This window comes from Marmota flaviventris, chromosome 6, assembly GCF_047511675.1.
Source record: "Marmota flaviventris isolate mMarFla1 chromosome 6, mMarFla1.hap1, whole genome shotgun sequence".
Lineage (NCBI taxonomy): Eukaryota > Metazoa > Chordata > Mammalia > Rodentia > Sciuridae > Marmota > Marmota flaviventris.
Genome location: NC_092503.1, coordinates 110,957,862 through 111,076,711, shown reverse-complemented (window position 1 = coordinate 111,076,711; position 118,850 = coordinate 110,957,862). Strand labels below are relative to the sequence as shown.

Sequence of the window (118,850 nt, the reverse complement as noted above, 5' to 3'; positions counted from 1 at the left end):
CTTAGGCACTGTTCCACATAACAGGAAAACCATCAATTTATAAACCGTCTTCCACTAAACTGAACTCTCCCACCAACTTGGAAGGCTGAGGCAGGAGCATCACAAGCACAATGCCAGCCTCAGCAACTTAGCAAGGCCCTGTCTAAAAATAAATATAGGGGGCTGGGGTTATGGCTCAGTGGTAGAATGTTAACCTACAACATGTGAGGCACTGGCTTCATGCCTCAGCACCACATTAAAAATAATAATAACAAAGTTATAAAAATAAATATAGGGCTGGGGATATAGCCCAGTGGTAAAGTGCCCCTGGATTCAATCCCCAGAACGGACGGACGTACGTACGTACGTACGTACATACATACATACATACGCAAACAAACTGAGAACTTTAAGGCATGGTCTCTTTTCTCTGCCAGTGTGGTGGCACAAATTTCATGAGTGCTTACTGAAGTGACATAAACTGTAGAGAGCCTGATTTGTGTTACCATTTGTTTCAGGATTGATGGGGTGAGTTTACTGGTGCAGAGGACCATTGCAAGACTTCGTCTGAAGAAAATATTTAGTGGTGTCTTTGTTAAAGTCACCCCCAAAAGCCTAAAAATGCTACGGATAGTAGAACCTTACGTGACCTGGGGGTAAGTAAGGTTTTTCTCTGTGAATTCACAATAGCTTGTATTTCAGTGTGTGAGTGTGCACAAGATATTACTTTCATGTTACTATGTTGGACATTGAGTGTGATCATAGTCACCAGAAATCAAGAACTTTGGCACATGGGACAGGCTGAGGGAGGAGATCAGTGATGCTGATAATGGTCTGACATTACCATAGCAGGGCTTAGGCTGAGTAAGATGAGTAAAAGAGCTGGATATAGTGGCACATGACAGTAGACAGGGAGGATGATTTCAAATTGAAGCCAGCCTGGGCAAATTAGTGAAATCCTATCACTAATTTTAAAAGGGGGTAGGGATGTTGACTCAGTTGTTAGGCACTTGCCTAGCATGCAGAGGCCCTGGGTTTAATCCCCAGAACCCACCCCCACCCCCACCCCCGCCCAAAAAAAAAGAGAGAGAGAGACCACTTGGAGTCTTGAAACTGAACTAGTAGCAGTGCTTATAGTATTCCTCAAACATTAAAATCCAACAGAAAGGTAGTGAATACTTTAATTCCAGATACTTGAGAGGATTGTGAGTTCGAGGCCAGCTTGGGAGAGCAGTGAGAACCAGTTTCAAAAACAAAATAAGCTGTGCGACACTGTACCACCTGTAATCTCAGCAGCTGGGAGGCTGAGAGAGAAGAGTCACGAGTTCAAACTAGCCTTAGCAAAAATGAGGTGCTAAGCAACGCGTTAGACCCTATCTCTAATGTGAAATAGGGCTGAGGATGTGGCTCAATGGTCAAGTGCCCCTGAATTCAATCCTGGTACCAGTAAAATAAAATAAAACCCCCAAAAGGCTTAGGTTTAATTTCTAACTCTTGCACCATCTTGAGTAAACTGTAAGCCAGGTAGTGGTTTTGTTTTATCTGGGTGTTTTTATCACCCACTCCACTTTCTACCAGATATACACTACTAGTGAGCTGCACCTACAACCCTGTCCTTTTTTTTTTTTTTTTAAATACCTTCATTTTATTTATTTATTTTCATGTGGTGCTGAGAATGAAACCCAGTGCCTCATACAAATAAGGCAAGCACTCTGCCACTAAGTCACAATCCCAGCCACCCCCTTTATTTTGAGGCAGGATCTTGCTAGGTTGCTCAGGCTAACTTTGTAATGATCCTGACTCAGCCTCCTGAGTAGCTGGGATTATAGGCATGTGCTGTTGCACCTTGCTAGAAACAATTTTTTTGCTTGATGAACACCTATATCTATAAATTTAAATTGCTGGTTTCCCTTTCCTAGCCAGGGCTACTCTGGTTAGTTGTTTTGTTTATTTGGTTTTACTTTTTTTTTTTTAATTCTAATTAGTTATACATGACAATAGAATGCATTTTGACATATTGTACACAAATGGAACACAACTTCTCATTCCACTGGCTATACTTGGTGCAGAGTCACTCCAGTAGTGTAATCATACCTGTATATAGGATAATAATGTCTCTCATTCTACCGTCCTTCCCATCCCCACAGCCCCCTTCCTCCCCTCACTCACCTCTACACAAACCAAAGTTCATTCATTCTTCTCTACCCCCTCACCCCACACCCTGCCCTGCCCCACCCCACCCCACTATGGATCAGCATCTGCTTCTCGGAAAACATTAAGCTTTTGTTTTTTGGGGTTTGGCTTGTTTCACTTAGCATGGTATTTTCTAGTTCCATCCATTTACTTGCAAATGCTATAATTTCATTTTTTAAGGCGGAGTAATATTCTGTTGTATATGTGTACCACATTTTCTTTATCCATTCATCTGTTGAAGGGCATCTAGGTTGGTTCCATAGTTTAGCTATTGTGAATTGAGCTGCTGTAAGCATTGATGTGGCTGCATTACTATAGTATGCTGATTTTAAGTCCTTTGGGTATAGACTAAAGAGTGGGATAGCTGGGTCAAATAGTGGTTTCATTCCAAGTTTTCTAAGGAATCTCCATACTGCTTTTCAGATTGGTTGCACCAGTTTGCAGTCCTACCAGCAATGTATGAGTCTGCCTTTTTCCCCACATCCTTGCCAACATTTATTATTGCTTGTATTCTTTTTTTTTTTTAATTCCTTTTTTTAAATTTATTTTTTACATACATGACAATAGTGGAATGTCTTACACTCATTATTACCCATTTACAGCACAATTTTTCAAAGTATATAATATATAATTTTTCAATTATATAAAGTATGTTCACACCAAAATTATGCCATTATACATGTACTGCTTATATTCTTGATAATTGCCATTCTGACTGGAGTGAAATGAAATCTTAAAGTACTTTTGACTTGCATTTCTGTAATTGCTAGAGATGTTGAACATTTTTTCATACATTTGTTGATTTTGTACTTTTTATATTTATTCTTCTGTTAAGTATCTGTTCATTTCCTTAGCCCATTTATTGATTGGGTTATTTGTTTTTTATGGTGTTAAGTTTTTTGAGTTCTTTATTTATCCTGGAGATTAGTGCTCTGCCATTCTGGTTTTTTATCCCCTCCTTCATTTGTGTATTCACAAGCATTTCAGCCTCTGATGATAAAATACTTCCTGGTAAGGGGATAGGCAGGATCACTTCTCCCACCTTTTCTTCTCAGACTGCAGAACTGAGTAGCCACTGTAATGCAGTATGCCAGGTGCCAGTTAAGGCTGTGCTTTATTCTGCCTCACATAGATTTCCAAATCTGAAGTCTGTCCGGGAACTCATCTTGAAACGTGGACAAGCAAGGGTCAAGAATAAGACCATCCCCCTGACAGACAACACAATGATTGAGGAGCATCTGGGTGAGTGCTGCAGTTTAAGGATCAGTGGGAGCAAAAAGCAAGCATCTTCAGTGGCTTTGATTTGGGGGTCCTAACAACATGCCAGGGTGCCCAGCTCTGGCATATAAAAGCTTGGTATATGCTGAACAAATGGTGAATAAAGGAATATATGCCTTTATATATTTTAGGGAAGTTTGATGTCATTTGTCTGGAAGACCTCATTCATGAAATTGCCTTCCCGGGGAAGCATTTTTGGGAGATCTCTGGATTCTTGTGCCCTTTCCACCTCTCTGTTGCTCGTCATGCTACCAAAAATAGAGTGGGTTTCCTCAAGGAGATGGGCTTACCTGGCTATAGGGGAGAACGCATCAATCAGCTCATCCGCCAGCTGAACTAAACCCAGGTGAGGCAGGGCTGAAAACTGGTCTGACTTTTAGTGAGCCATGCTTTGTCACTTGGTAGAGGTCTTGCCTAGCATGCATAAAGCCTTGGGTTCAGTCCCCAGGGCCACATACACAAAAAATTACAGGCTAGAAAACTTCTCTCTTGCTGTGGTTGTTTAAGTGAACTAGGGAGAAACTAATTCAAAAAAGAACTTTTTCTTTCTAATTATTTTATTGGTGCATTATTATAGTTGTTCCCAAAAGATTTTTTTTTAATATTTTTATTAGTTGTTCATGGACCTTTATTTACTTATATAAATGTGGTGCTGAGAATCAAACCCAGTTCCTTGCACATGCTAAACAAGCACTCTACCACTGAGCCACAACCCCAGCCTCCAAAAAATTTTGAAGATTTAAGTCATCTGTTATTGTTTAATCTTTTTTTTTTAAGTTGTTGATGGACCTTTATTTTATTCATTTATTAATATTTGGTGCTGAGAATCAAATCCAGTGCCTCACACATGCTAGGCAAGAGCTCTACTACTGAGCCATAACCCCAGCCCAAGTCATCTGTTTTGTGGAAGGAATCTTAACTGTTTGAAAATGCTTTTTATTGCTGCAGATATTACTATTAGGTGTCAGATTTCAGTGAATTTGTATTGATGCAGTTGTATTTTTCTCCCTCAGAATATCTGAAAGTAGTGCATCGGAAGCATGTGTTCTGTTGGATGGAATTGTTGTCAAGTATCTTCACAGAAGATTATTTTCTGCCTTAAGAAACTGGAAGGAAGGAATTGGGGAAGAGACAGTAGGTTATGATCATGGCAGGCACCTCTCATCACAGCCTAGTTCCAAAGAAAATTGTTTTCCACGTTGACCACCTCTGCTCTGCTATTTAATATTGGTGAATGAATAACCCAGGCATGTGTACAAGTCTCCCTAAGCCTCTTGCAGCAGTGGACCAAGTCCAGGAGCATACTTGAATCTAGAGGTCCCAAGAGCCTTGTTTTGAAAAGACTTAAAATACTTGGGAAGAAAGCACAAAAACCAAGTACTCGTATGTCTCTGTTGTTTCGCCTGACAGTTTTGTGAACTATCATACTTGCCTTGGCTCTAAGTGTATGGGGAGCTTTTCTGTCCTATCCTGCAACAGACTTAAGTTCCCTTCACTAGCTCAAAGGTTGAGAAAGGAGGAACCTTTCACCCTGAACACAACGTACTCAAAATTTTGCTTAGAATTTCAGGGTGTTCATAGACCCTTCTCTTTCAGGATTTACACATCTTCTCTGAGGAAGTCTTGTTCTTATTAGCATGTGGTCACTCAGGCCGTGATCTTGCTAGTCTTCTGGTTCCATGACTTGCAGAAGACCAAAGTTCACCCAGCCAATTGTGTTTCTATAAAGAACACAGTGGCGGGCCAGGTGCAATGGCACACACCTGTAATCTCAACAACTCAGGAGGCTGAGATAGGAGGATTGCAAATTTGAGGCCAGCCTCAGTAATTTAGTAAGACCCTGTCTCGAAAATGTAAAAAAGTGTGTGGGGGGATGTAGCTTAGTGATAAAACACCCCTGGGTTCAATCTTCAGTGCCGAAAAAAGAATAGAGTGACGGGTTTTTCATTTTCTACGTCATCTATAATTACATTACTATTTTCTCCCCTGGGATTCAGGATGCAATTTCCAGGTTTCCCTGATCAGCATTCTGCTTAAAATCCAGATTAGGAAGAAGGGAGCCATTTTCTTGTTTTGGCATGAATGAAATTAGCACTATTTTGACTTTTTAGGACCCAGGCAGGCAACTCAGTTGGATTTTTTCCCCCTTATTCTGGACTTAGGAAGTATTGTCCTTTATCTTTCTAGTAATGAGGGAGATCAGCAAAGCTTCTGGGGATGCTAATCCTGAAAAAAAGTGGATACTGTTTATCTTCATCAGTGTCTACCCTTAAAAGTGGTACTTCCCTCTTGATTGTTTTAGTGTTGCGTTCCACAACTAAACACTCAAGGTCACTCCAGGTGAACTGGGCTGACAAATAATCACACAGAGACAGAAATGCCTTTTTAGGAGTCTGAGGAAAGCCAGTGAGGAGCATGTGCTGAACCCTTTTATTGGGGATAAGCAATTCAAATGAGGCAAGGGATCAGGTTTCAGGGAAGGTTGAGTCTAGCTTTGTGATGTCTGCTCCCAGCATATTGACTGACTTTCCGGAAGGCCATGCCCATCTCATGAGCTGTGTGGGGATCATGGCAGAACAAGTAAAAAGACCAGAGTGAGGCCCGCCCAGAGAAGCAACATCAGCTCAGTCCACTTTGTGCGCTCAATGCTCAATAGTTCACACACACACACAGCCATGGCTGGCTTGCCACATCCCACATTTTTATCGATCAGGGCTAAGGGGCACTCAGTTCCCATATGGCAGCTCCCAACACTTCAGCTTACCATCTAAGAGCCCAGTTAAACAGAACATGCTTAACCATGTTCCTTTGGGATCAGCTCTGCAGCAGTTTTGGCTCTTAAGACCCTCGAGTACAGCTATGAAAATTGAGTGAAAGGTATAAGAATGCCTTAAAATGTGCCAGGTTATGAGGTAATTAATTGGGTTTGGTTCCAGAGTTTAACCTGCCAGAAACAGATGTTGTTATAAATATTACTTTTTAATATTGGAGAGCATTGTGAAATCGGATTATTTTTAAATGATGTATTGCAAAGTCATGGAGAAATAGGTGTAGGAAGGGAAGCCTTGGATTTATATCCCAGATCTCTTACTAAATATGGAAACAGGCTGGGCTTATAGCTCAGTGGTAGAGTGCTTGCCTAATATGCGTGAGGCCCTAGGTTTAGTCTGCAGCACTGCAAAAATAGAGCTGATATCCTCTAGCTTGTTTGCCTCGCACGGTTGTTAAAACAAAAAATGTTGTAGTTGTACACAATATCTTTATGTGGTGCTGAGGATCGAACCCAGGGCCTCACATGTGCACGGCGGGCGCTTTACCACTGAGCCCCAGCCCCAACAAAAATGGTTTTAAATTTATAATCCTACATGAGTAAACAATTGTCATAAATTGTGCCCTTACCTCTGTGATTCATGCTATAACATTACTGAGCAAGTTGTGGGACTATCCTTATTTCAGGGAAAACCTGTATAGTCTAATTCTACAAGAATAACGGGATGCTACTATGGGCTTTTTTTTGGGGGGGGAGGGAACAACATATACACCAGGTATGCTCTTGGTTTTGTAGGGAAAACAATTTAAAAATCAAAGAGTAGTGGCTCAGGAGGCTGAGGCAGGAGGATTTCTAGTTCAAAGCCAGTCTCAGCAAAAGTGAGGTGCTAAGGAACTCAGACAAAGTAAATGTGTGTGTGTGTGTGTGTGGTACTGGTGATTGGACCAAGGAGTGTTCTGCCACTGAGCTAGGCCCTAGCCCTCGTTTTTTGCCCCTTTTGAGACAGTCTCACTAAATTGTTGAGGCCAGCCTCAAATTTTGAATCCTTCTCGGGCTTCCCAAGTTGCTGGAATTATAGGTTTGTGCCCCACACATATCCTCTTCAGAAGGTGATTTTGTGAACTTTTCCTCTGCTATAATCCTCGAGCCCCTTACCTGACCCAGCTGGCTCTAGGAACCAAGGTTTTGTTTTTAATGCTTTGGAGTTATATTTAGTATTCTTCAAAGTCATTCTGAGGCCAAGTTTTATCATCAACTTTAATTACCCTCTGGAAAATGAGTGTCACTTGAATTATTCTGTTACTACAAGAATAACGGGATCAGGTTCTGCACGTTACTAACAGGTCAGACCCATTAGTGTTTTCAGGTGCTGGGATGAGCAAGCACCCTGGCCCTTGCAGGAGCTAGGCACGGGCTCTGTAAGTGAGCTATACAGCCACCCACCCCCTACCCCCTTTGGTATTTTGGAACTGAAAACAGCGTCGCAGGTAGTAAAGTAGGAGACTTGAGCCGACTGGTACAGAATTTTTTAGAACTGATAAACATGGTCCAGAAATACCAATACAGAGCAACCCCTACGAGGCTCCCGAGAGAATCAGGTCCAGCTGAGACAGGTCAGGGCCTTGTTGGGAATCCAGGGTCGCAAGTTCGTGCCAGGCGCAGACCCCAGCTGCAAAGGACCTCGAGTCCGCCGAGCTGTGATTCCGGGGCCGTTCTTCTACCCGAGGGTCTGCGAAGCGGATGGCAGGGGCTCCGGGGCCGCGGTGGCTCTGGTAGAGTTTGCGGAACCCGCGGCTTCCCAGGGCTTGGGCCTCCGCGGGAGCTGGGACGCCATGGGGTCGCCGTGAGTCGCCGTGATGTGGCGTTTCTCCAGGCCCGGAAGCTCCCGGCCGTTCTGAACCAGATAGAGGAGCTGCGCCAGGGTCACCGAGGCCGGGGCTGCTTCAGCAGGTTGGCGGGGTCTGCCACAGCTGCCCGAACTGCCACGCCGCTCCATCCTCGGCCACGAACCCTGGTTACGGTAACAAGAAAGCACTTCCGGGTGTGGTGGGTGCAACCACCGTGGGCAGAAACGAAGGGGAGGACGTAGACCACACCAAGCTGCCAGGACGGGCGGGGTGGGGGCACTGGAGAACGCTGACCAATTCCGCGCAGAAACATTTCAAACGCAAAAATTTTGCCCACCCCGGAGTCCTCAACGTGTAATGTATTTCAGAATAAAAAGGGAAAGACGCACCAAAATTTGAAGGCTTGCCCAGAATGGAACGTGCAATCGGACACATCTCTGCAAAGATGTAGAGGCACTACGCACACACCCATTTTCATGCACACACACGCAGGCGCGCTTCGCTTCCTTTTCTTTTTGCAGTGGTGATATTTGCTTTGTTTTGCGCGTGTCTGGCAAGCCTCTACAACTGAGCTACACCTCCAGCCCCTAGTGAATTTTTTAATCTGAGGATTGTGGGGACCCCCGAATTTGTAACAGACGAATGGGTGGCTTAGGGACTCTAAATTTACAGCTGGCACCTGAAGTAAAAGCTGCCTTGTTGGGAACAGTGCCTTTTAATTTGCAGGCTCTTCACTAACTGGATGGTGAGTGCCAAGAATTGCCGCACACCATTTGGTATTTAACAGAATACTGAATGAAGTGGGAACTCAGCCCTCTCTCTGTGGCCAGGGTCAGTTGCCTGGGCAATCTCCTGCTGTTCTTGCCTCAGAATTCCTTCCTCACTCACCAGGTTCACTTTCTTCCTCAGAAGAGGTCATGGCTCCGCTCCCACCACCCTTACTTCGAAGCTCTGGTTTTCTGCTTCCTTATTACCATATGCCTACTAATCGAGTGCAGGATGATCACATCTCTGTGAGGTTAAAACTAACCTTGGGTGTCCTTGAAGCCACAATAAATATGGAATTTGCTCAAAAATAAGGAGAGTACAATATATGGGTTTGGGAAATGGGAGTCATCTCAGCATTATCATTCTTATATTTTCATTTTGTACCCAAGCAGGACAAGGCAACGAATTATGGATTATCAGGAGGGACCTCAAACACCACTAGTGCAACCCCCCTTAATACAGTAAACTGAGCCCAGGAAAGGAATAACCGAGCTGGGTTTGGAACTTAAGCCTCCTGACTTTCAACCAGGTGCTGTCTCCCTGTAATAGCTGCATCTTCATTGTTAGGGCCCAGTGGCCCCTGTCCTGTGGACAGTCATCCATGTGCATGAAGAAGGCAGGGAAACAAAACAAATATAATTGAGCTGGGTGCAGTGGCGCACACCTATAATCCCAGCAGGTCCGGAGGCTGAGGCAGAAGGATCAAGAGTTCAAAGCAAGCCTCAGCAAAAGCGTGGAGCACCCCTGAGTTCAATCCTGGGTGAAAAAAAAAAAAAAAACAAGGATAACTGAATAAAGCAAAGACAGAGACACAGATAAACCTCATCCAGGTGTGTCCAGAGCCTTTCTATGTATCAACCAAGACCACAAAGGCTTAGATGTTATTTCAGCAGAAAGTAGCAAGCAGAGGCATCAACCTCCATGACTAGATAGACTGAATACCTTTAAGTCATGTATAACTCACTAGACATCTTTCATCCATGATTTAATATTTTTCTTTTTTGGTCCTGGCAATCAAACCCAGAGTTTTGCACATGCTAGACAAGCACTACCACTGAGCTACATCCCCAGCCCCATGATTTATTTATTTTTTTATAGACACAATATCATTATTTATTTTTATGTGGTGCTGAAGATTGAACCCAGTGCCTCACACATAGAAGGCAAGCGCTTTACTACTGAGCTACAGCCCAGACCCACATGATTTATTTATATTTATTATTATACTTTAAAAAAAATTTTTGTAGTTGTAGATGGAAAGCATGCCTCCATTCCATTTGTTTATTTTTATGTGGTGCTGAGGATTGAACCCAGTGCCTCACACATGCCAGGCAAGCACTATGCCACTGAGCCACATCCCTAGCCCCCATCCCCTATTTTTATTTATTATTATTATTATTTTAATTCTAGGGACTGTGTTCAATGATCCTCGGCACAGGGAGAAAAAAAAATCTATCACAGAAGGAAATGCCTTTCTGCTCCCTTGTTGTACCTTAGTTCATCCTTCAAAGGCTTTCCCTCAATGAGCCCGCAATTTCCATCCTTTCTTAGCCTCAGAATTAACCAATCCTGTTTCTATGCCCCCACAATCCCTGGTTCATCTCACTATGACCACGAATCTTACTCTAATCTATCTATATGTGCTTAGACCAGCACCTGTAGAGACCTAGTGGTGACTGTCAGCTGAAGTCAGAATGTGTCCTCTAAAGCTCATGTGCTGGAAACTTAATCATCAATGCAACGGTTTTGAGAGAGAGGACTTTTAAGATTTGATTAGCCCTCATGAATGGATTTATCTTGTTATCAGGAGAGTGGTTCATTATGCAAGAGTCTTTTTTTATTAATTTATATTTGGATGCTGGTCATGAAAATGAGTTCAGATCTCTACCCTGTTATGATGCAACAAGAAGACCCTCACAGATGCAGCCCCTTGATCTTGGACTTCCCAGCCTCCAGAATTATTTTTTAATTTATATCTTTATTTTTATGTGGTGCTGAGGATCAAACCCAGGACCTCACGCATGAGAGGCAAGCAGTCTACCACAGAGCTACAACCCCCAGCCTCCAGCTCCCAACCTCCAAAATTATAAGAAGCAATTTTTTTTTCTTTATAAATTACCTAATCTCACCAGGCGCGGTGGCGCTCACCTATAATCCCAGCAGCTCAGGAGGCTGAGACTTGAAGATCACTAGTTCAAAGCAAGCCTCAGCAAAAATGAGGCACTAAGCAACTCAGTGAGACTCTTTCTATAAATAAAATACAAAACAGGGCTAGGGATGTGACTCAGTGGTTGAGTGCCCCTAAGATCAAACCACAGTAACCCCCCCCCCCCAAAAAAAATACCTAGTCTCGGTATTCTGTTAAAGCAGCACAAAACAGAATAAGACACTGACTGATTGAGTGGGTTTGTTTTGTTTTGATTTGATTTGCAGTGCTGGGGATTGAACCCAGGGGCATTCTACCACTGAGCTACATCCCCAGCCCTTTTTATGTTTTTGTTTCTATTTTGAAACAAGGCCTCTCTAAGTTGCTGAGGCTGGCCTTAAACTTGAGATCCTGCCTCTGCCTGAGATGTATCACCATGGCAGGCCAGATATTTTCTTATAATAGATTCAAGTGGGCTGGGGTTGTGGCTCAGTGGTAAAGCACTTGCCTCATATGTGTGAGGCACTGGGTTTGAATCTTAGTACTGCATATAAATAAATGAATAAAATAAAGGTCCTTCAACAACTGAAAAAAAAAGTTTAAAAAAATATAATAGATTCAAGTGCAGATTCAAGTCATGACTGAATGCAACTCCAAGCAAGCTTGATGGAGAGCATTTGGCCATACACAGTGCCAAGTGCTGGCATACAGATCCCCAGTCTCAGGGGCTCACAGCCTACCAAGGGAAAACATTACAGAAGTAAGTCATTATGATGATTATGATCTACATACCTCATAGAATTTATTAAATAAATAATACAGTGCAGTACTGAGTGTGGTAACAGTGTTATATGCCAAGCGAAATAAGGGGTTCACACATTATACTGGTTTTAAGGTGTATTTGATTTTCTCCACACACAAAATGTTCTTGTGGTCATTTCCTAGCCTATAGGGCTAGGCCCAAGTCTGACTTGGAAGCCAGACCAAGCCCCAGTCCTATTCCACTTCTAAGCTGTGAGATTTGGGTCATGTTCTCCTACTTATCTCCGCTTCAATTTCCTATCTGCAAAATGAGGAGGATAATGGCATCTCCCCCGCAGGACTGTCCGCTGGGTAATTGGGATAATGAGTGATGTTCAACAAAGGCAGTTATTAAGATCTTTCTCAGAGGGGCAATTAAACCAGTCTCCTCCTTGGCCCCACCAGGCCCTCTCTACCCTTGCCCATTCAGCCTCCTGGACACCAGCATCCTCAGGTGCCTTCAGTAGGCTCATTGCCCCCTGGTTTGGAGGCTTGGGGGGTTGGCCAAGGGGAGGGGGAGAGCAATAGAAGGAGGGAGGAGAAAGATGCCAGTGTATTTCTTCCTCAGTTTCCCTCCCTGCAGGGTCACCATGGGCAGCAGGGTCCTCCACAGACACTGCTTCCTCCCCTCACTCCTTCAGGCAAGTTTCTAGACCCAGATATTACACTCTTAGGGTCTCCCTTTGCCCTGTCCACACCTCTGTAAATAGATCCTTTATTAAACTCTCCTCAAATTACCCAATGTCAGTGTATCATCTGTTTCTTGCTCATACTCACCCATAAAGAAGTTGACTCCAGGAGCAGCCCCAGACCAAGTACTGGAATTGTATCAATTACAAATTCAAGGAGTACAGGAGAAGCCTTCCTGTGGAAGGGGAAATGCACCCAGGCGATTCATGGCATGTGGAGATGATATCATTAGTCAAATTATCTTTGGGGATAGCAGGGACTGATGCATAGGGAAAGTGGGGAGATAGGAGACGAAGTGACTGGTTCTTTTTTAAAAATATTTTTAGTTGTAGATGGACACAGTACCTTTATTGTATTTATTTTTATGCGGTGCTGAGGATTGAACCCAGTGCCCCACACATGGTAGGCAAGCGCTCTACCACTGAGCCACAACCCCAACCCCGTGACTGGTTCTTTGTGGCGTGGAGTCAGTCACTGACTTCTTCTGATGGCCACAGGGAACACACAGAGAGGAAAGGAGAACCAAAAGTTATCTTATCTTACAGAGTTGTGAGCAAGCACCAAAGCACCTCGATGGTAGCATGGAGGAGTCCCCTTCTACACACACAGGGCATAATGCAGCTGAGGGCTGGCCAGGGAGGTCATCATAAGGTTCCCCAAGTTTCAGCTCTCCAGGTTTAAGTAAAGGTCTGTGAGGGTAGGAGCCCTAAGATGGGACAGAGACTTTTGTGTATGTGTGTGCTGCTGGGGATTGAACCCAAGTTCTTGTGCTTGCAAGGCAAGCCCTCTACCAGCTGAGCTATACCCCCATCCCAGGACAGAGACATCTGAGCAGCCATGAACAAGGCCAAGAACTTATAATTCTCAAATTTCTTGTCTATGAAGATAACCACCTGCAACCTACTTCCAGGACATCAGAATGTCATCCTCAGAGCCCTCCCTGCCCCTATCCCTCCTGGGTTCCAGGACCTTCATGAGTTGGATCCCTGCAGGAGCTGGATACACAAACACAAGCCCATGCTGAGAGGAGGCTGCCCAGGCTGAAGGAGCTACAGGCCTTGCCTGTCTGTTGCTGGGCAGGCGCTGCGGGGGCATGTATGGAGTGGATTCTAAGCGAACTAGACCCAGGAGGGTGGAATGTAAGGTTCAGCTGAGCCAAACTCATTGTCATTGCTCATCCAAGTCTTGGTATTTAATGTGTTGGCTCAAGCACCTGGGAAGGGCAGTAATCGTCTGCTAGGTTGGTTAATTAAAACCTGGATTTAGTGGTAGCCTACAGTTAATGGGCATGAAATGCCAGAATGTTGCTGGCATGTTATAGAATGAATCAGAGTTCAGAGAGATGAGTGTGCCGGATTGGGTTTATTATGTGCCACCCCAGCCACCTATTTTTAGGGGGTCCAGAAAACGTTTGCTTTACTAAATCATTAAGAAACGCAGGGCTGGGGATGTGGCTCAAGCGGTAGTGAGTTCGCCTGGCATGCGTGCGGCCCAGGTTCGATCCTCAGCACCACATACAAACAAAGATGTTGTGTCCACCGAACTAAAAAAATAAGTATTACAATTCTCTCTCTCTCTAAAAAAAAGAAGAAACGCAGTGGGGGGAACTTCAGTGGGGGGTGCTTGCTGGCATGGCGGGTTCGAATCTCAGTACCGCACATAAATAAATGAACAAAATAAAGATCCTTAAACAACTTAAAAAAATGTTTAAAAAAATATAATAGATTCAAGTGCAGATTCAAGTCATGACCGAATGCAACTTCAGGCAAGCATGATGGAGAGCATTTGGCCATACACAGTGCCAGGTTAGATTAGCTGTGCGGTCAGGCCTGGGACATTGTCTGGTCTGGTAGCCTCGGGCGAGTTCCTTGCTAGCCCCAGTCTTGGTACGGTGCTTGGATTGTAACTATGTCCGTGCGTTCTGATGCCATCTCGCACTAATCTGGCTACTGGAATCCCCAGAAGTAAAGTAAAATACTCAAGGTACTCCAGCACAGATGATGGCTACATTGATCTTCAATTTAAGAAAAGCCCGCCTAAGATCCCTTGTAAGGCCATTGCACTTGTCACTGTGCTGTTTTTGATTGGCGCTTTTCTCATTATCATAGACTCCCTCCTGCTGTCAGGCTACATTAGCAAACGGTGGGGCAGACCTGTCCTGATCATGGTCATTCTGGTGTTCCTACCAGGATTTTACCATCTGTGCATTGCCCACTATGCATCTAAAGGCTACCGGGGTTACTCCTATGTGACATTCCAGACTTGGATGATTAACACTTCATCCCTGAGACAAGTCACAGTGGAACTGAACCCAGGTTAAAGATACTGAACAGAAACTATGGCAAAGGGCTGATGAATTATGCAGTTTGCAGATGTTTGACAAAACAATGGCCAGAGTTTATGGGTCCATCCCAAAAATATTCATTGAGCTTAATTAGCTAATTACAAAACACTGTGTTTTTCACCTGGCCCTGGCAAAACTCAACAAGTTTTTCCATATAAATTTGTATCATGGGAGTCATGGCTCAGTGGCAGAGAACTTGCCTGGCATGGGTGAGGCCCTGGGTTCAATCCTCAGCACCACACAAAAATAAATAAATAAATTTAACTTAATTTATATCATGAAGGAATAGCAATGCTAATCAGGAAAGCAGGAGGTTATTTTGTTGTGGAAAGTGTTACCATTCCCTCCCTCTTTAGATTGAGCATTTCTTTTAAATAGTCTTCTTTGTCAATTTGTTATCATAAAAAATGGAAGAGTGTGGTATGTCTAATTTCTTAGTTACTAAGTAATTTCTTTTTAAAATATCAAAAGATCTTATCCCCTACACTTAACTCTACCTTCAACATTCTGGTGGAAGACCTCTGTAAAATCACACGTTAGTGTGGATCCATCAGTAATACTTTTTACTTTGTTTCTTAGTGACAGGAGCCAGGAATTTTTTTAAGCCACAGAGTAAGTTTTCAAAGTATAAGCACTGTCTCTAATAACCAATCCTTGGCCAGCTCTGATCTTATTTCCCAATAGGTTGGCCTGATTATAATTTGGGTCATTCTATCCTTTGTAGATCAAGATGTTCTATATATCATGCCTTTAAAGACTGTACTTTTGGCTGTTGGCTAATGAAAAATGAAGATAAGTGGTTGCTATTTAGAGTGCCTAACCCTATTGCTAGCTCCTGGTACTATAGTGTCATTCTGCTGAAGATATCAAGACTTGGCATGGATCCCTGGAAGGGATTGATTCTGTTTCTTTGCTTGAAAAAAAAAAGTGACTTATATTCAAAAGAAATTAAAATGTTGGAATCCAAATCCTGGACTTAACATGAGTTAACTTTAGACATAATTCAGAAAACATGTTATAAGGCATACAGGAGTAACTCTGTATTGGGGTAACTGGCAGCATGAGTCAGACTCTACTTTCCAGTCATTCATTTACTCTGAGGTTATATATTTGAACAACTATCAGCTTGGAGGTACTTATTCACAGCCTTCCAAATTTCAGTTGCTGAAATTTGGAAGGCTGTGAATAGGGCAAGTTTGGGGGTAGAGATGAGTTCATTTTGGGACATGTAAATGCATATGTCTCCTTGACATCCAGTGGGTGCTGTGGAGGCTCAGGAGTTCACAAGAGAGGGTTCAAGCTAGACATAGAAATGTGACGTTATCTTCAGAAACTTGGGGATGGATGAGATCACAGGTGGAGTTAGTGAAGAGGACTCAGGAATAAGCGCAGACTCCAAGTTTGGGTGCATTTAGTAATGGGAAAGGAGCCTAAGGAATCTGGCATTCTGAAGTTGTTGGGCCTTGTCAGTGAAAATGTGAGGCGAAGTATACAAAACTTTATGTTGGTCAGTGCTTGCAAAGCTCACACAAGGTAGTTTTAGCCAAATTAAATTATTTGGTCTTTTTTCCTTGTAAGGAAAAATCAAGATGAAACAGAAAAGCATAAAGTCAAGAGTAAACATTTGCTCTCCCAATTCACCTCCAAAGGTTGTCTCCTTATATGGTTTACAGAAATGTTCTAAGCATATAAACATGGATATCTTTTTTTCTTTTTTAAGAAAAAAAAAAAAAAGAAAGAAACACAGTGAGGAGGGCCACCAGGGTCCTTACCTTGATCTGAAAACTAGAGTCATTAGATCAATCAGTGGAACTGGATTCTCTCATTTTGGTGAGAATAATGGCAACCTGGTAGCATGGAGGCCAAATGGTGATGCTTAAGACTCAAAGGCTGGGGTCGAGGCTGGGGCTCAGTGGCAGAGCACTTGCCTAGCATGCTTGAGGCACTGGGTTTGATCCTCAGCACCATATTGAAAAATAAAATAAGTAAACAAATAAAATAAAGGCATTCTGCCCATCTACAGTTACTTAAAAAAAATAAAAAAGAGTCAAAGGCAAGGGTGGTACATACCTATAATTCCAGCTACTCAGGAGGCTGAAGTAAGAGGATTGAAAGTTCAAGGTGAGCCTGGGCAATTTAGCAAGACCCTGTCTCAAAAAGTAAAAAAGGCTGGGGATGTTCTCAGCGGTAAAGCTTCCCTGGGTTCAAACCCCTATACCAGGGGGAAAAAAAAAAAGCAAGGTTGAGGCCTGAAATGCATGAGACCCTGGGTTTGACCCCCAGTACCACTATAAATAAATAAATAAGCGATGTTCCACAGTAAAGCAAAAGGACAAAGTGATCATCAGGTAGACAATATGATAGCCCTGTGGATATTTCTTTTCACAGTGCCCCTTCCCTAGGGCTCCTTCAGTGTAGCTATGTATAGATGGTAAGCAAGGAACGTCAGACATGGAAGCCCTGCTTTGGCTCAGTCACTACTGACTGATGTGGTAAGGCCAATGACAAATGTCCAACCCCCCAAGTCCTTGTGCATGCAAGGCAAGCACTCTACCAACTGAGCTATTTCCCCAACCCCACCAATAGCTGACCTTTTTGCAGCCCAATGCTAGACCCTGATGGGGCACCAATCTCACATGGTTATAGATTGCCATACAATGTGACTACCATAACATTGGGACTGTACCTCATCCTTGCAAGAGCAGGCACGTAGTTCATTTATGAATCTACTTTCTTTTCCTATGGCCCTACTGTTAGCACTGTTTATGAGCTTTCAGAATGCCATACCCAACACCATAACATTCCACATCAAATAACTTCCATTCAGGTCACAACTGCTACAGCCAAGGGAATGTACAGATGAGCCCATGCCCATAGAATTCACTGGCCTTACTACTGCCTCATGACCCAGAAGCAGTTGGCTGGATCGAATGGTGGGCCAACCTCACTAGGAAAACTAGGAAACTAATTCCTAGAAATTGGGATGCTATCCTGCAGGCTGCTACAGAGTATTTTAAGTCATAACTAAAATTATATGTAACCTCAAGAGGTAGGAGTGGCAATGGCCTCCTTGCTATTACACTATAGAAGTTTATGACTCACTAGAAGAATTTTTGCCATCCATTCCCATAACCTTTTTCCTTGTAAGGGGAAAATCAAGATGGAACAGAAAAGCCATCCATTTCCATAACCTTTTGAGTTTTCAATAGCTCACTGCCAAAACTGATCCTAAAACACATACTGTTCCAGGGTCCTAGAAAGGACCTCAGAGGATTTGCAGAGCCCAGTGTTGCAGGGGGAAGCATTTCCACCATGAACAATCATAGTACCAATGACTTAGAAGCTGAACTAATCCTCAGCCATTTTGGTTTCTCATGATACTGAACCAACAGGTGAAAAAAGTGATCATTGGGGCTGGGGATGTGGCTCAAGCAGTAGCGCGCTCGCCTGGCATGCGTGCGGCCTGGGTTCGATCCTCAGCACCACATACAAACAAAGATGTTGTGTCCGCCGAAAACTAAAAAATAAATATTGAGAAAAAAGAAAAAGTGATCATTGTTATATCTGGGTTGATGAATACCAGAGGACAGTTAGTTGCTTCCCTGTAAGGGAGGTAGAGATGAGATCTGGAACCCAGGGAAGTCACTAAGATGCTTCTTTAATCCTTTATCCAGGGACTGGGGTTATAGCTCAATGGTAGAGTACTCACTTGGCATGTATGAGCCCCTAGGTTCAATCCTCTGCACCACATAAAATAAATAAATAAAATAAAGGTATTGTATCCATCTACAACTAAAATATATATATATATATATATATATATATATATATATATATATATATATATATATTTTAAAAAATCCTTTATCCAGTTGCCTCGTCAACAGAAAATTTCAAGGTGTGTAGCTCAAGTGGTAGAGCGCTTGCCTGAAATGCATGAGACAGAACACTTGGTGGCAGAACACTTTTCTCTCATGGGATCTGGTTTACAAAAACCACACACAAAAAAACAACAACAACAAAAAAAGACAGAAAAATTTCATCAGCCCAACAAAGTCAGGACCACCAAAGACTTAGACCCTACAGGAATAAAGATTTAAGTCACCCACCAGGTAAAGAACCTTGTCCAGCCACAGTGTTGGTAAAGGAAATGCGGGTACTGAGGGGCTTCGTGACCCTCCAAATCTGGCCTCCCCACCTGACACTAACAGGCCCTGGGCTCCAGGAAGCCAAGCTGCATCCAATTACCACCACACTGCTCCTCTTGCATTCAGGCAAAAGAGGAGAGGATGGTGAGGTCAGGGAATTTATTCTGCTTTCCTCTGCGGAGTCACCACCACAGCAATGTCAGACACTCTTCCACAGCTTTCTCTGGCTCCGGGTTCCTGTAAATGCTTCCTCCTTCCCCTCTTCAGACCTCAGTGCTGACACCCCACAGCCCCTGTGTTTTTTCTCTATCTTTATAAGCAGTCCCTTTATTAAACTCTCTTCAAATAACCCATCTGTTTTCCTTTCTAGGCCCCTGGAACAGTATATGTTTTAGGATCAGTTTTGGCAGTGAGCTGTTGAAAACTCAAAATAACAGTAGCTTACACAAGATAACAATTTTTGTGTTTCTTATATAAATTAAAGTAGGTATTGCGTAAGTCAAGGCTGGTGCAGTGACACCATGAACATTATATCATACTGCATGTGCTGTCATGTGTCAATGGTGAGGACAATTCTCTCACAAATGAAATGTGTGGTTAGATTAGGTGATTCCATCATTCTACAAATGTCAGAGAATATACATACAGAAACTTAGATGGTCTAGCCTAGGCTATGAGGCATGGCATATTACCGTGCCACATTGCCCTGATTTGCTCTGCCAGGTTGCTCTTGCTGGATTTGCTCAGGCAAGTAACTTTGCTCCACAATCAGCTTAGGTAGGGTTTCCAAAAATTCTTCAGCTGCCTTGACATCAGCACGCACATATTCACCACTTACTTTCACATGATGTAAGAATGAAGAACAATGCTTGAATCGTTGAAGCCACCCAGAGATGCCTGTAAATTCAACAGCATAGTTAGTTCCAGTCTTTTCTTTCAACATCACAAGCAAGCTTTCTGCTTTGGCCGTGATCATTGTGGTGCTGGGAAGTATGTGCTTTTTGGACTGGTCTTTAACCGGGGTCATTAGAAGTTTACCCATGTTCAATAAAGGTCCTTCTCAAATTTGTATTAGTCTTGTTGCTTTTGATGAAGTAGATCCTCTAACAGCTTCTGTCACTTTGTTATTGCTCTTCAAGAGAGTAACAATGGTGGAACTGGATATGCCTGAGTGGGGAGCAATAACCACTGATTTTCCACCATCATAGTCCTGAATCACTTTTCATTTCCAAGTGTTCCATGTGGCCTCTTATTGGCAACATTAGCAATGGAGTTTGCACACTTAGGGTTCATGTTGAACAAAACAACAGGAGATTAGAGCAAACACAAGAGAAAATGATGTAATCAGATACTACTGCCAGAGTAATAGGACATAGTGTTTTGGGGGATTTTGCTTTTTTTTTAATCGTTTGTTTTTATTTGTTGTTATATTGCCAGGCTAATTTCAAACTCATGGGCTCAAGTGATATTCCTACCTCAGCCTCCCCAGTAAATGGGATCACAGGCATATGCCACCACAACCCAATGGCAGCACATTGTTTCACAATAATCTTTCTTTTTTATCAGTACAAAAAGTGCACTCTAAAGTAATGATAAAAAGTAACTGCTTTCTGATGACCGTGTCTGCTTTCCTCTACCACATGCTTCCCCCATGATGTTCTGCCTCATCTTGGACCCAGAGCAATGGAGTTGGCCGTCTAGAACTGAGACCTCTGAAACCATGAGCTCCAAATAAACAATTCTTCCTCTAAAATTGTTTTTGTTAGGTCTTTTGGTCACAGCAGTGAAATAACTAACTAAAATAGAAATTGGTATTAGGAGTGCGGCCACTGCCATGTGATTCAGAAGCTTTTGGAGGTTTTTGGAATTAGTGGGAGGAATTTTGGAGAGTTTAGAGATGCAAGCTGGAAAGGTTTTAAATTGTTATAAGTGGAACTTAATAAGCAATTCTGGTGGGAGTCCAAAAGACCAGAATGCCAATAGGATTATGGACAGTAAATCCATGAGGATTTAGAAGAGGGCTAATGAGGTTTCAGAAGAGGAGGACTCTATTGAAAATTGGAATAGAGGTGTTTTGTATTATGTTCTGGCTAAGAAATTGTCTATATTTTGCCCATGTCCAGAGACTTTTTGTGAGGTTGAATTTTTTTTATATATACACAAAGAATTCTTTTTTTATTTTTTTAGGTGTAGATGGACACAACACTATGCCTTTATTTTTATGTGGTGCTGAGGATCAAACCCAGGTCTCACCTGTGCTAGGTGAGCACTCTACCACTGAGCCACAATCCCAGCTGTGAGGTTAAATTAAAACATGATGTACTAATTAATCTCACAGAGGAAATTTCAAGGCAGCATAGCATTTGGATGGTGGCATGGGTATTGCTGACAGCTTTTAGCCAAATTTACTGTGTTAATCAGGAGTAGAAAGCAGAGCAAAAAGATTCAGAAAAAAAAAAAACTTGAAGTTTGGCTAGAAAAATCAAGAGTAAAACTGAGGTAAGGAAGTTGTGGTTATTATTAAAGACTACAGGCACTAAAGAGATGCTAACTATGTTACCCACAGACAACAGAAAAGAAACCTTGAAAGCATTTCAGGAATTGGCAAGACCATACCCAAGTCAAGGCTCAAGGGTATAAAAGTAAAAATTCCTTTGAGAAGAGACCAATGGGGATGCCTTGCTTACACAGGGGTCCAGGAAGTTGCTTCACCATGCTTAACCACCCAGGCACTCACAGGCTGCTACAGCTATGATTCCAGGAGGCTTGGCTACTGCTCAAGATGGTGGCAGACCTTGGTACTGGTTCTGCAGAAATGTAAGGGATTATGGAGGCTCTGCCAAGATTTCAAAGGAAAGACTTGGAGGCCCAATAATGTGCAGCTGAATCAGAGTTCCTGTGGGTTGCTTCTGAGAGGGCAATACTTAGAGAAGTGAAAAGGAAGCCAAAGCTGCAGGGGTGACTGAGATTAAAAGACACCAGTACCATGGCATGTATGCAAAGGAAAGCCACAGGAACAGAGCAGAAACAAGCCAAGAGAGAGGCTGTGTGGACTTCAACCAGCAAGGCCATGGGGGCAGAGTTACACAAGCCAGTTGGAGATAACCTCACAATGCCAAGTGCCCCAGATGCTGGAAATGGAGTTACAGAATTTGTTTGCCCAACTGGATTTCAGATTTGCTTTGGTCCCGTCCCTTCTTTATATGCCCCTATTTCTCCGCATGGAAATGTTTACTCTGTGCCTTTATATATTGGATATATATAACTTGCTTTGATTTTTACAGGGGCTCACACTGAGAGTTTACCTTGAGTCTCAGGAGATTTTGGAGTTGGATTTTTGAATAGTGCTGGAACTGTTAAGACTATGGGGACTCTACCAGGCATGGTGGTGCACACCTGTAATCCTAGCAATTCAGAAGGCTAAGGCACAGGGTCACAAATTTGAGGCCAGCTTCAGCAACTTAGCAAGGCCCTAGTGAGACCCTGTCTCAAGATAAAAAAATAAAAAGGGCTGGGGATGTGGCTCAGTGATAAAGCACCCTTAGGTTCAATCTCCAATAACCTTCCTCCCAAAAAGAAGATTATGGGAACTCTTGAAAATAGATCAGATGGGGCTGGGGTTGTGGCTTAGCAGTAGAGGACTCACCTAGCACGTGCAAGGCCCTGGATTCAATCTTCAGCACCACATACAAATAACTAAAATAAAGGTGTTGTGTCCAACTACAACTAAAAAAGATAAATATTTTTTTAAAATAAATATTTTAAATATTAAAATATTTTTTTAAAAAAGAAAATGGATCAGATGTATTTTGCATTGTGAGATGGGCATGGCAATTTTTCAGTTCCATTATAATACCATGGGACCACAGCTGTATATGCAGCTGGTCATTGACTGCAATGTTATCATGTGCATGCAACTGTATTTTTTCTTTATCTTTTTAACATTCACATCATAACACAGACATTTTTCCAGGTCATTATGCACTCATTAGAAATAATCAAGGCTTGGCTCAAGTATTATTTTCCAAAGCACTTTTCAGAATCTCTACCCCCAGGTTCATACTCTGCCTCTACGCGCGCGCACACACACACACACACACACACACACACTCAGATGCACACACTTTTGCTCAGTTACTCCAAGTCACCTTCCTGTCATCCTCCCACTAACTGCTAAAAGTATCCCTTGTTTTAATATCCCCAACCCCAATTCCTGGCATAAACAGAGACCAATAAATGGTTTAGAATGAAAAAAAAATGGATATGGGCTGAGGTTGTGGCTCAGTGATAGAGTGCTTGCCTAGCACATGTGAGGCACTGAGTTTGATCCTCAGCACCACATTAAGTAGATAGTTAGGGCTGGGGATGTGGCTCAAGCGGTATCGTGCTCGCCTGGCATGCGTGCGGCCTGGGTTCGATCCTCAGCACCACATACAAACAAAGATGTTGTGTCTTCCAAAACCTAAAAAATAAATATTAAAATTCTCTCTCTCACTCACTCTCTTTAAAAAAATAAGTAAATAAAGTAGATAGATAGATAAATAAATAAATAAATATGGATATTTAATGGGGCTGGGGTTGTGGCTCGGCAGTAGAGCACTTGCGTAGCACGTGTGAGGCTCTAGGTTCAATTCTCAGCACTCATATAAACAAATAAAATAAAGGTCTACCAATAACTAAAAAAAATTTTTTAAATGGATATTTGACTGCATAATATTTCCTCATGTAGATGCACCATAATTTATTCAGCCATTTTCTTATCTTTGAACATGTAAATGATTTTTTTTAATTGTAAGTAACAGTGTAGGATTTCCTTTTTCCAGTGCTGGGGACTGAACCCAGACCTGGCACAGTGCCACTGAGCTACATCCCCAGCCTTAATTAACACTGTAGGATTTTTACTTGGTAAATGGAATGGCACCCCGTCAGAATTCCTGGAAGAAACTTCTATTTGACATTTCAGTACATACATAGGCTGGTCCCTGTTCGTCCTTTTGGTTATATTCTTCTAATTGGTATATCAGATTCGCAATCCATAATTATTTGGTAAAATTGGCAATCTTCTCTAACACACAGTTACTTTTCCCTGATTTTCCTTTTCACATCCCATGTGTCTCATATCAGCTTAATAAGGGTCTTTGGTTTTCTACCTGTACATATGGAAGAGGGAAAGGAAGGAATGACAGAGTGAGCACCTACCAGGTGCCAAGCGCTTGAATATGTACTCCTGTCCTGTCTTCAACCAGCCATAAACTGGGGAGGAGCCCAGGATCTCCTTGCTAGGCAGGTGCTCTATCCTTGAGCTACAAGTCTAGCCCTTTTATTTATTTTTTTTTTAATATTTATTTTTTTAGTTGTAGTTGGACACAATATATTTATTTTTATGTGGTGCTGAGGATGGAACCCAGAGTCTCGCACGTGCAAGGCAAGCGCTCTACGGCTGAGCCACAGCCACAGCCACAGCCACAGCCCTTTTATTTTGAGACAAGGTCTTACTAAATTGCCGAAACTGCTCTTGAATTTGAGATCGTCTTGCCTTAGTCTCCTGAGTAGCTGAGATAATAGGCCTGTGCCACCACAGCTTGGCTGGTGTACTTAAAACTCTCCCAACAACCTTTGGGAGCTTTGGGGAGAGCGACCTGCAAACACATCGCCCTAGTGCATCCAGGGTTCATCATTGACTGCTGGAATATCTTCAGGGATGTAACTTGGTGTTTCTACAAGTAGGAGGCTCCAGGGGTGGAGCGCAAAGGTCGCTGTGCGTGTGCATCCCTATCCATCCGGGAAAGCCCTTCAGAATCCGCAAGACTGTGGGGGCAGAGGAAAATTCCCGGGGTCCTAGAAGGCGGGAACCTATGTGGGCAGCAGACAGAAAGCTTCCAGACTGACCCTTGGCCAGGGTCGCCCGAGCTGCCTTGGCAACTGGGAGTGTGTAAAAGGAAGGGTAGCTTTGGCACAGGGAGGCAACCGAAGCGGGCAGCTGGGAGGGAGGCGAGGCGCCCTGGGGAGGTCCTGAAACCTAGGAGTCCAGGGGGCTTTTCCCCCATCTGTAATGTGGTGACGGAGCTGGGAGGCACCTCCCCCGGCTGGAGGACTGGAGAGTCGTTAGGGACACCTGCCTCCTCTCTTCCCCCTCCCGGCGGGAACCCACCACCACAGCGCACCTGGGCACAGCGGGGCCTGGGAACACGTGGAACCCGCGGCCTCCAGGCAGCAGTGGGAGGCAGGGTGGAGAGCAGCGGGCAGCCCAGGTTCCCTGGGGACGGTCAGGAGCGCGCGGCCAACGTGGTCATTAAAATAACCATCCCCGAGAGCTGGGGTTGTGGTCCAGCGGTAGAGCGCTCGATCCTCAGCACCACATAAAAATAAATAAACAAACAAACAAACAAATAAATAAAGGTATTGTGTCCAACTACAACTGAAAAATAAATATTAAAAAAAAATAAAAATAAGGGATGGAGATGTGGCTCAAGCGGTAGCGCGCTCACCTGGCATGCGCGGGGCTCGGTTGGATCCTCAGCACCACATACAAATAAAATAAAGATGCTGTGTCCACCGGAAACCAAAAAATAAAATAATAATAATAACAACCATCTCAGCGCAAATGGATGAGGATGGCACCAGAATAAAGAAGTCAAAGATTCAAGAAGAAATAAACCTGTCTATATAAAAGACATTAACATGTAAAAAGGAACATTTCAGAAATATTGGGATCAGGAAGGATTAATCAATAAATAATCATCCCGGGATAATGACTAGCTCTTTGGAATAAATGTGTGCTTTAGATGCACAGCTTCTACCGTACACACACCTGGTAGAGTTAAAGTGGGGGTGGGTAAGGTTAAGCCAAACACGCACAAAAATACAATAGAAATGAGAGTGTGTTAATTCTCTAGAGGAATTGATTTCTAGGCTTAAAGGGGATGAGTAAATCCTACAGTGGATTGTTGGTTCATACAAAATAAAAAATTATAGGTTTGAAAAAAGTGGAAGTAGTTAATGAATTGGGAAACAGCTCCAGCAAGTGCAATAATACAAAGATAAATATGTAAAGTTGTGCTGTATGTGAAAATTTTATTCTGTATGTAAAAATTTTAACAAAACTAAGACAATGCAGTGCAGGAAATAACAAAATGGGAAAATGTTGTAATCAGGGAAATGAAATACTATTTTTATTTTCAACTGATTAAACTAGTTTGGGTGGGGTGGGAAAAGGTACTGGGGTAATCTAGGACTTTCTGCATGCTAGGCAAAGGCTCTACTTCTGAGCAACAAGATTTATTGATTTATTTTTTTTCCTTTTAAGGAATGAGAAATCCCTATAGGATTGAATCATTCATTGCTGCGGAACATAATATAACAGATGTATAACGGAGAGCCTTAAAATACCTTACTGAAGCTTTAGATGCTCTGCATCACTAATCATTTAAGGAAGTACATATCAAAACCACAATTAGATACCACTTCATTCTATGAAGATAGCCAGTATCAAAAGGACCAGAAAATCAGATAGGCTTGGTAACCCAAGACTGTAATCTTAACTACTTGGGAGGCTGAGGCAGGAGGATTGCAAATTTGAGGCCAGTCTTAGCAATGCAGTGAGACCCTGTCTCAAAATAAAAAAGGCTGGGGATGTAGCTCAGTGGTAGAGCACTCCTGAGTTCCATCAGAAAAACCCAAAGCAAAACAAAATCACAAATGTGGGTGAGAAAGTAGAGAAATTGGAATCTCTGTGCACAGACGGTAAGAATGGTAAAATGATGCAGCTGCTATAGCAAATGGTCTAGCTGTTCCTCAAACAATTAAAAATAAAATTGCTATTGAAGGGAAAGCGAGGAACGGGAGACGGGTAAGAGAGAAATGAAAAACAGACGGAGACCAGGCAGAGCTGACAAATAAAGGCCATCTCTATATAGGAGGGAGAGGCCTGGAGATGTTTGGGTGTTGAGCTTTTGTAGGGTGGGGGCTTGGAGTTGTAGCTGGGGCGCTATGGGATAGGATCTGGGGTGCTTGCCAGAGGTAGGCAGGTGGGAATAGCATGGTATTGGCTTAGGTTGATGGCACCATGGGGCTTTCCAGAATCAAGGGTCGTGTCCTGGGATTGGCTTACGGTTATGGTACCATGGGGTAGGTCACTAATTGGGGTGGGGAGAGTTTGGGTAAGAGGAAGTACAGGAAAGCAAAACTTATCTCATAAGGTGGTGGTTAACATTGGTTAACATTTAAGATGGCTGCTCAGATGTTAAATCAAGACCCTTAGAGCCATATGATCCAGCAGTTAATTCTGCTTTGGGGTTTATGCCCAGAATTAAATGCAAGATTTCAAAGAGATATACAACACTCATGTTCATTTTTTTTTTTTTTTTTTTGTACCAGGGATTGAACTCAGGGGTCCTTTACCACAGAGCTACATCCCCATTGCTTTCTATCTTTGTTTTTTTCCTAGCAAACAAGAAGTAGATTTATTGAAAAAAGAGATATGGAGAGAGACTTCTCCAAAGAGAAGAAGTCCAGAGCTGGAAATTCCTTTCTATTTTTCATTTTGAGACAGAATCTTGCTAAGTTGCTGAGGTCCTCATTAAATTGCTGAGGCTGGCCTCAAACTTGTGATCCTACTGCCTCAACTTCTGGAGTCATTGGGATTACAGGTGTAAGGTACTGTGCATCTAGCTTCAAACCTTCATTCATCCAACCTTTTTTTTTTTTGGTGGTACTGAGTATCAAACCCAGGGCCTTGTACATATAAAACATACTCTGAGCTATATCTCTAATTATTATAGATATATAACAATTTTTAGATATAAAAGAACATCTTTGTGTATCAATCTTTGTTCTACACTGGTTGAATATCTTACTTTCTCATTACAGTATATGCCTAGATGGGGAATTTTAGGATCAAAATGACAGCTTTAGATAAAATTTAATGGAGTCGATTAAAATGACATTATAAAGAGTTTATTTTTAAAAAGGGCGTTTGAGCTGGGCATTGTGAAACATGCCTGTAATCCCAGTGACTTGGGAGGCTGTGGCAGGAGAATCTCAAGTTCAAGGCCAGCAGCAACAATTTGGTGAGGCTCTATCTCCAAATTAAAAACATAAAAAGAGCTGAGAATGTAGCTCAGTGGTAAAGCACCCCCCCTAGGTTCAATCCCCAGTACCTAAATAAATTAATTAAAAGGAAGTTTGAAGTTGAGCATGGTGGTGTCCCAGCTACCCAAGAGGCTAACTAGAAAGATCACTTGAGCCTAAGAGTTCAAGCCAACCTATACAACATATCAAGAACTTGTCTTAAAAATAAATAAATACGGGGTGGGGCTGTAGCTCAGTGGTAGAACGCTTATCCTAGTGCATGTGAGACCCTGAGTTCAATCCTCATCATCACATAAAAATAAATAAATAGAATAAAGATGTTGTGAAAAAATACAATGTAAATAAAAAGTTTTTATTTATAAAAGGATTTGGAGGCTGAGACAGGAGGATGGCAAATTCTAGGCTAGCCTCAATATTTTATCAAGGCCTTAAGCAATTTAGCAAGACTCTGTCTCAGAAATAAAGAATAAACTGGGCATGGTGGCACACACCTGTAATCCCAGCAACTGGGGAGGCTGAGGCAGGAGGATCGTGAATTCAAAGTTAGCCTTAGCAATTTAGTGAGGCCCTAAGCAATTTAGGGAGACCCTGTCTCTAAATAAAATATAAAAATGGGCTGGGGATGTAGCTTGGTGGTAATGTACCCCTGGATTCAATCCACAGTACCTAAAAAATAATTTTTTAAAAAATAGGGTTAATTGGTAAAGCTCTTGCCTAGTATGTGTGAGGCACTGGGTTTGATTCTCAGCAGCACATAAAAATAAACAAATAAAATAAAGGCATTCTGTCCATCTACAACTATAAAAAATAAATAAATTGGGACTGGGCTTGTGGCTCAGCGGTAGAGAGCTCGACTAGCACGGGCGAGGCCCTGGGTTCGATCCTCAGCACCATTTATAAATAAAATAAAGGCATTATGTCCATCTACAACTAAAAAAATAAATCAAAAATAAATAAATAAATAAATAAATAAATAAAATCTTTTAAAAAAAATAGGGCTGAATGGGCTGAGGCTGTAGCTCAGTGGTAAATTGCTTGCCTCAAATGTGTGAGGCACTGGGTTTGATCCTCAGCACCACACAAAAATAAGTAAAGATACTGTGTGTTTATCTACAACTAAAAAAGAATATATTTTTTTTTTTTTAAAAAGGGCTGAAGATGTGGCTCAGTGGTAAAGAGTCTGCCTGGCATGCATGAGACTCTGGGTTTGAACTCAGCACTATAACTAACTAACTAACTAACTGAATACATAAATAAATAAAATAAATAATGAGCCAGGCATCATGGTATATACCTGTAATCCCAGCATCTGGGGAGCCTGAGGCAAGAGGATTACAAATTCAAGATCAACCTCAAGAATTTAGTGAGATACAAAGGAACTTATTGAGTCTTTATCCCAAAATAAAAAATAGAAGGAAATGGAGATGTAGTTCAGTGGTAAAGCACCCCTGGCTTCAATCCCCACTACCAAAAAAAAGAAAAAAAAAAAAAAAAAAGTGAGGGCTGTGGATATAGCCTAGTGGTAGAATGTTTGTCTAGCATGTACGAAGTCCAGGCTTTAATTCTCAGAACCATTAAAAAAAAGAAGATAAATAAATAAACAAAGGCTTTTTTTTTTCCTTTTTCACCATATAGCAAGAAGTCTCTTGGGTTTTTATTTTTATTTTTTATTCTTTGCCTATAAGGCCAGCCATCTGGAAACAGTTCAAGTCCTGGCTCTGCCACCTGCCAGCTGTGTGACCTGGGGCAGGTCACTCAATCTTTCAGAAACTCAGTTGCCTCACCCTCCAAATGGAACTCCTATTACAAATTCAAGATCAACCTCAAGAATTGATCCAGTGAAGGGCCAGGATGAGTCCCTGACATCCCTCCTGGTGTGTGTGACCTGTGGATGATAGTTGTCCTCTAGTGAGTCAGTGACTGGGAAAGGGCTTTGCAGACTGTGAAGTGCTCTTCAAACAGGAGAGAGCATGGAAGATGATGGGTGAGCAAGAGCTTTCTGTGGGAGTGGCCCCTGAGTTCCCTGGCCCCCAGAGAGGACTGGGATTGGGGGTGGGGAAACGGCTTAGCTCGTGGTGGAGCAGCTGACATGCAGCTGGGCCTGTGGCCTGGGAGGCAACCTCAAGGGTTGTTCCCCCCAGGCCTCAGGTCTGCAGCTGGCTTCTGCCTCCTCCAGTGGGCCATGGCTGGGCCATGGCTGCTGCTTCTCCTGGCCTTTGAGTGTCCAGCGCTGCCCACAGGTAAGCACCCCCTTCCACTGTGCATCCTCTCTGCCGCCACCCCCCCACAGGGTATGGATGGAATGCAAGGAGACAGGACAACAGCTAGTTAGCAGCCCGCACCCAGGGTCACACCAGAAGGCATCATCCCTTTCCCACTGGACTCCATCTCCCAGCCACCTGGCTCAGGGGCCCCCAAGTCCTGCCCTGGAGGAGTTGATAGGGAAGGCAGTCCCTCTTGGAGGGATGGAGAAATAAGAGCAAACTGGATGGTGTCCATGGACGTCGGGGGTTAGTGGAGCCAGGACCGTGTTCCTTGGTAGGAAGTGATGGTAATGGGACAGGGGCAACACTGTGAGGCTCTGTGCTGTCCTTTCTGCCCTCACAGTGCTCCATTCCTATAGGGCTCAGGGTGTCTCAGGTTCCCTTCCAGCTCTCCCCTTGCCAGTGGTCTCAGGAGTGGTTCCAAGGTTTCAGTGACTTGCCAGGGTGTTTATCCTCAGCCCTCCAAAGATCAAGGCTGGAGCAAAGGGCTCTGGTTTAGGGGAGAATTCTAGCTTCATCTGGAATCCTGGGCATATTTACATAAGGGAAAAGTCCTTGACCTTTGAGTGGGAGAGTCTACTTGATCTAAAGCTAGATCCCGCCCGGGGTTTTACAGGTATTCCCTCCCATAGGGAAAAAACAACACCATGTGGAACAGAGAGCACCCATGGCAGGAGGCCTGAGCTGTGGGAAGGAAGCAGCTAGGGTGAGGAGGAACAACCCTGGGAGGCTTCACAGAGGAGGTGGAAGCTGCACTCAATTTAAGAAAGTCTTTATTTGTGCAGCTGAGAAGGTTCAGAAAGTTGAGGGTCCTGGGGCTTACTCTCAGCCTTCTCTATTCCCTTTGTTTGCAATGCCCTAGTAATATTAATATAAATAATAATAAAACCAAAATGTAATTTGGTAAAATAATAATACCAAAATGTATAAATAATAATAATAATTCCTAGGATCTTTGGTCTTCACAATATTTTGCTGGGGTGGTATTATTAACCCTGTCTTACCACTGAGCTACATCTCCAGCACCCCCACCTTTTTAAATATTTTTTAGTTGTAGATGGATACAATATCTTTATTTATTTATTTTTATATGGTGCTGAGGATCAAACCCATTGCCTCCCACACGCGAGGCAAGCGCTCTACCACTGAGCTACAGCCCCAGCCCTCCCCAGCCCTTTTTATTTTTGTTTTTATTTTGAGACAAGTTCTCACTAAATTGCTGAGGGACTCTCAAAAGTTATTGAGGCTGGCTGGGAACAGGAGTATATGCCTGTAATCCCAGAGGCTAGGGAGGCTGAGGCAGGAGGAGCACGAGTTCAAAGCCAGCCTCAGAAAAAGCAAGACACTAAGCGATTCAGTGAGACTTTGTCTGTAAACAAAGCCAAAAAAAAAAAAAAAAAGGCTGGGGATGTGGCTCAATGGTCCAGTGCCCCTGAGTTCAATCCCTGCCCCCCCCCCAACAACAACAACAACAAAACTTGCTGAGGCTGGCCTCAAACTTGCAATCCTCCTACCTTGGCCTCCAAAATCACTGGGATTACAGGCGTACACCACTACACCAGGCTATCATCTGAAGCATTTCTTTTCTTTTCTTTTTCTTTAAGCACTAGGGGTTGAACTCAGAGGGACTTTGCCACTGAACCATATTCCTGGCCTCCTTGCCCCCCACCCCTTTTGTTTTGTTTTGTTTTGGTACTAGGGAATGAACCCAGGGGCATTTAACCACTGAGCCACATCCCCAGCCCTTTTTTGTATTTTATTTTGAGACAGACTCTCAGTGACTTTGAACTCACAATCCTCTTACCTCAGCTTCTCAAGCCACTGGGATTACTGGCATGGCTCCTTTTAACTTTTATTTGAAACTTGTTGTGTAGAACCTCACTAAATTGATGAGTCTTCCCTTGAATTTTTGATCCTCCTGCCTCAGAGTATCAGGTCCTTGGGATTATAGAGACATGGGCAATCATGCCCGTCTCTGAGGCATTTCTTTAATCTGGATACACTTAACTCAGGTGTAAATTTGTTTATAGATGTTACATTTGAGCTTTTATTTATATGAACGAATTTCTACTAAAAAATAACATTTTGTTATATCTTAAGTGATTCATCTTTACTGAAAATAATAAGATTGTGGAAAATCAGGACTATTTTGGAAAATATAGGATAGATGTTTGCAGTACCCACATGACTCATTTTTTAAAATTTGAAACAACAGACCTAGGACTGGGATTGTGGCTCAGTGGTAGAGCGCTTGCCTAGCATGTGTGAGGCACTGGGTTGGATTCCTAGCACCGCATGTAAATAAATGAACAAAATAAAGGTTCATCAACATCTAAAAAAGAAAGAAAGAAAGAAAAAGAAATAACAGACCTAAACTTTAAATGAGTAAATTGTACGATGTGTGGCTTAAATATAGATAAAGCTGTTTAAAAATGGGGTGGGGAGAGCAAGGTCTGGTGGCGCAGGCCTATAATCCCAACAACTCCAGAGGCTGAGGCAGGAGGTTCACAAATTTAAGACTAGCCTCAGCAACTTAGTGAGACCTTAAGCAATTTACTGAGACCCTGTCTCTAAGTAAGTAAATAAATAAATAAATAAAAATAAAAAGGGCTGCGGATGTGGCCCAGTGGTATAGTGTCTCTGGATTCACTACCTATTACTGCTTCCCCCCCTCAAAAAAAAAAAAAAATGTTAGCCAGGAGTGGTGGCTCAGGCCTGTAATCCCAGCGACTCTGGAGAAATAGGAGGATCAGCCTCAGCAATTTAGCTGGGCCCTAAGCAACTTAGTGAGACCCTGTCTCTATATTAAAAATAAAAAGATCTGGGGAAGTAGCTCAGTGGTAGAATGCTTCTCTAGCATGCACAAAGCCTTGGGTTTGATCCCTAGCATTACAAAAACAGGGCTGAGTATGTGACTCCATGGCAGAACACTTGCCCAGTGTGCACGAGGCTCTGGATTTAATTCCCAGCAATGAAAAATAAATAAACAAAACAAGAGGCTGACAGGAGGATCGCGAATTCATGGCCAGTGTCAGCCACTTAGTGGCTGTCTCTAAATTAAAAAACAAAACAAAACAAAACAAAAAAACCTGTCTCTAAATTAAAAAAAAAAAAGAGTTGGGGTTGTAACTGAGAGATAGAACATCCCTGGGTTCAATCTCCAGTACCTCCCCCACAAGACAAAAGGAAAGAAAAGAAAAAAAGATGGAGATTTCAGATGTTCAGGAAATAACTGGGAATAATACAAATAACAAACAAACAAATAAAAACAAACCACCCATGCACATTCCACCCAGATTAGCAAATTGTTAACATTTTGCCTATTTGAATCAGATCTTTGATCTTATTCCAGGGCCTGTTTCCTTCCCTTCCTTCCCGGAGGTAACCACTCTCCCAAGGCTGGCACAACATGGTATTATGATAAGTGTTTGTTTATGTATCTGCTGTCTTTCCCATGGGACTGAGTTCCTTAAGCCAGGGACAATCTCTTACGCAAAATTATATCCTCAGTACTGGGAATAGAAAAGAGATCAGATATGATATATGGGTAGGCAGAAAGGTAAATTGATGGGCAGCCATAGAGATGGAAGATAGAATAGATGAAGGAGGGATGAATGGTGGAATAAAGGAGGGATAAATAGTTGGGTGGATGAAAGACTGTATTGATGGGGGGAAGGAAGGTTAGATAGGCAAATGCAAACAGGGAGGGATGCATGCAAAGAGGGTGGCTAAGTAGAAGGATAGGTGGGTGGATGGTGATGGTGGGAGAATAAATGGAAAGATAGAAACCTAGAGCCCTACCCTACAATGAGATGTGCCTCCATTAGGTGCTGTGCTCTCTTGCAGGTGTGTCTGGCACGCCCTTCCCTTCTCTGGCCCCACCTATCACACTGCTGGTGGATGGAAAGCAGCAGACACTGGTCATCTGCCTGGTCCTTGATGTCACACCCCCTGGCCTTGACAGCCCTATATGGTTCTCAGGCAGTAATGGCAGCGCACTGGATGCCTTCACCTACGGTCCTTCCCCAGCAGCAGATGGCACCTGGACTAGTTTGGCCCAGCTGTCCCTGCCCTCTGAGGAGTTGGCAGCCTGGGAACCTTTGGTCTGCCACACTGGGCCTGGACCTGGGGGCCAGAGCCAGAGCACACAGCCCCTACAGCTGTCAGGTGGGGATGGAGTCTGGGTTCCTCTGGATGCTCCTTGTCCCCTTCCACACATCCTGGAGCTGGGTGGGAGGGAAGACCGACTCTAAGACATGGAGGCATAAAGGGTTTTCAAGTGGAAACCATCCAGGCCTGGGCTGAGGACAGACTGACCTCAGAGCCGTGAGTCTTGGGGTTTGCAATTGTGATATTTCAAATCCAGACTCTGAGGCATCACTGCCAAGAGATAATAATAGATAATAACTCCTTCTCCCTCCTAGAAAGTTATTTGTGTGTGTGTGTAAGCATACCCTCAAATAATAATTAAATGATAAATCTCTCTCACTTTTTTTTTCAGCAACCCAGGGGTGCTCTACCACTGAGCTACATCCCTAGCCCTTTTTATTTTTTTATTTTGAGACAGGGTCTTGCTATGGTGCCCAGGCTAGCCTGGAACTTGTGACCCTCCTGCCTCAGCCTCCTAAGTCACTGGGATTCTGAGCACGTGCCACCATGCCCTTCTCTGAATTACTTATTATTTACTCTCTGCCAGACACTGTTCTAAACACTTCCCATTTATGAAATAGATAATATTATTGTCCCCATTTATGCACACAGACACAGGGTGGTTAAGTCACATGGCTGTGGTAGGGTCTTATTATTACTGACCAGATAACTGACCCCATCTTTCTGGATGATCTCATTTTGGGCATCTCCTAAATGGGAATGTTGAATAAATGCCCTGCCTTCCAAAGCAAGCGGCTGTGAAGATGCTTAGGCACCTTGGCTCCCCACCCCCCAGAACAGGAATGGTGGGCTGAGGGGATCTGGGACCCTCAGAGGACTTGCAGCAGCTTCTGCTATGGTGCATTTTTTTATGTGCCCTGAAAGCCACCACCTCCATGCCAGGACAGAGGCATAGCACGGGGGCCTGGGTGTGCAGCCCCTGAGCAGTGCTCCAGGGTGCATGGTCCATCCCAGAAGAACTCACTCCCCTCTCCTTGGATGGCAGGAGAGGCTTCCAGAGCCAGGACCTGCTTCCAGGATCCTCTCAGGGGTGAGTACTTGGGCATAGGGTGATATAGACTGGGAATAAATGATGGGGACCAGGACCTTGGCCTGCGTGGAGCACTCCGTTCTGACCTGATATGTTCATGGGTGTATGTGGGGTAGCTAGTGTCTCATAAAGTGGTGGCCTTACTGGGTTGGGGTACTGGCTAGCCTGGACCTCAGTCTACCCTATCTGACCAGATAACTGATGTTAAGGGTGAATCCTCTGGCCCCAGCCTAATTTCTGGACATCGGTTGAGAAGCACAGGTGAGTGCCAATAGAAGGGTCCTTCATGGCTCCTTGGGCAGCCTGAGAGTGGACTCAGCAGCCCGGAGAGTGGACTCAGGGAGAGCCTGTGTAAATGGGAAACTAGCTGGAGTAGTTGACTGAGAGTCTTAAAGTCTATTTCTTGACCAAATTAAAAAATTTGGTGGGATGTGGGGGTGGTAGTACGGGGGATTGAACTGAGGGGCACTAGACCATTGAACCATCTCCCCAGCCCTATTTTGTATTTTATGTAGAGTCAAGGTCTCACTAAGTTGCCTAGCGCCTTGATTTTGCTAAAGCTGGCTTTGAACTCGAGATCCTACTGCCTCAGCCTCCTTAGCTGCTGGGATTATAGGCGTGGGCCACTGTGCCTGGTCAAATAAAAAACTTTGAACTAGTTTAGTCTGTACACCAAATTGTTAATTCCTGCCAGCTCACCCCCAACTTTGGGGGAAGAAAATAAAATGAGGGACAGGAAGGTATTTATTATTACCAATAAGAAATGAGGACTTTCCCTTGAGGAGGGGGCAAAGCAGAACGCAGAGCTGGCCTGGTGGCATATGCCTGTAATCCCAGCAGCTCAGGAGGCTGAGGCTGGAGGAGCATAAGTTCAAAGCCAACCTCAGCAAAAGCAGGGTGCTAAGCAGCTCAGCAAGACCTTGTCTCTAAATAAAATACAAAATAGGGCTGGGGATGTGTCTCGATGGTCAAATGCCCCTGAGTTCTACCCCACATACACCAGGGGACTTCTCCAGGTTCCTCACCCCCTCCTCTCCGCGCAGGGGCTGGGACACTTGGCCAGGCCCTCTGGCTGGAGGCTCTTCGGCTGCTGCTGTTCAAGCTGCTGCTGTTTGATGTGCTCCTGACCTGCAGCTGCCTCTTAATGCAACCCCCAGCTGCCACCACCTGCACTTGCGGAGGGACTTCAGATTGTAAGCACACCCAGCCTGCCCAGCCCATGCTGAACTGCCATATGGGTCGGGAGCACAGGAACTCTGGCCTCCAGGAGGGGACTTTCTCACGGAGCTGGACCTGGCACTCACCCTGAGCCCTCAGTGTTCCTTCCTCAAGTCTTGGAGTTTATTTTTTGTTTTGTTTTTTCTTTTTTATGTGACCCGCCTTCTCCTGTAGACTGGAGCTTTTCTCTTCCCCCTCGGACAGAGGGCTTTCCCAGGATAAAGGCTGTGACTCTCATCAGACAGAGCCCCTGAGGGTGGGGATCTGCCCAGTCTCTGGAGCATTTTGGGTTCAGATAACTAAGCACAATTAAAGAATTTAAATGATACAGCAGATGAAAAATATTTTAATTCATGTGGGTGGGGGCGGCAGATTAGAGGAAGAAGAAATCTGAAAGGCTCTCTTGAGGAAGAGGGCTTCCTGAGAGTGAGAGCCTGGGAATTGGGGGGGGGGTTGGGGGATGGGGGAAGCTGTCTCCTCCCCCAGTCAGGTTCTGGGCAAGGTTCCCTCTCTTCTCCTTACCCTGGCCCAGCCTCTGTAAAAGGGTAGGGCAGGGAGCCCAGGAACCCAGGGAAATGAATGCTGGTCTTAAAAGTCTTGTACAGACTCGACAAATGTGAACTGGGCCAGGATTCCTGGGGAACAGGATCATGTTGATGATAGGAGTATCAGATGGTAACTCCAAATTTACACATTATCAATTAGTTAAGGGGCATTCATTATTCATTTGACAAATATTCATTGTGCATCAACTATAACCAGGTGTTAAATAGATTTAGCATTTTTTTATTGTTGTTGTTTTGTTTTGCTTTGTTTCCTAAAGAGGAATTCTTATAGAACATGAAGTTTCTACAGAGGAGTATGACCTGTGTGTCCCTGATTTCTCCAGCGCTGACAAGAAATCAAGCCTTTTCTGAGAGTTCTTCTCCACTAATCACTCCTAAAATCTAAGCACTCTCAAGAGAATCCAGATGTCCCCTGGGCACCACAGGACAGTCTATTGGATCAATGACACTCCTGTAGTCTTCCTTCCCCCAAGTGGGGGATGGGAAACCATGCCTCAATATCTCCTCACAGATGATGTCAGTGATACCCCAATTTCCCAGAGCCTCTGTGCACTCTTAGCTGCTGTGCAATGGAGACCCTCACTGTCTGCTCCACTGCTCATCTTGTTGGAGCAGGGGGAGAGGGGTTCCACAGCTCTGGGGGATAAATGTATCCACCAACCCTACAGGGCCTGCTCCTTCCCTGGCACCCAGATTGAAGGAAGCATGGGCTGTATCCAGGGAAGGGTCTATCTGAAGCCTCAGACTTTTTCTAGCCATTATATCTTCTCAGCTCTCAGCCCAGATGCTGAGCCTAGGCTTTCTTTCAGCCACTCTTATTATTTTTTAATTTATATATGGCAGTGGAATGCATTATTCTCAGCCACTATTTATCGGTTCCAGAAGGAGGGCGTCCCTTAGCTTCAACTCCTCTCTCCATCTTACCCAATTCCCAGTCCTGCCCTACCCAGCTTGTCAATTTCCCACTGTGGCTGGCTTAATATCATCTCCCAAGAGGGCTTCTGGGCCTAGGGAAATCAAAGCCCATGGCTGACCTCTGAACCTCTCCAAGTCTTATCAAGTCTAGAGAGAACCTCAGGAGGATGCCCTGATCCTTGTACTGTGGAATTCCACATGCCACAGCTCAGCCTATTCAAAATGTCTTGTCACATACACATTTTTTTTTTTAGTATTTATTCTTAAGTTTTAGGTGGACACAATATCTTTATTTTACATTTATATGGTGCTGAGGATCGAACCCAGTGCCTCATGCATGCTAGGCAAGCACTCTACCACTGAGCCACAACCCCAGCCCTCATTCTAGAACATTTCTTAATGTTTATTTAATGTCCCCTGTATGTATGTGCATATATGTGCCAGATGGGTTCCAAATGTATTGCAAGTGCAAATAACAGTTCATCAATCCCTGTCATCTTCATCAACCTGTAAGAAAGGCTCTCTCACACTCTCATCATGCATAAAAAGACACTGAGCCACGGGCTCCTCTGACCTACCCTGGGTCATAAAGCTCAGCACAGGGTCTGAAACCCACAGAACCCACAGCCTGACTCCAGCATCCACAGTTGGACCACTGTCTGCTGTTGGTGGAGGAGGGCTTGTGGCTTTTCTTAGGAACTGCAGACCATGGATCCCAGACCAAGGTATAGATACAGGTGTCCCAGCCGCCCCTCTGTAGTATAGGAGGCACTGGTTGTCCAGTTATAGAGCTCATGGAAGCACTGGGGAGTGTGCCTTGTGCTTTAGGGAAAGAAGCTCTATTGTTCTTGCACACCTTAGGTTCCTGCTGTAAGCCTTCAAGGAGGCCTCTGTTTGGTGGCTGTTCCTGAAGTCCAGTCCCACCCTCTGTACATTCATTTGCTTATTTGCTTGCTCCTCTATTGAGCATCTGCTACATGCCAGGCACAGGGCCCTTGCTGGGATACAAAGACAACCAGGGTTGACACCATCCCTGCCTCCTCAGAGCAAGTGGACAGATTTGGCTGAGTGGTGGAGTCCTTTATCACAACATTCAAATCCTCAACCTCATATCTTCGTGAAGCCAGATGCCCAAGGGCAACCTGGTTGGCTTTCTGTCCAACAAGGCCAGCCTCCATGTTGAAGCCCTGGGGTTGCCCTTATCTGCTCTCTGCCTCTATGACAGGCTGGCTGGCTCAGGTCTGGGGTTGGCTCCTCTGGGTGGGTGCAAAGCTCCTGTATGGGTCTTGCCTCCTCTGGGGCTTTTCAGTCTTCCCCTCATGTGTTTGCTGGGTTTAGCACACTGGGAGCCAGAAAGTTAACAGGATTCCTCAGACACTCCAAGGGAAAATTCAGCATTAACATTTGAAGAGTGGTGCTCGATATGCAATAGGCACCCAAGAAATGTCTGTCCAGTTGATTCAAATGAGAAATGACTGAATATTCCTGTTAGCTACTAATTCACAAATGATCTGTTAGGCTACTTTAGGAAATACCTACTTTTTAAAGAAGGTGATGAATAATTAATTACAGTTGGCTTATTGTCAGAACATCTCTGAGAAAGGCTAGTGCCTTGCCCCATCCCTGCTTGTCAAGGTTAGTGCCTTGGGTCAGTGGTAGGCAGGGCTGGAAAAGATGAGCTCAACAAGACAAAGCAACTTAGGAAGCTGAAACTCCATCGCTGTTTCTGCTGTTTTGGGTCTCCTGAATTCCTCAGTGCTCTGCGTGGCCAGCTCTGTGTCTCCAAGATCCAGCACTGTTGGCTTCTTCCAGCAGATCCCTGGGTGTCAAGACCACCCACTGGGAATGGAGGGCTGACCACTTCCTGGGCAGACAATTGGGAGTGCTGTACCCTGTCATTCCCTGCTCCTGGGGTCTGGGCTGTGCTGCCCTGCCCCACCTCTCCCTGAGCTTCATCTCCCTGTCCATCCAGAGCTTTAAACACTTGAAACCTCAGGACCTTCTCCATTTCCATGCTATCTGTGGGAGTGACCTCAGCATTGGTCACACCTGCAGCCCAGCACTGGGTTGTCTTTGCACATAGACTGTGCCCCCTGCCTGGATTTAGGGTGGACCTGTGGCTGTGAGGACACAGGAATCCAAGAAGGACTCAACCACACTTATTAAGTACTTGTGGATTAATTAAAGCAAATCATTAAGTTTGTTCTGCAGAACTTAGGGCTCTTACTTATGTGTGAAGTTTCCATAGCCCACCATTCAATGCTGAGGTCAAATGGTTACTTTTGCGGGTCTCTTGGCAATCCCTGAGTCCACAACAGTGGGGCATTATGGGGAAGCAGGTTGGGAGCAAAACTGATAGTTCTGCTTTCTCTGCCCTCGTAGTCCCCATGAGGCTCCATTCTTACACTCATGCTCCAGGATGTCACTGCTACCTATCAGGGGAACTTCTCTGTTTCTAAAAGTCCTGCCTTCTGAGCAAATGTGTCTGCTTTCTACCTTATGTCATCGGTACTCCTGACAAAGGCTGGATTTTGAATCAGTGAGTCCATGGCCACAAATCTTTACTGAGACAGGATGGATGGACTAAGACACCCAGACCCAGAATGCTTCCCCTCAGTGACTTCTTTTGGGGATGTATGCTGGTGTGAAAGGGCCAAGATGGAACCTAGGACCTTTAATGAGATTGTTTTGGGTGGTAAGCTATTCTAGAGGAATTTAGATATGAAAGCCATATTAGTGTCCTATTCTCTATGGGCAAAGGACATGCACCACTGGCTGCCCACCCCCCACATTCCTAACATCACTTCCTCGCTGTTCTGACAGAGTGTCACTATGTGACACAACATACTTTTCTGCCTGCTGTGGAGGTGGTGGCTGTTGGGAGTCTCCCTGAGAACTCCCCGGGCCTTTCAAATATGGCGGTGGGCAAATTCCCAGTGGGCGGCTAGAACTCCCTGGACCTTTCATATAAGGAGCCCCTAATGCAACATGGTGGCGGGCAAGTTGCCAGTGGGCAGATAACAAGTTGTTTTGAAAACCTTCTAATTGGCCCTCCCGTCTTCCGTACTCGTGGACAGTTCGTGCCCCTTATGAATCTTATGCAGGGCGGATGTGCGTGCACTGTAGGTGATGACCTGACCTTTACTATGATTGGCCCCGGGAGCGTCCTGGTTTAAGAAAACTGACTCTCACTTTCTATATAAGCTAGCACCAGCTTGCAGTAAAGTGCTTCATCTTTGTCACTGCTATCTGTGTGTGTGCATTTTAATCTCCAACGACTAACCTTGGCCTTTCAGTGACCCCTCACCCCCACCCTGTGACTGCGGCCCCCTGGGGCCTATCAACACCAGTATGGTGGCAGCCATCCAGTCTGTGCTGAAGCTGAGCAGTTGCTGAGGTTGGACTGTGTCATTCAGGTGCTCGGTTATGTCTAAAAACTTTGCAGGAACATGCCTCTTTTGCTGGAGGTGGCATCGTTTGCCTGCAAAATGACCCCATTTCTGAACAATGGCGGCAGATGTCAGGGAGCCCTGGGCGAGTCACTCATGACGGACAGCAGACTGACCACAGAATCCCGGGTGGGCTAATGGTGTACATGGCAAGAGCAGCAGAAGAGGTTACAGTTGTTTTAAGCAAGAAGTAAGACCAGAAAAGGACAAGTCAAAGTCTTGGGCTTCAGTCCTTTGAAGTTTTCATAAAGTAATAAAAATATCCAACTGCTAGGAAGGAAACATAAGGAACTGGGAGAAAGAATTTTATGGGCAAAAATGCAACTTGCAGACAACTTCCCAGAGAAACAGGATTGATCTGTGTGTATTCCCAGGACACTGAAGCAACCCCTAGGACCCAGAGTGTCTTTTTTTTTTTTTGGTATCTGGGATTGAACCCAGGGGTGCTTCACCACTGAGCCATATCCCTAGCCCTATTTTGTATTTTATTTAGAGACAGGGTCTCACTGAATTGCTTAGCACCTCACTAAATTGCCAATACTGGCTTTGAACTCATGATCTTCTGCCTCAGCCTCAAGAGGAGCTGGGATTACAGGCATGGGCCACCGCGCCGGCCAAACCCTTTTTTTAATGATACAGCAGAGAGGGTCTAACTATCTCCTTGTGCCAGGCACCCTGTTGTTGCTGGGGAGGTGGGAGGGATATGCATTTGCTCATTAGCCAACTTCCTGCCCCTGGGAGCTCTGAACCTAAAGAAATAAATAATAGGACAGTAAAAGGAACTGAGTACACACTGAAAAGAAAATTTCTTTATGTTCTGCCATCTGCTCCATAAGCTTTAATTCCATTAAATGATTTGAGCTTCCCCCAAATAGGCCAGTCTCTCACAGCACAAGGATCACTTGGTCATCAAACAAATGGAAACTGTGGTTTGGAGAGGAAGTTACTTATTATAGTTCTCACTAGGACAAATACAGGGTTACTGAGCATTGGAGACTGAGTAGTCCTTCTCTCACCCGGTGGGCCTACTAGGGTGGCCTACAACAATAACGAAATTTAAAGGCAGGTGCTGCGGGCGGGGAGAAGTACTGGGGATTGAAATGAGGCAAATTATATTCAAATCCATGGCCCAGCCGGACCCGACCCGAGCGGATATGTATGATTATGTCCAGAAGAACCCCAATAGTATGTATAACTATAATGCAGTAATAAAAACAATTAAAAAAAAAAAAAAGCAGGTGGTCAATAAGAGTTTGGGGCTTTATGAATCCAAGAGGGAAGTGACGTTTAAGGTGGCGGAGGAAACCAGGAAAAAAGTCTTCCCCGAGCTCCCAGGACCAATGTGTCCGAACTAGCCCACTCAGGGCCTGGGTCAGAGTCCTCCAGCCTCTCCCGGAGCTTCTGTTAGGGGGTGGGAAAAGATGTCGCCCTAGGTGGCTGAGGCCACTCTCCTCTCTCTTATTGGCGGAGGCTTAAAAAAGATCGTCTTCCCATTCGCTAAAAGGCAAATCCCGAGAAGGCCCATTGGCTGGGTTGTCCGCGGGCCTTCGTCCGCTTTGAAGGCGGGGTGAATCAGCCAGAGGAGGGGGCGGCCAGGGGCTCGCTGTTGCTGTGGTTACGCTGAGGCACGTGTGCAGTCCCGGAAGCGGCTCGGGGAAGCTGCGGAGCGCGCGCCGCTGCAGGAAGCGCCGCCCGGTCCGCTCGGGTCGGGTCCGGCTGGGCCATGGATTTGTTACCCGAGCCCGCGCCCCGCTGTCTTCTGCTTTTCCCCTTGTTGCTGCTGCTGCTGCTGCAACTGCCGGCCCCGGAGCTGGGCCCGAGCCAAGCCAGGGCCGAGGAGACCGACTGGGTTCGACTGCCCAGCAAATGCGAAGGTGAGGGGGCGGGGCCCACGGGGTGTATCCTGCCTGAGGGGCGGGCTTGGGGGCGGGGCTCTCCCAGTAGAGTGGATGGATGGAGGATCCCAGGTTCTAGAGCGAGGTCTTAGCGTTCATTGAACCTTCGGTGTGCTTGGCACTGTGTTGGGCGCTGGGATGGAGGGGTGGACGAGAGGTTCCTTGATAGGGAGGTACCGGGCTTTGGGGGCCGGTGAGGAGCAGCTATTCTAGCCAGGAGATATTGGGCTGGAGGGAAGGATGTATCTAGAGGGGTCATAAGACTTCCCTAAGTCTTATAGGAAGCCTGCAGAGTAATTAGGCCAGGTGACAAGAAGTGGAGAGAGAGTAGCCTTCTCAGAGGAAACCACAGATGCAGAAGCAGATGCAGAGGCCTGCAGACTGGGAAGCAAAGGACGAGTTTTGAGGAACTGAAAAGCTCCATATGACTCATCTTGGGTGAAGAAGAATCTGATACTCTCCTCTTTGTGTGGACAGACACTGCAACCTAATCTCTGTAGTAGTCTCTTGTCCCTGTCTCTTGTTCCATCTTTATTCACACAGTATCTATCAAGTCCTAATAAATTGTTTTTGAAGTACACATGATTAAATGAAGGGCCTGTGAGTGTGTGTTCAGGAAGGAGGATCTGAGGCCTAAGAGGTCACTTTAGGGCAAACACAGAGCTTGGGGGAGTTTAGTGAGGGAGAAAGATTTTATAAATGTGAAGACCCCACGATATAGGGGTGGAAGCAGGACCTTGAGAAAGAGAGATCTGGGCAAGGATACAAAATTATGAAGGGCTCGTCTCCCCCTGCCTTTTGTTTGTGTGTGGTGCTGGGGATTGTGGTGCTTGTGCATGCAAGGCAAGCACTCTACCAAATGAGCTAAATCCCCAGCCCTTTTCCTCCATTTTTTGAACTTAATACTCACTCCTTCCTTCCCACACTCTAGCCACAGGCTCCCCAGAAAGTTGGCTATAGATTCATTTTATTTTAATTCAAAGCTTGCACCAGGGCAGATGTTCCCTAAGTACTGGAAAGTGGGGGTGGGTGATTTGGGACACATAATCCTTCCATTTGAGGGATTGAAAATGAAATGCTAAAAGCCAGGCAGACTGATGGCACGCCTGTAATCCCAGCTACGTGAGAGGACAAGGTAGGAGGGTTGTGAGTTTGAGGCTAGCCTGGGCAGCATAGCATTCTCGATATTAAAAAAGGCTGGAGACGTATCTCAGTGGTAAAGGGATCTTGGGTTCAATCCTCAGTAACACACACACACACACACACACAGGATAAGTATCTCAGTGGTAAAGTGATCTTGGGTTCAATACTCAGCAACACACACACACACACACACACACACACACAAAAGAAAAACAGGAGACTGGGGTTGTGGCTCAGTGGTAGAGTGCTCGCCTAGCATGCATGAGACACTGGGTTCGATCCTCAGTACCACATAAACGTAAAATAAAGATATTGAGAGATGCTCCAGAGATGGCTGACCTCACCTCATGGGTAGGGCACCCAGTGTAGATCTAGCCTATGTCAAGATGCTTTCCTTCCACTCTTCCTCTAGTTCTAACTGATACACTTTGGTGTTTCACTTCCTTTTTGTTTGTTTTAATCTTATTCTGATACCAAGAAGCTCTTACTGTTTTCTTTTATAATTCTCATAGTCTGAAAAGCTCACATATTTTTCCTTAGCAGGCATTCACAGACTTGAAGCATAGAGCTGGCAAGGATCTTAGAAATCATTCTGAATAGCCTAATCTCATTTTGTAATTGGTGAAGATTAATTTACAAGGGATTTTCAGTCACAGAATGGCTTGGCAAACTCCAAACCTTAAGTTCCTCTTAATATTGCATTTATTTATATTTATTATTATTACACCTTTGTTATTAAATGCTGATTGTGTCTGGCCCACAAAGCTTGCCTTCAGGCTCAGTAACCTGAGTGGAACAGGTCCTGGCACAGAGGAAAAGAGAGTCTGCCCAGAAAAAGAGTGGGTGGATGTCTGTGAGGGTCTGCAGTCTGTGCCATGAGCTTCCTCCAGGTCTGGTTCTGAGGGATCCCAGAGGATGTATTGAAGAGGTAATGTTTGGAAGAGTTGGGAGGCAAGTTTGTGGTCAGTGGGTATAAGAGAGAAAGGATGTTCCAAATCTCCCTATTTCACCTCCTGGAATATTACATGTTGAGGGCGTAGGAGAAGGGGGCAGAGGAGCAGAAAAATGATGAACTTTTTCAGGACAGAAGAGGGGAAGGAGCCCAGATAGTTCTGGATGGAAATTCAGGGAGAGATGACCTCAATGCATTGTAGACTCTGAGATCACCAGCTTATAATTTGGAACTTTTGTGTGTTCCAAGTTCTCCAAGGCATCAGTTAATGTATTTGTTATAAAATTTCATCAAGCAAGCCTGCAGGGGATGTATTTATTTTTGTGTAAACTGGTTTTCGACCAAACTCTGCAATCAATGTTATAACAGTGCACCATGCATTTAGTCTGCAAACTATTCCATTCAGAGGCATCAGAAGCTGCTAGACTACAAACACTGGCTCTATCAGCAGTATTTAATCAAGCATCCAACATGCACAGATACTCAGAGTAGAGCAATAGAGGAAAAAAAAATCCCAATATGTGATGCCCCTTTAGGGACCTGTGTAGTCTATCTAGATGGAGAGACTCTTGAGATGACTGAGTCTCTTAGGGAGAGTGAGTTTTGCAGAGGCCCAGAATGAAATCAAGAGCAGATGGTGTTTTAGTCAGCTTTTTTGTCACTGTGACCAGAAGATATGACAAGAACAATGCAGAGGAGGAAAAGTTTATTTGTGGCTCATAATTCAGAGGTCTCAGTTCATAGTCAGCCAACCCCGGGCCCAAGGTGAGGCAGGGCATCCTAGTGAAAGGGTGTAGAGGAAGAAAGCAGCTCAGCACGTGGCAATCAGGAAGCAGAGAAAGACCTCTGCTCACCAGGGCCAAAATAGAGACCTTAAAGCCCCAAAGGCACACACCTAGTGACCAACCTCCTCCAGACACACCCTACCTGCATACAGTTACCACCCAGTTAGTCCATATCAGTGGATTAAGCTATTGATTGGGTTATACCTATCCTAACCTAATCATTTTGCCTTTGAACATTCTTTTTTTTTTTTGTATCAGGGATTGAACCAGGGGCACTCTAACACTAAGCCACATCCCCAGCCCTTTTTTAATATTTTATTTAGAGTTGCTTAGAGCTACTTTGCCCTGCTGAACAGTCTTGCATTGTCTCACAGATGAGCTTTTGGGGGGACACCACATATCTGAACCATAACCGATGGGGTGCTGGGATGTAGCTCAGTGTAGCATTTGCCTAGCAAGTGTTTAATCCTACCACCTGCCCGCCCCCGAAAGGAAAAAAAAACCTATTAGTCCAGGGTTTAATCCTACCGCCGCCCCCCCCCCCCAAAAAAAAAAAAAAAAACTATTAGTTCAGGAGGCTTCCTGGATGAGGAGGGTTTAATGTGACATAGGAGAGGACATAGAAGCCCCTAAAGGAGCATTAATCATTTTTTTTAGGACCCTATACCTTATAGATAGCACTCCTTATACAGTGGTAATTATTTATAACTTTGCTTCTTTACACTGAGTATATGGAAGAAGGAAGGGCCCTTATTTTCATCTATGTATCTCAAACAGTACCTGACACCCAGGAGTTACTTAATAACTGTTTGAGGAAGAGTGAGAGGAAATGAGAAAATAAATGTATGGAAACAGTAGGAATCAGGCCTCTCTGGAGGAGATGAAACGAATTAATTTGTCAGGAATAGAGAGCTGGTGTTGAAACACATATGAAATCTAGTAATAAAACAACCATAAAAGACATTTTAGGAGGCTGGAGTTGTGGCTCAGCAGTAAAGTGCTTGCCTAGCACGTGGGAGGCCCTGGGTTCAATCCTCAGTACCACGTATAAACAAATAAACTAAAGGTATTGTGTCTAACTACATTTAAAAAATAAATATTAAGGGCTGGGGATGTGGCTCAAGCAGTAGCATGCTCGCTGGGTTCGATCCTCAATACCACATAAAAAATAAAATAAAGATATTGTGTCCACCTTAAAAAAAACCTAAAATATAAATATTAAAATAAATAAATAAAAATAAAAATAAATAAATAAATATATTTTTAAAAAAGACATTTTAGGGGGCTGGGGATACAGCTCAATGGTAGAGTGCTTGCCTCACATGCACAAGGCCCTGGTTCAATACCCAGTACCACAAAACAAAACAAAAAGACATTTTAGGGACAATTAGGCAAATTTTAATATGGACTATTAGATGATGTCAGAATTATTGTTAATTTTCCAACATTGTAATTGTTTTATGGTTACATAAAAGGTCCTTGTTCTTGGGAGGTATATGATGATATATTTAGGGATGAAATTTCATACTTTCAAATTGGGTTAGCAAAAACAATGTATATATTATTAAGATATATATTAGATATTGGAGAGAGATTATGGCAAATCATTAACTGTTGAATATGAGCAGAAGGATATTGTTATTCATTGCACTCTTTGAGCTTTTCCGTATGTGGGTTTTGTTCTTGTTTTTGGTAATGGGTGCTTTACTGCTGAGGTATATCAGTAGCCCTTTTTATTTTGAGACAGGGTCTCACTAAATTAATGAAGCAGTCCTTGAACTTGCAGTCCTCTTGCCTCAACCCCAAGAATAACTGGGATTACAGTTGTAGGCTACTGTGCTTGGCTACTACTTATTTATTTTGCTGTATTGGCGATTTAACCCAGGGGCACTCTACCACTGAGTCCTTTTTGTTTTATTTTATTTTTAATTTAATTTTTTTTTTTTTTTTTGGTTGTTGAGAACCTTTATATTTGTTTATTTATTTATGGGGCTGAGAATTGAAACTCAGGACCTCACATATGCTAGGCAAGCACTCTACCACTGAGCCACGACCCCAGCCCTCTTTTTATTTTTTACTTGGAGACAGGGTCTTGCTAAGTGGCCCAGGCTGTCCTTGAACTTGAGATCCTTCTGCCTCAGCCTCCTGAGTAGTTGAGATTATGGGCATGTAGCACTTCACCCAGTTTATGTATAACACTTTTATTTATTTAGTTGTTGATAGACCTTTATTTTTTTATTTATGTGTGGTGCTAAGAATTGAACCTAGTGCCTCACACATGCCAGGCAAGTGCGCTAGCAGGGAGCCCCATCCCCAGCTCTATGTATAACATTTTTAAAAGTAAAGTGATGAGGTGAGGGCAGTGTGAGGGGCATGATAGAAATGTAGTCAGGAGAATTCAGACCAAGAGTGAACATTGGACAGTAGATCTTCTTGGGGCCATTTTCATATAGTGAACCCCATTTGGTGTCTGGTACTAGCTCCTTTCTTGCCTTGAGTATTGACTTAGCTCAGGCTAGGAAAGGACACCCACCTAGACTTGCTGAGAGCTGTCTCTGGTCGGAAGCTCCTGTAAACTCAGTGGGCTGTGGTGCATCTCCCTCCCGCAGTGTGTAAATATGTTGCTGTGGAGCTGAAGTCAGCCTTTGAGGAAACCAGTAAGACCAAGGAGGTGATTGACACGGGCTATGGCATCCTGGACCGGAAGGCCTCTGGAGTCAAATATACCAAGTCGTAAGTGAATGAGGACTCAGTGGCTTAGCCTGCTTTGTACCTGGTGGGGGGCAAGGTTGGGGGCTTGGCATTCCCTTTTCCCTTTCAGCTAGGTAAACCCACCACAAGGGAGTCAGCTCTGAGACCCAAGTGTGCCCACTGATTCTATTTCCAGCTAATTAGCTGACCTTTTTATAAATTTCTTTACTTCTCTGGGACTCAGATTCCTCATCTATAAAAGCAAGACTGATAGTACTATATTAGTGATTCAGAGACCAAGATTTCATGGACCAATGTAATTTACAAAAAAATTGAAGCTGGCATGGTGGTGCATGCCTGTAACCCCAGAGACTTGGGATTTGCCTTAAAAAAAAAAAAATAGGGCTTGGGATGCAGCTTAAGGGTAGAGCACTTGCCTAGCATGTGCAAAACCTTGGGTTCAATCCCCAGCATCACCCTCAAAAATAAATAAATAAATAAATAAATAAAGTGGTGACATGCAATTAGCAACTTTTTATTTTTATCTTGCCAAATATAAATATTAAACAAGAAAAACAACTTCTGTTGACTATGATCATTCTTTCAAAATGAAATGGTATTTTACCATCAAAATTTGATACATTTGGCTTTATTTAAGAAAACAAAAATTGAAATGGTAGAACACTTTCCTAGCATACGTGAGGCCCTGGGTTAGATTCCCAGTACTGCAAAAAATAAAGAAAAGGAAAGAAAGAAGGTCCTTCCCTTAGAGCTGTTAAAATGTTGTCTCTCTGGTCTGTGTTCCAGCATTTCAGAACCCCTATACCAGATGAACTATCTTCTTTCCAGCTCTGACTTCCCTTTGGTGAGATGCTCAGGTGTTGGGCAAACTGGGCTGGAGGGATGGACTACTAACCACTGGGACTGGGAGGAGAACTTAGTTCCTCTGGTACTGCTGTCTCGGCAGGGACTTACGGTTAATTGAAGTCACTGAGACCATTTGCAAGAGGCTCCTGGACTACAGCCTGCACAAGGAGAGGACCGGCAGCAACCGGTTTGCCAAGGTTGGCTTTGTGCTTGCCTTCATCCCCTCTGAGGCCAGGCCTGTGTTGTATCTAAGTATGTCTGCTAGTGTGAGGGTGATTTGCAGATCATGTCTTAGGAGATGCCTCCCTTGTTACCTATTCCTCTTGGATTGCCATTTGCACTCCTCTCCTCCTGAGTGGCCTGACTTTTCTGTGGCATTAGACAAATTCATGATGGCCTGGAGCTGTCCATTAGGGTCCTGTCTCATTCATGGACATAGGCAGAAATGCACCAGCTGACAACTCCCATGGGGGTCTAAAACACTTGAGCAAAGAGGACGAAGCAAGGTATAGGATGTGCACATGTGGTTAGAAGGGAAGATGTTAGAAGACACTTGGGGATTGTGATTGCTTAGTTCCTCATCCATACCCTCATGGTAGCACTTCTCTAGACTCCTTCCAGTGTGCCTGTGTTACATTTGATTCACTTGCTGTGCATGATGCTTCTGTCTCTGGAAAGACATTGTTTATAGCAAGGCTGTTATTGCTTTTTCTCTACATCTTCAGTTCTTAGCATGTGGTAAGATAGTTATTGCCCACATTTGCCCCTTAAATTGCCTGTTAGTAAAAGAGATAAACCCCTGGGATACCTAAGGATATGGTCTCAAGCAGCAGTAGTTTTAGGTTTTGTATTTAAAAATCAGAGGGCTGGGGATGTGGCTCAGTGGATGAATGTTTGCCAACATGCACAAGGCCCTGAGTTTGACCCCAGCACTGCAAAAACATGAAATAACAATAAAACTTGTGTGAGTTTAGCTAATAAATTCATGATTGATTTAATTTAAAAAATGTTTAAAAATTATTTTCTGTAGCACACAATTAGAAACAATCTATCTACCAGTAGATAGATTAAGATGGCCATACAGTGGGCTGTGAGGCAGCTATAAACCAAAGAATGAGGCAGCTATTTATGAGTTGAATTAAACTGATCTCCAAGGTATATTATTAAGTGAAAAAAAAGCAAGCTGCAAAATTGTGTATGATACACTACTTCTTGTTTGAGAAGCAAGAATGGGGAGAGGATATATTTGAATGCTTTTTTTGTTTGTTTTGTTTTTGGTGGAGATCAGGATTAAACTTGGGGCCTCCTCACGTATGCTAAGCAATCAGTCTACTCCTGAGCTACCTCCCCAACCCCTGTATGTTGTATATGTGTGAATTAAATCTAGGATGATGGAGGAACTGGGTAATATGTTGTCCTGGGGATAAGACCAGGGTAGCTGGCAGAGATAGCTTTTATAGAGTAAAGTGTCTTTCCTGCCCTGCTATTTTCTTACAAAATAAAGACATAGGCGAGGAAGAACCTGGGCAGAGAGTGAGTCTGGGTATAGGGAGTAAGTGTGCCCAGCCACAGTGAAGGGAGGGAGCCAAGACAAACTTATTTCCTGAAAAGGAGTCTAAGTTCAGAGAACCTGAGGACAACAGCAGATCTCTTTGAAAGAATGAGGTGTAGGGAAGTAGGTCAGGGTGTGGGTGTGCAGGAGTGATGGAAAGCAGCCTGAGAGAGTGGAGAGGAAGGCGCCATTGAGGGCTAGATGTATTAGAGGCTTTTGATCTCTCAAGACAGGCCCTCAGACACCAGGGAGGGGAGGATGGGAGGTAGCAAAGATGCCTCTACTTCCCATGTCTGGTGGCCTCTTCCAGGGCATGTCAGAGACTTTTGAGACACTGCACAACCTGGTACACAAAGGGGTCAAAGTGGTGATGGACATCCCCTATGAGCTGTGGAATGAGACTTCTGCTGAGGTGGCTGACCTCAAGAAACAGGTATGGGCTTTTCAATCTGCTGTGCCAGATGGGCAGGTGGGATTGGGTCTACACTGAGGAAGGCCACTGATAGCCTGTGCTTCAGATTCCTCAGGCAGATCACCGCCACCCACTTATCTCCTGGTAGATGGTTGGCTTAGACCATTACCCCAGGAGTGGGTCAAGTGTGGGGCTTGGCCAATGTTCAGTGTTGTGAATTCACAGTGCGATGTGCTGGTGGAAGAGTTTGAGGAGGTGATCGAGGACTGGTACAGGAACCACCAGGAAGAGGACCTGACTGAATTCCTCTGCGCCAACCATGTGCTGAAGGGAAAAGATACGAGTGAGTCGGAGGGGAAGTGTAGGGATGAATTGTATCCTGTGTTCCCCCTTGGGAGGAGGGCAGGAGAGACAGAAGAGAGCATGGGTGATCTCTGTCCTCGGGATCTTGATGAGATATGACCAAAACCAATGCAGGATAACACAGATAACTGAGGCACTCCCAGAGGGGTACATAGAGGCGGGTGGCAGGGATGCTGTGTCGGCACTGATGTGGTTGCTACAGTGGTTCCCCAGTCAGTGTTGCTCCCCAGAAATCTGGTCCTGAGGTAGCTCTGTTGCGGTCTCTCTCTCCCTGCCTAGGTTGCCTGAAAGAGCGGTGGTCTGGCAAGAAGGGGGACACAGCTGCCCTAGGAGGGAAAAAGTCCAAGAAGAAGAGCAGCAGGGCCAAGGCCTCAGGCAGCAGGAGCGGCAGCAGCAAGCAGAGGAAGGAGTTGGGAGGCCTTGAGGGAGACCCCAGCCCCGAGGAAGAGGAGGGCATCCAGAAGGCATCCCCTCTCCCGCACAGCGCCCCTGATGAGCTTTGAGCTTCACCCAGCATACCAGATCTGAAGTCCCAAACCTCAAAGCTGAAGAGTCTGGGGCACGGCTCCAGCAGGCAAGATGACTCTCCTCCTGGCTTCAGCTCTTCCTGCCTCAGCTGTGCCCTTTTCCTGCCAAGGAAAGACAACAAGCCCTGAGAAGAACTCCAAGCAGCCTTGGTTAGCCCATGCCAGCTTTTTCCCTCTGCCATGAATTCCTCTTCTGACATGGGCTTCAGGCAGGTTTCAAGACTTCGAGGACTCCAGTGTGTACTTAGGAGGGCAGGTGTCAGAACTGGGCACCAGGACTAGAGTCCCTCCAGTCCCTGTGAGGAGGGTGCAGCCACCTCTACTCCTCTCATTTCTTCCCCCACAGGAAGTAAAACTGCAACCCCCAGAGCTCCCCTCCCTGCACCCCCTCCCATGGACACCCTGAGCTCTCCTTCCCACAGAAGAGGTTCACAGAGTAAAAACCTTTTGGCCTTTTGCTTCTGACTCCTGAGTCCTCTTCAGCCCTCAGAGGTGCCCTGGAGACCCTTGTTGCTCTGTCTTGCCCCTCACCTTCTTCCAGCCTTGGGGGCCGAGGGGAGCATGGCTGCCCCAACCCTGATGATTAAAGCTGAACTGTCAACTGTTGGGAGCAGCAAGGGCAGAGAGCACCTAAGGCTATTTTGAGTTGAGGAGTAGGCCTGGGCACAGGGTGAGGGTCAGCATGCTGTCCTTCAGCTGACTCACGGAGCAGAGGCAGCTGCCCTTGTTCTCCCTGACCTCCCAGCCACCAACCCCTCCTACCTCAAGCTGTGCATGTGTGTCCTGGGCACCTGGCTGCCCTCATTCTCTCCCTCTCTCCTGTCTCCCTGTCCCTAGCCTTTCTATTTGTTGTGCAAAGTATTTGCTGTTACCTTACCAGCTCCCGCCTCCCTCCCACCTCCATCTGGCCCTGCCTATTCTTGAACCTTGTTCCCTGATGACCACAGTTGGTCACTTGTCTCTGTTTTTTTTTTTTTTTTTTGGTTCCAGGGATTGAACCCAGCAGTACTTAACCACTGAGCCATATCCCCAGCCCTTTATATTTTTTATCTAAAAGAGGGTCTCGCTAAGTTGCTTAGGGTCTTGCTAAGTTGTTAAGGCTGGCTTTGAACTTGTAATCTTCCTGTCTTAGCCTCCTGAGCCACTGCACTCAACCTGTCCCTTTGCTCTTCCTAATTGTTGCATCTAGGGGCTGGGGATAGAGCTCAGTAGGTAGAGTGCTTGCCTCACATGCATAAGGCCCTGGGTTCAATCCCCAGCACCACAAAATAGAAAAAAGAAAAAAAAAAAGATTTCCATAACTGACACTCTGGTCTTCCAACAATCCCTTGTTAACACCACGTTCTCCAGGACTGAGGAGGAACAGGAAGGTTGGCCTCTAGAGAAGAGGAGAGGAGGTATAGGTGCACCCCAGTTGTCTGCTGGGCAGGGATTCAGATAGTTGGTAGCAATAGTGATGGTAATTGTATACTGCTTTAGTTTTAATACTTACAACACACTTGGGTGGTGGTTTATGGTAGCCCCATTTTGTACAAAGAAGAGAAAGTGGGCTTAGGTCAAGTGATGTGCCAAAGGTCTTACTGTTAATATTGCTGGGACTCAGACTATGGTTTTCAGATTTTAAGTCCTTTGTCTTTCCACTATCCACAGCTGTCTGGACCCCTTCCCTCAATACCTGGTCCTAGTAGTATAATTCATATAACTGGTTTGTTTTTTTGACCTTGACCCACCACCACCACCAAGACTCTTGTAAAAGGAAAATAAGAGCAGAGCACTGTGGTGCACATCTATGACCCTAGAGACTGGGGAGGCTGAGGCAGGAGGATAGCAAGTTTGAGATCTGCCTGGGCAACTTAGTGAGATCCTGTCTCAAAAAATAAGGGCTGGGGATGTAGCTCAGTGGTAGAGCATATGCTAAGTGTGCACAAGGGCCTGGATTCAACTGCCCAGCACCACTAAAACGGAAAACAGGGAACAGTTATTGATGTTTAGAAGAAAAGAATGGGGAATGGCTGTCAGAGTGCCCTTAGCACGTGAGCACCCCCATCAACACGCCACACTCCTGGACTAGACCGAGTGGTAGGAGGGGATATACTGCTGAAGGCTCCTGAGAATGTGGGCCCCCTCTTCCAAGTTAGGGTCCCAAGGCTCTGTAGAGTGAAGCAAAGAAGCTTTTCTTCTCCCTGTTGAGCCTTGGAACAGGTCCTTGGAGGATGGTACTTTTGTGGTCTAGCCCCCACCTCTATCTTCAGGACTGATGTTCCCACTGTTAAAGGGGCTTGTGGACTGTGAGAATCCAGTCTAAAATCAGGTCCTGCCCTGAACTTTGTTCTGAGCATAGGAGATGGTTGGGAGTTGGGTAGGGGGCTTGCATGCTGAGCCAGGAGTCCATTTGTAGTTTGGTGTAATTTGTGTTGGTGACCAGTCTCTGGTTCCATTCTGCCACTACCCCATAGTACTTTAGTGCCTAGTTATGTCTGTCCCCAGAATGTCATTGATTCTTAAAGAAGGATGAAGCAAAGCCCTATCCACTTCCTGGGGTGTTGGCCCAGGGACCCAATCCAAGCCAAGGCCTGAGGGCAGGTAGCACTGGGACTTCTCTGTTCTTTGACCTGTGGCTACTGCAGGACTGCCTCCCATGGGCCAGGTTGTTGTACACTCTCCCCCCCCACCCAGCTCTCCCCCCAAGCCCATGTCAACAAACAGTCCTGAACCAGCCTAGAAGAGGCAGAAGGCAGAAATACCTGGTTTACCAGGTATTTCTTTTCTTTTCCCTACCACAAGAAGTCTAAAATTGGATATTACCTTCCAGTTTCTCACACCCCTTCCAATCCCATCAGTTAACTTGAGCTCAAATTAACCTCATTTTAGTGCTTATTTCACACCTGCAATCCCAGCAGCTTGGAGGATTGCAAACTTGAGGCCAACCTCAAGCAACTTAGTGAGACCCAGTCTCAAAATTTAAAAGTGGACTGGGGTTGTAGGTAATGATAAAGCACTCCTAGATTCAATCTCCAGTACCAAAAACCAAAATCTTATTAGAACAGGATTTCCTAAATACACATGGACACGAGCATCACTTGGAATGCTTATTTAGGTGGGCCCATTGCAGTGCTAGGTTGGGACCTAGCAGTCTTCAAGCTGAACAGATATCCCTTATAGTTCTTAAGATGAGACTGGCTAGGACCTACTTCACCTGCCCTAAGGGGGTAGGACTCCGGTGGGTCATGGTTTTGTCTTCAGAAACATGACTTGTCAGACACCAGAGTGTATTGATTTGACAGAGTGGCCCCATTAACCAGAACCACAAGGACTGATGGACAAAACACAAGGCCAATTCCAATTCAATGATTAGAAAAACCACAGGTGGTGTGAGAGGCATTGCTCAGGGGTACAGCACTTGCCTCAGTAGGTTAGATTCCCCAACACTACAAAAGATACTAATAAAGGAGCCATAGAACCAGACAATGAGGTCTCAGGGGTCCTCTTGGCTTCATCAGGGCATCTCCACACACTCACCCACCTTGCTCCAGTAATGGGGATTAAATTCAGGTCTTTGCACATGCTAGGTAAGTGCTCTACCACTGAGCTTCAAACCCCCACTCCAACCCTCCCTTCCCTGGCCCTTTTTATTTGTTGAGACAGGTCTAGCTAAATTGCCCAGGCTGGATTTGAAATTGTAATTTTTCTGCCTCAACCTCCAGAGTGGTTGGGATTATCAGCATGCACCACTACATCCAACATGTCTGGCCCATTGTATTTTGGGATATTGAAAGAAAACCCATTTTTCTTGATGGATGTGTGCCCATGCCCCCCTGGTTTATGGAAAGGTACTGTGTACCAATTCTATATTGGTACCCAGTATCATTCCATAAAATTAGCTGTATACTAGTTAGCTGTATACTAATTCTAGGGGCAAAAACCATAAGGAAACTTCATCAACATCCACTGAGAGTTTGGCTTCCTCTATTAAGGAGTTTCACTGGAATAGTAACTAACATTAGTAAGCATAATTTTTTGAGTGCTTACTATGTGGCAAACAACCTTAGGTGCTATTATTTTACGATTAACTCTTATTTTTACAGTAATTGAAGGAGGATGTAATCTCTATGAGGAAATGGGTTATTTAGTGATTTCTAGGAACTGGGAATTGAACCCAGGGCTTCATGCAACCTAGCAAATACTCTACCATTGAGCTACACCCCAGTCTGCATTTCTAAAAAGCTTAACCATCGGTATTTAAACAAGGAATATTTAGCCTATCTCAAATAAAATGAAAAAGGCTGGGGGTGTAGCTCATTGTTAAGGTATCCCTAAATTCAATCCCCAGTAAGTACCAAGAAAAAATAAATAAATTTCTTCTTTATCAGTATCAGTGTGGCCTTTCACCTCTATTTTTTGGGGGTTGGGGTAGGTTACTGGGGATTTAATCCAGGGGTGCTTTACTACTGAGCCATATCCCCAGCCCTTTTTATTTGAGACTGGGTCTCACTAAGTTCATCAAGGAACTTGTTGAATTGCTAAGGCTTATCTCGAACTTGCAGTCCTCCTGCTTCAGTCTCCCAAGTTGCTGGGTTACAGGTGAGCGCCAAAGCACCCAGCCTTTCTCCTCTAAATTGTGTGTGTGTGTGTGTGTGTGTATATTTTTGGGCTAGTTTTAATCAAAGAGCTCCATAAGCCGAGGGCACAGTGGTACATACTAGTCTGTAATCCCAGCAACTTGGGAGGCTGAGGCAGGAGAATGGCAAATTTGAGACTAGCTTGGGCAATTTAGGGAGACTCTGTCTCAAAATATAAAATGGGTTGGAGGTGTACCTCAGTGGTAGAGCACCCCCATGTTCAATCCCTAGTCTTACAAGAGATAAATAATTTAAATTTTTCATTTTAAAAACTCTAGTATAATAAAATTAACAGCAATAGGTCTATTTTTCCTTGAAATTTTACTTCTTATATATTATTATTATTATTATTTGGTGCTGGGGATTGAACCCAGGGCCTTGTGCATGAGATGTATGCACTCTACCAACTGAGCTATATCCCCAGCAAAATTTCACTTCTTATAATCAAATTTTTAAAAATATTTTTATTAGGGCTGGAGATGTGGCTCAAGCGGTAGCGCGCTCGCCTGGCATGCGTGCGGCCCGGGTTCGATCCTCAGCACCACATACAAAGATGTTGTGTCCGCCGAGAACTAAAAAATAAATATTAAAAAATTCTCTCTCTCTCTCTCTCTCTCTCTCTCTCTAAAAAAATATATATATATTTTTATTAGTCATTCATGGATCTTTATTTTATTTATTTATTTATATGTGGTGCTGAGTATCGAACCCAGTGCCTTGCACATGTTAGGCGAGTGCTCTTCTACTGAGCCCCAGCCCCAACCCTTATAATCAAATTTTTGTTTAACAGCTTTAGCTTGTCAATTTATAATCAAATTTAGCTTGTCATTTTAGAGCCAAATAATTATTTTCCTTTTGGCTCTGGGTAAAATACATATCAAATTTATATAAAGAAATTATCGGTGAGAAAAACTTTTTAGTTTGAGTAAGTCCCATTTGTTGATTCTAGTTATTAACTTTTGTGCTATGGGTGTCCTATTGAGGAATTTGGAGCCCGACCCCACCGAATGTAGATCGTAGCCAACTTTTTCTTCTATCAGACGGCGTGTCTCTGATTTGATATCAAGCTCCTTGATCCATTTTGAATTCACTTTTGTGCATGGCGAGAGAAAGGGATTCAGTTTCATTTTGTTGCATATGGATTTCCAGTTTTCCCAGCACCATTTGTTGAAGATGCTATCCTTCCTCCATTGCATGCTTTTAGCCCCTTTATCAAATATAAGATAGTTGTAGTTTTGTGGATTGGTTTCTGTGTCCTCTATTCTGTACCATTGGTCCACCTGCCTGTTTTGGTACCAGTACCATGCTGTTTTTGTTACTATTGCTCTGTAGTATAGTTTGAAGTCTGGTATCGCTATAAAAAATGTGGCATTTATACACAATGGAGTATTACTCTGCATTAAAAAATGACAAAATCATAGAATTTGCAGGAAAATGGATGGCATTAGAGCAGATTATGCTAAATGAAGCTAGCCAATCCCTAAAAAACAAATGCCAAATGTCTTCTTTGATATAAGGAGAGTAACTAAGATCAGAGTAGGGACGAAGAGCAGGAGAAGAAGATTAACATTTAACAGGGATGAGAGGTGGGAGGGAAAGGGAGAGAGAAGGGAAATTGCATGGAAATGGAAGGAGACCCTCAGGGTTATACAGTGGAGGGGGTAGAGAGAGAGGAGGGGAGGGGAGGGGAGAGGTGGGGAGGGGGGATGGTGGAGGATGGGAAAGGCAGCGGAGCACAACAGACACTAGTATGGCAATATGTAAATCAATGGATGTGTAACTGATGTGATTCTGCAATCTGTGTATGGGGTGAAGGTGGGAGTTCATAACCCACTTGAATCAAAGTGTGGAATATGATATGTCAAGAAATTTGTAATGTTTTGAACAACCAACAATAAAAAATTAAAAAAAAATAAATAAATTATCGGGCTAGGGATGTGGCTCAAGCGGTAGCGCGCTCGCCTGGCATGCGTGCGGCCCAGGTTTGATCCTCAGCACCACACATACAAAAATGTTGTATCCGCCGGAAAAAAAAATATTAAAAATTCTCTCTCTCTCTCTCTCTTTCTGACCTGTACGTATAGATCAGTGATAGAGGTCTTGCCAGCATGTAGAAGGCCCTGGATTTGATTCCCAGCACTGCACTCAGCCCCACACACAGCCAACCCCATAGAATAAGGTGTATATTATGCTGTGATGCTGCCCACAACTGAGGATAATTCTATGTTTCTTTCCTTTGTCTTTTCTTTCTTTTTCCTTTTTTTAAATTTTTGGTACCAGAGATTGAACCCAGGGGTGCTTAACCACTAAGCCACCTCCACAGCCCTTATTTGATTCTGTGTCTCACTAATTTATTTAGGGTCTTGCTAAATTGCTGAGGCTGTCCTTGAACTTGTGATCCTCCTGCTTCAACCTCCTGAGCCACTGAGATTACATCTTTTTATTTATTTATTTTTAGTTGAGCATCTCAATATGTCATCCAGGCTGTTCTTGAATTCCTGGGTCCAAATGATCTTCCAGCTTTAGTCTGAGAAGTAGCTGGGACTACAAGTACACAACATGGTGCCCAATGAGGAGAATTTTTTCAGGATGAGATTTGAAAATAAAGTTAAGAGGTGGTAGAGTGCATTTTCCCCAGAATATTCTGATAAAAGAATGACTATGGGCTTACTTGAAATTACCCAATACAATATCTTTCTAAGCCTGTTCTCAGAGAGTTCTCTGTAAGGTGAACATGAGCCCAAGGCTTCTTTGTTTGGGCCTGGGCAGGTCCATTTGGGACTGTCTCTGTGCCAGAATTAGAAAGTTAGGAATGCTTACACAGTCTTTGGGGTTCCTCCAATTCTGCAATTCTGACAAGTAAAGATAAGGGAAGGAGGCTTCTTTGTTCTCTCATCCCTAACTCACTTTTTCTGAGGCTGGAACAACCAATGCAGATGGATTTGATTTTTCTCCATTTCTTACAAGGATTTGCTCAGTTGTGGCTCCTGGAATCTACCTAAGTCTGAGGTCTTGTCCTTGGGCGAGAAATCTGGGAAACCTTCTGCTCTCCGGAGGAAATGGGGTATGTAGATTAACCAAACCAAACCAAAGGACCAATTTATAAAGTGACAATAAGTAGTATAATAAATAATAAAGGCACCAAGCCCCTACCACTCCTGACCCCAAACTTCTCTCTATAGGCCCCTGTGGAAAACAGATGGTCCTTAGTGTGCAATTTTTTTGTGTGACACAGGGTTTCACATTATTGCTCAGCTGGCTTTGAACTCCTGAGCTCAAGGGATCCTCCTGTCTCGGCCTGCTGAATAGCTGGAACTAAAGGCAGGTGCCATCACACACACAATTTTTTTTGGGGGGGTGGGTGGGTGGGAGTGGGGATTGAACATAGGGCTTCCCAGCATGCTAGGCAAGGCTCTACCATTGAGCTGCACCCCCAGACTCCCAACTTTATATATATATATATATATATATATTTTTTTTTTTTCCCAATGAACCTTTATTTATTTATTTATTTTTAATGCGGTGCTGAGAATTGAACCCAGTGCCTCACACAGGCAAGCTCTTTACCACTGAGCCACCACCCCAGCCCCCAGATTCCAGACTTTTGAGAAAGGGTAGGGCTAACTTGCCCAGGCTGGCCTTGATCCTCTTGCTTGTAACCTCCAAAGTAGCTAAGTTTACAGGCATTTGACACTGTGCCTGGCTAGCAAGTGGTCTTTTTTTTTTTTTAATATATATATACTTTATGACTTTATTTATTTTTCATATGGTGCTGAGGATGGAACTCAGTGCCTCACCCGTTCTAGGCAAGCGCTCTACCACTGAGTTACAGCCCTAGCCCCAGCAAGTGGTCCTTTAGAAGAGTGCTCTGTAGGCCACAAATTGGAAGGACCAGACTCCTCCACTGTAGGAGGCTCTGGGGGAAAAAAGCTGATGCTGTCATCTATGTTAAAGGCACACTTGCTTCCAGGTGAGTGAGGATGATTTTAGGGTAGGGCCCTGCTCTGCCTTTGTACTTTCATGGACAGTCCGCATTATCCTAGACTTCAAACGTCTTCCCTGCCCTGGCTTGCTAGTCCCTTCCAGATGGACATTCCTTCCTTAGATATGCTAATTTCTTCCCTCCCAGGGCGCTGGCCAATCCTGCCTTATGGGACTCTTTCCGATTTAGGTAGGGGTGGAGTGAGCAATCTCACTGCTCCGCCCTCTCCTGGCACAGCCCCCCGCCACGCCCCACGACCCCCGGATTAGGTGGGCAAAGGGTCAAAGAGTGGTCTCATGGTGGGGATTGCAGAGGGCTCGAAGAGCGGGATCCAGGATTGCGATGCTGAGCCCTCCTGCGGGCAAGGACAGACCGGGCGTAGAGCCCACCAGGGGCGTGTCCCCATGCTCACCTGCCATTGGCCAGGTGGGGCCGCCGAACACAGCCTAACTATAAATGCGGAGCTGGAGGTTGCCGAGCCAGGCTTGGCGAAGGATGGTGGACAGCGTGTACCGAACCCGCTCTCTAGGAGTGGCGGCCGAAGGGATACCGGACCAGTATGCGGACGGGGAGGCGGCGCGCGTGTGGCAGCTCTACATCGGGGACACCCGCAGCCGCACCGCCGAGTACAAGGCGTGGCTGCTCGGGCTGCTACGCCAGCATGGCTGCCAGCGGGTGCTCGACGTAGCTTGCGGCACGGGGTGAGCCCCAACTGGGGCTGGGGAGTGGGGACGAGGGACTGGCTGTGCCCGGACAGGTGGGCTGCCGGACCGACTGGGCACGTTGGGGCGGTCCTCACCTGCCGGACTTGGGCAGGCGCAGGATGGACGCCAGGGCTGCGGCTATATGCTTCCCCCGGCAGAATGGGCACCTCAAGTGCACCAGTATGCCAAGAGGGAAGAAGGTGTGTGGGAGACTCAGAGCAAGAGAGGGTGGGCGGAGTAGTGAGGGTGCATGGCGCAGAGCAAGAACTGAGCTTTGGGGCCAGGCCAGATCCTTGGCTCCAGCGTGTTTCTCCTGTGATGGCCTTGGGCAGCGTTAACAGTTAACATTTGTTCAATATTTGCACGTGCCAAGCGCAGTGCCAGGAGCTTTTCAAACCCTCACAAAACCTCATGAGGTAAGTATGATAATTCTCCAGTTATTACTGGAGAAACTAGGCCCTATAGAAGGAAAAGTTCCCCAAGTAGTAGAGGGAAGATACAAACCCAGGTGATTTAGGGTCTGGTCTATGTTCCAGACCAGCATGCTACATATACTGCCTGTGGTGAGCCAGTTTCCTACCATCTACCTCACAGGATTGCCGAAAGGATTAATGCACATTTGTAGTGCCTAGCTCTGACAAGGTGCTTTAAAATGAAAATTACTACCCAGTGATAAAAAAACAAACAAACAAACAAAACAACAACAACAACAACAAAACAGATTTATTCCAGATTTGGTAGGACATGCTTCTAATCCCAGGTATTTGAAAGGCTGAGGCAGGAGGATCAAAAATTCAAGGCCAGCCCGGGCAACTTAGCAATACACTGACTCAAAAAATAAAAAGGTCTGGGGATATAGCTCAGTAGTATAGAACCCCTAATTACAATCCACAGTACAGATTTCTGGGGTCATTTTAGGTCAATGGGGAGGGTCTGGGAGAAGAGGCAGAGAAATAGACTCTGAAGAGTTGAGGGAAGTGCCTTGCGCAGGGCTGCCTTGGCATCCTAGACTCTCCTGTTTTTCTTGGCCTCCCATCCCTGGCCCTGCTCAGGGTGGACTCCATCATGCTGGTGGAAGAGGGTTTCAGTGTGACGAGTGTGGACGCCAGTGACAAGATGCTGAAGTATGCACTTAAGGAGCGCTGGAACCGACGGCAGGAGCCTGCATTTGACAAGTGGGGTATGTAAACCTAGCCAGGCCTTCCTGACGACACTCCCAGGAACACTGGTCTCTCTTCCCTGAGCTCCTTTACATGGGGTGGTTTGGGGTATTTTGTTTTCCTCAGGAGATAACAATGTTACTGTCATTTTCCTAAAGACAGGCTTAAGTATCAGAATGAACTACTGGGGTCAAGAGCTAGTTTGTTTCTGGTGCTGGGGTTGAACCCAGGGCCTTGGGCATGTTATGCATGAGTTCTACAAAGAGCTGTACTTGCAGTACTCCCTACCCTTTTTGAGATGGAGTCTGTTGCCCAGTCTGGTCTTCCTTGCCTCCAGCCTGCTGAGTAGATGATTCTACAGGTGTGCATCACCACACCTAGCTCTGAAAGGCTAGTTTTAACTACTTATAGCATCTTGTCCCTCTTCCCAAATAAAAATACATAAACAGAGAGCCCCTGTTCCCCAAAATGGCTCTCCCCTCTCTTCTTAATCTCCAAGTTCCTCTAACTGGACGGGGACTCTGTGTTTTGAAGAAGAAAGTGATGGAGAATTGCACTTGGCGGAGGTGGACAGTGCAGGTACCATGATGCCACTCTAATTCCTTCCCCTTCTTGGCCCCCAGTCATTGAAGAAGCCAACTGGATGACTCTGGATAAAGATGTGCCCCGACCAGCAGGAGGTGGCTTCGATGCAGTCATCTGTCTTGGAAACAGTTTTGCCCATTTGCCAGACTGCAAAGGTGAGAGGTGTGATCTTGGGCACGTCACTTGCCTTGAGCTCTACCCCTTTCCACAGACTCCTGGGTGCCTGCTCCCCTGACAAAGATGACTTTGCCTTTTGGCCCCTCTGCCTTGGCACTGGCATCTGGGAGGGGAGAAATAGGAGGGAGAATGGTGCCAGGGGCCCTGTCCAGATGGAGCCTCTCTGCCCTTGCTGGAGTCCAGGTGACCAGAGTGAGCATCGGCAGGCACTGAAGAACATTGCAAGCATGGTGCGGTCAGGGGGCCTGCTAGTCATTGATCATCGCAACTATGACCACATCCTGAGCACAGGTTGTGCACCCCCAGGGAAGAACATCTACTACAAGGTGTGGTCCACCAGGGAAGGGCAGGCCCCAAATGGAAGGTGTGAGCCTGGGGTCCTCTGGCTCCATAGTGGGTTAATGTAGCTTACGCCACTGCCTATAGAGTGACTCGACCAAGGACATCACGACATCAGTGCTAACAGTGAATAACAAAGCCCACATGGTGACCCTGGACTACACAGTGCAGGTGACGGACGCTGGCCAGGATGGTTCTCCTAGCTTCAGGTACTGCTTGGCCTGGCAGGGGTGAGGTAGTAGTGGGGAAAGCTTGAGGCCACTGGTCCTCATGGTTGATGGGGGGCGCCTGTTGCAGTAAATTCCGGCTCTCCTACTACCCACACTGTCTGGCGTCCTTCACGGAGTTGCTCCAAGCAGCCTTTGGGGGCAAGTGCCAACACAGCATCCTGGGTGACTTCAAGCCTTACAAGCCGGGCCAGACCTACATTCCCTGCTACTTCATCCACGTGCTCAAGAAGACAGAATGAAGATGGTCTTGCCTCCCATGATCCCCTGCCTAGGTACTCCAGGCTCTGGGAAGGTAGGGATCCATGGCCCCATACCAAGCCCAACCCTAGTACAGAGACACTGCAGTTGAGGTTCATGGATGTGGGTTCAGGCAAAAAAAAAAAAAAAGAATAAACAATACAATTTGTGCCTTTTAATTCCCTAAGTCTTGTGTTTATGTCTGAAGGAACAGGCCCCCAGAGTGCCCGCGCCCACTTCCCTAGGCTCACTCCTCCCACAACCTTGCTCTTCCCCACTCCAACTTTTCACAACACCAGCAGAGGTCAGCATGTACTTTATTTTCTGCCATAAATGACTTCAGGGCCAATCCCCGGATAGATAGTCCCTGGCCCTCCTCAGCAGGTGGGCCCATCTTAAAGCTGGCCTGGAAGGAGGGGCAAAGAGGAGACATTGGAGTAAGGCCACACTGCACCCAGGGTGTCTCCTGGAGGGAGGCAGCCTTCAGGGGGGTCAGCATAGCCTGAAGAGGAACCCTTTCGTCTCAGGTCTCTCTGAGAGGCCATCTAGGTACCTTTTGCCAGTATGGGCAGTCCCAGGCTGCAGGCAGCTCCTAGCAGGCAGCAAACTTGTGCTGGATGTGCTTGTAGCGGAGCAGCTCCTGCTCACTGACTGAGGGTTGCAAGCGGGTGGCGGCCTGTAGCAGGTCCTCCATGGTAAGCAACAGTGCTGAGCTCGCCAATTCCAGCCCTAAGAGGTGACAAAGGGAAGTAAGGCAGTTTCCCACTGCAGAACAGAGGCTGTGTTCTATACCTCAGCAGAGAGCCCTGTGGGAGGTACCTTCCTGCTCAGAGTCCCCCAGATGTCCCTTCTCTAAAATCCCAGAATGACTTGTCTCTGCTAGCATTCTGGTTGACCTCCCAGGTTGTTATGTGGCTCACCTTCCTCCAGGTTGTGAACCTTGCGTTTGAGTGCAGTTGTCATGGCATCAGAGCAAAGAGAATAGAGGTCTGCCCCCGTCAGTTGGGGAGGGCAGCAATCCAGCACATTCACCAGGCTCACGGAGGGCTCTAGCTTGAACCTGTGTGGGTACACCAGAAACATTAAATGGTGCCACTTCCTTCCTTGAAAGCCACTGCTGACCAGCTTATCTTGCGCATTACATGCATCCCCTAACTGCCCAAACCCTTTGGGAGTCTTTCTCAAATAGTATGTACTTGCGTGTGATGGCACTTAGGACACGAAGCTGGGAGGCCCGATCCTCATTTGCCCCCACAAACACCAGCTTGTCAAACCTTTAGGGAGAGAGGTGGGTAAAAGTGTCAGGGAGGTCAGCCAGGAGGGATGAAGGAAGTACAGAATTCGATGGAAGGATAATTCCAATGGGCCTGGTGAAGGTCAAAGCAAGGGTGCCCACCTGCCAGGCCGTAGAAGGGCAGGGTCCAAGAGGTCTGGTCGGTTGGTGGCACCAATCACAAACACATCCCGAGTGCTATGAAGTCCATCCAGCTCAGCCAGTAGCTGAGACACCACCCTGTAGAGGAGGAAGCAAAGGCAGAGAGTCCTTGGTCCAGATCAGACTCTGCCCCTGCCTGTCGCGCTGCTTCTTACAGTCTGCCTCAACAGGGCCCTCTGCTCAGCTCTGTCCTGAATACCCTTCCATGTAAGCCCCCATTCTCTTCGGTGTTCCACACCCAACTCCACGACTCCTTTTAGCTTCCATTATATTATCTCAGAACTGAAAGGGCAGGCCAGACATGGTGGCACATGCCTGTAATTCCAGCAACTTGGGAGGCTGAGGCAGGAGGATCACAAGTTCTAGACCAGTCTCATTAATTCAGCAAGACTGTCTCAAAATAAAAAGGCCTAGCAATGTAGTTCAGTGGTAAGGCACCCCTGGGTTAAATCCTGGGTACAAACAAACAAGAAAAAAAAAAAAAAAATTCAAAGGGTAAGAACTTCTGTCTTGGGGCTCTGAAGACTGCTACAACCTGTCTCACATCCCTCCTACTTTGGGCCTCCACCTGTCCATCACTCCTCCAGAGTCTCCACTTCGCCCCCGGCTGGGGGCCAAGGAATCCAGTTCATCAAAGAAAATGATACATGGAGCAGCAGCCCTGGCCCTGGAAAAGACTGAGAGAGGAGCTCACAGAAAGGGGAGTGGACCTCAGGAGGACTTGATCAGGGAAGAAGGGGAGGGATCCAGGGTCTAATAATTCAGCTCTGGCACTGAAGATACTAGGTCCCCCTGGGCAGGAACCCAACTTGTGGAAAGGAAGACTAGGAATGACCAGGATTAGCCTAAGGAGGGGAGTGGCACAGGAGCCATTAGGGTTTAGGAAGGACCAGAAGCTCTACCTCTCATCCGGCTCACCTTCTCGTACATTTTCCTCACTTTGGCCCACGTACATGTTGATGAGTTCTGGCCCCTTCACACTGAACCAGAGGATGTGAGAAGGTGAAACAGGTCCCACAGTTTGACCTCTCAGGTATCCCCTTCTGCTCCCCAACCCACCACAGCACCTCACCCAACTGCCATCCCTTCCAGGCCCCTTGCCCACCTGAGGAAGGTAAGGCTGCATTCAGTGGCTACTGCCTTGGCAAGGAGGGTCTTGCCTGTGCCAGGGGGCCCGTGGAGCAGGAGGCCCGAACGTCTTAGGCCCAGGCTCAGGAGCTCAGGGTGCTCTAGAGGGAGCTGGATGGTCTCCAGAATCTCCTTTTTCACCTCCTGTAGCCCGCCCACATCATGCCAGGACACTGAGGGAATCTAAGACACAGAAAGCAGGCTGTTGGGGATGTCCAAGTGGAGGAAGCACCTTCCCCACCTCTGAGGAGCTGGAGTCTCCACCTTGGGTGCTCCCACAGCCTGGGAATGAGCTGTCTGAAGTTGCTCCAGTGCCTGCCCAAAGTCCTCAGCCAGAAGGGGGAAGCCAGCAGCGCACAGCTCCCCCTCATCCTCCTCGCTCCAGCTGCCTGCCACACTGCAGAGAGACACACAAGAGGCCTCTGGAGGGCTGCACTTAAGGCTTCATCCCTGTCAGTTCCCATGTCCTTCTTTTCTCACCAGCCCCTCCCCTTAAATTTCCTCTTCCTGTCTTCTCCCTCCTGTGCTCCACTCCCCTTACCCTGAATTCTTGATCCTGGTGCAGGCTGCTCGGCTGCTGTGAGTCAGAAGGGCATAGAGATCTCCTACCACAAAGCCCTAAGGAATCACGCGAAAGGACACATGAGCAGGGCAAGTAGCAGGAACCTTTGTGGGGCTGGTCCCCCAGCTGGAGCCAAGGCCTTGGGGTTCCTACCCTAATGCACAGGGCATCGGGGCTGAGTTCTATCTATGTTGATACTCACTGCACACCGCCGTGCTAGCTGGGCCAGGTTCACCTCTTGGCCCAGGGGCAGGTGGGTGGTGAGGGCCTGCAGGATGCTGAGCCGTTGCCCCTCTGAGAGCACAGGCACCTCTAGCTCATGAGGAAATGCTGTCTGCACATCAGCAGGCAGGTCCTGGGCCCGGCTTGTGGTGGCCACAACCATCAGGGGAGGGCAACTGCAGACGGGAGTGGGCACTGAGAGTGACAATGTGCCTGGCAGCTCCTGGGCACTGCCTTGTCCTAAGACTGGTGCAGAAGTACAGGGGAAGTGGGGTGGGTGCTGGAATGGGGTATGAAGATGAGTATCACCCAAGTGTTCCTGGATGGGAATCTACAGAAACAGCCTGAGAGGACTTGTGCTTCTCCCTCCACAAGGGGAGCTCACAGAGGGGAGAGGCTGTATTTTCGCTTCAGCCTAGTGTCCCCCTCCAATACGAAACCACAATCTTCCCCCTGAACACCCCAAAGACCCTTAGCTTAGGGTAGCCAAATGGGCAGATTGCTGGAAGCCACAGGAGGGTGAGAAAAGACTGAAAGGCTAAAGAGAATTAAGAGGACAGGGGCCTCAGATCTACAGCAGATCCTGCTCTGCATAAATACCTGCTTAGGGGGTCCTCATTGAGGAGGAGGTGACGCAGTGTGGCCACCACACGGGCATCCTCACCCAGCCCATCACGGTCCCGGCCCAGAAGATCCACAGCTGTCAGCAATAGCACTACAGGCCGGCAGCGGCGTGCCTGGGAGAAGGTGGCCTGAAGTTTTGCCTCCACAGCCCCACTGCTGTCTGCACAGAGGCTGGAGCAGGGCACCTAGGAAAGGGGTGTCAATGGTCTATGAGCAAGGGCAGGCATGACTGAGACAGGGAGGTGGGGAAAGGAGAAACTAGAGGACACAGGTCATCTTTACTTGGGAGGGCAGGGATGGGCAAAGGAGGGTTCAAATTCTACTATTTCTCCCCTCTCCCCCAACCCTTTGTACTGAACATTAAACCCAAGGAGCTCTACCACTGAGCTACATTCCCAGCCCTCTTTATTTGGAGACAGGGTTGCTGAGTTGCTGAGGCTGGCTTCAAGAACTTGTGATCCTCCTGCCTCAGCCTCCCTAGATGTGTGACACCCAATCCGACATGGCAGACGTTTCTTTGTATGGCTATACTAGGTTAAAGTCTCCCATTTTCTCCCTTTTAGGGAGTTGGAGGTTGAACCCTTGATCTCAGGCATACTGGAGTAGCACCCCACCACTTTACTACATCCCTAGTCCAAGGTTTACTTTTTAACCCAACCCATTCTGTGGACTATCCACCATAATCTTAAAAACACTTCCTACTTCTTTTTTTTAAAAATATTTTTTTTTAGTTGTAGATGGACACAATACCTTTATTTAATTAATTTATTTTTATGTGGTGCTGAAGATCAAATCCAGTATCTCACATGTGCTAGGCAAGCACTCTACCACTGAGCTACAACTCCAGCTCAAACACTGCTTTCTTGAAAGGACTCTCAAGAGATGAACATTGTGGGAATATGCTGTGGCCACTAGGCAAAGTTGTTAGAGCCAATGGTCAACAGAGGAAGACAAGAGGAAGAGGGAGACAGACTCTGGGCTGGGGAGGGGAAGCAGTTAGGGTTCACCTTCAGAAAGTGGAGCCCAAGGCGACTACAGGCAGCTGCGACTGCTGTTGTCTTCCCACTGCCTGGTGGGCCCCGTAGAAGGACACAGCCAGTTCCTGTCAGTAGGGATCCCCTACAACCAGAGAAGACATTTGTTTCCTCCATTCTGTTCAAATGTCAGAAGCCCCAGTAACCCAGGGACCCTTGGATCTCAAAAGCAGATACGCTATTTGTCTCTCCTTAGGTCTTGCCTCCAGCTCTATCTCTATGATGAGGCCATATATCCCACACCATCTCTGGTGTTCTGGAAGGGGCATGGAACTTATCCAGCAGCCAAAGACTAACTCTCTTTGGTCAGCTGTGCCTTCAATAGCGTCTGGCTTATCATGTATGGTCTGAACTGAACTGAGAGGCACCAAGAAGGGATCTGGGTCTATACTCAAGACACTTGTATTAGGAGCTGTGTCCCTCAGGGCCAGGGTGGTGAAGGCCAGGATGACCACTGAGTTCCCCAAGAAGGGAGCCTCAGAGACGACTGCCCCTGCTGGAGACTCTTCCTGCACAGACAACCTTGGAAAATGGAAATTATTTTAGCAAAGAACACAGAAAGGACAGGGCTGGTGGCCTGCAATCGGTGTGAAGGCTTCCACTCTGGGGAGAGCATTAGGAATCATCTGTCTTGGGCTGGGGTTGAGCGCTTGCCTTGCATGCGGGAGGCACTGGGTTCGATCCTCAGCACCACATAAAAAAATAAATAAAACCAAGCTAGGAAATTCATACCCTGTGGCTGTGGCCTCACTCACCCTGGCTGAAGGCGCGGCTTCAGAGCAGTACAAAGCTCAGTCACCAAGGGCTCCAGACCCGGAGGAGACAAGCTATTCCAGAGAGTGGATTCTCCTGAAGGAAGCATTGGGACAGGGCTCAAGGTAGAACCCACCTGTGAAAGGCAGGAGGAAGTGTTAGGTTCTAAACATTCATTCTACCCCCTATACCAGGTCTACTCCCACTCCTAGGCCTCACCATGTATAAGGAGGTATGGGTGGTATCAGCCAAGTAAGCCCTGATTGGTTCATCTGGAGCATCCCCAATTGTTTTCTTCACTTTAAAAAACATTTCCCGCCACCTGAAGGAAAGAGCCCAATGAACCCCAGACCTGGAGCCCATGTACTCCCTTTCCCAAGGACAGATAGCTTTCTCAAACATAGAGGACAAACTCAAGACAATATAAATAAGAGCCCTGAGATGAGGCAGGGAGTATGGGAGTAGGGGGAAAGGAAAGCAGATGGTCTTTCTTATTTCCTGGACTGGATCATATTTTTTTTTTTTTGGTACTAGAGACTGAACCCAGGGGTGCTTTACCACTGAGCCACATCCCCAGTCCTTTTGTTATATTTTATTTAGAGATAGGATTTTGCTAAGTTGCTTAGGGCCTTGCTAAATTGCTGAGGCGGCTTTGCCTCCTGTCTCAGCCTCCTGAGACAATGGGATTATAGGTGTGCACCACCGCACCTGGCTAACCTGGCTTCTTCAAGGTCCAATCAGGGTGCAAATTCCTTTGGTCACACTATCCAACAGATGCCAAGCTTGGAAGCAAAGGGGGTGGGTGGGAGTGGCTCATGGTAGAAGGGAGTAGCATAGCAAGTTCATGTACTAGACCATATGGTCTATTAGACTATAGGGGAAACTATATGCTAGGGATGAAACCCAGGCCTTTCAGTGTGCTAGGGAAGAATTCTACCACTAAGCATCCCCAGTCCAGAAAACTGTATCTTACTGTAACTAGTTAAATAAGTGATAGGGGCTTCTAAAGTGTAGAACCTCAATTAAGGCAAATACCTTGAGTTGGAACGCATATTGGAAACATTGCCTAGGAAAGTGAGGAAGGAAGGCACTGGTGTGTGTGTGGGGTTAGGGTACCACCTTCCTTGGTTGTAAAGTAGTTAGATCACCTTAAGGAGAATGGCCAGACTCTGGAATCTATTTGGGTTGTGTTCCACCCAGAATGCTGGATGGGTGGCAATGAAACTGGCTCCCATGTGACCTGGTTCTGGGAAGTGCAACACAGGAGAAGCTGAAGAGGTGCCACTAACAGTGGAATTCCTTGCCAGGCAGGCAGCTCAGGGCCCTCTCAGGGGTTCCCTTAACAAGCCTAGTGTGGCTTGTTAATACTAATTTCTATCTGTCCTTAGGCCACCTTCCAAAACCCTGCTTGACTGGGTGCCTGCTTAGGGGGAAGACAAAAGTCCAGGAACAGAAATGGCTCACTGGTCTATCACAGAAAGTTCCAGTGCTTGTTTTCTTTTGAAAGTACAAAAGGTGGGAATTCTGTAGTTTTCCTATAGCTTATAAGCATTTGCTAGATTTAAGAGGAGAGACACAGTTAGAAAGTAACCGATAAATGCCAGTCAGCATTTCCTGCCAGGATTTAATCTGGGAAACCTCAAAGTGGTACCATGGAGCCTAAATGAAGTTACACAGGGCATTACCAGGCCCTTCATCTGGGCACCACCATCCTGAAACTGGGTGCACGGAACACCAGACAGAATGAAGCATAGATATTGACCAAGGATGAACCAGGCACTCCAGACAAGGTGTTGCTTTTGACAGAGGACAGGCTGGCTGGGCCAGAGACCTTATGCCTGATGGCTCTCAGGGTTGGGTTAGTGTACCTATCAGTTGTGTTCTCCTCCTAGCACTAGAGGAAATTAGTCCAATCAATAAAGGGACTACCTGGGGTACAGAGCTAGACATCTTCCTCCCTTCACATAAGGCAGAAGCACTCTTGTTTGTTGCTGGGAATTGAACCTAGGGCCTTGTACATACTACACATGTACTACTGCACTGAGTTATACCACCACTGCTTCTCAAATTTTTTTTTTGAAATTTTTAAATTTTATTTATTTGTATGTGGGGCTGAGAATCGAACCCAGTGCCTTACACATGCTAGGCAAGCGCTCTATCACTGAGCCACAGTCCCAGGCCCCTTCTCAATTTTTTTACCTCCCCATTTTTACATGGGACTTCAGTGGTCAGAAGCAACAGGAGAACAGAAAAGCTGGATATCTGACTTGGGCTCTTGGCTAAACTACGTTCTACCTCTAATTCTCTGAGGGTAGGCCTCTCCAGCTCAGCAGCAATCCCTTTGTCCCGTTTTCTGAGATAAGGTTGTGAAGCAGCATGTGCACACTTGACGGGTTAGGGCAAAAATCAAAGTCTGTGTATCCTTATGTTGAAATATGAGCAACATGGCCTGAGTCCTGGCCCAAACAACACTGTTGAGAAGGAAAAGGAAGGAATCCCATCTTGGTCAAGTCATTAGCAGCCCCCCACCCTCCCCAGTCCTGGGAACTCAACTCAGGGCCTTGCCCATGCCAGGCAAGGCCTAGGCTGTGGTTCTTAACTTTTTTTCAGTCATACACCCGTTTGGGAACCCAAAGAATTTTTTTCCTCTACAAAAAAAAAAATGTACCCAACAACAAAATATTCTTAGGCACAAATTATTACATATAATTTTGGGGGGAGAGGATTATAGAATTGCACCTAGGTTGCAAATCCCAGTTATAAAATAGGAGGAAGCTGCATACCTGGGCAGCTTCTCTGGATTTCCTTCCAGGATCTCGACTTGCCCGAACGTTGGCACACACAGAACATCCCCTTCCTGTACCACCCTGAAACACAGTCGTGGCCTTGGTCAGCTACCAGTGGAGTCATAAGCATGTGCTTACCACATTTCCCCATGCGCACTCCCAACATATAGACTACTTCTTAGGGATCTACTGCTCACCAGAGATTAGCAAATTTACCAGAGAACAAGCAGACGTAGACCAAGCTGGGGAAATGGAGGGGAGACTAGAAAGGGGGAGCAGAGATAATGAGAGAGCAGGCTACTGGCTCTTTTGGAGTGCTCTTTGATCAAACAGGTTTCTTAGTTCATAATGTCCAAATTCACCTTATGATTCAGATTTCTATTGTCTGCCTTACACAATGAGAATACAATATGCCTAAAAATGGCTTCTTTCAACCAGAGGGGTTACCTGGATAGGTAGAAGAGGCAAGTGATGAGGCTGAGATGCTATTTTCCTTAAAAGGGGTAGGCAGCTAACCTGGGTGTCTGAAAGTGCTGGTAAAGAGCATGGTCATAACTTCCATTAGTGCTGTAGTGGGGAGAGGACACAATTTCGATGTGTAACTCTCTGGCAAATGGAGGCCTAGGCAGCAATGAGCAGCTTCCTTTGTCTTCGGGGGTGATGGAGCCTTCCAAGTATCTCTATTAGAGAAATAATCACCACTTTATAACTTTCTCCCAAAGAGTCAGGCCCTGTCCTACTTAGCAGCCACAGACTTGTCGGAGGTGGGGCCTGAGGTAGCAGAACTAAACACCTCTGTCTGCTTTCTTTACATTTTTCTTATTACTCAATCATAGATTTGGGTATACTATTTTTTATATTTATTTTTAGATCTGGGTTTAATATTTTTTTGTGGTGCTGGGGATTGAACCCACAGCCTTGTACATATGAATCAAGCACTCTACCAACTGAGCTATATCCCCAGCCCCCTAAACACCTCTGTCTTCCCTAGAAGATAGAAGCCTTTCCCTCTAATGAACACCAGGAAGCTCTTTTCCAGACTCTGCATCCAAAAAATTCCCCAGTAAAGACAATCTTTCTGGCCCACATCCAGTAAAGTGACAAAGACAATTATTCCCACAAGTCCTTTGAATGACATTAGGCAACCAATGGGATTGATATTAAGTGGACTGTGGGAAAAAGACATGATCTTAATAAAGTTGAAAGAATTGGTTCAGCTGAATGAGCTCCACTGTGAATACTCTAGTAGATTTTCCCCATTGAGAAGGAATCCACATCTCCCATTTATGTATATCTTCTTGTCCTGCCATCTCATAGTTTTTGTTTTTACAATATTAGGATTGAATCCAGGGCTTTGTACATGCTGGGCAAATGCTCTAAACTGAGGCTCATACCCTCTGCCCATCCCACAGTATTAATTAACCACTCTAGCACTGTCCAACAGAACTTTCTGCAATGATGGAAATATTTGATATCTACATGAGGTGACTGAGCATTTGAAGTATGGCTAAATAAAGAACTGAATTTTTTACTTTAGTTTTAAGTTTAAAGAACCACAAAGTGGCTAGTGTCTTCCATACTGGACATCACCAGTCTAAAACATATGTACAGATGCTTAATTAAACGTTAAATTATATTTTTCTTTTTTTTTTAATATTCATTTTTGGATACCTTTTATTTATTTAATTTTTTAATATTTATTCTTTTAGGTGTAGATGGACACAACACAATGCCTTTATTTTTATGTGGTGCTGAGGATTGAAACCAGGACCTCACATGTGCGAAGTGAGCACTCTACCGCCGAGCCACAACCCCAGCCCAAAACTATATTTTTCTAAGTACAACTGTCGTCTTCTTTTTATTTATTTATTGTTTTTTTAGTTGTTGATGGACCTTTATTTTATTTATTTGTATGTGGTGCTGAGAATCAGACCCAGTGCCTTATGCATGCTAGGCAAGCGCGTTACCACTGAGCCACAATCCCACTATATCTTTATTTTATATTTATGTGGTGCTGAGGATCAAACCCAGTGCCTCATGCGTACTAGGCAAGCACTCTACCACTGAGCCACACTCTAGCCCCTACAACTGTCTTCTTGAAGTGAAGGCAGAAACCAATATATTTTTCAATATATTTAATGAAATATTAAAGTTGACCAGGTTGGGAGCAGTGAAACATGATTGTAATCCCAGTGATTTGGGAGGCTGAGGAAGGAGGATTGCAAGTTTGAGGCCAGCTTCAGCAATTTAGTGAATCTAAGCAACTTAGTGAGACACTCGTCTCAAAATAAAAATAAAAAGGTCTGGGGATGTAGCTCAGTGGTAAAGTGGCTCTGAGTTCAATCTCTAGTACCAAATTAAATTAATTAGTTATGTTAAACACTAGGCACCGGAGATTAAAAAAAAAAAAAGGAGTCCTTTCCTTCAAGGAATTTACAACAATAATATAATTAGAGATTAGACAGATTATGTAATCAACAAGGCAGAAGATAAATGCACTAAAAAAAAAAGGTACGAAATGCTACTGGAGTAAGAAATAATGTTAAATTTGTGGTAGCGAGATTATGAAAGTCTATGAAGAGGTAGCATTGTTAGGTAGGGCTAAAAGATGTAGGAAAGGATGGCAGGATATTAACAGAAGGAGCTAAAAAAGGAAAGCATTTGAAGTCAAGGATAAGCATAAGGGCTGGGGTTATGGCTCAGTGGCAGAGCACTTGCCCTGCACATGTAAGGCACCCGGTTCCATCCTCAGCACCACATAAAAATACATAAACGAAATAAAGATATTGTGTCCATCTATAACTAAAAAATAAAAAGATTAAAAAAAAGAATAAACATAATCAAAAGCACTGAAACACTATCCAGTACAACACTGAATACATTGCAGTAATCCAATAAATAGCTGATTAAACTGAGCAGATTAATATACACACCTGTCAATTGATCGTGAACTTCATTTTTCACCCGAAAAGCTGAAAACCCTTTCCATGCACCACTACGCTATGATATTTTGACTGAAGAGAATGGATAAACAAGGCTAAGAGACATTAACAGTTCAAGGTGGTAAAGGGCGGGGAAAATAAATACAAGTCTAGTCTTCAATTCAGTTAAGAAAGAAAAAAAGGATAAGGAAACACTCCTCACCTGAATCTTGAGCTCTCCCACGTCCATGGGGTCACAGCCGAGATTAAAAGCCAGAGTGGCAGGCACGAGAGCCGTTCGGTCAGCGAGCGGCTCTGCCAGCTGCACGGAGCTGGGTCCCAGTCTCTCAGACAGGTCCCAGCGAGGCTGCAGGACCTGCACCGTGGCTAAGTGCGGCTGAGAAGTGTTCGATAACTCTCCGGCCCGGGTTACCCACACCCATTCGCCCTGGAAGAGGCTGAGACCACGGAGACAGCTCCGGCTCACCCCCAGTGCATCTCCAGTCCCTCCCAGAACTCCTCGGAGTTGCCGGACTGTGCCGGAAACAGCGAAGGAGGACACCACCGGCGGCGGCGGGGGCGGGGGCCGGCTATTATCCCCAGTCCCTGGGCACAGTCTGTTCCGCCCGCGGAGCTCAGTTACAGCCAGCCGCGTCCCCGGGCCCAGCAGCCCTTGCAACACCGGCCGCGTCTCCAACACCCGGGGCCCCGGCACCGGCAGGGTCTCTCCACGCCTCACTAGCAGAGGACCGACTCGTGGTCCGAGCCCAGGCCCCGGTGAGGTGCCAAGCAGCGCCCAGCCCAGGGCCGGGGGCCGTCGCACGGGCCGCGCCCGCACCTGAGCCCCGGGTCCCAGTGCTAGGAGCCGCAACAGTGCGCGGCTAACCAGCAGCTGCGGGGGCCCAGGACCTTGCTCCTCAGTCTCAGCACCTGGCCGTTCCAGGGCAGCCACTAACAGAGCCGGCCCTGCTGGACTCTCTCCTGCAGGCCGAAGGGCCAGAACCAGGCCCAGCCCCGCCGCAGGCCATGGGTCCCCGGGCGGCAGCAGTACTACCAAAGGGGACGTCTCGGTCGGGAAGGGTTCCAGGACGCGCAAGACAGCCAGCACCATGGTGATTAGAGATCGACCAGGAGAGCCAACTAGTACGGCTTCCGGAGCTTGCGAACCGGAAGATTAGGCGACGCAAGTGCTGCTTCCGCTTCGGTTAAAGGCGGTGTGAGGAAAATGGGAGGGGCGTCAGGTGCCCGGAGCAAGCTCTGAGAGGTTGCTCTGCTCCTCGGGAAGATCCCGACCATCCCTCGATGGCAGTAACCATAATCACCCTGTGCGCATGCGCCCTGTGAACCAGTGTTTACCAGGATTTGCCTTTGCCTTGGAGGGGAGTAACCTCCTCTCAACTGCTATGCCCGTTAGCATATTCTAAATAGTTTACTGACTGATCAGCGAGCGGCCTGGGACTGACTAGTGCTGGGAGTTGTAGATGGAATGTTTCAAAAGAGTCCACTCCTCTGTAGGAATTCTTACACTTTGCTCTATGCAGCTGTAGGCATTGAAGTTTGAGGGTTGTAGAGAATATTGTTGGAGGGAGTGGTAGGATTATAAAACTGTCTCAGACATGCTTATAGGTACGCAGTGACTGCTGGCTGAATTACTATATGTGATTCATGTAGCCCTGGAGTGCTTGGTGCCGCCACACCTGTTCCAACACATCCTACACAAAACCCACATTCCAGCACTTCTTGTCCTGTTCTTTGTCCTGTCTTTCTATTCCCACCAAACTTGAAGACAAAACAGCTTCCCTTCCCCCCCCCCCCCCGCACCAATTCTTGGAGACCCTTTGCTATTTCTATCCTGGAGGAGGGCAGGCAGCAGAACTGGGGGAAGGGAGGGGTTTGAGACTTCTGTCACGACTACTGAGTCAATAGCCTGCTTTCTACTTGTGCTGTTAGAGTCCATCCTTATCTTTATTCGTACAGTGGTAGGCCACATTTCCAATATATTATCATTTATAATCAATGGATTAGATGGTGGCGGTCTCTTCTCTCTGAACGTTGTGTTCTCTTTCAGCTAGTGCCCAGCTTTCTCCTTGAGACTACATCTTGAGGTAGTCTATTTTGAGTAGCATATATTTCTGAAAACCTAAAAGTCAAATACTTGAAATTGCCCATTCCTACTTTTTTGTTGTTGTTTTTCAGGATTGAACTAGGGCACTCTGCCACTGAGCTACATCCCCAGCCCTTTTTATTTTATTTTTTTATTTTGAGACAGGGTCCTGCTAAGTTACCCAATCTGGCCTTGAACTTGTGATCCTCCTGCTTCAGCCCCAGAGTCACTGGGCTTACAGGCATGTGCCACCATGCTCCACAATTCCTACATTTCTTTTAAATATTTATTTTTTAGTTGTAGTTGGACACAGTATCTTTATTTTATTTTTATGTGGTGCTGAGGATCGAACCCAGGGCCTCCCACGTGCTAGGTGAGCGTTGTACCACTGAGCCACAATCCCAGCCCCCACAATTCCTACATTTTATTTATTTATTAATATTTATTTTTTAGTTTTTTAGGTGGACACAATATCTTTATTTTATTTTTATGTGGTGTTGAGAATTGAACTCAGGGCCTCACGCATGCTAGGCAAACGTGCTACCACTTGAGCCATATCCCCAGCCCCAATTCCTACATTTTAAAAACAGCATACAAGAAGGTGCTAGGAATCTGGATTCACATAGTTAAAAGTTCCCATTTGGTAGTCCTAGTCCTACTATCTGTGGCTCTGTCCCCTGCCTCCCAGAGGGATCAAAGACTGGGTAATGGATTGCGCCTGTATAAGACATGTCTGTTTTGTACAGTAGAACGTAAGCTCTAGGCCTCAGGACTATGGTGTTCCTTGAGGCCTTGGGCATAGACAAATACATCTGGTATCTTGTCTATATCAGCCCTCATGCAGACACAAATGCCCATCCATTAATAAACATCTTCTCACCCAGGCTTTTCCCCAACAAATAATTGACATGCAATGGAAACTTTGTGTTGCCTTGAGATCATTACTTATTAAAGTCAAATACTATTTCTGTAAGCTAGCTAGGATCCTACATTTGTTGTCTTCATTTCTTTAGCTTTTGTTCACACTTCAACCCATTATAAACTTCTTTCTATGCCTCTAAAACTTCCATGGCAAAAATCACCAGTAACCTCCTAACTGCAGGATCAAGTTGTTGCTGTTCAATTTTTATCTTACTCAGTCTTCCTGTGACCAATCCTCTTTTACTTCCCTTGCCATTATGACACCAGTTTTCTTCTTATGTCTTTGACCACTTCTGGAAGCCATCCTTAGCTCCTCCCTTTCTGATACTGTCTCCCCACAATCCAATGAATCACCAAATCCTGTTGAATCTACACATTTTCCAATCCCAACTTCTCTTCTCCATCCCTATGATCACTGCCTTTAAATGTTACTATCCCTGGGCAAGTTTTATTTATTTATTTTGCAGTGCTGGGGGAAAGTAGCACCTCCTTCATGCTGGGCAAGCATCTATGACTGAACCTCTAGGCCCAGAGATTTACTCTCCATAGGTTATTCTTCTTGGGTCTTCTCCAGGGTGATTCATTCTTTCGTTCTTTCTTTCTTTTATGGGGTATGTGTGTGGTACTGGGGTTCAAACCAAGGGCCTTACTCTATCATGGAACTATATCCCAGCCCTCCCAACCCTTTATAGTTTTTTTTTTTTTGGTACCAGGGATTGAATCCAAGAGCAATTAACCCACTGAGTCACATCCCCAGGATCTTGCTAAATTGCTTAGGGCCTTGCTAAGTTGCTGAAACTGGTTTTGAACTTGTGATCCTCCTGCCTCAGCCTTCTCAGCAGCTTCAATTCCAGACATGCACCAACATGCCAGTTTTTAGTTTTATCTTGGGGTAGAGTCTCGATATATTGCTCAGGCTGGCCTCAAATTTGCCATCCCTCTGCCTAAAGATCCCTAGTAGCTGGGATTACAAGCCCCGTTTCTTTTTCTTTTTTTTTTAATATTTATTTTTTTAGTTTTATATGGACACAATATCTTTATTTTATTTTTATGTGGTGCTGAGAATCGAACCCAGTGCCTCACGCATGCTAGGCAAGCACGCTACCACTTGAGCCACATCCCCAGCCCTATTTTATTTATTTATTTATTTTATTTATTTTTTCCTTTTGCAGTGCTGGGGATTGAAACCATGGCCTAACTAACACATGCCAGACAAGTGCTGTAACAATGAGCCACATCCCCAGCCTAGGACTAGTTTCTTAATATAGTCAGTCAGTTACCAGAGTAGCCTCTCTGAACTATTCCTCCTTGCCACTTCAAGGTTCGTGCACTCTATTATTATTATCATTGGTACTGGGGATTGAACCCAGGGGGTGCTTTACCACTGAGTTACATTTCTAGCTCTTTTTATTTCTTTAAGATTGGATCTTCCTAAACTGCTAGGTACTGGCCTCCAGATTGGGATCCTTCTGCCTCAGCAGGATCCCGAATCACTGGGATTACAGACTTGTGCCTCATTGCCCGAATTTATTACATTGTATCTTAACCACTGGTTTACACAAGTTTGAATTTCACCAGACTATGAACTTCCTGAGGGCAGGAACTGAGTCTCACCCATTAGAGCCCTGGTTTGGGTGGGGTGGTGCGTAAGGGATGTATTTCCAGAGACATTAACAATGAGATTGCTTTTCCACTTTGTTTTTAGCTACTCAAATCTAACTAGTTCTCCAATCCCAGGATACTTGCAGTAGGTATAGGGGCCCATTTCATAAGGTTACAACAAACCAAGAATCCTCATTCCTTTCACCCAGGTCCCACCCCTGGCAGGCGTCCCCTTTACTCCCCTCTAACTCAGGTCTAGGGGGGGTGAATGCCCTGGAGGACCCTTAGGAGACTTCGGCAATTGGCACCTGCACTCAGTTTTACTTTACCCCAATGAAGAAAGGTGCCCTTCGTTTTAGGGCTTCTTTTCTTCATTTCATACTGGGCGAGCTTGCAGAGTGGGGAAAGTGGGAGAGTCACTTCAAAAAGAAAGAGCACAGCTCCAAGGGCTACGAAGAATGGCCGAGGACGACGCACACCCGACGCTGGAGTGCAGCTCTCCTGGCCAAGCTGGGGCTTCCCCCTTACCCCCGCCTCCTTCATTAAGCCCGACCCATTTTGGGGCGGGATTTCCCACCTCAGCCAATTCTGGGAGCCGAACCCTGGCGGTTTGTACTCTTTCTTTCCAATGAGAAAAAAAGGAAGCAGCTTGGCTCCAATGACCAATCCGAGGAGGCGGCGCCTGGTTGTCAGGCAGGTTTGTAAGAGTTCGGGCCAATTAGAGGCGCAGGCACCGCTCGACCCGGGCGCAGCGCGCAGGCGGTGGCGGAGAGACGCCGAGCGGGCCGAGTGCGGCCGAGCAAAGCCGGAGCCGGAGCGGGGCCGCAGGAGCCGGGCCGGGTCCGGACGGGCCGAGATGCCCTATAAACTGAAGAAGGAGAAGGTGAGCGTGGCCCTTTCCCTCGCGCCTCCGCCTTAGGGCCTGCGCGGAGCTCTGGGAGGGGCCCGAACCAGGCCCGGGACAGCCCTAGACTGACCCTCCCGTCCGGCCCCCCGCAGTACTCCCCGGAGCAGCCCTTAGCCCCCGCGGCTGGCAGCACCTCCAGCCCCTGCCGCATCTAGGATAGCTCCCCACCTTGCCCTGGATGTATTTCCCCCATATACACCTCCCTTTTTTTCCTCCCTCCTCCTACCCGCGGCTCCAGTAACCTCCTCCCTCCGGATCTGCCCCACTCCTAGGTCACTCCCCTGCTTTTTTCCCTCTGTGTCCCACCGTCCCCGATTCCCCAACGGTTTCTGTGTCTCCCTCCAGAACTGCCCTTTTCCCCCGCCCTGCGCAGCCCCCTTCCCTCTTCTTCTCACCGGCCTAGGATTGCCTCTCCACAGTTCCCTACGCCCCTTCTTTCTGAACGCCAAGCCCCCTGACCTAGAACAGCGCTGCTTTCTTTCTCCTTCACCCAAATCTGGCTAGGCCCTTTCTTTAGTTCTTCCTTCACACACAAACTTGTAAGCCAGAACTGAGCTCTTCCTTCTGTTGATGGAACCTCAGAACGTCAGTGCTGGAAGGAAGCTCTGAGCACATGTAGTGCAATCCCTACTGGTACAGATGAGGAGACTGAGGCCCCTGTAAGGGAAGGGACTTGTCCAAGGTCACACAGTCTGCTGGAGGCCCAACTGCAATATCAGATACCCTGACTTAAAGGGCTTTTCTGTACCAAAGCCCTCCTAACCTACATCACTTGGCTCCTGTGTTCATCCTAGACCAGACACTTTCCTAATCTGATCAAGCTCCTCCCTTTATTCCTAATCCTAAAATAACCTTTGCATTTTCCCCTTTGTAGGCTGCACGCTCCTCAAATTAGGAATCTACCCCTTCAGATTAGTTTTTCTTCTTAGCATGAAGGCCATCCCTGGACATCCATGCTTTTGCGATGATGTCCTGACACAAGCCATTTCTTGATTATCATTGTGAGTGGTGCTGGGGATCCAACTCAGGACCTTGCACATACTAAGCATACGCTCTACCACTGAGCTATATTCCCATCCCCACATGCCATTTCTTCTTTTCTTTTTTGCCATTTCTTGATGTTGCCTTCTTTCAACTTTCTATGCTACCTCCATACTGCCTTCCCTATTCTTCATCCCTGTCTGTTTCTACCCTCTGTTTCCTGCTGTTGCTGAGGTCTGACTCAGAGGTATGGCTCCTTTAAGGTACAGATTCACACAGAGGATGCTAGGATACCAGTTCCAGCTCCCCCCAGCTTCTCTTGGGGCTGGCCCCTCATGTTGGGGGATGTTTCTGGTCTGATGTGGCTACCCTTCTGATGACTCTAGAGGTGTATTGGCAGCATTCATTTTCCATCTGATTGACTGAGTTGTTGGACTGCCATCTTTGACCTTATCAATCAAAGTCTTTATCCTGGAGCTTTTAGGTATTTGCCAGGCAGCTTTGATTCTAGGTTGTCTCCATAACCTTTCAGGGCCTGAGATTCAGGGTTGGTAATTACATACTATGTGTTGAATCTCCTGAGGTAGAGAGCAAGATCGGGCTGTATGCCTCACCCAGGTCCTGTCCTTGGGAAGTGGGCATGCCAGTGTGGTTTGGGCTGTTCAGCTACAGACAGTGTATGTATACATAAGTCAGCCATACCAGGAGTTAAGAGATATAGAATTCAGGGGATGTGGTGAGGTCCGCATCCATCTGTAGCTTTTGGCTTGATGGACCAGATACTGTCCCATTGCAGAACATCTTTACTTACTAGATGATTGAGAAGACAAGATATTCATGGATTTGCAAGGACCACAAGTTTATTAAGTTGAGAAAGGGTGTTAGAAGAATCAGGATGCATGGAGCCAGGCCTATCTCTGATCCCCTGTGTGATTTAACTCCCTGCATTTGATTTTTGGCTGAATTTGTTCTCATTCAATGGTTGTCAAGTTCTGAGGGGGAGAGAGGTGACAGTGTGACTGAAGTTTGCCTGGATGGGCACAGAGCATGTGGGTGGGTGGAGACTCTTTATTGCTCATCCATCACCTGTCCCCTTTCTCATTCATCTCTGCTGGTCCCAATCCTATCCTTCACTGCCTCCTCCCTGAAGCTTTTCCTGAGCCAGTGATCTCTACCTACCCCCCTGTATTTGCAGAATATTCAGTAGGCCACTCGTGGCCCTTTTGTGTTCAGCTTTGGATTGGAATTAATTAGAGACAAGTCTTGTCTTCTCCCTTGAGATCACAAATAAGCTGCATTTTGGTTTCACATCTTACCTACACACAGTAGGTGCTTAGTGAACAGGTGCTGAGACAATCTTTTGGGAGAATATGCAGTCTCCCCTTCTCCCTTGTTCTGATCTGAGATTTACGTCTTACGTTCTTGGGTGAGGTGTCTCTGCTCCCTCCCACTTTCTTCTTGTTCATAATAATAATAATTACAACAACATTGATCAATATTAGGATTTTCATGTGCAGGCCACTATGCTAAGGAAGTGGGTACTATGATTGTCATTTAATAGGAGAACAAGGCTTAGAGAGGCCAGATAACTTGTATCCGATTATATAGCTAGTGAGAGTTGAGCCCCCAAACACAGGGCTAGCTCCAAACCATTCTTTTAACCTCAGTGTCATGCAGCACTCAATAGCTGGGCTGGCCTTCAGTGTGTGCACTTCACCTGTTCTGCAGGAGCTGGGGAACAAGGCTGGTGGGCGCTGTTCCCCATTCACCCACTCACACCCACACACCAAAGCAGCTGGATTTCTCTTAACTACATTCCGTGAGAGATGTGTCTCAGGCATCATGCTGAGTGTCATTGGGTGGGTGGAGGGGTACAAAAAAGAATAAGCAGCTTATGATCAAATAGAGAGATCAGGACTGGGGATATGGCTTAGTGGTAAAGTGCTTGCCTGGTATGAGTGAGGCCCTAGGTTCGATCCCCAGCACTGCAAAATTAAAAGTAGATAAAGTAGATGAGACTTATATGAAGATGGGTTTCGATTGTCTGAAGGATCCACATCTGAGGGTAAAGACAGTTACCTCAGTTTTGTGTCCTGCCTGCCTCCCTCCCATCTTCTCTCTCTCCACCCTATACACTGAACCACTGACAGAAGTCAGTATGGCCAACCTGGACAGTAGGCATCAGGAATGCTCAGCCTAAAAAGGAATACTTTCCCCCTTGTGCTACTGCATCCAGCTGCTCCACACCCAAGAATGGTTTCTTTCCTCCCCTCCCCCAAGAAGCCTTTCCCCTACTCCAGCCCACACAGAGCTCTCTTCTCCCTGAAATCCTTTTGCCCCCATAGTCACAATCATTTGATTTAACACTTCTTGCTGAAGGGGTTTGGCTGCTATTGAATTGCAGACTTTCAGAGCTGGAAGTGATTTCCAAGATCCTCCAATCCAGTTCTCATTGAAGACTTGAATCCCTTTTTCAACATGCCTTAGAAGAGGTCACCCAGCCTCTGCTTGAATGCTCTCAGGGCTGGGGAGCTTTCAGCTTCACTAGGCAGCCAGTTTCCATGCAACTGCTCCGTGAGAAAATTCATCCTTCTTGCAAGCCCCACCTATCCTCTTGCAACTTCATCCCATTGCTCTTCTGCCCCTGGGTCCACATGGACAAGTTGCATCTTTAGTCCACATGGCAGCTCCTCATTTGCTGGTTGAGATCCATCTTGCTTCCCCACCCCCCCAGGACTCCTCCCTTCCATTGTTAACTATCCTAGTTCCTGCAGCTGTTGCTCTTGGGCCATGCTTTTGAATACACTCCCAGTATGGGTCACATTTCCCCTAAGAAAAATTCAGATTTCTCATTGCCCTTCCTAAAGTGTGATGCTCATGACTGAACCAGAGGCTCTAGGTGGACCCTGTCAGTGCCAAGCACTCTGCATAGGTCTGTTAACTGAGTGGAAGGTCATGTAAGCTATGGAGGTAGCCACGGCACATGGATGGGCAGCCACGGCACATGGTTGATCTGTGTTGAGCTTGCAGTCAGACCTAAATCCCCAAGTCTTTTTCACATTCTCCCCATCCTGTTCCTGTGTGGTTGCTTTTTTTTTTTTTTTGGCCCAAAGCATAGGAAGAGATGCTGGGCAGGCCAGGGCTCTGAGCCAGCTGCCAGGTTCCCAAGGGAAACTTTAGTCTAGTGCTCACTCTTGGTAACAATTCAGGGTTTTACCCTCATCCCTGTCCCAGTATTTACTAGCCCAGGCTCTCTTGGTCTTTTGAGTAAGACACTTCCTATACCAGTTAGCATCCCTGGGCCCTACTGATTAAATGACAGTAGCACCTTCTTGTCTTGGTGATATTTGTGACATCTAAAAAATGCCTCCTGGTCTCTCTGGATAGCCCTGAGGGGAGAGGGTGACTCCTACCCTTCTAGCAAGGAAGCCTCTGGTATCCCTTTGACCCCTTCAGCCAGAAGCCAGTCTGAGCATCTTGTTCTCTAGTGCTTTTCCTTAAAGCCTCCTTACTCTCATTCTTAACCTGAGGGCCCTCCTAGGCCTAACCCATGCATCAGCTTGGTGAGGTCCCAGATGAAAGAGCATTGATTATTGTGTGTTAAGGATAACTTCTTAACTAGATTCTAAACTTCTTGGAGGGACTGAATCTCCTTTTATGTGTATCCCCCACCTAGAACTAGGTACAAGGTAGGTTCTGATTGATTGATTCAGTCAGACAGAATATAGTTGCAACAAGGATAAAGGATCCAGACAGGCCTCTCCCTTCCCTTGGTTTCTGCTAACCCAAACTCCTCCATCTTCTCCCAGCAGGAGCCCCCCAAGCTTGCCAAAGGCACAGCCAAGCCCAGCAGCTCAGGCAAGGATGGTGGAGGTGACAACGCTGAGGAGGTAATGAATATAGGCACAGCCCTAGTTGTGGTGCAGGTGCCAGCTCTAGTTCCATGATGGCTGGGGGATGAGGGCTCCTGGGGGTCAGCGTTACCCAGGAGGGAAGCTAACATAGGAAAGGAGAAGGAAGGAGGCTAACACAGCCCTGAACAGCTCATCTGGATTATCCTCAGAGGTCCCTTTGGCTGGTTTTCTCTATTCTTTTAGACTTCTCAGATTGCTATGAAAGTCATTTTTTCTTTGTGTTGATTTTTGAATGTTGAAAATTCCTTTTTCATGGGCTGGGGGTATAGCTCAGTGCTAAGCATGCACAAGGTCCTGGTTTGATCCCCAGTCCCCCAAAACAAAGAAGTCTCTTTTTCTTAAAGCAAAAAGCTGGGAGGTCCAGGGTCCTGGGGGGAAGAGGAAAAGACCACGAGTGCTTATGGGGTGATAGGTGACTTTGACATGGCTCTGGGTGGGGCAAGGGGTTGGGAGTGTCTGGTGTCCCTTCAGGGTTGGGCCCACTGCCCTTGGTCTCATTCTAATGAGAGGACCATGGGACAGTCATGAACAGAGGTCAGTGCAGCTCAGCAATCTAGGGCTGTAAAGCAATAAACAGAAAGAGAAAGATCAGCAGAGAATGGAGGGACTTGAGGAAGTACAGGGTATGTCCATGAACATATGGGGGTGTGCTCAGTGGGATGCTTTGGATGGTGTGAACATGTGGAATAAAAAGCCATACTGTGTGGAAGCTGCTGTCCAGTGCTGTGCTTCCTCCCTCCTGCTTGACATTCAGAATGGAGAACACCAGAGCTCTTAGTTATGGATGGGTCCTGTGGTGTTTTGGCAGAAGAGATTGATTAACAAGTGTGGAATCAGACTTTGCCAACTAGTGCTGGTCGCTGTCATTTCTAAAGAGATCAAAACACTTTTTATACCAGTGAGCATTGTTTTAGGCCTCCTTTAAGTAAGCAGAATCAGCATGCTAGGTTTTGCCCATTTTACAGATGTGGAAGTTTGGGACCACAAAAGAGAAATTGCTCCTTCCTCTGCACTTATATAGTTGTATGAACATGTTTCTAGACTAGTTCTTATCATTTGGTGTTGTAACCATTTGTTTTCGTTTGTGTCAGCTGTGAACTAAGGGAAGAAGCTGGGTTTTACTCTGCATTGCTTCTTCCTCACACCTGTGTGCTCACTTGATTTATAATAAGTTCTTCTGGCAACACATTCTGTGGGCTCAGTCTCTCCTTCAGGAATGGTGAAATTGGTGGAACCCACAAGGAAAGGTAGTTGGGAGCTGGTGGCTGACATTCAAAGCCAAGGGTGGCTAAGAATCCCAGTTTAAAAGGAAAGAATGGAATATTTAGGGGTTTGTTTTCACCTTTTGCCTAACCCTTCTTCATATAGTTATTAGATACAGCTATTGGATATCATTTCCTTAAGGCAGCCTTCCTTGACTACCCATCTCCATCTCCAGGACATGGTCAGGGTTTCTGTTAGTTGCTCTTTTGACACTCCGTCTCAGGATAGCACCCAACCATGACTCTCCTTAAATAATTCCTTGTGAACTCACTGTTTATAAGCTGTTTCCTGTGTTAGCATGGGAGCTTCAGGAGGCTCTTGCTCACCACTGAAGGACCTGGCGCAGCAGGGGCACCCAGCATTTGAATGCATTTGTGAATGAGTGAACTAGTGTATGAACAGACCAACCAACTTCAGATTGGTGTTCAATGGAATCTTAGGATTTAATTCTCTCATTTTATAGATGGGAAAGTGAAAGTTTGAAAAGATTAAGAAGTATGCTGAGACTAGTTGCTGTGATTTCCCCACTGCTTCTGGACAAATCTGCCCAGAGGAGTAGATCTTGTTTCAAGCTGCTGGAAAAGGAGGGTCTCAAGTTCACCTTGGGCTCTTTATGAAAAGCTGCTCAATGCTCCCCTATGTGAGGCAGCTGCCCGAATTTTGCTCCATGATTTTCCAGAAAGGTACCCATGCATGGATGGCAGAGTGATGCTTTAAAAGCCAGGCTGTGAGGTCATGGTCTTCAATCTCAGTTTGTCACAATCCTTCCCTTGCCCTTTTGAACTCTTTTGGCCAAAATTGATAAGCCTTTCCAACTGATCCTAATAACTATAGTTGCTAACATCTATTTTACTGAGTAGTTACTTTGTATTAGTTTCTTACAGTTCCATAACAAAGTATCACAAACTGGTTGGCTTAAAATAACAAAAACTTAAGGACTGGGGTTGAGGCTCAGCAGTAGAGCGCTTGCCTAGCACGTGTGAGGCCCTGGGTTCGATCCTCAGCACCACATAAAAATAAATAAATAAAATAAAGGTATTGTGTCAACTACAACTAAAAATATTAAAAAAGCAACTTATTTTCGGGCTGGGTTGTGACTCAGTGGTAGAGTGCTCGTCTAGCATGTACAAGGCATTGGGTTTAATCCTCAGCACCACATAAATGTAAAATAAAGATATTGTGTCCACCTAAAACTTAAAAAATATATATATTTAAAAAACAAACAACAACAACAAAAAAACCCATATTCTCTCAAAGTTCTGAGACTAGAATTCTGAAATAAAGGTGTTGGCAGAGTCATGTCCTTCCAAGATTGTAGTAAGAATTTGTTCTGTTCCCCTTGCCTAGTTTCTGATGGCCTTTGACAGTCCTTGACATCTATTGGTTTGTAGATGCATCATTCCAACCTCTGTCTCTGTGGTCACATGGTGTTCTCCCCTGTGTGTCTGTCTCTATCCAGATTTCCCTCTTATAAGGACACTAGTCATTAAGAACACTCTTATCCAGTATGACCTCAATTTAACTTGATTACTTTTGCAAAGACCTTGTTTCTTATTTATTTATGTTTTATTATTATTTCTTTTTATTCTCTTACCTCTAAGGTTTTTTTTTTTTTCTTTCTTCCTGGTACTGCAATTTGAACTCAGGCCCACTTAACCATTGAGCCACATTGGTTAAGCCCTTTTTTGTATTTTATTTAGAGAAAGGATCTCACTGAGTTGCTCTGGGCTTTGCTAAATTACTGAGGCCAGATTCAAACTTATGATCCTCCTGCCTCAGCCTCCCGAACTTCTGGGATTACAGGCATGTGTCACTGAGCCCTGCTAAGGTTTTTTTTTTTTTTTAAGAGCCTATTTCTAATAAGGTCACATTCACAGATTCTGGGTGAATGTGAATTTTGGGGGATACTGTTAATCTAGTATACTATGTACCAGGCACTGTACTAAGTAATATGCATGCATTGTTTCATTTAACCATCACAGAACTTCCTTGGGTTATTCTGTTATTATTATTCCCATTTTACAGATGAACTTGAGGCTTAGAGATGTTAAATAGCTTTTGCTCCAGCAGAGCTGGAATTCAACCCAGGTCTGTGACTCAGGAGCCAGGTCTCTTGTGGGCTTAATGAAGTTACATGCTGGCTCTAAGTAAAGAAGCCTAGAACCGAAGGGTTCTTTGGGAAATCAAGTGAGACTCATTGTAATCTGCTTTTGCAGGTAAGGGTCTTTCCTGGTTTGGCTTTGGAGAAAAAAATTCAATGCCATATAAAAACTGTTGTGTGCTTTGCTGTCCTGAGTTCAAAAAACAGATACAAAGGGAAGAAGAAATTATCCCAGTCTCCTTCACTTCATCTTGTCTTCCCTGAGGCCACAGCCTGTTACTTCTAAAAACCTAAAAACAATGTGCACTGGGTACATTGGGGCATGCCTGTGATCCCAGCAACTCGACTGTGATCCCAGCGACTCGGGAGGCTAAGGCAGGAGGGTCACGAGTTCAAAGCCAGTCTCAGCAACGTAGTGAGGCCCTAAGCAACTCAGCAAGACCCTATCTCTAAATAAAATATTTAAAAATGGCTGGGGATGAGGCTAAGTGGTTAAGCCCCCCTGAGTTCAATCCTTGGTATCAAAAAAACAAAGCAAAACAAAACCTTTCTGGGATTATTAGTCTTCTACTTTTTTTGTGTGCTGAGGATTGAACCCAGAACTTTACTCATGACAAATGCACGCTCCATCAGTGAGCTACTGTTCTCAATACTTAAAATACAATTTTGGCATCTCATTGCTTACAAGTTAAAATCCAAACTCCAAGGCCTTTCTGAGCTGACCCACCTCATTCTTCTAGTACCTATCATGTTTTCTTGTCCCACTGAATGTCTCATCTTTTGATATAAGCTTTTTTTTTATGACTCAGGCCCTCATAGATATGGTTGCTTTGACCTAGATTGCCTCATTTCCCTCTTTTCTTTTTTTTGCCTAACTAAGGTGTATCCTTAAGAGCTAAATCAAATGTCACCTCTTCAGTGATGTCTTCCTTAATTCTTCCAGTTAGAGTTTGTAGCTCAGCCTTCTGTGTTCCCATAGCCTTTGGGGCCCTCTCTGTTCTTGTACTGCTCTAGAACCATTAGCTGCTTTTGTGTCTGTCCTGCCTACTGAACTGTGAACTCTTGAAGGCAAGTGCCATATCTTAGTCACTTTTTAATTTTTTAGTTATAGATGGACAAAATACCTTTTTTTATGTGTTGCTGAGGATCAAATCTAGTGCCTCATACATGCTAGGCAAGCACTCCACAACTGAGCTATAACCCCAGCCCCCTAGTCACCTTTTAACCTTTAATGCTTAGCATAAAGCTTAGTGAAAAAATGAAGGAAAGAGTTAAGCACAGAGTGAGATCTAGATGTCACTCACATGGAGAGAATGCCTCTGTAGTATTCAAAGTTGAAACCTTATTAGGCCAGTTAATTCATTATGCAAAAGATATGATATTAATCTGCATTTTTATTAATTTTATGCTTAATCTTTCTTGTAATATTTCCAAAGTGCTTAAATTTTATATATATATATATATATTTATATATATATTTTTTTTTAATTTAAGTATCTAGCAGCCATGTTAGGATTAGGTAGGATCAGGATTGGTTCAGAGTGGGCAAGTTTAGTTGAAATCACCTGAATAAGAGCATGGTGCATAAATTCAGGGTGCCATTTGATTGCTGGAGACCTGAATGCAGGAAGGCTTCTTAGGGTGTGGATCCTGTTGAGTTTGGAAATGGAAAAGAGACTTCAGGACTCTTATAGCGTCTCAGGACAAAGTAGGGGGTAAAGGGCAGACTTGATGGATTGCCTTTGGTCAGCCAGCCCTACTGTGGTGGTTATAGAAGGTTCTCCATTCCTTGCCTCCCACCCACGTTGAGTGAAGAGTCAGTGGCTGGAGTTTTTAGGAGAAATGGTTGAACATGAAGTGAATGGCTGACACAGCCCCATACTTCCTGTATGACAAGAATGCTTGTAAAGTGTAAACAGACAGAGGGTGCCTCATCAGATCTTGAGAACTGGGGCTTTACTGGCTGGACCAGCTATCTCTCAGATGGGTCTAGTGCCTGGGAGCCAATGGTCCTCACAAAACTGGCGTGGCACAGTGGGGTGGAGGGTAGACTTAGCCTACTCTATTGCTCTCTGGCTAGCCCAGCTTTCAATACCACAATCCTAGTGTGGAAGGAACCTTAGGCATCGACTTGGGTGGCTTTTTGAACATTATTATTATGATTATTTTTTGCGGGGGGTACCAGAGATTAAACCCAGGGGCACTTAACCTCTGAGCAACATCCTCAGCCCTTTTTTATATTTTATTTAGAGAACAGAGTCTTGATGAATTGCTTAGGGCCTCACTAAGTTTCTGAGGCTGGCTTTGAACTCACGATCCTCCTACCTCAGCCTCCTGAGTTGCTGGGATTATAGGTGTGTACCACCACACCTGGCTTGAACATTATTATTATTATTATTTATTTTATTTTTATTTTTTACAATACCTTTATTTATTTATTTATTTATTTATTTTATGTGGTGCTGAGGATCGAACCCAGGGCCTCTCACATGCTAGATGAGCACTCTACTGCTGAGCCACCCCAGCCCTTGAACATTATTTTTATAGTTATGCAACCCTCTGTTTTCTTAAGACCTTACTTGGAGAGTGGTTGGGAAACCAACAATCTAGTCCAACTTTCTCCTTTTTAACAGAGAAAATTGAGGCTGTTTTTCCCCATTCTGGGAAGAATGCCTTTCTCTGTATGTGGCCCAGTATGTGGCTCATGGAGGTGCTGGGTGTCTGTCTCTCCCTCAGAGTCTTGTTCCTCAGGCTGGCACTGAGCCTCTTGCCCTAGTATCACTAAGTTTTCTCTGTTCCTGATGCTGTACAGTGCTCTGTGTTGCGGGTTCCTTTGTTGGGACAGGAGAGGAAGGGCCATGGGGAGAAGCCTGAAGAGGAGCCAAGAGCTTTGGCTCTTAATCAACCAGCCAAACATTCACTGAATGTTTGTTAATGTCAGTATAAGGGCACCTACAGGGGTATAAACCAGAGACTGGACCTTCAAGGGGCTTGTCGTTTTGAGGAAATGATATATAAAGAGACAAAGCAAGAGGTACTACTAGGGGTGAATGATTACAGAATCAATGGAACAGACAAGTAGTGTTAGGAGGTGGGGGTGGAGCAGTACCTAAGGACTGGCATGATCTGAGAAGCCTTTTTGGAAGAAGGTGGAACTTAAACTGGGTCCTGAGAGATACAGTGATTTTTCTGGGTCACCCATTTTCAAACAAGAGAAAAATGGACTCAAACATTTGAGGTGTGTTAGCATAGGAAGGAATTTCTAGGATGCATTCCTAAAAGCATCTTAAGTCCCAGTAACTTGGGAGGCTAAGCCAGGAGCATCACAAGTTCGAGGGCAGCCTCAGCAACTTAGTGAGACCCTGTCTCAAAAAAAAAAAAAAAAAGAAAGAAAAAAAGGGCTGGGGATATAACTCAGTGCCTAAACCACCCCTAGGTTCAATCCCCAGTACCCAAAACAAAAAAAGAATAGTACTAGAAGATACCTCTTATAAAGGTCTGGATGCACACCAAGTGATGGCCTCCTAACCTTCTACCTCTTTCTGAGCCTGTCCCCAAGGTGATTCATCTGCCATATATAGAAAAGGAAACCCCAGACTCCAGGGCTCCTTGCATTATCTAACTAAAATCACACTGGCTGAGTGTTGTCATGGCAGAGAAGGTGTGATAGCTGCTCCTGCCCCGCTTCCTTGCATTCCTCTAGTGAAACTGGTGTCTGGGGCAGTCCTTTGTAGTAAAGGAGAGAGTGAGGTAGCCTAAGTGGTAAGGAGCTACATTAAACCCACAGACCTGCCTGGGCTACACCCAGTACTGCTCTCTAGTTCTTTCATTCCCAGATAGGTCACAAACTTGACAGAACTGGTTTCTACAAAATAATTCAGAATATGAAAAGGATGACTGTTCTGTTTTCCTCCTCTCCTCCAACCCAGAGGGTTTTAAATCTCCCATTCTTATGGTGAGGAGTCGGGCTGGAGAGGAGGGGAATGATGTGGTTAAGAATAGGAGGTCAGCTTTTCCTTCCGTGGTGTGGGTATCCAGCTGGACATGACCTTACTCCTGCAGCCTCTACTTGGGGGCTAGGATCTTCTGTTCTTACAAGAGTATTACCAGGACATTTAGGAATACCTGTGAGTGACATCCCTGCAGAATTGTTTAGGCTTCTGAAAATGGGCTTTATGGGCCCTTTACCATGTCTGGGAGCTATCCCTTCTCAAAGGGACCGTTTTAAAAAATTAGTCATCTTTCTTTCTTTACAAAAGCACTGTCAGCTTGTAAAAAATCTGGAAATGTAGAAAACTGTATCTATGCTTGGCATGGTGGCACACACCTGGAATCCCAGCTACTTGGGAGGCTGAAGCAGGAGGACCACAAATTTGAGGCTGGCCTGGGCAACTTAGTGAAATCCTGTCTCAAAGAAATTTGAAAAGGGTTGGAGATGTAGCTCAGTAGTAGAGCACTCCTAGATTTAACCCCTAGTACCAAAAATAACAAAACATAAACAAAGAAATAGGGAAAAGGAAAAGAAAAAGTCATCTATAATGTTATCACTATAGGACTTAGTTACTAAGGACTCCTCAGACTTGTTCTTTCCATTTTAGAACCTGTTTTGGTCCTTTGCATGTATTTTAATGTGTATGAGCTCATTTTGCATATACAGTTTTGTCCTTACTTAACTTCATGTTGGAAGCAGTTTTCTTTCATTAGGTAGTTTTTGGCTTTTTGTTTTAATATTTTTCAACATGGTCATTCAGAAAGTTAAAAGGTAGTGTTGGTTTGTGATGAAAAGAGCAACCCCTGCATTGTTGCTTTGTGTAACCACTCTGAACTCTTTCCTCACAGATTGATATTTGTATTTGTATTTCCAAATTGGCCAAATTAGCTTGGCTTCGTGACTCTAAGCATTAATCCTTACCCATCTTTTTTTTTTTTTTTCAGTTGAATCCAGGAGTACTTAATCAGTAAATCACATCCCCAGTCCTTTTTGTTTTTAATTTTATTTTGGGACAGGGTCTTGCCAAGTTGCTGAGGTTGGCTTGTGATCCTCCTGATTTAGCCTCTGGAGTCCCTGGGATTGTAGGTGTGCACTACCACACCCAGCTTTTTTTTTTTTTTTTTGTGGTGCTAGGATTGAATGAACCCAGGGCTTTGTGAATTTTAGCAAGAATTCTATTCCAGCCCTCTTTTTTGTTTTGAGATAGGGTCTTTGCTATTTGTCCAGGCTTGCCTTGAATTTGAATTCTCTTGCTTCAATCTTCTGAATAGCTGAGATTAGAGGTGGGTGTATGCCACCACACCCAGCTACCAAATTAAGTCTTTCACTGCCTTTTTTTTTTTAATTTTGAAACTTGGATTATCTATTGACTTTTGGGTTTGATTTTTTTTTTTTTTTTTGGTACCAGGGATTGAACCCAGGGTCACTTAACCACTCAGTCACGTCCCCAGCTCTTTTTTTTATATTTTATTAGAGACAGGGTCTCGCTGAGTTGTGTAGGGCCTTACCAAATTGCTAAGGCTAGCTTTTTTTTTTTTTTATTGGTTGTTCAAAACATTACAAAGCTCTTGACATATCATATTTCATACATTAGATTCAAGTGGGTTATGAACTCCCATTTTTACCCCAAATACAGATTGCAGAATCACATCGGTTACACATCCACATTTTTACATAATGCTGAGGCTAGCTTTGAATCCACTTCCTCCTGCCTTAACCTTCCCAGTTGCTGGGATTATAGGTGTGTGCCATCATACCTGGTTTATCTATTGACTTTCTACAGTAGAAAATATAAGTTCTCACCATTCCTGTGCTCCTATGCTGACATTGCCCCTCTTCTCAAAATGCTTATTAATTTTGGTGAAATTACCAGGATTGTGTAACTATTTTTCATAGTTACATTTATCACATGGTTTTCATAAACATAATTCTACTTATTTATTTTTTCTTGTGAGACTCTTCAAGTGTTTGCAGCAAAACTTTTTTTTTTTTTTTTTTTTTCCTTCTTCTGGGGATGGAACCTAGGTCCTTGTACATGCTAAGCAAGTATTCTACTGCCAAGCTACACCCTAGCCCCAAACAAAGCTCCCCACTGCCCTTTTTTAAAAAAAATTTGTAGTGCTGGGGATCAAATCCAGGGCCTTGATTGTGTTAGGCAAGAGCTCCACCACTGCGCTATCTCCCCATCCTGAAAAGCTTTTCTTAAATTTAGGATCTTTATTAAGCTTAATTTCTAGTAGTAAAACTACCAAGACATGAGAATAAATTTATTTTACCCTTTAATTGAAGAAAGTCATACATTCATTGATCTTAGATGTACTGCTCAGTGAATTTTTAGGTATGTACCACTTGCCAGATCCAATCAAGATGTAAATAAAATGTTTCCAACACTAAGAAAATTCTTCATTGATGGGGCTAGGGATGTAGCTCAGTGGTAGAACACTTCCTAGCATGTATGAGGCCCTGGGATCAATCCTAAATACCACAAAAAACAACAGCCAGGTGCAGTAGGGCTTATCTGTAATCCCAGTGGCTTGGGAAGCTAAGGCAGGAGGAGCTCGAGTTCAAAGCCAGCCTTAGCAACTTGGTGAGGCCCTATACAACTTGGTGAGACCCTGTCTCAAAATCAAAAATAAAAAGGGCTGGGGATGTGGCTCAGGGATTGAGCACCTCTGGGTTCAATTCCTAGTATAAAAACAGCAGCAACAACAACAACAAAACAGTATTCCTAATGTCTCTTCTCAGCAGTACCTTACCACCACTACCCTTACTCCTTCTCCACCGCCATCCCTACTCTGGCAAGATAACCACTTTTCTGATTTGTGTCACTATCAATCCATCAATTTATTTTGCCTGAATTAGAATGAGGTGTTTTTGTTGTTGTTGTTTTGAGAAAGGGTTTTACAATGTTGCCCAGGCTTGTCTCAAATCTCAAATTCTTGGGCTCAAGCGATCCTCCTGCTCCAGGCTCCTAAAGAGCAGGAGTACAGGTGCATGCCACCATGCTTGGCAGGAATGAACATTTTGAGGGTTTTTCCCCACTGCCTGAGTATCACTTTGGGAGACATGACTTTCTTTTGTTTTATACCATGGATTGAACTGAGGGACACTTAACCACTGAGCCACATCCCCAGCCCTTTTTTATTTTATTTTTTAAATTTGAGACAGGGTCTCACCAAGTTGTATAGGCCCTTGTAAAATTGCTGAGACTGGCTTTGAACTTATGATCCTCCTGGCTCAGTCTCTTGAGTTGCTGGGATTATAGGTGTGCACTACTGTGCCTAGTGAGACATGACCTCTTGACTGTTTCCTTCCAAGGCTACAGTCTATACCCATTCCTGTTTCTGGCCTAACTTCTTTAGAGTAAGAGACAACTGCTTACTGCCTAGGCTGTACAGGCATAAACAGAGTAGGGATGGAGGGAAGCCTAGGGTGGGAAGATCTCCTGGGGAGTGGACTTCAACAGATTACTTGTTTGACCAGGCACAGCCCCAGCCCCAGCCACAGCCTCAGCCTCAGCCCCAACCTCAACCTCAGTCTCAGCCACCATCATCCAACAAGCGTCCCAGCAACAGCACACCCCCCCCAACACAGCTCAGCAAAATCAAGTACTCAGGGGGACCCCAGATTGTCAAGAAGGAGCGACGGCAAAGCTCCTCCCGCTTCAACCTCAGCAAGAACCGGGAGCTGCAGAAGCTTCCTGCCCTGAAAGGTACTTGCAGCTAGTCAGAATGGTTATCATGCACTGGGCATTGGCAGAATGGAAGTTTTAGGGTATCTTGGGCAGAAGAGAATTCAAGAGAATGTGAGGGGGACTTTCATTGGGGTGGAGGTCCAGGGAACAGGGGAAAGCTGTGGGAAAGGGGAAAGCTCTGTAAGGCCAGCAGGTCGGGCATGAGGGATGAGGGATGGGGGAGGAGAAGCTAACTGCTGGGGCCCCTTCCACAGACTCACCAACCCAGGAGCGGGAGGAGCTGTTTATACAGAAGCTACGCCAGTGCTGCGTCCTCTTTGACTTTGTGTCAGACCCACTCAGTGACCTCAAATTTAAGGAGGTGAAGCGGGCAGGACTCAATGAGATGGTGGAGTACATCACCCACAGCCGTGATGTTGTCACTGAGGCCATCTACCCTGAGGCTGTAACCATGGTGGGCATGGGGAAAGAACACAAGGGCTAGGGGTGGAGGCCCTGGAGAAGCCTGCACGGTGCTCTAAGCTGGGCCTACCCCTCAGTTTTCAGTGAACCTCTTCCGGACACTGCCACCTTCATCGAATCCCACAGGGGCTGAATTCGATCCAGAGGAAGATGAGCCTACCTTGGAAGCTGCCTGGCCTCATCTTCAGGTACCAGGGCAAGGGAGCATGCTGTCTCTGGCTGCAGGGAACAGGGTATCTTTTATTCCTTGGGGAGTTCCTCAGTGGATGTTTCTTTTCCTCTACAGCTTGTATATGAGTTTTTCTTACGTTTCCTTGAGTCTCCTGATTTCCAGCCGAATATAGCCAAGAAGTATATTGACCAGAAGTTTGTCCTTGCTGTGAGTCCCTGAGGTTCCTGCCTTCCCCCTCTATCCATTCCATAAGCTGTAGCCCCATGCCTCCCCTCACCTCTGTCCCAGATGCTCTTTCCCATTATGACTATTATACTGGAATTTCAGCTAGGTTTAGTTTAAGGAGACCATGGGGGGTTAAAAAAGCTCAGTGCCCTTAAGAAGCTTTTAGCAAAATGGAAAAAAAAAAAGCAACACAGTACTTCTCAATGGGATATATATATATATATATATATATATATATATATATATATACATACATACACACACACACATATACATGCATGGCCAGATACCACTTGGAGTAGATCAGTAGAATAGAATTACTCTGCTTTCCAGACACTTGTCCTTATTCCCCTTTCTCCAGAAAACCTGGAAGCTTCCCCTGGCTAAGACCCTGTCACCTAGCCCTAGCCTTCCCTGGCTGCCGCCTCACTTGCTGCCTTTCCTCCCTCCTGCTTCCAGCTCCTGGACCTATTTGACAGTGAGGATCCTCGAGAGCGGGACTTTCTCAAGACCATTTTGCATCGTATCTATGGCAAGTTTTTGGGGCTCCGGGCTTATATCCGTAGGCAGATCAACCACATCTTCTATAGGTGAGTTCATGAGCCCAGACTTAGGATCAAAGCAAGCCTTTGCTAGGGAGGAGAGGGGGAGCAGCGAGATAATGGAGACTCTGCAGAATGCAGGAGGGACATCAGGGTTAGTGTCAAGAGAGCCCATTTTCTTCCTCTCAGGTTCATCTATGAGACAGAGCATCACAATGGGATTGCTGAACTCCTGGAGATCTTGGGCAGGTGAGAGGTGGAGTAGAGGAACATAGATACCTGAAAAAGGTTGGGAGGACTGGTACATTGAACTTGGATCTAGCTATTTGGTCTTAAAAAACCTCCATTAACTCCTAGTATCATCAATGGCTTTGCCCTACCCCTTAAGGAAGAGCATAAGATGTTTCTCATCCGTGTCCTGCTTCCGCTTCACAAAGTCAAGTCCCTGAGTGTATACCACCCTCAGGTGAGGTGCCTTCCTCCTGATGATCCCCAACTTGGGCAGGAAAGACAAGGAGGGGAGGGAAGGTATTTCTGCTGGGATAGTTATGGCACAGGGAATGGGTGGGATAAATCCTTTATATTTCCCCTTCCATTTTGGGATCTTGTTTTTGTCATTGAATTGTGAGACCGTCTGGCCCTAATTTCACCTCCTTTCTACCTCAACCTTTTGCAGTTGGCTTACTGTGTGGTACAATTCCTGGAGAAGGAGAGCAGTCTGACTGAGCCGGTAATTCCCCTTCTGAGCCCAAGTCAACCTTTTATTGTCATCAGCATTGCTTACCAATTTATAATTGAGCAATGCCGTAAGTAGGTGCTCAGGAGGGCTGTGGCCTGATAGGTGACATGGTTTCCTCCCTGAATGAGAAATGAAATCTATATACACTTAGGAAGCAGATCCAAGCCAAAGAAACATGAGCCGTTAGCTGAGGTTACCCAAACTCTGCCCACAAGGCTAAGGGTGGGGAAGAGAGGCAGGAAAGCTTCCCAGAAAACCAGACAGTATTAAGAATTTTATCCTTACGTCTTCTTCTCACAACAGGTGATTGTGGGACTTCTTAAGTTTTGGCCCAAGACTCACAGCCCCAAGGAGGTGATGTTCCTGAATGAACTAGAGGAGATTCTGGATGTCATTGAACCCTCAGAATTTAGCAAAGTGATGGAACCACTCTTCCGTCAGCTTGCCAAGTGTGTCTCCAGCCCCCATTTCCAGGTGAAGCCAAACTCAGCATATCCAAGGCTCCCAGGAATTTAGCAGATCTTGAGTAAGGCAGGTAGATAGTGCCTCCATTGAGTCCCACCTCTCTCCACCAGGTGGCAGAGCGTGCTCTCTATTACTGGAATAATGAATACATCATGAGCCTGATAAGTGACAATGCTGCCAGAGTCCTCCCCATCATGTTCCCTGCACTCTACAGGAACTCCAAGAGCCACTGGAACAAGTATGGGGCTGGGTGTGGGGATCTGGTTTTGGAACCTTTGAAGGTGTGAATCTCACCTGATCACTCAGCAAGTGGGGCTGATGCCCACTGTTTATTGGTAGATCCTTGAGGGACTGACTAGAGAGAAAAGATGCCTGTATGAGAGATCTCTGGGATATCAAATAGCAGAGCAGTGGCCTGTACATTGCTCTTTGGGGTCAGGTATTCCACAGGTATGTTACAGCTTTGAAGACACAATTCTATGCTGGGAGAAGCTGATGTGATCCATTTAGAGAGCATTCATAGAATCTAAGAGTTGTTTAAAAAAAAAAAAAAAGCTTCTTGCTGAGAGCAAACATATAGTATGGTACACTCAGTCCATTGTGTTGCTGGGAGGCCATTAGTGTGGATTAGAGTCGGAAGTGGTGTAAAGAAGGAAGACTTTTGGAGTATGGGATAGGGGAAGTATAGACAGGTAGATCAGTATTTGCAAAGATCATGAAATGCTAGTCTTAAGTCACACAATTTGGCTAGAACTATCTGCTTATAAAGGTTTGGGAAATGGGGGTAGTAAATGAAAAAGCTGTTGGTAGAGACACCTCCTATAAACAAGTAAACATGGGGCCCAGGCATTAAGGGTAGGCTCTGGCCTGCATGTGATCTTTCTTCTGGGTGGCAGGACAATCCATGGACTGATCTACAATGCCCTGAAGCTGTTTATGGAAATGAATCAGAAGCTCTTTGATGATTGCACACAACAGTACAAGGCAGAGAAACAGAAGTGAGTATTTCTCTCCCTGGAAGACTTTTTTTTTTTTTCTTTAAATATTGTTTTATTTTATTTTTAAATATTTATTTTTAGGTGTAGATGGACACAACACAATGCCTTTATTTTTATGTGGTGCTGAGGATTGAACCCGGATCCTGCCCGTGCTAGGCGAGCGCTCTATCGCTGAGCCACAATCCCAGCCCTCCCTGGAAGACTTTCATTTTTTACTTCCAGCACACTTTCGTTCTCTCATTCCTACTTTTGCTCCCTCAGGGGCCGGTTCCGAATGAAGGAAAGAGAAGAGATGTGGCAAAAGATTGAGGAGCTGGCCCGGCTTAATCCTCAGGTGAGATTTTTATGCCACTGCCCTGAACTCAGGGTCCCATCTGGAACTAGGGGTTAGGGATTTTTGGTGGAAGAATATGAGACACACAGTCCCACAAACCTCTGAAGTGGCTCTCAACTCTTCATCCACATCTCCTCCCTCAGTATCCCATGTTCCGTGCTCCTCCACCTCTGCCTCCTGTGTACTCCATGGAGACAGAAACCCCTACAGCAGAGGACATCCAGCTTCTGAAGAGGACGGTGGAGACAGAGGCTGTGCAGGTGGGAGGGCACCAGGGGTAAGGACTGGGGAGGTGGAGTAGAAATTAACAGGTCTGGAAGGGAAAGAAGAGCAACAGAACCTAAGAATAAGAGAAGGAAATACAATTCCTTGGGAATTGATCATCATTCCTTGTCTTCTCCCTATCCACTTGTAGATGCTGAAGGACATCAAGAAGGAAAAAGTGCTGCTTCGGAGGAAGTCAGAGTTGCCCCAGGACGTCTACACCATCAAGGCACTGGAGGCCCATAAGCGGGCAGAAGAGTTCCTAACTGCCAGCCAAGAGGCTCTCTGACCCCCTCACCTTCCCACAGGGTCACAGCCCACTCAGCCCTGGGACGCTGCCCCAGCCCTCCACCCTCTGCTCCCTACTGGCTGACTTGGGGAAAGGCAGCACCTCTCTAGCTAGCGACTCTAGAGGATGGAGGCACTTGAAGCAGGGACACCCAGTGGTCTCTCTTCTCCCCAAAGCGTGTTCATGCCTCCCTGTGGCTAGTACAGACAGGCTGAGCATCAAGATGCTCAGTGCAAAGAGAACCTGGGGATGCCTGTCCCCCTTCTGCTCCTAACCCACAGCTATATGAGGTTGCTGAGAAATACACACAGGAATACATATGCTCCTCTCCTCTCCCCTTCATCCTCACCTGAATTCTAGGTGTCTCTTCCTCTCCCCTGACTGCAGAGGCATATAGGAAGGAGCAGGAGGTTATTCTCACCAAAGTTATGTCAAGCTCCACTGGCCCCTGGAGTGAGTAGCTGGAGGGGAGTCAAACTCCAGCAGCACAAATAAGCCCCCAGCCCTAGCAGTGTGCAGGCCGACAGGGTTTTATTATTTCCTTTTATTCCCTGCCTGTTCAAGAGAACATGGAGATCCTAAAGGAGAAAAGTACTGGCTGTGGACAACAGATGATGAATATAGAGCCCAGATGGACCAAGCAGGGGAGGGTGTAAATAATCACCCCTACCCTACACCCCCTCTCTGGTGAGCAGCAGCCCTGGGATCACAAACATGGAAGGGACCACCCTGTGGCTGACTGCTTTCCTGTGCTGTTGATTCCCAAAGTTGAAAGAAGAAAGCAGGGAGCAGTGCCCCAAGCATAGCTCCCCCCAATACCTATTTATTTCCTTGTTTGTGCTGATGCTGGGCAGGCCCTAACTGGTCCCTTTTGGAGAGGAAAGGGGCTGGGAGGGCTGGACCCAGGTTCCAGGAATACAGGCAGTGTGGCTTTTGGCTGTGTACATAGGGTGCTTTATTCTCCACAGAATGATACATGTTAAAGTGGGTTGGGCTTGGGCCAATGTCCCCATATGTACAGAACTGAATAAAGTGGGTCTCTGAGCAGAAGTCTGATTTGCCTTGATGTGAAAGGGTGATGGGTAAGATATTACAACCAGAGGATGTATTCAGTCCTGTGCTAGTTCTGGCCTGGAATGTAGAAAGATGAGGCAGTTCTTACTATGGTCACTTCCAAGCAGGAGATGCCTGCCGGGCTTGAAGGGCTTTCTGTACCACATCTTCCCACTGGGCATCTGATATCTCCCGAGCCCAGGCAGGAACTCCTGGTGCAGGAAGGCTTACTCCAGCCATTGTTCTTTTCACCAGCTCTACATGTTCTGAAATCATAGCCAGAGGCTGGTTAGGAGATAGAAACAATGGGCCCAGCTCCTCTTCCCATTTCTTGAATCAACCCAGAGCCCTTAACTGGTGGGGTCACCAGATCCATCTTATTTCTAAGCAACCCTGCTCATCCCCCAGTCTAGCAGAATAATGTTTCACCTGGATTCTGAAGTCAGCAAAATCCTAGCTTACAAACTAGGAATAAATTATTCCCCTGTAATTTCCCTTTCTTGGTTCAAGCCAGTCTATTATTCCCTAATGAAAGAATGATCCTTTTACCTGGGTCCATGGGAATAGAACTGTGGCTGCTCAATGCAGTAGCTCCCTCCTCATCTTCATCCTCACTCTCTAATGGTGGGTCTGGCAAATGAAGCCCCAGGGCCTGTGGAACCAGAGAGACAGGTAGGGTCCTGCTTTAATTTTCAGGAGCTCAGTTTTATTTGTTTTTTTAACAATTCCCTCCACTATACCTGGATCCGATCCTGGATGTCAGCAACTACATCTTCTCCATCCCCCACTGGTGCGAGCTCCACCTCCTCTTGTTCAGGATCTTGGTTTAGGGGCTGGTAGGAGTAGCCAGCCGGGTCTGCCCCTGTTTCCTCCTGCTCTTCTTCAGGCTCCTCACTGCTCCAATCCCCAGTGCCTTCTGTAGGGCCCTGATGTGGCCCCAGTTCTTCAGTCTGATTGGGGAAGATACGCTCAGGGCCCATGGTGTCTCCCCCTAGAACTACTGCGGCCATCCGGGCAGGGGCTGCAAGAACAGGGAGGCAGGAGGATAGGGATTGGATGAAACTACGAGCGCCTTCATCTTATTTTCCAGCTTCTCACAGTCTCCTTGTTTCCATCAAATCAGCTTCACTCCCCAAGTTTCCTGCATCCTTCTCCCCTACTCCTTCAGTCTCTCGTTGCTCCCCCTTTTAAGTCCGGGCTCTTTTCTAGGACCAGGCCCCACCCGCCTCTTTCTCCCAGTCTCTAAATAAACAGCCCAACTAGAGACCCTACCAGCTTTCCAGAACCCCGGCTTCCCCACCACGCCCCTCCCGGACTAAAGAACCCCAGGTCGCACGTCTCCCCAGGACAGAGCATACCCGCCCCCTCCTCCTTTCTCCTAAGGGTTCCCCTCTAAACCGCCTGACAAAACCCCTTCAGGCTCCCGGGGCGCCCCTCAAAAGGTCCCAGTTGCGGCGTCCCCACCCGCCCCACCGATTCTCAGCGCCGGTGTTTCCGCGCGCCTCACCCTCTCAGAGCCCACCGTCGGACCCGCACCTTCACTTCCGGTGGGGCAGGACGTGCCGGGGCTCCCAGTCCTCCAGCCCCGCCCCGTGCTCTGGACTGACGCGAACGAGGACGAAGAGTCCGCCCCTAGCCCCGCCTCCGCCATCCCCTGCCCGGACAACAAAGGACTACATTACCCAGTGAACCCCAGGGCCTTGACACATATGTGCACATGCGCATAATCTCTCCGTAGGCTCCTGCCCCTACGGCCCTCAGGAAACCTGTGGACTACAAGTCCCGGAAGGCGTCGGGACGTAACTCAGACTGCACGTGCGCGCCCCGCTGCCCGCCGGAAGGACGGAGCCTGGCTGTGTTTATCTCGTTGGGGACTTAGGCGTCGGTTGGCGCGCAACTGGTTCTAGGCTGCTGGCAGCGCGAGGACCCGCGGCCCCGCCCCGGCCCGGCCTGGCAGGTAGCCTGGGATGGGTTGAGGGGCAAGGAAGAATTAGGGGGGCTGGCGACGCCTCTGCTAAGGGCTGGAGTCGTGGGGGAGGGGCCTGAATGATGAGGTGGGGGTGGGGAGGGAACTAGGGGGATGATGGGAAAGGAGAGTGTTAATGGGGAAAGGACTGGAGGAGGATGGTGGTTGGAAGGTGGGAGAGACCTGGTGGCTAAAGGAGACATTGAAGGAAATTGGGAGGAAGACGGGTTAAAAGGAAGCGAGGAAGTTGAGCATAATGAAAGGAGGGGGTGCCTTGTGTTGTGGGGGAGGGGAGTCCGAGTAGGGTGGAAGAAAACAGAGTCATTCAGAGGAATATCTGTGGCCGAAAGGAGACAATCAGTGTTAGTTTTTCTTCCTTTCGTAGAGGTAGAAAAATGGTGGAGGGCTCTTGGGGTGTTCTTGTAGTGGTGGGAGAAGAAAATGAGAAAACTGCAAAGCTCTCAGAAGAAGGGCCACAAATGGGGCGTGGGTCTTGCAAGAAACCAGGGAAAGGGATCGATATACATTAAGGAAATGGAAGGAGCTTGAAAATGACATAGTGATGGAGGATCGGGGAGACCCAAAGATAAGAAGAGCCTCTTAGACCTTCTGGCTTGGTCTCGCTTTGCGTTGTCTTTGTAGAGGAGAAGCTAAGATTCTCTCTCCAACCCTTTGGCTGGAATTGCTTGTTTATTCTGTGTGCATTCTTAAACTTTACCTGGACTTTTTTGAAGGGAGAGTAGAGACTGTGAGGGAAGATGAAATACTTGCATTCCTAAACCCTTCAACCTCCTAACTCCACAAACCCAGATCCAAGATATTTTGGATTGTGAGTTGGAGTAACCGAAGTGAGAGTAGCTTGGCTGTGGCTATTTCAGGTTTTGCGGGATGGCTATTTAAAGCATGGGATGTGGGGTTGGGGGAGGCTGGGTGGGTGGGACTTGAAAGCCATGTCTCTTTCCTGCAAGGGGTTTCTCCCTTACTTGAGTTTTGTTGTTGTTTGTTTGTGTCTTCTTCTTTCTTCTTCTTCTTTTTTTTTTTTGTGTGTGTGTGTGTCTGAGTTTCTTCCTGGTTCTTCTTTCTGCCAAGGCTTTTTGAACTGGGAGCAGATGATCCACCAAACCCAGCAGGTGTCTGCCTGCAAAGGCATTGCCAGTTGCAAGAGGATTTGCTTGAAAGAGCCCTCAAATGTACCCATTATCACTAGCTTGGCAGGTTACCTTTAAGAGACCATGACCTCTTGTGCCTCAGTCTTTCTCTGCTCAAAAGCATTTTTGCTTCCCATCCCCTTTCCAGTGCACACTGCCAGCCCTGTACCCCTTTCAGGGACCCCAAGTAGAGGAAGAGCTGCTGGAAATGGCTTTGTTCTCTACTATAATAGCAGGGTTGGGGAAGTGGCAGAAAAAGAAAACTCCTCTTCCCTGTCCCCAAACACCAGCACACACATAACTTTCTGGCTTAAGTTTATAGTCCTGGCAGCATACCAGGCACAGCTGTCAAAGGAACTCCTCGTGCCTGTGGGCACCCTGGGTGACCCCAGTGACAGTGGCTCAACTTGAAAAGGACTTGCTGTAAGGGGATAATCAACCATGGTAACATGGAGTTCTCTGTCCTGGGTAGGGGCACTGTTACACTCAAAGCCTAAAAGCTTTTTTTGCTTTAAAGCACCCTTGCCAGTTTCAATGGGCTATCTGGAGCTGGCTGGGCTATTAATAGCTATGAGTATTTTGGGATCCCTTTCCCCACCTTTAAGAGCATAGAGATTCTTAGAGAGGTGGCAGTAAGCAGAGCCAGAGTCAAGAGAACACACCGAGCCCAGGAAGGGGGCTTAGAGCTTGTGCCAAGCCAAGAACAGGGTAAAGTCTGTATGAATAGGGGCAACCATGATCACCAGATTCTGAACTGGCATTAGTATAAGGTGGCCCCACCCTTTGCAGTGGGAGAACACAGAGCCAGGGCTAGCTCCTTGACCTCAGCAGCCGTTCTGGAACAAGGCCAGCCACCTGAGCTGTGACTACTGTTACTGCAGAGGGGTGGTGTGGGAGGGCCACCAGGGTGACACTTGGAGGCAGGGGCTGGTCCTGGGCAGTCACGAAGAGCCAGGCAGAAGCCTTGCCTGAGGAGCCTGTGGCCCTGACTTGTGTGCAGGTAGCAGAGGCAGCAGGCCGTGCCGGGGGGGCATGTTGCTGTAACCAGTGACCCAGGGGATGTTACGGTGGACAGTGCATCTGGAGGGCGGGCCCCGCAGGGTGAACCATGCTGCAGTGGCTGTTGGGCATCGGGTATACTCCTTCGGGGGTTACTGCTCTGGTGAAGACTACGAGACACTGCGTCAGATAGATGTGCACATTTTCAATGCAGGTAAGCCAAAGCCAGCACTGTCCCTAGGTGCCCATATCAGGGAGGGGAAAAGGTGACTGGATGAGGTTTGGTGGTGGTCCCTGTGCCCAAAGAGATTGGGGAATAAATGTCTGGTTTGAGAAAAATTGGACGTCCTGGAGGGAGGGACAACAGGCTGAGCAGAGCTGTGCCCACAGTGTCCTTGCGTTGGACAAAGCTGCCTCCAGTGAGGCCTGCCATCCGTGGGCAAGCTCCTGTGGTACCTTACATGCGGTATGGACACTCAACCGTTCTCATCGATGACACAGTCTTCCTTTGGGGTGGGCGGAATGACACCGAAGGGGCCTGCAACGTACTCTATGCCTTTGATGTCAGTGAGTATGGGTCTCAAAGAGAAGCTGTGTTCTGCCAAATGGTGCCTTAGGGGCGTGGGAAAGGTATGGTTGGGGGTACTGGGTAGTAGGGCACCCCTGAGTTTAGGAGGGAGTGTCAGAGATTGCTGACCTTTGTCATTCTCTCACCTCCTTCAGATACTCACAAATGGTCCACACCCCGAGTGTCAGGAACGGTTCCTGGTGCCCGGGATGGACATTCAGCTTGTGTCCTGGGCAAGATCATGTATATTTTTGGGGGCTACGAGCAGTTGGTAAGTCTGGGAGGAAGCTAGGGGGTTAGTGTGGAAATGAGAAAGAGGAAGGGGGATTTAGCATGGTAGAATTGGAGGCTTTTTTGGCTTGTTAGCAAGTTTTGAGGGAAGGAGTAGAAAGTCAGAGAGTGACCACTGGCCCTCTCTGTTCTTTCCTTTCTCTTCCCTCTCAGGCGGACTGCTTTTCCAATGACATTCATAAGCTGGATACCAGCACCATGACATGGACCCTTGTTTGTACAAAGGTCAGCATTTCTTTCCCCTGGATCCCCCCCTTCATAGAAATCATAGAAAACTCAAATTGAACAGATCTCTTTTCAGTGTCTGTGCTGAAGTTCTCCCCCATCTCTCTGCCACCTGCTCAGGGCAATCCTGCACGCTGGAGGGACTTCCACTCAGCCACAATGCTGGGCAATCACATGTATGTCTTTGGAGGCCGTGCTGACCGCTTTGGGCCATTCCATTCTAACAATGAGATTTACTGCAACCGTATTCGCGTCTTTGACACCAGAACTGAGGCCTGGCTGGACTGCCCACCCACTCCAGTGCTGCCTGAGGGACGCCGGAGCCACTCAGCCTGTGAGTGTGTTACTTGCTTGTGGAGTCCCCTATCAGATCTCACACTCTGAACATTTTGCTGTTTTTCCAGTTGGCTACAATGGAGAGCTGTACATCTTTGGTGGCTATAATGCAAGGCTGAACCGGCACTTCCATGATCTCTGGAAGTTTAACCCTGGTAAAAAGCACTGCCTTTAGGGGAGGCACAAGGAGTAATTGAGGTGGGAGGAAAAGAAAAATAATCCTGAGTAGGTGAGGGGCTGGAGGGGTGAAGATATTTGGACAAGACAGGTACTGAATTTATACATTAACTTCTCTTTTAGTATCTTTTACCTGGAAAAAAATTGAACCAAAGGGGAAGGGGCCATGTCCCCGCCGGCGCCAGTGCTGCTGCATTGTTGGTGACAAGATTGTCCTCTTTGGGGGTACCAGGTTAGGAGGAGAGGGGAAGGCTTAGGAATGGCCCTAAGTCTGTGACTAACAGTGGGAGGTATTTGAGCAAGAGGGTCTTGTGGGTTGTGTTTCCTCTGACCTTCATTTCTCTTGATCCCTTTAGCCCGTCTCCCGAGGAAGGCCTGGGAGATGAATTTGACCTCATAGATCACTCTGATTTACACATTTTGGACTTTAGTAAGTTATTTCTGAACTGCTCCTGCCATCAGGGTCCCTGTCTTTGGGTGGTAGTGTCCAGGACTGCAATTTTTCTCAGCTTTGACCATTTCCCTACCCCAACTCCTTCTTTAAAGGCCCTAGTCTGAAGACTCTGTGCAAACTCGCGGTGATTCAGTATAATCTGGACCAGTCCTGTTTGCCCCATGACATCAGGTACAGCAAGTGGTTACAAAGGAGGGATTGGTTGAGGGTGAATGTGCAGCACAGGTGTGACCTGATTAGTTTCAGTATGGAAGAGACTTTTTTTTGGTTGTGCTAGGGACTTAGTGTTCATATGAGGAATAGGTGGAAGGAGGCGAAGGTGTACAGTCAGTCACCTGTCAGGTGGGTCAGTTATGTAGGGAAAAGAAAAATGCAGCTGGGTGCAGTGAGTGGCACATGCCTATGATCTCAGGTACTCAGGGACTAAAACAAAAGGATTGCCACATTTGAGATCAGCCTGGGCAGGAGGCCCTGGGTTCAGTTTCCGGTTTTGCCCCCTCCCCCTAGTCTAGTTTTTTGAACCACACTCAGAAGCATTGCTTCCTGATACCTGAGCTTATATAGTTTTTGTTAACATGCTGAGAACAGCTATTAAGTCTTAGACCCTACATGCAAAGTAAAGGCAAGTTTAGAAGCCTCTAACCGTAGTTTCAGAATTAAGGGAACTCCTGGCTTCTTGCCTTTGAATTCCATTCTTAGTATCAGATTAAGCACCAAGTTACTTTGTGTATCATTTTGCCCTTCTGGTTTATTCTGAACCACTATCCTTTATGTCAGTTCACTTTAATTCTTACTTGTTGAGGGTCTTTGTATTCAGAATTTGGTGACACTTGTCTGAACTGATGGATCCCAGACTGGCTAAAGATTGATACATGTACCTAACACCAAATAGATTGTTCATTGTGTTGGCCTAGTAGCTACTTGGTAAATCTTTGTAGAATGAAAAAATTGTAGTAGAGAAATTTAATTTTAATATGGTGGGATGGATGGAGAAGGCCTCAGGAAGAATAGGAGACCCTACTCTGGGCCTTAAAAGGATGGAAGTTGACAGCAAAAGTAGATGTTACTGGTGGGGTTGAGGTAAACAGGCTGCCAGGTTAAATCTGACCAGAGCAGGAAAAGTAGGTTGGGATGTTTATTGAGATGAACACACAGATCCCAGGTGTTTGGACTCAGGAATGAAAATATATACATACATGTAAATATGCATATATAAACATAAACAGGAAATCCATAGAGCTTAGAGGTGGAGTAGGTGGAATTGGATTTGCTCCTGGGTGGGGTGTGATGATTAAACCTCACTTGGTTGTAAGGAAGAGGTGGCTGTAGGGAATTGAGCTTTATTAGCTTGGAGGGACTTGTGTGTTCATAGCTTTGGGTGAGGAATTCTAGGTGGGGGGGGCTCCCTCTTCTGTCCTTTCTGGCCTTCCAGGTGGGAGCTGAATGCCATGACCACCAACAGCAATATCAGTCGCCCCATCGTCTCCTCCCATGGGTAGGAGGAAGTTTCTGCCTTCTGCCGCCTTCCCTCCTGAGCCTGCTGTTGTCTTCACTGCCCCTTCCCATCTCGCCTGCCTGCCCCTTTGGACCCTGGACTCAGTATACCTCCACGTGGAGTTGTTGGACTAGAGGTGTTTTGTGCTGTGAATTCAGTGGGGGAGCTCTAATGGGGAGGGCCAGTTCCCTGCCCCCCCTTGGGCCAAGGGCCCCTTCCCCTTGGTGCTCTGTTCCTGTCCACCTCCCTCCGACTGCTCCTGGGCCTCTGCCCTGCCCCAGGCCAGCCAGGTAGCTAGGCTCTGCTGGGAAGAGAAGGGAATGGGGAGAAGGAGAAGCAAGCAGTGTGTGAGCCTCAGGAGCTTCCCTCTCCCTCCATGCCCAACCCCTTCCCCGTGCTTGAGCCTTGAGCATTGACTGGGAACTGAGAGGAATTGCAGCTGTTGGCTTGAAACCTCCTTCTCCTCAACGTGGGGAGACGGGGACCAGCAGATAATCCCACTCTTCCCTGAGCTGCTGCTGTACCCTGAATGTCAGCCAGCTCGGATTTTATAAAAATGAATTAAAACCTCCCAACGTGTGGCGTGTTTTTATGAAATACCGTGGAGATGGCAGTTGTTTGCCTGTGGGACAGGGTGCTGCGGGAAGGTCTGTCAACCGAGAGTATCAGGAAATGCCACCAAGGCCTGGCCCCAGGGCCTCAGGCGGAAAGTTGCGACGTTCTCTGCGGAGCGGACGCCTTTGGGCTCTACTCCAGACCGTCGGTGGCGCTGCCTGTTTTCTGCACTCTCCCTCTAGTTGAAACCTAGCTTTCATGTCGCCGGAAGAGGCGGGGTGGGAGCCGCCGCGAGCGGAAGCAGCGCCATTTTTCCTCGGAACGCAGCGAGAGCGATGCCGGGAACCTGTCCGCGCGCGGTCCCCGCGGTCCGGCATCCGCGTGGGTCTCCGGAGGGCGGGGACGTGGAGCTCGGAGCCGTGGCCCGTGACCTGTCGAGCGGTGAGGGCGCGGGGTTGGGTGCAAACGGGAGGCTGCCGCGGCCTGGCGGGGGCTTCGAACCCGCAGAAACTGTTCGGTAAACTGGGAAATTTCAGAGACAGCGCCCGCCGCGCTGTGGAAGGTCGGAGGGTGGGTGCTTCTGGGCTTAGAACATTCTGAGCGGTTTTCTCAAGGAGAAAACACGTTCAGTACCACGGAGCTAGGAAAGGTCTCCATTTTTCTGGGGAAGACTTAGTCAGATAGCGCGTTTAGTAAGCATCCACTTTGTGCAGGCAGAGGTAGGGCTGCGGGGGATACTGTAGTGAAGTCAACAAACACTTCTCATGTAGCTTACCTTTCAGAAGGGCAATAAAAAGAAAAGGCAAACAAATTTTACATAAAAGCAATAAATCCCTGAACTGTATACTTTAAAAGGGGGAATTTTAGGGTATGTGGATTGTATATCAGTTTTTTAAACTTAACTTTTTTAGTTGTTGATAGAACTTTATTTATATGTGGTGCTGAGAATTGAACCTAGTGCCTCACTCATGCTAGGCAAGCGCTCTACCACTGAGCCATCACCCCAGCCCCCTTGTATATCAGTTTTTTAAAATATTTTTTTAGATGTTGATGAACCTTTGTTTTATTCTTTTTTTTTTTTTTTTTTAAGAGAGAGAGAGAGAATTTATTTTATTTTATATTTTTAGTTTTAGGCGGACACAAGATCTTTGTTTGTATGTGGTGCTGAGGATCGAACCCGGGCCACAGGCATGCCAGGAGAGCGCGCTACCCATTGAGCCACATCCCCAGCGCCCTTTGTTTTATTCTTTTGTTGCTGTGCTGCGAATTGAACCCAGTGCCTCACACATGTGAGGCAACGGCTCGACAACTGAGCCACAACCCTAGCCCCTTTTAGATCAGTTTTTAAGAAGGGGGTTAAAGGCTGTGGAGAGAAAGCAGGTAGGGGTTGCAACTTAAAGTAAGATAGAGAAAGCCTTCCTGGGAAGGAGATATTTCAGGAAAGGCTTGAAGGAAGTGAGGGAGCAAGTAAGACATCTGGGTGAAGCATACCAAGCAGAGGTGGATGGGACCATATTTTACTGCTCAGGAACTGTTGGAGGCCAGTTGGCTGGAGAAGAGTGAAAGATGATTAGGAGAGACGTTACAGGATGCCAGGTCGCTTGGGGATTTCAGACCTTCATAAGAAATGACTTTCACTCTGAGTAGGATGGAAGCCATTGGGAAGCTTTGAGTTCAGAAGTGACATGATCTGAAATTTATGTGTGGGAGTGATAAGGTCAATTTTGTTTTGATGCTCCTCAGGCAAAGTGGGGAACATAGCTTTGGAAAGAGAAAGGTTGGAGATTGGGAGTCCGGTTAGGAGGTTAGGGCATAAGAATGAGATGAGTTGAGAAATGCTGAAAGTATGAACCAGGACCGTGGCAGTGGTAACTGAATGAGTGAGGCAGATTGTTGTGGGGTAACTCCATGATGGAATGATTTTAAAAAGAGGGTGGAGGGGAGAGACTATCCTTGGTTGATCTCTGATACTACTGCCCCTGGTACTGAGGACTGAACTCGGGGGTACTTTACCACTGAGCTATATCCCTAGTCCTTTTTTGTTTTTTATTTTGAGACAGAGTCATTCGAAATTGCTGAGGGTGTGGCTAAGTTGTTGAGGCTAGCCTGGAACATATGATTCTCCTGCTTCAGCCTCCTGAGTCACAGGATTATAGGTGTGCACCATTGCACCTGGCAATCCTATAGCTTTCTTTCTTTCTTTTAAACCTAGGAGTGCTTAAACACTGAGCAGCATCCCCAGCCCCTTTTATTTTGAGACAGGGTCTCGCTAGGTTGCTTAGTGTCTCTCTTACATTGCTGAGCTTGGCTGCAAACTTATGATCCTGCCTCAGCCTCCTGAGTCACTGGGATTACCTCACCCAGCAGCCATATACCTTTGTTAGTAAGATGAGGCTCCAGGTAGCTAAAACATTTGAAGAGTTGAGTAGTATTATAGCATCATAATCACAGCCTGTGCTGTATGGGACTTATAAATAATGATTGATCTGATAGGGATGTTGGAAAGGATCTGAGGAATGGGAATGAGATGATGTCTTTTCTACAGAGGGAGATACTAAGCTGAATTGTGTAATCCTCCCCACTTTTGCAGGTATAGCTGACATGTCATTTGAGGAACTGTTGAAATTGCAGAGCCAAGTGGGAACCAAAACATACAAACAATTGGTAGCTGGAAACGGCACTAAGAAGCAATGTTCTAGACCACCTGTCCGAAATGCATGTGTTGCAGATAAGCACAGGTGAGAAGTAAGGCTTACCTTAGGAGTTGGATACCCAGGACCTTGAATAGGGGTCTGCTTGCTTTCCCTCTTTTTTTTTTTTTTTTTTAAACAGTACTGGTGTTTGAAACCAGGGGTCCTTTACTACTGAGCTGCAGATGGGAAGCCTTTGACCAAGACTGGAGTCTCCTTGACCCATCCTTGTAATTTCTCCTTAGGCCTCTGGAGATGTCAGCCAAGGTTCGAGTGCCATTTTTACGTCAGGTTGTTCCAGTCAGTAAAAAGGTGAGGAAGAGGCAGGGAGCAGTTTCTCAGTGAAAGGAGACTGAACAGTATTTTATATTCTCTCTACTTTCTCCAAAGGTGGCCCGGGACCCCCGCTTTGATGATCTATCAGGAGAATATAATCCTGAGGTGTTTGACAAAACATATCAATTCTTAAATGACATCCGAGCCAAAGAGAAAGAGGTATAAGCTTGAGATTGGTTCATGAGTATTTTAGGAGATGGGGAACCAGGGCAGAGGTTAGAGAGTAGACAGAGGAAAGCTGGAAGCTTTACTTTTTTGGGGGAGGGAGAGGGTGGGTACTGAGGGTTGAATTCAGGTACTTGACTATTGAGCCACATCCCCAGCCCTATTTTGTATTTTATTTAGAGACAGGGTCTCACTGAGTTGCTTAGTGCCTTGCTTTTGTTGAGGCTAGTTTTGAACCCATGATCCTCCTGCCTCAGCCTCCAGAGCTGCTGGAATTATAGGCATGTGGCACCAGGCTTGGCAGGAAGCTTTACTTTTTAAAATTAAGATCTTTTAAAATAGACACATAGTAATTGCATGTTTATGGGATACAGTGTGGCATTTCAGTATACATATTCAATGTGTAATGATCAGATGAGGGTAACTGGAATATTTTTCACCCACAACATATAATTTGATGTTGTTGGGAATGTTAAAAATTCTATGGGCTGGGGCTGGGGCTGTTGAGCACTTGCCTAGCATGTATGAGGCACTAGGTTCGACCCTCAGTACCACATTAAAAAAAATAATAAAATAAAGATATTGTGTGCATCTACAACTAAAAAAAACTTTTTTTTTTTTTTTTAATTGTATGAGCTGGGGCTGTGGATATAGCTCAGTTGGTAAGAGTGCTTGCCTTGCATGCACAAGGTCCTGGGTTCAATCCCCTACACACACACACACACACACACACACATACACACACCAAAAAAAAAAATGTATGAGCTGTTTTGAAATGTTCATTTCACTGTTGTCAACCATAGTTATCTTGCTGTGCTGTACAGCTTTGGAAGTCATCTTCCTATCTAACTACACCCCGCCTGCTGCACCGATGGTGGTGGTGGGGTGGGCGGGGTGGGGGGCAGCTCTTTTATTTAGGTAGTTGGGATAGAATCTCAAGGGTGTTCTACCACTGAGCTACATCTCCAGTCCTTTTTTAAAAAAACTATATTCTTTAGTGGTAGTTGGACACAATACCTTTATTTTATTTATTTTTATGTGGTGTTGAGGATCAAACCCAGTGCCTCGAACGTTCTAGGTGAGGGCTCTACTGCTGAGACACAACCCCAGCCCCATCTCCAATCCTTTTTATTTCTATTTTGAGACAGGGTCTTGCTAAGTTGCCCAAACTGGCTTCAAATCTGTGATCCTCCTGCCTCAGCCTCCTGAGTAGCTGGGATTACAGGTGTGCACCATTCTGGCCAGTCCAGCTATACCCCTATACCTGTCAAGCATCCTGTCTCTGTCCCTCCCTCCCCTACACCCTTCACAGGCTCTAGTAACTGCTATTCTGTTCTCTACTTCTTTGAGATCAGCTTTAGCTTCCACATATAAGAGAACAAGAAAACATGCAGTTTTTGTCTTTCTGTGCCAAACTTATTTCACTTAACATTGCTTCAGCTTTCAAATTATGAAAAGGATAATAAGGGCTGGGGCTGTAGCTCAGTGGTAGAACTTGGGCTTTATTAGCACCTGTGAGGCTGTGAGATCAATCCCCAGCACCACACATACATAAAGGGAAGATAAAATTCCTGTGTCAAAGTGTAAACTTCTTAGAACAATGCTTGGCACAGACTTTCAATTAACATTTATAAAATACTAACCATCTGGTTAATTTTCCAATATGGAGCTTGTGAAAAAACAGTTGAAGAAGCACCTTTCAGGGGAGGAACATGAGAAACTTCAGCAGCTACTTCAGCGAATGGTGCGTAAATGATATGGCGAGTGGGTGGTGAGTGCAGTTAAAGTTAAAGTTAATGACATCTCATTTCATCTCATCGTTGTTCCTCAGGAACAGCAAGAAATGGCACAGCAGGAAAGAAAGCGGCAGCAGGAGCTTCGCCTGGCCCTGAAGCAGGAGCGGCGGACTCAAGCCCAGCAGGGTCATCGACCATACTTCCTGAAGAAATGTGAGTGGGGCACGACTCTTGCAGGCTGATTACAGGGGTGGGTGTGGAGGCCATTTTGGCAGGGTACTGTGTTGGGGGTCCATGAGCCCCTTTAAAAACGCATGAAGTGTAATTCCAATGATTTTTTTTAAAAATATTTATTTATTTTTAAGTTTTAGGTAGACACAATATCTTTATTTTACATTTATGTGGTGCTGAGGATTGAACCTAGTGCCTCGTGCACGCTAGGTGATCACTCTACCGCTGAGCCACAACCTCAGCCCCAGTCCCAATGATTTGTGAGGCTGAGGCAGGAGGATTGCAAGTTCAAGGCCAGACAAAGCAATTTAGTGAGACCCTGTCTCAAAAAAAATTTTTTTAAGGGTTAGAGATGCAGCTCAGTGGTTAAGTGGCCATGGGTTAAATCCTCAGGAACAACAATAGCAACAAAAAAGAATGCATGAAGGCTGGATCCCACAATAACTTGGAGGAAAGTGGAATAGTAAGGAAGAGTTATTTATAACCACTCTTGTATCCCTAATTAGATTATGGCAGGATTGATGCTTGTATCCCCTGCATACACACATACACATTTATGCTGGGCAGGGCACATAGAAGGAGCAGGAGTTCACAGTTGGTTCAGTGGAGTAAGATTGGGTCATACAAAAAGTTGCCTTAATCAGGCTGGAGTTATGGCTCAGTGGTAGAGTGCTCGCCTCGCACGTGCGAGACCCTGGGTTGGATCCTCAGCACCCATAAAAATAAATAAGTGAAATAAAGGTGTTGTGTCCAACTACAACTAAAAAATAAAATATTAGACAGACAAATAAATAAAAACGTTGGCTTAAGCTGGGATGTAGCTCAGTAATAGAGTGCTTCTCTAGCATGCTTGAGACCCTGGGTTCAAACCCCAGTACCACACACACACACACACACACAAAAGTTGGCTTCCCACACATCAGAGAGCTCCAAACAACTCACATATGCCAGCATGGGACTAGAAATTACCAACCAGGGAAAAGGAAAAGACGGGGGCTTCCTCCTTTGCTCACCAACTTGCTTTCTCCTTGTAATCTAGCTGAACAGCGTCAGTTGGTCCTAGCTGAGAAGTTCAAGGAGCTGAAGCGCAGCAAGAAGCTGGAGAGTTTCTTGAGTCGAAAGAGGCACCGAAATGCAGGCAAGGACAAGAGACATCTCCCTTTGAGCAGAGAGTATTGAAGAACTGTCATCTGTCTGCACTGCCTAGGGAGACAAGGGTCTGTGGAGACATGGATCTCTGGGCTCATTCTCCTGGTTCTTTGCTGTTCAAGGGCAAGGAAAGATCACATCCAATCTTGAACTCAGAAGATTAGGGCTCTTGGACTCCCCCTAGAGCCGGACAAGAAGAATAGCTCAGCCTTCTGCTACGTCACACTGCCTGTATTTGAATTTGGTTCATTATGTCCTTCTGCCTTTCTTTCATCCTAGTCTTAAACCAGTGATTCTGGTACTGAAGAAATGGGACCATGAAGTCTGTGGCAATAGGGCTGGGACTTTATATAGGAATCATTTCATAAACATCTGTTATTTTTCATTATTTTACTGTTTTGTAGAACTCTTTTAGTGGGCCACACTTACAGGGATAAACAACCAACCCTACACCTTCCACAAGTGAAAAGTCAGATCAGACTCTTTTCCTACTTAAATCTGGGTCCTGAAAAGATGACAGTTATTTAAAGGGTCAGCCACTCCCACAGAACTACTTGGTTTTGATTGTAAGAGGAAATAGGAGGTAGGGACATAAAGCTTTGCTGAACTGGGCACAGTGGCACATGCCTGTAATCCCAACAGCTGGGGAGGCTGAGGTTTGAGGATCACAAGTTCAAAGCCAGTATCAGCAGTTTAGTGAGGCACTAAACAACTTAGGAAGAGCCTGTCTCAAAATTAAAAAAAGGCAGGGCCAGGGATCTAACTCAGTGGTAAAGTACCTTTGGGTTCAATCCTCAGGACCCAAGGAAAAATGTAGGGTAGGGCTGGGAATGTGTCTTGGTTGTAAAGTATCCCCAGTACCACAAAAGGGAAAATTAAAAAAAAGAACTATATCTATTGCTTGAAGTCTCTGAAATGGGAGAAAGATGTCCTGATGATAGAAATGGAAGCTGAAAT

The 118,850-nt window shown here is 45.8% G+C and overlaps 8 protein-coding genes and 1 pseudogene across 19 annotated transcripts in view; 7 read left to right on the top strand and 2 right to left on the bottom strand.

Annotated features, from left to right (window-relative positions):
- The window catches only part of Rpl7l1 (ribosomal protein L7 like 1), a 7,931-nt gene extending 3,104 nt beyond the window's left edge, over window positions 1-4,827 (top strand). Inside the window, exons 4-7 of the mRNA XM_027950501.2 lie at window positions 498-635; window positions 3,305-3,414; window positions 3,582-3,796; window positions 4,464-4,827. Of these exons, the coding sequence (XP_027806302.1) occupies window positions 498-635; window positions 3,305-3,414; window positions 3,582-3,790 (457 nt within the window). The 3' untranslated portion in view covers window positions 3,791-3,796; window positions 4,464-4,827. The remainder of the gene's footprint in view (window positions 1-497; window positions 636-3,304; window positions 3,415-3,581; window positions 3,797-4,463) is intronic.
- A 9,569-nt stretch (window positions 4,828-14,396) lies between these two features.
- On the top strand, window positions 14,397-14,746 carry LOC114104322 (transmembrane protein 230 pseudogene; annotated as a pseudogene).
- A 15,490-nt stretch (window positions 14,747-30,236) lies between these two features.
- Ptcra (pre T cell antigen receptor alpha) lies at window positions 30,237-36,827 on the top strand. The gene is made up of 4 exons (XM_027950472.2): window positions 30,237-30,294; window positions 34,165-34,485; window positions 35,474-35,518; window positions 36,562-36,827. Exons 1-4 carry the CDS (start codon window positions 30,237-30,239, stop codon window positions 36,825-36,827), a joined length of 690 nt encoding a protein of 229 aa, XP_027806273.1.
- A 6,417-nt stretch (window positions 36,828-43,244) lies between these two features.
- On the top strand, window positions 43,245-53,311 carry Cnpy3 (canopy FGF signaling regulator 3). 2 transcript variants are annotated; one of them, XM_027950490.2, is made up of 6 exons: window positions 43,302-43,540; window positions 49,051-49,174; window positions 50,100-50,196; window positions 51,862-51,984; window positions 52,189-52,306; window positions 52,606-53,311. In XM_027950490.2, the coding sequence occupies exons 1-6, from the start codon at window positions 43,390-43,392 to the stop codon at window positions 52,827-52,829; spliced, it is 837 nt and encodes a 278-aa protein (XP_027806291.1). In that variant the 5' UTR covers window positions 43,302-43,389; the 3' UTR covers window positions 52,830-53,311. The 2 variants fall into 2 exon arrangements, with proteins under 2 accessions (XP_027806293.1, XP_027806291.1); XM_027950492.2 differs by lacking the exons at window positions 51,862-51,984; window positions 52,189-52,306; window positions 52,606-53,311 and adding an exon at window positions 49,940-49,997 and having other exon boundaries at window positions 43,245-43,540.
- Window positions 53,312-61,910: 8,599 nt separating this feature from the next.
- On the top strand, window positions 61,911-65,046 carry Gnmt (glycine N-methyltransferase). The gene is made up of 6 exons (XM_071613375.1): window positions 61,911-62,155; window positions 63,211-63,338; window positions 63,942-64,058; window positions 64,264-64,406; window positions 64,507-64,628; window positions 64,717-65,046. Exons 1-6 carry the CDS (start codon window positions 61,911-61,913, stop codon window positions 64,886-64,888), a joined length of 927 nt encoding a protein of 308 aa, XP_071469476.1. The 3' UTR covers window positions 64,889-65,046.
- Pex6 (peroxisomal biogenesis factor 6) lies at window positions 62,864-77,529 on the bottom strand. Of its 5 annotated transcripts, none has more exons than XM_027950487.2 (18): window positions 76,575-77,526; window positions 73,947-74,110; window positions 73,428-73,511; window positions 70,864-70,966; window positions 70,647-70,780; window positions 69,865-69,976; window positions 68,834-69,042; window positions 68,214-68,409; window positions 67,991-68,067; window positions 67,714-67,846; window positions 67,427-67,632; window positions 67,240-67,301; window positions 66,890-66,998; window positions 66,283-66,399; window positions 66,083-66,160; window positions 65,807-65,946; window positions 65,440-65,615; window positions 62,864-63,320 (listed from the first exon to the last, which is right to left on the bottom strand). In XM_027950487.2, the coding sequence occupies exons 1-17, from the start codon at window positions 77,460-77,462 to the stop codon at window positions 65,479-65,481; spliced, it is 2,949 nt and encodes a 982-aa protein (XP_027806288.2). In that variant the 5' UTR covers window positions 77,463-77,526; the 3' UTR covers window positions 62,864-63,320; window positions 65,440-65,478. The 5 variants fall into 5 exon arrangements, with proteins under 5 accessions (XP_027806288.2, XP_027806287.2, XP_027806286.2 ...); XM_027950486.2 differs by lacking the exon at window positions 62,864-63,320 and adding an exon at window positions 65,186-65,292 and having other exon boundaries at window positions 76,575-77,525; XM_027950485.2 differs by lacking the exon at window positions 62,864-63,320 and having other exon boundaries at window positions 65,186-65,615; window positions 76,575-77,525.
- A 4,092-nt stretch (window positions 77,530-81,621) lies between these two features.
- Ppp2r5d (protein phosphatase 2 regulatory subunit B'delta) lies at window positions 81,622-103,369 on the top strand. Of its 3 annotated transcripts, none has more exons than XM_027950436.2 (16): window positions 81,622-81,861; window positions 86,679-86,756; window positions 97,619-97,847; window positions 98,084-98,283; window positions 98,369-98,479; window positions 98,578-98,670; window positions 99,148-99,278; window positions 99,420-99,479; window positions 99,588-99,696; window positions 99,907-99,960; window positions 100,273-100,443; window positions 100,545-100,672; window positions 101,331-101,432; window positions 101,694-101,766; window positions 101,910-102,026; window positions 102,182-103,369. In XM_027950436.2, the coding sequence occupies exons 1-16, from the start codon at window positions 81,637-81,639 to the stop codon at window positions 102,317-102,319; spliced, it is 2,019 nt and encodes a 672-aa protein (XP_027806237.2). In that variant the 5' UTR covers window positions 81,622-81,636; the 3' UTR covers window positions 102,320-103,369. The 3 variants fall into 3 exon arrangements, with proteins under 3 accessions (XP_027806237.2, XP_027806236.2, XP_071469474.1); XM_027950435.2 differs by having other exon boundaries at window positions 86,676-86,756; XM_071613373.1 differs by lacking the exon at window positions 86,679-86,756 and having other exon boundaries at window positions 81,689-81,861.
- Window positions 101,991-105,002, bottom strand: Mea1 (male-enhanced antigen 1). 3 transcript variants are annotated; one of them, XM_071613374.1, is made up of 5 exons: window positions 104,909-105,002; window positions 104,113-104,393; window positions 103,922-104,024; window positions 103,482-103,638; window positions 101,991-102,079 (listed from the first exon to the last, which is right to left on the bottom strand). In XM_071613374.1, the coding sequence occupies exons 2-4, from the start codon at window positions 104,380-104,382 to the stop codon at window positions 103,487-103,489; spliced, it is 525 nt and encodes a 174-aa protein (XP_071469475.1). In that variant the 5' UTR covers window positions 104,383-104,393; window positions 104,909-105,002; the 3' UTR covers window positions 101,991-102,079; window positions 103,482-103,486. The 3 variants fall into 3 exon arrangements, with proteins under 3 accessions (XP_071469475.1, XP_027806239.2, XP_027806240.1); XM_027950438.2 differs by lacking the exon at window positions 101,991-102,079 and having other exon boundaries at window positions 103,251-103,638; window positions 104,909-105,001; XM_027950439.2 differs by lacking the exon at window positions 101,991-102,079 and having other exon boundaries at window positions 103,251-103,638; window positions 104,880-104,970.
- A 199-nt stretch (window positions 105,003-105,201) lies between these two features.
- LOC114104347 (kelch domain-containing protein 3) lies at window positions 105,202-118,281 on the top strand. Of its 3 annotated transcripts, XM_071613371.1 has the most exons (15): window positions 105,202-105,329; window positions 107,487-107,699; window positions 107,876-108,052; window positions 108,209-108,324; window positions 108,498-108,569; window positions 108,690-108,903; window positions 108,974-109,060; window positions 109,206-109,314; window positions 109,439-109,512; window positions 114,177-114,324; window positions 114,522-114,588; window positions 114,667-114,771; window positions 116,447-116,521; window positions 116,609-116,726; window positions 117,784-118,281. In XM_071613371.1, exons 2-15 carry the CDS (start codon window positions 107,546-107,548, stop codon window positions 117,921-117,923), a joined length of 1,656 nt encoding a protein of 551 aa, XP_071469472.1. In that variant the 5' UTR covers window positions 105,202-105,329; window positions 107,487-107,545; the 3' UTR covers window positions 117,924-118,281. The 3 variants fall into 3 exon arrangements, with proteins under 3 accessions (XP_071469472.1, XP_027806233.1, XP_034493018.1); XM_027950432.2 differs by lacking the exons at window positions 114,177-114,324; window positions 114,522-114,588; window positions 114,667-114,771; ... (1 more) ...; window positions 116,609-116,726; window positions 117,784-118,281 and adding exons at window positions 109,629-109,707; window positions 110,969-111,602 and having other exon boundaries at window positions 105,208-105,329; XM_034637127.2 differs by lacking the exons at window positions 105,202-105,329; window positions 107,487-107,699; window positions 107,876-108,052; ... (4 more) ...; window positions 109,206-109,314; window positions 109,439-109,512 and adding an exon at window positions 111,883-112,027.
- The last annotated feature ends 569 nt before the right edge of the window (window positions 118,282-118,850 follow it).

Excerpts from the sequence above, each read along its gene's own strand:
- Mea1 (XM_071613374.1), bottom strand. The coding sequence starts at position 104,382 with ATGGCCGCAGTAGTTCTAGGGGGAGACACCATGGGCCCTGAGCGTATC. Across the intron at positions 104,025-104,112 it reads ACATCCAGGATCGGATCCAG|GCCCTGGGGCTTCATTTGCC; the intron begins GTATAGTGGAGG and ends CTGGTTCCACAG. Across the intron at positions 103,639-103,921 it reads TTCTATTCCCATGGACCCAG|AACATGTAGAGCTGGTGAAA; the intron begins GTAAAAGGATCA and ends CTATGATTTCAG.
- Ptcra (XM_027950472.2), top strand. The coding sequence starts at position 30,237 with ATGGCTGGGCCATGGCTGCTGCTTCTCCTGGCCTTTGAGTGTCCAGCG. Across the intron at positions 30,295-34,164 it reads GTGTCCAGCGCTGCCCACAG|GTGTGTCTGGCACGCCCTTC; the intron begins GTAAGCACCCCC and ends GCTCTCTTGCAG. Across the intron at positions 35,519-36,561 it reads CTTCCAGGATCCTCTCAGGG|GGGCTGGGACACTTGGCCAG; the intron begins GTGAGTACTTGG and ends CTCTCCGCGCAG.
- Ppp2r5d (XM_027950435.2), top strand. The coding sequence starts at position 81,637 with ATGACCAATCCGAGGAGGCGGCGCCTGGTTGTCAGGCAGGTTTGTAAG. Across the intron at positions 86,757-97,618 it reads GAGGTGACAACGCTGAGGAG|GCACAGCCCCAGCCCCAGCC; the intron begins GTAATGAATATA and ends TTGTTTGACCAG. Across the intron at positions 99,961-100,272 it reads AGAGCAGTCTGACTGAGCCG|GTGATTGTGGGACTTCTTAA; the intron begins GTAATTCCCCTT and ends TTCTCACAACAG.
- LOC114104347 (XM_071613371.1), top strand. The coding sequence starts at position 107,546 with ATGTTACGGTGGACAGTGCATCTGGAGGGCGGGCCCCGCAGGGTGAAC. Across the intron at positions 114,325-114,521 it reads TGTGTTGCAGATAAGCACAG|GCCTCTGGAGATGTCAGCCA; the intron begins GTGAGAAGTAAG and ends ATTTCTCCTTAG. Across the intron at positions 116,522-116,608 it reads AGCAGCTACTTCAGCGAATG|GAACAGCAAGAAATGGCACA; the intron begins GTGCGTAAATGA and ends GTTGTTCCTCAG.
- Pex6 (XM_027950487.2), bottom strand. The coding sequence starts at position 77,462 with ATGGTGCTGGCTGTCTTGCGCGTCCTGGAACCCTTCCCGACCGAGACG. Across the intron at positions 67,302-67,426 it reads TGCAGCCTTACCTTCCTCAG|TGTGAAGGGGCCAGAACTCA; the intron begins GTGGGCAAGGGG and ends CCTCTGGTTCAG. Across the intron at positions 66,161-66,282 it reads GCCCTTCTACGGCCTGGCAG|GTTTGACAAGCTGGTGTTTG; the intron begins GTGGGCACCCTT and ends CTCTCCCTAAAG.
- Gnmt (XM_071613375.1), top strand. The coding sequence starts at position 61,911 with ATGCGGAGCTGGAGGTTGCCGAGCCAGGCTTGGCGAAGGATGGTGGAC. Across the intron at positions 63,339-63,941 it reads GCCTGCATTTGACAAGTGGG|TCATTGAAGAAGCCAACTGG; the intron begins GTATGTAAACCT and ends CTTGGCCCCCAG. Across the intron at positions 64,059-64,263 it reads CCATTTGCCAGACTGCAAAG|GTGACCAGAGTGAGCATCGG; the intron begins GTGAGAGGTGTG and ends GCTGGAGTCCAG.
- Cnpy3 (XM_027950490.2), top strand. The coding sequence starts at position 43,390 with ATGGATTTGTTACCCGAGCCCGCGCCCCGCTGTCTTCTGCTTTTCCCC. Across the intron at positions 49,175-50,099 it reads GGAGTCAAATATACCAAGTC|GGACTTACGGTTAATTGAAG; the intron begins GTAAGTGAATGA and ends CTGTCTCGGCAG. Across the intron at positions 52,307-52,605 it reads GCTGAAGGGAAAAGATACGA|GTTGCCTGAAAGAGCGGTGG; the intron begins GTGAGTCGGAGG and ends CTCCCTGCCTAG.